Here is a 144,179-nt window from a genome sequence, read left to right as displayed (position 1 = left end):
CCCCTCCCCTATGACTGTGTACAGGCCGTAAACTTCAAACCCTTACCCAGATCTAGCCAGTGGACAGGACATTCTCTACAGTTGAGTGGAGAGTAGGGTATGACTTTCACACGTACCCTGGTGCCTCATATTTGACCACGTCCCCTGGATGGAGAGACCTGGTGGCACTCAGAAGAAGGATAACAGGCTACCAAGAAAAGACCTGATATCCTATGAACATATAAAGGGGGAGGAAGTCGCCCTCAGTCATAAATATTTTTTAAAGACAACACCTCTGAAGGTGCTACAAGGATAGATCTACTTACCTATAAAGTGTTAATTCTCTAAAAATAGGATTTCAGGCCCAAGCCAGGGTGGCCCAAAGAAAGACACCCAAGTACTTGCCACAGGTGCCACTATGATAGGCAAGGGGGTGAGGGAGAGGTGGAAAAGATGGAATATACAGTGGATAGATGGAAGAGAAAACAAAGCCAAGGGGTTGGAACACTGTGGAGAAATGTCAAATTGACTTAGTAACTGTGAGGATCAGGCAGGTATGAGGAGGTCATGGTGATGTCCTGGCTCTGACTGCTGCCAACGGCCATGGTTCTGCTATGTCAATGTCTGTAGCCCACATTACCACCAAAGGCTAAGAGGATGTCTGTGGTCTGGGCTGCCGCTGAAGGCAATGTAGAGATCTGCGAACTGCGCTGCTGTGGGGGTACATATTGATCTGATGGCCTGTGCTGCCACCTGAGGTCATGGGGATATTTGGGTCTATGCTGCTGCTGAGGGCTATGGCTGGATCCATGGTCCTATGTCAGCTGAGGTCTGTGTTGATATCCCAGACCTGTTTTACCACCAAAGGCCATCCAAATGAGGCACTGTGGCACTGTGCTGAGGCTGGCCCTGCCCCTCATCAGCAACCACCAGGAGAGCTAGGCCTGATCCTGACCTGGGCAGCACAGTAGAGCTAATCTTGATGATAGGGGTGTGAGCTTGAGAGAGCTGGCTGCCCCACCATTTGTCTGCCATGGGGTATCATGGGCACTGAGAGATGCCCTTCAAACCCTTGCCCCTTGTCACCTGCAGCTAGCGGGAGAGCTGACCCTAGGGTCATAAGAATAGGAAAGCTAGCCCTGCTCCCCACCAGCTGCAATACTCAGGAGAGTGGTCCCTGCACCTTGCCTGGGCAGCACAGTAAGCTCCAGCCCTGGTGGCAAAGGCATGGATGAGCCAGCCCTGAGGACATAATTGCAGGAGAGCTGCTCCTGCCCCTTGCTGGCTGCAGCATTGAGTGAGCTAGCCAGGGCAATGCTGGAGCCCTTGCTCTGGTGGTGTGGGAACAGGAGAGATGGTAGGCTGACCGACTCAGCTAGATCCCAGGTCCAGATCCAGGGCTTTCAGTTGCCCCACTCCAACATACATGTCATCTATGATTGCCTGGAGTATGAGAAAGAAATGGACCTGCAGGTCCAAAGCTGCAGGATCTCCATGACACAGGACAACAACAGTATGTCTGAGAGGAGGCCTGGTGAGGGTCCAATAGTGAAGGTGTAGCAGAAGCCAAAGGCCTAGAGCCAGACCAGTGACTCACTGCAATGAACATCTGCAAGTAAAGATGTATAGACAAAAGGAAATACTGTGTGACACTACAGATTCCATGACAAGACGTTGTTGTTGTTATTAGTATTTCATTTTATTTGGGGGTTGCAAGGGTTGAGGGTAGGTACAAAGGCACAAGAAGATGAGTAGTACTGGGGTACATGATGTAAAATTCACAAAGAATCAATAAACAGCTTTTTTAAAAATAGAATTTCAGAAGATGGAGCGATGGCTTGACAGTTAGAATTTCTTGCTGATTTGCTGAGAACTGGAGTCCAGTTCCCACTACCCACACACAAGTTCTTGAAATTCTAGCTTCAAAAGATCTAAAGCCATCTTCTGCATATATATATATATACACATGTATACATATAAATATACACAGACACACATAGACACAAGTGCATATATACACATACACATATACATACACAAATACACATATATTCACACACATACACATGTACACATACTCAGGTTTAAGTGCCTACACATAAATAAATTTTAAAAAATATTTATTTAATGTTTATGAGTGTTTTATCTGCACATTCACCTGCAGGCCAGAAGAGGGCACCAGATCACATTATAGATGGTTCTGCGCCACCATATGGTTGCTGGGAATTGAACCCGTGACATCTGGAACAGCAGGTGGCACTCTTAACCACTGAGCCATCTCTCCAGCCCATAAATAAATTGAATTTCTATATAGTAAGAAAACTTTCAAAACCCATAGTCCATGAATTTTATTTTACAGGTGAGAAAATGGTAACAGGTTTTAGCAGCCAATTCCCCTATTATCCCCAAATTATCACAGCCCCAAATTTTGATTACATAAAACAAAGAGAAAAGCACACCGTATACATTAGTAACTCTGGAGATGGGACACTGTCAGTCAAATAATAAAGGGCTGAGTGGTCCTACAACATTAGATGGAGCACGTAACTGCTTTTCTAATTCCTTACTGCAATACAAAGAGGTTTTCAGTAACAGACAAAAGCCTATTCCATAGAAGCTCTCACTCTCTGCTCTATGGATACACGTGTGCATGCACATGTGCACAGACATACATCCACAATTATGGATTTCCAAAATTCAGGCCAGGCCAACAGGGCTATTAAAAAAACAAGAAACTATAAGCCATGAGTGGAAACCCATACCTGAATCCTAGCACTCTAGAGTCTGAAAGGTGAGAATCTCTTTCAATGAGCTAGATCTACATAACCGAGTTCAAGGTCAACTGCACACTGAGACTCCACCTCAACTCTCCTCTCCCTGACTTCCCAAAATCAACTAAGCATATCTTGGTGAACCGGAGTCACTCCTGTTGTTTAAGAAACAACAGTGTACCAAAACGCATGAAGTAGTCTTAGTCAGAACTAATGCCATAAAATGTAAACATACAACAAAAAAACATTAGCAGTAGTGGTATTTTTAAGGTTTTAATTTTCCAGTAGTTTTCTGTCCTGCATGTACTAATTTTCCAATCTGAAAATAAATCACTTATAAAAAAAATGTTTACCCTGGGGCTGGAGAGATTAAGTGGTTAAGAGCATTGGCTGCTTCCAGAGGTCCTGAGTTCAATTTCCAGCAACCACATGGTGGCTCATGTCCATCTATAATGGGATCTGATGCCCTCTTCTGGCATGCAGATGAGCATGCAAATACAGCACTCATATACATAAAGTAAATAAACCGTTTTCAATGTTTATACCAAAGATGCCAATGAGATGACGCAGCAGGTACAGGCTCTTGCTGCTGGGCCTAGTAACCTGAATTTGATCCCCTAAACTTACATGATAGAAGGAGAAAACTAAGTCTTTCTTGAAAGTTGTCTTCTGACGTCCTCCTTCTCACACACACACACACACACACACACACACACACACACACACACACAGAGTTAATTAATTAAAACAAAATAATTATTTAAAAAATTTTCCTAACTTGTGTGAATTTTTGTAATCTCCTTAGCTTAACATAACATCACAATTGTCTCTGTACCAGAATTTTCTAGTATGATAATCATAGTCATCATTCAATAAATGCATGTGTGACAAATAGCTTGAAAAAATTCTCAGTTAAAAGGTAACCTTAATGAAGGTATTTAGACACTAAAAATGTCTGACAAAACCTTTCTCATCTTTATTTTTAATATCCACCATTAACATGCAAAGCTATTTGGCTTTATTACACTCCAAAGTTAGGGCTCACAGCTGTGTTTTTGTAGCTGTGAAATTTAGTCCTCTGATTACATCTCAGCTGCTTACATTTTAGCTGTGAAATGGGATTTTGTTTTTAGCTAGATACCAGGAGAACTTCTGTTACATCCATTTTAAAAAAATTGTCACATCAGAAATAACAACTTTAAATACCTCAAAATGTCCTTTGTTCTTTCTCATGTAATATCTATGATGTGATAATTAGTTAGATTAAACATTTAAAATACTTTATCATTTTCTCCTTAGCAATTTCGGTTATATTCTGAACAACAACAAAAGACACCCAATACAAGGGAAAACGGCGCAGGGATTTGCTCCTTATTCACCCATGAACACTTTTCTTCTAAAGCGAAATTCATCTACGTATGTATAAAAGTAACTTTTATTCTCCTTGATATAATTGTCATCTCAGTGGCTTACTGCCTCCATCTGCTAACCTGTGCCTAGTCCTGGAATCCTCTAGCCTCTGTACAATCTAATCTAGGCCTAAAATATTTTCAGCCTCTGAGGCATACTGCTCTTTCTGAACTCTGGCTGGCTGGTTCAATTCAGCTGTTCCGGTTTAAACTCCTCTCCAAACTGACTGATTCAATCCGGCTTCTCTCGGCTTCTCACTGAATAGTTTTGCTTGGCCTCAAACTAACTCTAGCCATCTGCTCTAATCTCTGGTTTCTTCTCATTGTCTGGCTTGTTCTGTCTTCAACACCTCTCCATAAATCTCTCCTTCTGAATTCCGTGAAATGAGCTGTCACCACTGCACACTCTCTCAACTCACTGACTCAACCAAACTGCCTGAACAGACCTCCCTAGAACTCAGAGATATGCATGCTTCTGTCTCCTAACTGCTAGGATTAAAGGTGTTCACCACCACACCTGGGCCCAAGCTTTTCTTTTATTTGAAACTTGCTCTACTCCAGGCTGGCCTGCCTCTGTCTTCTAGGAATAAAGGTTTATCTTCTACTCCAGCCAGAATAGCCATATTGCTAGATTAAAATTTATGTACATACATGAGCTGAAGTAAACTAAGAAACAACTGAGACTGGCATGGTGGCGCATGCCTTTAATCCCATCACTCTGAAGGCAGAGGCAGGCGGATTTCTGAAAGTTCAAGGCCAGCCTGGTCTACAAAGAGAGTCCAGGACAGTCAGGAATATTACACAGAAAAATCCTGTCTTGAAACAAACAAACAAACACACACACACACACACACACACACACACACACACACACACACACACACACCACTAACAACAACAAAGTAACCTACATGAGTGCTCAATGTGCAAACCAAACTGTGACTTGTTTATCAAGTCTCTTTAGAGAGTTTAGGGACTTAGAACAAGAGCGATCTCGGGCTCATCACCTGGGAGCAGGTATGAGGTGCTAATTCTCAGGAACCATACCAGTATTCTCACATCCATATGGTTTTAAGGACAACTCTGGGAGGGTTTGTGCTTATAACACATTTGAAAATCATTAGTCTACCAGGAGATATTTTCTTCACGATATTTGAGCATTCTGTGCTAGCTGCGCCTTCACAGACAAGGAGTGAGACTGGCTGGTCACATACGTACTGCAATATCTACACTCAATTTTTTCTTATTCTTCCTCTAGCCACACTTGGGAGAGGCAACGCTTACTACCTCATACTCATTCGCTTGGCCTTGGATTCGGAAATCCCCTTTTTAGACTTGGTACAACTCACAAAATCAATGTCATCACTCAATGGTTTTACCTCTTTTGGAACAAAGCCAGCTTTTTCACACTGATTTTACTCTGAACACTAAGCCAAATGGCTCTGGGATCTTTCCAAAATCAAATCTATTTTCCAGTGTAAATATTTGCTCTCTTTGGAGTAGAAAAGAGATTGGGCTGGAGGCTCTAAGAAACCAAAGAAGAATTCCAACACACTCAAGCGATGGCAGCACGATGATATTATGGGAGGAAACTTGTTTAAAGAAAAAAAAAACTCTTATGCACACAACAAAGTTATGCTTGGGTGATTTTAAGTAGGATGTCTCAGTGAAAAGCTACCCAGTAGTAGGACCTGCTGAAGGCTAAGCGGTGTCTTGTTTTTGCCACTTTAACATGAACATGTCATGGTGTTTCCTATGCTGTCCTTTGGAGAAGGAGTCTTCCTGAAGAAGGGGAGATGCTTCCCCTGCCAGATCCTGAAATGAAGCAGACATCACTTTTTTTTTTTAATAGTCCCGGTGCTTCAATAACAAGCTCTATTACCAGAGTAGAAAAGAGAATAGATCTTTTGTTTGAGACCAGGGAAAAGAAACATGCCTGGGCCTCTGTGGGTGAATCCCCAGGGGTCAAATTCAGGACAGTGGATTCTGAGAAGAAAGGCTGTTCCCCCACCCAGTGCAGCATGTAGAGAAGAAGATGGTGTGTGAAATCCAAGGACGAGCCCACTCTTCCTCAAGCAATCATCCCAGACTACAGCATGGTGACAGATAACAATCCCAAAGCCTGGAGGACATGAGGCACAGGGCTTTGTACAGAAGGAAACTTCCTCTAAAGGGATTTCTGTGAAACTTTAGCATTCCCCTGAAAAGGCGGCAAGAATTCTGAGAGTGAGATATTGAAGTTCATTCCCATTGAAAAGGTCACATTTCAGCCGGTTCTGATGCAACTCAGAAACGGAAAACAGATGACAGTGCCTCCATCCCGAGGGTGACAGAGTACCTCATGACTGACAGTTTCCAGTCATGTCTGCCAAGTAAAGACTCCTACAGAACAACAGTTGTCAAGGTGACCAGTCCTATGAGTAACCACTGTAGAAGTCAATAAAGTGTGAGCATAGGGTAAAGTAATGTATCGTTGGCCTGTGGTGTAGAATACAGCAGTCTGGTGGGTTCAGGGAACAGGCAGTATGCGGTACCCATTCAGTCATTTTGCTGAATTTTACATAAGTGGGTTTTTGTTGTTGTTGAGGGTGGTAGTTGTTTGTTCGTTTTTGCATTTCACATACATATTAAGAATACAAAATGCACCTTATCAGTTGCTATCAGCTTGAGAGTATTGAAGAGAAAGAGATAAAGGCATGCAAACTCTGTAGGCCAGTAGAAGAACTTGAAAGCAGAACAGGTAGGCCCATGAGCTTGGGAATCAAGTTCATCAAGAACTGTATTTATCCCGTACTCTTTGGAGAGTCTGATAAGGCTTCTGAAGCTCATTTCCTTCATTAGTGATACCCGCGTTGCAGTGCATAGACGTTCACGAGATGTAAGTTGCTGCTGCTGTTAAAAAAACAAAGTATGTATTCGTGAGGTGATTGATTCTACCGATGGTCACAGAAAGTTTCAAGCAGAAGTACATTTGAATTTTGCTGCGTAGGGTGACTGTGATTTCCCAGGTAGAAAGAAGAGGGACAGCATTCCAAGCAATGTACAACACAGGTAAAGTCACGAAGACAGTACGATATTGGGAAGGAGGCCAAAACGATGATAAAAATGTAAAGTGGGCTCTCGTATAGAAGACCATGCAATCTATAAACAGTAAGCAGCTAGTGAACGTTAAAGTACGAAAGGTGAATCAGTTTTTATTTGTTCCTGTCAGGAAACACTTTTGTTGGGCTACTTCATGAAGAAGTAAATTTATTGTGCCTTACAGTCCTGAAAGTGCGAGGTTAAGGGGCTGCATCTGGTAGTATTTTCTTGCTGGAGGAATCCTGCCAAGATGCAGAATATTACAAGTCAGGGGACTGGGAAGGCAGGCATGTCTGCTGATCTCTTTCCTTCCGAAGACCCAACAGTTCAGTTATGGGCACCTTCATCCTGAAGAGTTTATCTAATCCTAACCATCTTCCAAAGACGCACCTCCAATCATTTTAGTCCTTCTCAGCACGCTAAGGGGAGATGGATACTCTGGAAAGACTCAGAACACTAAAGCCATAGCTGATGAACAGGCTGAGAAAGTCTCCATGGCCGCTTGCAAACACCACCTAGAAAAATGCACATAGGGAGGGCAGGGCACAGAGAACAAGAACAAGGAAAATATCCTGAGAGAAATCAAAACATGAACTAGAAAAATCGTAGTCTCTGGGCTGCAGTGAGGAGACTAGGCAGCGTGTGTTGTTTTTTTTTTTTTTTTCTTCTCCTTTCACGGTTATTACTGAGTTGGGCATATAAACTCTGTGCTCCACCTCCCCAGCCATTAAATGAAGATAATAACAGCATGTTGTAAGGGGAAAAAATGGGTTGATCCATAAACAGTGTCTGGCAGGTGGAAAGAACTCTAAGAAGAATTGCTAATTTTGTCACCTTGCTCTTCTCCCTAAGAGTAATCCTTCCTTCGCTCCTTCCCATACTGACTCTTTATTGACAAAATTCTAATTTTACATTTTTAGGCATATAATGTTCATGGAGTTTACAATTTTGATTCAAACTCAATACATTTTAGCTAGTTCCTCTTATGTTCGAAGAATTTCCAGACATACGATATAGTCTATGCATAGAAAAAAATTGTCCTCTCTTCCCTGCACTAAGAAAACTCAAATTACACTGTGGGGAAGCTGTTATTAATACAACACTGTAAACTATAATACGAAATAAAACAAGAGAAGAAAGACAAGACAACAAAATGTCAAGTTGAAAAGTTTTGCAAGGTGCTAGGAGACCCATGTTCTAACATTTATTGTTCAAATTCCCTGGGACAGGTCAATGAATTTTTGATCAGTAGGAAGGTGTGGCGGTTACGCAGTGACATGTGGAAGAATGGATTCTTATTTGATTCTACCACTTACTTTTAACTTTGTGCAGATTAATTTATTGCTCTGTAGTTTCACCTACCAAAGAAGACACTTAGAGTATGTTTTCTATAGGTGCTATATTGATTAAATGAAGGAAAATGTGTGACGCTGTTCCTTTGTGCTAAGTCACGTTTGCTCTAAGCACTTTCTGTGTTTTAATTCATCTATCTATAATTAAAATATATCTAATCCTCAGTATCCTTCAGTATAAAATAAAGATAATTATCGCACTGACCTGCATAATTAGATTACAGTGAGAATTTGCAGGAAATGAGATAATTTATGTGAAAGTGTTTTTTACCATGTTTTGTATATAATATCCAGCTGCCCAGTGTTACGTTAAACTTTTTTTTTATGAACTCTGAGTTTGCAGGTAACAGACAACTCCTCAGTGCATGGTTTGGACGTCTGGTAGATGGAGGGTCCATTTGGAGCTCATCCTAACTGTGTGAAGCTGTCAGCTATACTTTGATGGGATCCTAGGCAGTGAAAATGTGAGACAAAGACACAGCAGAAGAGGCAGCTCATTGCTTTGAATAATCATTTGACTGAGCTATCTTAGCCAATGAACCTGTAGGCCTTGACGACCACATTTTTTTTTACATGATATTAGAGTAAATACAGGAAATTCAATCTCTTTTAAATGTTATCCACTTGGGATGTCTGTTGACATTTTGCAAAGCAAACCATAAATGTACTTAAACCAATGAGTAAAACATTAAAATTAAAAAGCCGCCTATCTTTCCTCCAAGTACCTTCTTCAAATGGCACAGAGAACTTTACACAAGCTCTGGGCACCTCTACGTGTAATTCCTTGGGGCAATGGCATTCATGCGTGCATTAAGCAGCCTGGTCAGGTAGTGCTGAGTCAAGCCCATTCTGGGACTTTCCTCACTTGTGAATGCAGTCCTGGCTCGCAGATGTCATTATTCCCCGTGTGACGATAAGGCATGCACTTATACTGCTTTACCGGAGAAAGAACCAGAGTTTTAAAAAGGCACAGCCACCAATTTATATCAGGCTACTGTAACACTCATGAGTGGAATCTCATTTTAAAAGACAGTGCTAGAAGAGAAAATGCTTAACCCACGGTCATGGGATCGGTAGGCCTCTAAAAGAAGTTTCAGCTGTTCTTTTTTTAAAATCTTCTTTTTATTTTTCATGAGGGATTGAGTGTTGGTACTAAAACTTGCTGGGTTATTTATAGTAGGAAGCAGATCTGATCTCTTAATGGGAGAGCTACCACTAAACCACTGGGTGAATGACTTCGCTTGGATGTGCTTATATAGACCATGGCAGCCTTAAGGACAAAGCTTGGGAGAAATGGTTCTAAATTACTTATTTGAATAAAGGGCTGTAAATGAACCTGTGTGGGAAATCTAACACTTTCTCAAAATCGCCACAGCCCACTAGAAAACATTGGTTTGGATATGTTACAATCGTAATATGCTGTGACCAACACATTTGGCTTGATGAGTGAGATTCGTGACAGCAAAAAGCCTAGAATTCACAAAGCGCTTTTTACTGGAAGAATCTTAAAATCACAAGCAGCAGTGTGGGTACTCTTCCGCCCTTTGCTAAGGGATGAAATTATGCTACAGGAGGACTTTTTGTGCTCCAAGGTGGCCTCGAGCCTTAAAGCCAAAATGTGACATTTACATCTCTTAATTTACATACTTCATAACCTTTACTTAAGAATCTACACAAAGTCAACTCCTAGTGTTTCTTTTCCAAGAAGTCCTGTAGTTGAACACTTAGAAGACACATTGGTTTCTGGAATCACTTCCCAAAGGGAGATGCTATTAATAGCTAAGACTGGGCGTGGCATCCCAAAACTGGTGGATAGCAAGCAGATACAATTCTTTGTTTGTTTGTTTGTTTGTTTTTGGATTTTGTTTTTTGTTTTTTGAGTGAGACAGAGTTTTTCTGTGTAGCTTTGGCTGTCCTGGACTCACTTTGCAGACCAGGCTAGCCTCGAATTCACAGCGGTCTGCCTGCCTTTGCCTCCTGAGTGCTGGGATTAAAGGCGTGCGCCACCACCGCCTCAGGCTTGTTTTCCTGGTAGAACTAGCATTAGACCACAGAACTCCCTGAAGCTCTGTGTTCGCCCCATTTCACAGCCAGGTTTGTCCTCCTCTGGTCCACTCAGAAGCACAGCCCAAGGTCGGCTGTCCATGCCCATTTCACTCAGTTTCCCTTGCCATGTGATACTTTGTTCTCAAGGCAAGAAGGTTTACAGTAGCCACCACAAGAAGATGAGAGCTCTTTAAAAAATAAATGCACATGAACCTCTTAGCAGCAGGGAATTCATCCCTATCTGACTATGGAACTCTGAGACAGCCGTTTACATAACCATGGGAGAAGTCAGCACCCAAACTGTACATCACAGCCCGTGGTCAACTTCTCAGGGAACTGTGGAGAAATGAGGAAAAGGAAGCTGAACTGTAAAAGCTGACCCCATAGGTCATGTCCTGTATACGTGTCATCACTGGGAATCCCTCCAAATGTTCAGAATGTCTTTGCTGCTAATACAGTCGTCCTGTGTGGAACCTGTGGGAACCATCTGTAGAGCTCCATTGGACCCTCTGAGGGCAAAGGTTAATCTTTCAATAAAGGTTTGGGAAACATTTGATAATAAGGCATTGTCCAAGACAAGAGAACCATGCTGATCTTCAACCAGTATCACTGGTCAGTCTTTCTGTTCACATCTGTACAAAAGACTGGGAACCCCCATGTTTTCCTATACATTTGGCTGTAGGGCTCACCATCACACAGGATGTAATGCCAGATTATCAACTGAGCACGTGGGCAGAAATACCTGAACACGTTTATCACATATAAGATCGTAATCATTTAAAGGAAATTCACATTACACGTGGTGAGGGTGGGCGTAGGGTCCTAAAATCAAGAAACTATGTGCCCACTAGGGTTGTAGGGTGGGTGACACAGCCCAGTGGGGAAGGACACTTGCTGCACAAACCTGGCAGGACGAATCCAATCACCAGAAAGAACCAGCATAGAGGTGGAAGGCAAGGACCTGATGCCACAAAATTGTTTAAGACTTCCGCATGAGTTCTCTGTCATATGCAACCCCGCCCCCCCCAAATACACACACTCACACACACACACACACACACACACACACACACACACACACACACACACACTCATGGTCCTGTACACATACAAGAACAACAACAATAACAAGTTATAATAGTAATAAAATTTAAAAAGAAATTCAGAACTCTAATTGTCTTCAACTGGTAAAAGGATAAGCAGCCTGGCACATCTAAGCAATTAACAAAAATATCCAGGGAACAGGAGGAGCAAATTGCTGGTACAGCCAACAACACAGATGAAGGTGAAGCTCATTATGCTAAGGGGTGGGTGGAGTCAAGGTCAAAGGTTTCAGAGCTCAAGGGCAAGAGAAGAAGCAATAGCTAAGACTGCAAAGGAAAGAGCAAGCTGTTGCTTCCTGCTTCCATGACTGTCCCCTGCCTCTGAGTGCATAAAGCCATCCAGAACTCTGCACCCCTAAAGGGTGGCTTCCACTGTATGTAAATCGACATTTTCAGTCAAGACTATACAAGCTTCTCGTGGGCTACACTTTTCTTCCCCCCACCCCCATTCAGGAAAATTGTCTTCTGAATATTCCTGCCCCTTCTGCTTATCATATTGAAGCCTTTAAATTTAGCACCAGCACCAGCTTTTTCCATGAAGCCTTCCCATGAGTGTGTTTCCTCACATTCTAGTTCTTTTTTTAAAAAAAGGAAGAAGCGTTGTTCGTAGAGCTAGAATCTTTGGGACTAAAAGATGCCCTCTCCCTGCTGCAGTTGTTTCCACGTCCCACTCCCCGTCATGTAACTTCTGTGTTTCTGTAGTTTGCCACCGTGCTATGTTATGCGTTAAGATCACATTCTCTCGCGATTTGCTTTTCCATCCAGGAGTGCCTTCAGGATAGTCCATTCACTTTTAATTGCTGCAGTGTATTTCACTATAGGAAGGTACCAACTGGCTGCTTCACGGCCACCTGAGAGTTCGCTGAGCTCTTCCTGTTGGACGGTGAAGCGCCGCCTCCTTCCAGCTAGCGCACACAGCCCCTTAAAGAGCAGAAACCCTTCCCAGCTGGCTGTTCCTTTTCCTAATTCCAGTGACACCTGAGAATTGCCCCAGACACGGCTCTTCCTTGGAAGATGTTACCTGCCACACAATACGCCCGCCGTTAAAATATGTCCGGTAAAAAAAAATCTTAGCAAAGTGTGGTCTTAAATTGCTTGTGTCTTCACTTCTCCACCTAGTGAGAGTCTAGGGGAAACTGCCGCAATTCCCTCTAGAAAACCCCGAAGGTATTTGGGGCCAAAGTAGATTATCCCACAAGGTCACCCCCACCATTCGGGCTTCCTCCCTAGAGGATCTCCAAGCACTCTACAAGCGCGGCCCCCCACCCCCATCCCCCGCCCACGGTGACATTTTCGCTCACTTTTAAAGGACTCAAGGTCAGTTCAGAGCCGTATTCAAAACCTGAAAACGTTTTCGGTCATCTCGGAAGGACTGTGGCCGTAGTCTGGGTATATACATAATAGTAGCAAAATGGCTTTTTCACAGAATTATTTTTTTCCTTTCCATGGGTCTCAGGTCACGTTTCCGAAGCTACCATTTAACTGGCCACCTCAAGCAGGTCCTACGCCACTGCTGGCCCCGCTAACCTTACTCCCCACTCTCCCTGCTCTTAAGAAGATATAATGCCCTTTGATCTCCTCTGCAGTGCTTTGTGGCTTAAGGAACCTTGATGTGCAGGACAAACACACACTGTAGCTGTAGGCATGCACAGCCATCTATCATCACCCTGACGTGACCGGTACTTTGTGTGTTTCGGAGAAATTAATCTGCTGTTTAGTGGGAGAAAGCCAAGGCAAAACCAGGCTGCATGCACCACCTTCCTGCAGACCCTGCAGAGCATTTTCAACGCCTCCGGCTCGCTCTCCGCAAGCCACAAACTTGACCTTCGAGAGGATTTCAAAGGCAGAGGTTTCCTCCCTCCCCTTAGCTGGCTCCTATGGCGCGCCAGGGCATCCTTGTGGGCAGCAGCTGCCTGGACCGGAGCTGGGAACTACACGTCGAGGCGCCCGGGCCAGACGCGGAGACACTACTGGGAGGAGGGATGGGGGCTGGGGAGCTAGGCAAAGCTGGGCGGGAGGGGAGGGCGGGAGGAGGGGGCCAGGAGGGGGAGGGAGGCTGAATTTGTCTGCATATGCATGAAGCACCCAGCACTGCCCTCTTCCCAAGCAGCTGCTCCGTCGGAGGCGGAGGAGGAAGGGGGAGGGGAAGGGACTCGGATTTGGAGGACGAAAGAGGTGATTTGCATGGCGCCCGGTGATTGGCTGAGGCCCGGGGGCTGGGTCTGAGAGGCGGCCCTTGGATGGTTTAACGAGGAAATCTCTGAATTCTGATTTCTGAAAGTCCGCACAGCCGGGTCGATGCAGTATACAATCAGGCCGCAAGGAGGCGCGATGTCCTATCTTTGTTCTGCCTAAAAGGCCTTTTTCTGTCCTCCCTCAACCGTCCCCGCCCCCACCCCCACACGCAGACTCACGCAGAAAGTGCAGAGAAACCCTGTGATCCAGTCAACTGGCACTGCCCCGTCTATTAAGAAAGATGAACGCTCCTTTCTCTTCCATCTCCTTCATGGGAGACCACTTTTCATTTCAGATTATCACATCAATAAATATTCTTCGAGGAACAAAAAAGGCACTTTGCCAAAAGATAAAAGAATATATGTGAAATGTGTGCACTGTAGAGAAAGGCGATCCACGAAGCAAGAGAATAGGCGCACGTATGTAAATAACGCACATAATCACATCAAGAACACAAAACACGAGGGCAGAGACAGACAGGACACCCGGAGAGAACATGGGCTGCTCCCAAGGTCCTCAGAAGCTGCGTGTTTCCCACACGCAGAGCCATACACCCACTGACAACACACAAGCACACTCACATAAACACACTTCTGAGAAGGCATTCACACAAATTCACTTGCAGTAGAAAGACTGCCGAGGAAATACTAGAGCAGAATTAACATGGTTCATCCCCTCCCCCCTCCAAAATATACTCAAGCAGACTCTATTTGCATAATACTAATACACGCAGGGTGCCGAACGGGGAAAAAATGGCTCCATTTGAGGCACACACTAGAGAATACGTGTATACAACACACACGCACGCACGCGCGTCTGTGGGCGGGACACACCCACAGCCTGTGTCCTCCGCCCATGGGCACAGGCAGAGGACAGATGCCATCAGCGGTAGCGCTCATTACAATTGTCGGAAAAAGAAACCCACCCTACTCAGCTGCGAAGCAAGTTAAAGCGCCAAGGGTTTCTTAATACCCACACCAATACACTCTTGTTACAAAAGTGAGTTGGATTCAAAGAAATAATTGACGCACCATACATAATTGAGTGCTGGAACATATTCGCTCAAACAATACTTCGAAAGGACTTCACCCTGAAGATAGCTTTCCAAAACGCTTCTTTAAAACCCCTATGAAATTAGATTTTCATCTGTTATGCTTTCTCTTGCATTATTATTTTTTCCTTCTTCTTAGTTTTGAAAGCACAATAGACACAGCATTTTTTCTCTTTCTCCAAAAGAGGGGAGCTGGTTTTGTTTTGTGAACCCAGGAGCTTTCCAGTTGGTTTCCCAGTAAAAAAGGTGGCAGGGAGGGTCCTCTGCTTAGCCTCCCAGCCAGACAGCGCCACAAAAGGCATTATTACACACCCCAAATTGCAAGGGCTGTCTATATATTTACGAATCTGTTCAAATATTTAACCTCTTAACTTGCTAAACACCCCCTCTTTTCCCTTTCTTCGCTGCGTTACCCCCCCTCCCCCAGTCTGTCTTTTCTCCCGTCCTTTCTTTTTGTTTCTCTTTCTAAAACAGAAAAGCAGAGAAAAGCCCCTTTCTGGAGTATTCAGTGTTACTGTCACAGACTCTACCTGGCACCGACACTGTTTAACTATCGATTTCGTGTCCTAACAACGTAGGGTTTATTTGTTTGTTGGTTTATTTGTGTTTTGCCATCCAGAGGAGGATCGAATTTGACTCATCAGGTACATTTTGAAAGTAGAAGCATTAAGCTTTGCCTGCTTCCGAGGAAGTTTACTGACCCTCTAGAAAGCTCCAGATTGCCACCTTCCCCATCCCCACCCTCCTCATCAGTGGTCTACCCTTCTTCCGTTGGTCACTGTCCATCCCTTTCCCTTCAAGAGAGGAGTAGGGGGAATAAGTGCACAAGAAAGGGTCTTCCAAGGACAGTCTGGGAATTCTGTCAGTGTGTGGTGACCTGCCAAGGCCAGGGGCAAGGTGCACGTCTGTTGCTGGGACCGATTTGGGACCACAGCACAGAGAATTTTTCTTTCCCTGCCTAAATCTTCCTGTATGGGTCAAGTAAAGCATTCTAAGTGGAGAGCAAAATGTGAAGGTATGTAGTAGAGGATCTTTATTGGAGTGTTAGCTTTCAAAGACATCGGAGATGTATGTTCTTGTGTTGATGGGTCCAGCCTGGACACAGAGGAGTGCGGCGAAGCTGGTCCTCCACCCCTCAGGCCGCTGCCTTCGCCCTGCTCCGGAGTCGGCTGCCCAGGAGAGGATTCCTTTGATCGGCCCACAGATACATCCCCCCCTGCCCCAGAGGGCTGCTGCTTCACCTAGGACTCTCTCCTGTGACACCATTTGAAGTAGCCTGAAGGTGCTTTTCCATGCCATCGATGAGAGGAAAGAATTGCAAGAATGCCCCCCCCCTGCCTGTAAAGTTGACACACACACACACACACAAAGAGATTGACCCTGGCTTAAAAATAAAAGCTACATATATAATCTGTTGCCTGCTTTATTTCAGAGAAGGTGGACAATGAAAGTGTAGTTTGGCCAGACAGTAAGATGAGAGTTTCCACGCCCTTTGTTCGGTGGTTGGTGTATACCAGCTTTCAATAACTTCCCAGGTCCCTCAGTCTGCAAGGTGATCCAGCTCGCAGCTGGCAGAAGCGTCTTACAAACACCCCTCACCCAATGCTTGCCCTCAGCAAACTCAAGTTGGGATCACACCTGTCAGTGGTCCAAGAAACTCTTGGCCCCAGAAAACCCCCCAGGCAGCTGGCTTGACTTACTGAAAAGCGCTCTTCTGTGTGGCATTGAACTTTGCTCGAGCTAACACGCCCTGCACACCCTGGCAACAACAGCTCTCAGGGCCACTGAAGCCTTGAGCAAAGGCATAACTCATATATTTTGAAGTGGTTTACAAAAGAAAGAAAACACCCACACATTTAAGCTTGCTGAAGAAGACGCAAAGCTGTTTCAGAACCAACCAGAACGTTAAGTATGTTTCCTTTGTGTGTCTGCCACGTTAGAGGTGAGAACACTGCAAGACCATAGGTACAACCTCTAAAATGTGGGGCTTTCCAAGACTGTACGATTGATTGTCCACCTACTGCTGAAGGCCCTAAGAAAACCGCCGCAGCTACTGGTGTTCTGGTTTCTCCTTATCAGAAAAGATATTCATTTGTACACATTATCTAAATCTGCGTAAGAATGAAGGCTGCTTGTCATGCGCCCTTCGTTTTCAGTAATGTGTGCCACCCAATTAGAAGCAATTTAGGCAATCAAGACCGTAGGAGAGAAGAAGGTGTTAAAAATAGGGTTTCTAAAGCCTCCGAACTCTAATTTGGAGGAAAATCTAAAATTACATACGTAACCTTTCTTTACATAAAATAAAATACATAATCTGGGAGTCTCTTGTTCTTTTTTTTCCCTCGGGGTCCCTCTCTCCTTGCCTGCCTGGTTTTTAGGTATTTGTAATAGAAAGGAAGCATAAAGATCAGATGAAAAAAGTCTGGGGTCTCTAAAAGACCAAAAAGATCTGGGGGCAGGGGTGGGGGACGGTTGATTGGGACAGTTTTTCTCTGGCATTTCCCTCTGGCTGCGTCCCAGACCTTGGTTTCCTTGGTTTCCTGCCTCAGTCTGCCCTGGGAAGGAAAGCCCTGCCCGAACAGTGCAGAGAGACCGAGGGAGACCCTTTTCGGATCTGGAGTTTAGAGCCCCAGGCCCCTAGTGGATCAGGGGATGCGGGCTAGGGAGGTGTGCTCTAGTTATTGGAGCAGTCAACACCCTGAACCCTCTGAAGGCCTAGAAGTCCAGAAAAAGATAAAGACAAAGATGTCGGCGCATCTAGAGAGAGAGGGAGAGAGCGCAACAATTGCAGGTGCACTCGTCCACACAGAAGGGAGAAAGCAAAGCTGAAGGATTAAAAAAAGAAAAGAAATGAATCCAAGTGATGTCCTTGATGAAGAGGACAAGAGAAAGTAGACTTGGATGTGTCACTTGGCACCTATCCACCCCCCCCCCGCCCCCCCTCCACCGATCTCACAATTACTGTGTACTTCGAACTGAGAGCAGAAATGGAGGGAACTGAGGCCCCCGCTGGTGGATTTAGGCACCCTCTTCTTCGCACCAAACCGGTGTGCTCAGCACCCTGGCAACTTCTGTTTTTCCACCCGGGGCTATCCTAAGAAAGCTGGTCCAGAAAATGACTGGAGTGAAATTGGCAGAACCTCTAGGAAGTGTTTCAGAGGAGGCTCAGGCCAGGGGTAGGGCAATGGTGGTGGTGGAGAAGCAGTGTGTGTGTGTGTGTGTGTGTGTGTGTGTGTGTGTGTGTGTGTGTGTGTGTGTGTGTGTGTGTTGGGGTGCTGTGTGTGTGGTGGGAGGTGGGGTGCTGTAGGGGTGGAGGGGAGTGGAGGTGGGGGAAGGGGAGGCGTGACTACAAAATGTTAATCCCTTTACCTCAGGATCCCCACCCTCCAGGAACTAAGTGAGTAACTCAGGAAAGTTAACCTCCTAGAAGCTGAACCTAGAGGGTTCTGGATGAACTTGGAGGATTTGAAAGACGTTATACTGAGTAGAGCCCTGGGCCTAGAGAGCCAGGCAGGAAGTTCCCAGCCTTACAGCCCTCGGGGGTGGGGGGTGGGGGGGTGGGCTGACACCTCTGGGAACAAAAATTCTAAGGGAACCCCCTTCCAGAAGCCAGCCATGCAGACAGAGTTTAAAGTCAGAGCAACACCTATTCCCTTCTAAGTAGTGGGGGCGGAGTGCAGAAATGGGGACATTTCTTGCCAGCTCCTTGCCTAAGCCACTGTCTAAAAACAAGTCTCCAGAGGAGGTAGCCATGCCTGCACAGTACAGGCTAAGGACCCAGTCTTTTCAGAGCAAGTCACAGATGAGCTGCTCCCAAGTACAAGCAGATACCAAGAACCCCCGCACCAGGCAGCTTGCTGCAGAAGTGTATCAGATGGCAATTTTAAAAACCCTTTCTAGTAGCACCTAGTTTATTAGTCATTTGTTCTCCTTGCATGTGTCTGACACGTGAATCGAAACCACTTGATTGTTAACAAATTTATAAATACAAAAACATTTCTACTGTCAAAAAATTTTTTACCTGAAAATAATAAAATTTCTTCTTGAAAAGTTCTTTTAAAAAGTACATTGATTGCATTTTTCACATATTATTTTTACAAAATTGAATCAGAATTAAGGGGTATTAAATATATGTATATGTAGATATAATATTATGGTAATGAGGTATTCTGATTCAGCAGAGATAAGCAGTTCTAAGTATAATTTAATCCCCTTTCCTTTGTAATGGCCACAGTGTTGGTGGAAATCAGAATGGATATTACTGTTGAGCTACACAACCTTTAGTCTTCCAGAGACCCCAGTTTTGTTTATTTAAGAGCTTGAACTAGATAAAATTCACACTTTGAAAGTTATGACATTTTTAAAAGTTTACTTCAGTGAATTTCACAAGTACATAAAATAATAAGGTAATAATACTAAAAAGTTAATATTTTCTTATAATTTTACGTAATTAGCACCAATGGTTCTCTATGTGTTAGCTCTCCTCAAGGACTTTCTAACAGCAACCATCACCCCATCACTCGGAGTCTATGGACACACAGTATAGACAAGGAAGGCATCTCTAAGTACATCCTCTTGTATATAAAGGGAATGTTTAAGAACCATTCCAGGGCACTCTGGACACCCCTAAACCAAAACTCAGCAATGGCCACAGCCCTCTTACATTCACTCTTTAGGTACAAGTAATCAACATGTTTTCTAAACTCGTTGGAAAGCACTGGTCACTAAGTTGAATGTTAGGGAATTCAAATCCGGAATCCCACTTTCTCTTCTAAATATCTAGCGACCCTGGGAGACACCCTATCCCCATGAGCCCCGTTTCACAAACTGAATCAGACAAGCTCCACATGGCATCTAGTTCAGACAGTCAGTAGGATGTGCGTTCTGTGAAGAGCCTCTAGTTCTGCGGCCGTTTAGTTGTTTTCAGAGCGAATTATCAGAAGCCCCTAATTTAGGCAGGAAGTCCATGCTGCAGGCATCACTACTTTACAGTTGCTGTTGCTCCTCACTGTAGCTTTTCCTTCGCACAGATTAAACAGGTTGGCTCTTAAAGCAATTTGAGGGCACCAAATGCTATGTGAACTTCTCCAATAGCGCCACTTTTAGTTGGAGGAAAATGAAGATCTCAGGAACGGTGTTATCTTTAAGAATTCCGTGTGTCTGAAAAGAGCTTGAATTTTCCCTTCAGCCATTGAAGTTGGTGAATTGGTCCCTTTGGTAATTTTATAACTTTTCTTTAGGAGACGGCTGGCTCACCTCGACAATTATAAGAATCAAGAATTATATTGAAAATATGCCCTCTGATAATGTCCTTGAGGTTGTCTTTTTTTTTTTTTCTCCAGGAACAGAATCTTTTCTTGCTTCCTGGCCTCTAGCCACCTCTGTTCCCCAGGCCCAGCCCCCACCAAGGCCCATGCTTGTAGGCCAAGCTTATTTACCGTAAGTAACACATTCAGGAATCCACAGCAGATTCCAATGAACTCTTTTTTTTTCCCCCAGTTCAGTCCCAAGTCTATGAAATTAATTTCCATGTCGATAATCAAAAGGCTTCCCTTGGAAATATCACACAGATCAAGTGTAAGGTAGGGGCTCCGTCAAGTGAATGCAGTCTGCTTATGGTTTCAATTGGAACACGGTCTTAAGTGATTAAACTGTGCCAGCATACAGGGCACTTTTATCAAGCCTCCATCCCCTGCCCCCCAACCCCCCCCCTTTTTTTTTTAAATACAAGCAGGCACAAGGACAGGCAATCCCTGGCTCTGAAACTCTCCAAAGAGAACACAGAATGCTGCCGAAAATCACATTTGCAATGAGCATATTGACTCTTCCCATCCCATTACAGAGTAAACGCGGAACAGGAACAGTGGTTTTGAACCTTTACCACCAGCACCACCCCTCCATTCACAAGTGCCTATTTGCTTTCCTTCAGTAAATTGCTAAAAACCCTTTTCCATTCATGAAGGACTTCCGGCTCATTCTGCTATGCCCATCCATGACCTTACTTGTTAAATGTCAGCATGTGACAAGTGACTTAGTCTGCATGGGCAGGATTCCAGGCAGGGTCTTACTCCCACCTAGTATTAGCATAAGGTAGAAGCTCCAACCTCAATTTGGGCACCTTGCTTTGCCTGCCTTGGACCAGATATAGTTAGATCAGTAGCCTAGCAATATTTCACTCCTCCCAGCACACTGGACACATGACTGAGGGAAGGAGCTAATTAACAAATGACCGAAAATATGCAGGGCACCAATGTCTGTGTGTCTGTTTGGCTACTTGAAAGGGTTGGAGGTTGGGGCGGAGCACCAACAGCCTTTCCACAATTACTGGCATGGTTCTCTTAGAAGCGGTCTTCAATTTGAAAATACACATTGAATTCAATAAAACACTAAAGACAGTTAACAAATCTGAATTTAGATTGTTAAGCACACCTTTCAGTTAATCAATGGGAAGCTTGTCACCAATGGGAAGACCATCACCTTCTTCCAGGAGAGAGATCCAGCATCATCAAATGAGGTAAGGCTGGCACTGAGTACGTTGTAGAGTCCACTGGTTCTTCAGCACCATGGAGAAGGCCAGGGCCCACTTAAAGAGTGGACCCCAAAGTGTCATCATCTCTGCCCCTTTTGCTGATGCCTCCATGCTTGTGGTGGGTGTGACACATCAGAAGTATGACAAACTCACTCAAAGTCATCAGCGACGCCTTCTATATTACCAGCTGCTTAGGTCACCTGGCTAAGGTCATCCATGATAAATTTGGCGTCTTGGAAGGATTCGTGACCACAGTCCATGCAGTCACTGCCACCTAGAAGGCTGTGGATGCTTCCTCCAGGAAGCTGTGGCACGACGGCTGTGGGGCTGCCCAGAGCATCATCCCTGCATCCACGGGTGCTGCCAAGGCTGTGGGTAAGGTCACGCCAGAGCTGCACAGGAAGCTCATGGCCTTCTGTGTTCCTACCCCAAATGTGTCCGTCTTGGATCTGACATGCCACCTGAAGAAAGCTGCCATGCATGATGACATCAAGAAGGCGGTGAAGCAGGCATCCGAGTGCCCACTAAAGGGCATCCTGGGCTACACTGGCCTCTCAATGATAACTTCCGGAAGCGCATTTCCTGGTATGACAATGAATACAGCTACAGCAACAGGGTTCTCTTCAGAAAAGGGCCAGCCTCCCATGGATATCAACCAAACATGGCCTATCAAGTTTCAGTAAGACCAGACACCTAGCCAGGCGTGGTGGCGCACACCTTTAATCCCAGCACTTGGGAGGCAGAGGCAGGCAGATTGCTGTGAGTTCGAGGCCAGCCTGGTCTACATGGTGAGTCCAGGACAGCCAAGGCTACACAGAAAACCTTATCTCAACAAACAAACAAACAAACAACAACAACAACAACAAACTAGACACCTTCCCACTTATTAAGTCTGAACAAGGGATCCCAATAGGAGGGTGAAAGGGCCCCCAAAGCAGGTAAAATAGTCAGAAACAGCCCCTGCTCCCACTGTTAGGAGTCCTACAAAAAGACTGAGATACACAACTGTAACATACATACAAAGGCCCAAGTCAGACCTATACAGGCTCCCTGGCTGTCAGTTCAGTCTCTGTGAACCCCTGTGAGCCCAGGTTAGTTGCTTCTGGGGGTTTTCCTGTGGTTTGACAGACTTTCTAACCAAGTCACCTACTTTCCTGTGGGAGGAGACTTCCCTGTTCATCATGTGTTATACGTTAAACATTTTAATATAAAGCAAACATATAGCTTTAAAATATGGAAGAGTGATTTATAATGAAAATATCCTTCTCTCTCTCTCTCTCTCTCTCTCTCTCTCTCTCTCTCTCTCTCTCTCTCTCTCTCTCTCTCTCAAGACAAGGTTTTTCTGTGTATCTTTGGCTGTCCTGGACTCTCCTTGAAGACCAGACTGCTCTTGAGCTCATAGCAATCTGCCTGTCTCTGCCTCCCTGAATGCTGAGATTAAAGGCATGTGCAACCATGCCTGGTTTGTTTCTTTTTTTTCTTACGAAATTTTTTCCTTGGCTTTTCTCATTCACAGTGCATATTTTCCTCCACTTACTAGAAATACTTTGTTTCTTTCTATAATTAAGAAATAAGGAAAAAAAGTTGAAGTGTGGTAGCCCACACCTTTAATCCCAGCACTGATGAGGAAGAGGCAGGTGAATTTCTTTGAGGTCAGCCAGACTACACAATGAGACACTGTTATAGTAAAGCAATAAAAATTTGTAACAACAATAACAACAATGATAATCCTGAGTGGTAGCTCCCTGATATGAGTGGAAGTGCGGTGGAAACTCACATAGTGAAAGTTGGCTTTGAGCGGAACCCCCCCCCCCCCCCCGCACATGCCATAAGTTGGAAGTGTTTGTTCTGGAGTTGTCCCACGGCACAAGCTTCCCTGAACTCCCTTTGCCAAGTTACAAAAGACCTTCCTGTTTGCCCAGCAATCTGTCTGGTTGCCCGTATCACACACAGCAGGGAATACTGCTACATCTCATAAAATCAACTCCACAACTTTCACCCTAGTACTTCCTCATCACTGATTCCCCCCCCCCCCCCCCCCCCCCCGGGCTATGCACCTTTCAATGTTTCTACAGAGCGAGCGGGTCCAGCCATGGCTGTGTGTGTTCTAAAGAGCTTCGGCCTTAGCTCATCAGTTGCCACTTTTTCATAGGTTTTAAAAGAAGACTTACATTTAGTTTGTTTTACTTAGGTGTGTGGGAAGGGGAGTTAGTGAAGGTGCCCTTGGAAGCTAAAAAAGGCTGTCAAGATCCCTGGAGCTGGAGTGCCAGGTGTTGGTAAATGGGCTCCTGTGGATGCGAATGCTGGAGCTGAATTCCAGCCCTCAGCATCACCGCTTAGCTGGTGAGCTCTATCTCAAGCCCCCCTATACCTTTCGCCCCTCATAATTTTTTTTTTAATTTTGAGAACTTTTCAAAGTCCCTCTCTTGCTTTTATCATTTTCAGTGTTGAGTGTTTTATGAATTTTTATACGGTTTCTGATAATTTATTCATGTTTTAGAAAGGTCATATTGAATCATATTGAAGCAGAAATTTGTTTCAAAGTTTTAAAAATATTAAATATATTTTTCTTTTATTTAATACAACACCTCTAATTGATTTCTATTGGAAATGGTAACCAGTCGTGAGCCTGAGATTAATTTACTGTGCAATTTGCGTTGTTCGTTTTCTTCTAAGATGGTCTTTGATTGTTTTAGTGATCTCACACAACTTTCAAATTCATGCTTTACAACATGAAATAAATGTGAAACATTTTTTTTCCCTAGGGCTCTCCCCATTTAGTGTTCAAAGCCTAGAGGAAAAAAAAATTTCAAGTTTATTTTATTTATACCCTGCATCTTTTCAAGAGCAACTTAATGAAGTCCCGCCTGTGCCACAACCATTCAGACCAACAGTTGGGATCTAACAGTAGAAGCAAGTTTGCTTACAAGAAAAAAAAAAAGGTGGGGGAGGGGGGGAATCTTTAATTCTTCTTCAAAAGTATCATCCATGCTACACAGTGCTCAGTGTGTCCTATGTGATACTGCACATGGTATACAATCTATGACAAACTTGTATGTTCACAGGCCTATCTCTGCTTCTCACAATCACACCCCCAGAATGTGGCAAAACTGCCCCACGCCATGGTCAGTAGGAAACCGAGGCCTAGTAAATGTTGAATGAATACACACCCTGGTAAGGTTCTGAGACGGACATATATGAGTTAGAAATGCAGGTGACGTGAGAAGGAGAGTTTGTAGCAAATAAGTGTCACATCGGTCGCCTGGCGCAATAATAGGCATTCAAAAGCCGAAAGGGTGCATTAAACCGAAATGACTGAATACCCAGTAGAAAAATAAGAGAGGTTAAGTAGGAAGGAGCAGGGAACAGCTTTACGTGTGCCAAAGACTTAAGTCAAATAGGATCTGGCTTGTGTAGTGTCTGTTTTCATTCGCTGTATATAAGTCAAAACAACAACAAAAACAAAACCAACCAACCAACCAAACAAACAAAAGAAACACGAACCCAAAATAACAAGCTTTAAAGATCACTGACAATTGAGGATCACCCCGCCCCCAGATCTATTATATGTAAAAGTAACTTTAATTCCCCTGCCTCTGTTGTTGTCGTCTGGGAGGCTTACTGTCTGGGAGGCTAGCCTAGGCTTAGTCCTGGAAGCTTCTAGCTTCCGTATAATCTAACCTATGCCTAGACTTTTTTCAGCCTCTGAGACCTACAACTGAAAAAAGCTCACCCTTACTTGTTCTTTCTGAGCTCTGGGCTGGCTGGGTGGTTCAACTCAGCTGTTCTGGCTAAGAAACTCTTCTCCTAGGTGACTTATTTAATCTGAGTTCTCTCTCAGCACAAAATTGCTCTGCTTGGTCTCAAACTAACTCAGTGATCTGCTCTAATCTTCTGGCTTCTCATTTTCTGGTTCATTCCATCTTCACCTGAGTTCTCTCTCTGTAACCCATCTCTCTGTTACTGTCCTGGTAAAACTGACTCTTCTCTCTGAAAAACTGCCTCTTAAGTAGCTTCCCTTTCCACTCTCTTTTAGTGAGAGCTGGGCGTATCCTATTCTGTCAAATCTTCTCTGATTTGTCACCTTTTCTGCCACTCAGTTCAACATCACTTTCAAACATGGGTGCTTCCTTCTACAAACTAACTTTCCTTTCCTTTGGGATTAAAGGTGTGTTCCACCACACCTGGGTCTAAGCTTTTCTTTACCTGATTCTTGTTCTAAATCCAGGCTGCCCTTGAACTCAGATCTGTTTGCCTCTGTCTCCTGGATTACAGGCATGATTGTATGCCAGCCGGATCACACAGACCTAGAAGGTCTTTGGGTGTGATCTCCTGCCAGAGCAGCTGTGCTCTGAATGAACAGTATTCTAAATTAGGTGAAGATATATTCACCCTTTCATATAAAACCATCTTCTTATGGCACAGTGGAAGAGTCTCATACTACAACTGCTTGGTTTGGGTCATAGATTAAAATATAAATTAAAATATAAAAATATAAAATTATGAAAATTCCCTATTTGTGGTTGATTGCTCAGAAAGCAATGGAACATTCAGTTCCCGATTAGTTTGTACAGTTTTCAAAATTTCAGCTCATGGCTCTAGACTGTCCTTATTTAAACAAAGTGCCTAGATATTTTAGAAACATCCACCTTAATCAAATGAACCAGGTCCATTTGGCAGAGGCAAATGAACCTGGCTGAAACTCAAAGACTGAACTGACTTGGACAGGTCGTGACCCTGGGTTTGGCTTCCCACACACACACACTTGCAGTGGGACCTCCTCCTGAACAGGGATGGGAGTCACCATCAATTCCAGTGTTTCTGGCAAAGGAAAACAGCATCTCAACAAGCACAGAGACATCCACGACTGAAGAAAAAAAAATGTAGCAGGCAAACAAAGGGAGAAAGTTATGATAGGAATAAGGTTCAATTGCCCTCAGTTCTTCACCTGCATTAGTTCATCTGAGAGAGAGAGAGAGAGAGAGAGAGAGAGAGAGAGAGAGAGAGAGAGAGAGAGAGAAGGAAATAGAATTCGGAGGGTTAGAGGTAGTGAATTTATTTTCCTAGAGAGTTGTGTTTTCTTAAAATGACATATGGCCTTGCCTTTGTTGCCTCTGAGGAAGTATGATGAGTTGGCTTCTCTGCCCTATCTAGTGTGGCTCTTAAATCTTAGATCTTGTGAAACACCATCCAACTTTACAGTTTAGGATACAGAAAAAGTTATGGAAATGCAACCAAGACAACTAAATGAATGAAATGCTTAGCTTTAGCTTTAAACGTTTGGCTTGTGGGCACTTGGATTAATTACGTTAATCTTAATGCAAACATTTTCTCTATAATGAATAAAGTCTAGAGTGACATGTCTTTATAAACCATTAGAAGTGCAGTCATGACATAATTCTGGTTTTACTGAGATGCGTCCTGTACTTAGATGGCTATAAGGGGCATATAACTGTCATACAAAGCACACGGATAAGGGTTGGAACATGCGGGTTCCAGTCTCAACTCAGAAAAGAGTTATCGATGAAGTGACCACACACAGCAAAGTTTCCAAGCCACCTGTGTGATGGCCAGATACTGGAGATCTAGCAGACCCCTCCAGATAGTCTCTGTCTTTGACCTTCTATGTCTTCAGCTTTGTTCTGATAGAAGGTGTCTCTTTTTCTTAACTAGCTGAGCCCCACAACTGCCAATCCACAGAGTAAAACATACCGTTTACATGCATTTATCACAGTGATGGATCACATACCACTCAGGGTGTGTCTCAGCTTTGTAAAACCATACGAAGAAGCAAAATGATCAGAGCACTAAAGCTGCACTCTACCCTACAAGCAAATACTTAAAATCAACCGTTCATTCTGAATGTCAAAGATTAGGTCTGACTTTTCCCGTTTTGTAATAACGGACCTCTTTGTGGCTTAAACATCTTTAATCAAAGGCCAGCAAAGTAATGGTAACTAATAGCAAAGCAGAAAGAAATTGGTAAAGCCTATTTTTTAGAAAGTTCCTCAAAAGCATCAGCTTTTACAATGCAAGCTTCTAACGTATTGCTCACCTAACTATACTCCTTCAGGCACCAGACAGGGTGCCGTCAGCTGAGCCATTCTTTCTTCTGTTCTTAGTAAACCAATTACTACTTCTCTTGAAAAAAAAAATAATAGAGGGTTACATTGCAGTTTACAGCATTAGCCCAAACTACATCTGTGTGCAAGCGAGAAGGGCTCTGAGAGCAGGCACTCCACCACTGATACTGTTGGGAGTCTTTGCTCATGTCCATTCTTATTTTTTTTATTTTAATTTTACTAATTTATTCAGATTGCAATTAAATTGTTATCCCATCACTTGTATCCTCCTGTTCCTCTCTCCCTCCCACTTTCATCCTATTCCCCTCCCCTAGGTCTAAGACTGAGGGGGACCTCCTCCCCCACTATATGGCCATAGGCTATCAAGTCTCATCTTGGTAGCCTGCTTATTCTTTCTTTGAGTGCTACCAGGCCTCCCCTGGTATCAAATATGGGGCACCAGAGTTCATGTCAGAGTCAGTCCCCACTCTCCGCATAACTGTGGAGAATGCCTTGTCCATTGGGTAGATCAGAGTAGGGGTTCGATGTTTACAACTTGTATTGTCCTTGGTTAGTGCAATCGTTTGAGCAGATGCCCCTGTGCCCCGATCTACCCATCAAGAAGTTCTTCTTGTAGGTTTCTAGGACCTCCTGGGTCCTTCTATTTCCCCATCTCCTACATTTGGAGATTGGGATAGTTGTGAGGACATCCTACTGAGACTCTAGGAGACTCTAAGAGAAATATAGGCGCATGTCCATTCTAAGTCCCCATTTGTAAATCTTTGGGAAGATTATGAGAGCGACTGCAGGTTGTGCGTAGACCTAAAAGCTCTGTTGAGTCTTTCTACTGCTGCTCCAGTCTGTCACAAATTGAAGCACTTTATAAAATTTTTGGCTCTTCGATAACTTTGAATCACTTTAAAGTGCTCATCCTCCAAATTATAAACCATTGCAAATGTACAAAAGACATAGCACCAAAATGATAGTAATCGACTTCTTCAATTTTAGGTGTGGATTTTTTTTTCTAGTGTTCTCTCCTGGTTTTTGTTGTTTACCAAGTCAAAAACAAAACAAAACAAAAAACAATAAACTGGTCATAAGGATGCCACACGTATAATCTCCATTCTCAGCAATAGTAAGTAATCAAATTACAGAAAGTTCGTACATGAACAAACGTATTTCTTCTGAATATCTTAAAGTAAGTTGTATCTCTCTGTCTCTCTGTGTCTTTCTGCTTCTCTGTCTCACACTTCTCTCTGTGCATGCACACACGTGTGCGCATCTGTCAGAATCCTACATGATCTGAAAGAAGCCATCTAATGGTATAAAGGCTGTTAATGTAAGTCTTTAAGAATATTCTCGAAATAAGAATCCCACTGTCAGGAACAGTGAAGTCAGTGTTAGAGATGGAAGTGGAGCCTGCAGTAGGAGGAGTTTCCTTTCCACGTGGTCACAGCTGCAGCACTCCCCGACTGCACCCCCTGGCCCACCCCCGCCCCCAGCCCCCAACCCCCTCACCTGCTCCCCCCCCCCCATTTTCCTTTGTCTTTAAGCCATCAGTGGATTCTGCTCAGCTTAGATTCCTTTGGTTAACCCATCTTATCTACTCTTGTTCACAATCAAGAATGAAGTACATAAAACCAATGAAAGGATCTTCAGTAAAAGTGTCACAGGCAGCTTGTTTGATATCATCAGGATATTCTAATAAAAGCATTCGGTATCCATTTTGAGCACAATTTAAATATACAATGGAGGGCTGGAGAGATGGCTCAGCAGTTAAGAGCACTAGATGCTCCTGCAGGGAGCCCACGTTCGCTTTCCTGCTCCCATGTGCTGGCTCACACCTGTCCTTAATGCCAGTACCCACCCATGTCTTTTTCTGGTCTCCATGGGCACCAGGCATACATGTGATGCACAGACAAAACACTTATACACATAAATTCTTTTTAAAATTAAATATACTTTAAACATGTATAAAATGTGTCTTTCAATTTTTACAAGAAATTTATTTATTCTGTATACAGTGTTCTGATTGCATATACACCAGAAAAGGGAACCAGATCTCATTATGGATGGTTGTGAGCCACCAGGTAGTCGCTGGGAATTGAACTCAGAACCTTTGGAAGAGCTGGCAGTGCTCTTAACCTCTGAGCCATTTCTCCAGCCCAACTCTTTCAAATTTGAAGCTGTAGGGACACACATCCTCTAGCTCTCAGTGGGTGGCACATCAGTCACGTTGCTCCCCATACTCATGACAAGATGGGAAATGCCGTCAGCATTTTAAAAAATGCAGCAGGGGACACTGAGTGCTGTCCAGGCTTGCTTTATAAAAGAAAATACTGAGTATACAAAGTATGAGATTTTGCTGTGACATTTGTACACATGCAAATGTGCTGTGACCATAATTACCTTGTTGCCCTTTCTTATCTCCCTTCCCCCATTTCTTTTTTAAATTAAGATAGTATTTTTGATTGAGAATCTCATGCCTGTATATGTATTGTATTTTGTTAGTGTTCATTACCCACTACCCTAACTCCTCAGACATCTACTTTCTACTTTTTCCTCTCCCAAACTACATAGTCCCCCTTTGAAAAGTATTTTGTCTTTCCACATTCTTGATAATCCTTTTCAGTCTGCTCTGCCTACCTTAGCTTTGGCAATAGCCTGAGTTGTTTGAGGGTTTCCATAGGGCCCCTTTGGCCAACAAGGCAAATAAAATAGAACTCATTTCCAACATTGGAAGCTTCACGTGGTGGCAAAAGATGTTTAGACAGGGCATTGTCTCTCCCACTATTTTAGTTCAGAATCTTAAAACCAGAATTTGGTTTGCTTAGGCAGAGGCAATCTTAAATTTCTATGAATATACATATAGTAAAAAGTCATTAGAACTCCCATTTCATATTTGGCACTAGCATCTCCACCTAAACATATTCCTTATGGTAGCTTCAGATAATCATGTATCTGCAAGTTTTATGCTTCAGTTCTTTCAAGGAACATTTCAGTAGCAGTGAAACTCCATTAAAAATCAGCACCTGGTTTGGGGCCTCTGAATCCCAAATAAGAACATTAGGAAACATTTACCAGGGCAATGGGGGTGTGACATTTCTTTTTTATTTTTTTAATGTATTTTAAAAATTCATTATAATTTATTCAGATTACATCCTGATTTTTATCCCATTTCATGTATCTTCCCGTTCCCATCCTCCCTTCCTCCCTCTTCTGCCCTATTCCCCTCCCCTAGACCTCTGACAGAAGGGGACCTCCTCCCCCACCATATGACCACAGCCTGTCAGGTCTCATCCACATAGCATAGCCTGCATCCCTTTCCTCTGTGTGCCTCCAGACCTCCCCACCAAGGGGGAAGTAATCAAATCCAGAACATAAGAGTTCATGTCAGAGGCAGTCCCGGCTCCCTGCCCCAAATGTGTAGAATGAGCTGTCCATTAGCTAGGTCTGAACAGGGTGTCTAGGTTTACTGCATGCATTGTCCTTGGTTGACACAACAGTTTATCCAGGGCCCCCACTGGGTCCAGATCTGCAGGTCTTGATGGTCTCCTTGTGGGACTTGTGAACCCTCTGGATCCTTCCATCCCCGCCATTCTTCCAAACCACTCTGAGTGCTCCACCTGGAGTCCAGAAGTGAGTCTCAGCATCTGTCTCAATCCTCCCCCCACTCCTGGGTGGAGTCTCCCAGAGACATCTAGGTTGGGCTAATATCCACTTATAAGTGAGTGTATACCATGTATGTCTTTCTGGGTATGGGTTACCTCACTCAGGATGACTGTTTCTAGTTCCATTCATTTGCCTACAAATTTCAAGACTTCCTTGTTTTTAATAGCTTAGTAATATTCCATTGTAGAAATGTACACACACACACACACACACACACACACACACACACACACACACAAGCATGCATGCATGTATGCAGTGCCAGCTGAGTTCATCAGAGGGCATTGGATCACCTGCTAGACCTGAAATTGCAGGCAGCTTCAAGGCAGACACCCTGCAAAAGCAGTGAATGCTCTTAAGCAGGGAGCCATCTCTTCTGCAAATCTTTAAAATATGCACAGGCTGTGCCTGTCAGTGGGTAGTGGAAGCAGGAGACACTGCCTCAAGCTGACTTCTTTTTAGAGCCCTCTCCTCAGGTAAAGCTAATGGATTTCAGGATAAGTCAGTATTACCCTGCATTGACTTATTTAGTGTTACAACATTTTTTTTTCCAAACAGATTTCTGCACAGGATTAGCAGGAATGGACTCCTGGAAAGGGCAACATGCATTCGAGAGTCACGTTTGTGGGCCTTGCAATGTCCACATGTACTATCTGGGTGGCTTCGGGAGCTACATCTTGTAGCACAGGTAAGGGACAGGCCACTCTTTCCCAAGGCACCTTCAGGATTACACTCTGATAATGTAACAGCATGGGTCAAAAAGTGTGCACACGGGGTTCAGGCACATCCTCTACTGTAAATGGAGTTTATAGTCCTGCTGATGGGGTTCCTATAAAATTCAAGACTACAGCTGGGGAAAAGAGAAAGGTCATGCTTGGCCCTATAAACTCAGGCCTCAAGCATGGCTCACTGTGATTTTACCCTTTAAAAAAAAATCTCTAAAAGGAATATCATCTCTATATGATCAAGTATCTCTAATATAAAAGGAATATTTGCTCTATATAATTAGCCTAAACAGCAAATTTTAATTGTGTAGAATTCTTGACTTTTACATGGTGACTTAACCACATTGCAGGTCTGATCTTCCCATGTACTACTAGTTTTTCAGTTTTTCTCGTCTTCTTATCCTTAGTCATTTTTTTCCCTTGAGCAATGATTCCCCTTATAGACTTCCTCACAAACTATTTTAGTGAGGTCCTGTTGACCACAGACTGCCTTTCCAAAAGCAACTCAAAGCGCTTTCCCTATCTACACGGCACAGGGTTTTACATCAGCAGTTATTTTCCTTCACCACAGTGAAGGCGTCATTCTAAAATGCAGAGCGCAGGCAACGAGCCAGCAAAGTGTCAGGTCCCAAACCCTTTGTCCCCAAACCACAGATACACCAGGTCATCTGTATACAGCCAACCTGCTTTGTGAGAACCAGAGGCCAGTTGCTCTCTGGCAATCCTGGTGAGCAGGGGGACTGCACACTGAAGCCGGGATGGACTTCTGTAACATGCACTCACCAGCCTCTCCATAGCCAGCAGATTGCTTAGGAGGAAACCAGTTCACAGATTCTCCTTGGGGAGACAGAGAACAAAAGGCATACCCCACATGAGACTTTCGGGGTCACAGGCAGCAGTCCCAACCTTGTGTCTTTGCCAAGTACTTGTCTTTTGAGTTATGCTTCACTTATTAAAAAAAATAAAGTGTGAAATCAAAACACCAAATCTTAGCATTGAAACTGGCATGGGGAGAGCCCATATTCATTTAATTTTAAGTCCCTAAATGCACATTGGGTATACTATGATTTTAAGGAACATGTATGAACATGTGTTGTGGTGTGTGTGTGTGTGTGTGTGTGTGTGTGTGTGTGTGTGTGTGCACATTCCATCAGCTTCTATATATAGGGAACCTAGGACTAGTCCATGCCCTTTGGTTGGTGGTTCAGTCTCTATCTCTATGAACCCCATGGGCCCAGGTTATCTGGCTATGTAGGTCCTTCTTGTGGTATCCTTAACCCCTCCAGCTCCTTCAATCCTTCCCCCCACTTTTCCGTAAGACTCTCTGAGCTCCACCCGATGTTTGGATCTTGGCATCCAGTTCCATTATCTGATGGATGAAGCCTCTCAGAAGACAGTTATGCTAAATTTCTGTCTGCAAGAATAGCAAAGTGTCAGGGGTTGGCTCTCTCCCACGGGGTGGGTCTCAAGTTGGGCCAGTCATTGGCTGGCCATTCCCTCAATCTCTGTTCCATCTCTCATCCCTGCACATCTTGTAGCCAAGACAAATTTTGGCTAAAGGGTTTTGAGGGTGGGGTTGTGTCCCTGCCCTTCCACTGGAAAGTCCTGCCTGGCTTCAAGATGTGGTCACTTCCACCTCAGGGTCTCAGCTAGAGTCACCCCTATACCTTCCCAAGAGCCTCCCCCAATCCCAGGTCTGCAGCTGGTCCCAGAGATACCTCAACACCAATTTCCCTTATCTCCCCCAGACCTGTCACCCCCATCCCTGCTCTACCCACACTTGATTCTCCCCTGCCCGGTCCCCTCTCACTCAGTTAGTTCCCTCTCTCCTTCCACTTCCAATATCTATTTTATTTCCCCTTGTTAGTGGGATTCAAGCATCCTTCCCTGAACTCTCCTTGCTATATTACAGAGCTGTTGGTATTCTTGTAAAGAAACATTGAAGTGTGAGTGACAAAGGATGAATTCCGGTGATCAGACATTACTTATTGACTTATGGGGTGCTTCCTACTCTTTTCTGGGTGGTCTTTCACAGAACTGACCAGTAGAGTCCAGTACTCAAAGCCATCTCACCTCTAAAAAGAAACTTGGCCTCTGGGAGACCAAGTGATTACACCAAATACAGTGACCACAGAAAGTGCACCGGAAAAAGAGGCCAAACCCAGCTCCCGAGCCCTCACAGCACATCAGGAACATACACGAGCCACCTCAGACCCTCCTGGCCAGCTGAATACCACAAAGTAACCTCCGTCTGGGGTGTGTGGTGGAGAGGAAGCATTAGACGGCTTCAAACTGACCCACACAGATCAGGAAGAGAAAGTAGCTGTTTGAAGCCACAGGTTTGTTGTCATAGTTTTGGAGAAATAGATAAGTAGACATCAACAGCAACCCTTAAGGTTCTCTTTGGTCCATCAAATGTCTCAGCTCCATCATGAGCTACTGAAGCCCAAACTTTCCCGTTATCTTTACCCAGGCCTTAGAGACCGGATACGACTTTAACTTTCCAATCCAGCTTCCGATAAACCTGCTAAAGTTAGAGCACTGGTACGCACTTAAGCTGACCAAATAATGTAATTTTTAATGTTTTATTTAACTTGATTAATACAATGATCATGAAGTGAGTAGCTCGGACATATCAAATACTTGACTGAGAAAAACATTTGTTGCATTTGCATCCATTCTACTTATGGTTGGCTAGAAATTTAATGTAAAGTTATCTGTTTCTAAGAAAAGCATAAAAGCAAATCTATGCCATAATTTATGAGCATTCTATTAACAGTATCTTATAGCAAAAATGTACAAAATAGCATTGCATTGCATAACACTCGCTGAACAAACTGGGGAGAAATGTTCCCTTGGGACGGAAGCTAAAGTTACTTATTATACATAACCATGACATCACAGGCTCTTCTCAAGGCATGGAAACCCCCATTTCTTACTACTAATCCCAAGGAATTTACATTTATTACATTTTTACTTGAAAAAATAATTAACTTAAGACTCTATATTCTAAAAATGCCATGTGAAATGCTTTTCACTTGATCTTTGAAATGTAGCTGGGAAAACAGGAACAAGGCGTTGTTTGCCAAGGACTGGACTGGCTGAGCACCCCCGGAGGACAAACTGCTGAAAACCTCTTCAGCAACACTGGGCCCCAAACTTGTGCTTTATCAAGTGATTATGAAATACAGCACACCGCCTCCTTCAGATTTACAGATAACATTTGGCTTTTCCCTTGACAATATCCTCCATGAGACTTCAGACTAAATTTTCCTCGTGTGCTTTATATGCTAAAATTCCACAAGGTTATGATGTTCAAATAAGTACCATTTTGAAAACTAGAAATTCAGTAAACAGCACTGCTGGTCCTAGTACACACCCAAACTCTTCTCCCATGGTTCAGAGATCACTGAGGAGGCGGGGAGGGGGGGGGGCGTGAAAAGATTCTAAGAGCCAGAGGTGGTGTGAGACTCCAACGAAACTGTTTCCCAACCACAGCAGAGCAGTTATGAACTAATAGCTATGGGACAGAAAGCACGGGGCCTGCTCACACACAGCAGGGAAGACCGGCATGACGTCCTACCCATAGCCAAGGAGCCACTAATGGCTGAGGGAAGGAAGAGTTGGTGGCTTTTACAGGTTTGGCTCCTGAACGGCCAACTACACTCTAGCAGAAGACCACACATCCAAGGATACACGGGCAGCACTAACTAGACTTTATGGATTTAACAGAAAAGAGGATACAATGTTACATGGGGGCGGGGCTTGAGAAATGAAGGAGAAGGAGGTGGTAAATTTGATCAAAATACATTGTATGAAATTCTCAAAGAACTAACAAGTTAAAAAAAAAGATATTAGAAGATAACTTTTAAGATTATTATCTAAGCCCTGGGTAGTGGCACAGGAGGCAGATCTCTGTATCTTCAAGACCAGCCTGGCCTACAAAGCTAGTCCAGGACAGCCAGGCCTACACAGAAGACACTCTGTCTTGAACAACCCCCCCCCTCCCAAAAGAATATTACCCAGCTTTACACTGGACAGAACTGATACAATTAAGAGGAGTTTGGTCAGTACTAATAAAATGACTTTTAATCATGCAATTCAATCTAAGCCACAAGGCTTACTTAGAGTCTACTCATGTTGTAAGAATTAGTTTAAAAGTTACAAACTCCGAAGTTCCAAGTAAAACCAAAAGCATGTATAGCATAGCTGTCACATTTATTTACTCTGGAAAAGAAGCACAGCCCCTCAGTCAGTTTCTTCGATGAAGAAGAAGCAAGGACTCTGTCCTTGCGGAAAGTCTGAGATGCAGACACTAACTGCATCTGATTCTGTAGAAAGTGTCGACCAGTATGCGGAAGCTCTGTGGAGGTCGTGCCGCCCAGTGTGTGGAGCTCTGTGGAGGTCGCGCCGCCCAGTGGGTGGAGCTCTGTGGAGGTCGCGCCGCTCAGTGTGTGGAGCTCTGTGGAGGTCGTGTTTACTTCCCACAGTCTCTCCTGAGTGCAGCCTCTCTCTCACCCTCCCTCCGTTTCCGCGGAGACAGGCTTTGCGTAGAGGCAGGGCTGGGCTTGAATTCAGTTTGTAGCTGAGGATGACCTTGAACTCCTGATTCCACCTCCCTAGTGCTGGAACCTCAGGAAAGTGCTAGCATGTCAGTTAGAGATCAAGTTTTCAATGGAATTTTAGCTCAGATCTGTCAGACACTGGACTCAATGGGAGTCACTGAATCCTTTTTGTCCATCTGACTTTTTTTCCTACTCAGTTCTGGGACACGTAATTGATGTATGTGTGTATGTAAGTATGTACGTACATATGTATGTATGTACGTATGTGTGCATGTATGTATATGTATTTAGCAGCTAGCAGAATACTCAATTTGGGGATTCAAATAATTTAAGAATATGAATAAAGAAAAAGTTAACTGTTCAATTTCCCTTTTCCCTTTCCTCTGGTAACAATGATACTCTTCATATTTTATGACTGAACTTTTCAAACTAACAATTAAGATTGTAAGATATGCCTCTTTCTGGGTCTGTGTTAACTCACTCTGGATGGCCATTTCCAGTTCCATCCATTTGCCTGCAATTTTCATGATTTCCTTGTTTTTAATAGCTGAGTAGTATTCCATAGTCTAAATGTACCACAGTTTCTTTATCCATTCTTCTACTGAGGGACATCTAGGTGGTTTCCAGGTTCTGGCTATTACAAATAAGGCTGCTATGAACATGGCTGAGCATATGTCCTTGTTGTGTGGTGGAGTATTTTTTTGGGTATATTCCAAGGACTGGAATAGCTGGGTCTTGAGGCAGCCCTATTCACATTTTTCGGAGAAAGCGCCAGATTGATTTCCAAAATGGTTGTACAAGTTTGCACTCCCACCAGCAATGAAGGAGTGCTCCCCTTTCTCCACATCCTCTCCAGCCTATGCTGTGACTTGAGTTTTTGATCTGAGCCAATCTGACAGGTGAAAGATGGAATCTCAGGGTCGTTTTGATTTGCATTTCCCTGATGACCGAGGATGCTGAGCATTTCAACCCAGGCCCGGAAAGAGGCACATGGCATATACTCACTTACGATTGGACATGAGACCAACAGAGATGTCCCACTAAAGTCTTCACTTAGCTGGATGGATAGTGGGACATCCTATTGGGACTCTAGGTGAGAGAGGCAAGAATGAATGGGGAAATAGAAGGATCCAGAGGGTCCTAGAAACCTACAAGAAGACCATTAAGGCTGGCAGATCTGGACCCAGGTGGGTCAGTTCAAACTACTGTACCAACCAAGGACAATGCATGCAGTAAACCTAGATCCACTATCCAGATCTAGCCAATCAGCAGCACACTCTCCACAATTGTGTGGAGAGCAGGGACTGACTCGGACATGAACTCTGGTGCCCCCTATGTGACCACTTCCCCTTGGTGGGGAGGCCTGGTGGCCCTCAGAAGAAGAGTAAGCAGGCTACCAGGAAGAGACCTGATAGGCTGTGATCTTGTAGTGGGGAACAAGGTCCCCTTCTGTCACAGACCTAGGGGAGGAGAATAGGATGAAAGAGGGAGGGAGAGGGAATGGGAAGGCACAAGTGAGGGGATAACAAATAAGATGCAATCTGAATAAATTACTTTAAAAGAGATTGTAGGATAACTCTATTCTTTTTATACCCTAGCCCTCTGTTGTTTAGTCATAATAGAACATCATCTTTAAGTCACTTATTCAAAATAGGTATAAGGACTGTCTTATCATAACAATAGAAATTTGAACATTTGGGAAAAATTTTATCTCCTGCTTGAAGAAATTATTAAAAGTAGGAAGAGTAAGTCCAAAATAGCCATGTAATAGTAATTGTAATAATTTTAGTATCTTTTCACTGCTAATTTGTTGTTTTATATTTTTAATCTTAGAAATGACTTTATTCTACAATTGGAGAATGAAAATTTTATTACAGATAAAAATATGTGCTAAAGCTAATTTTGGTAGAAAGAGTTAAAACCAACAGAACATCTTTTTCTTAAAAAAAAAAATACTGTGTTGGGCCTCCAATTTGCACATGCTTTCAATCAGAGCTATCTACAACCCAAACTTTATAGTACTTAATACAGTCTGTATGCATTATACATTGTTTTGTGTATAAATTAAAATGGTAAGATGTATACATATGTATTTCTTTCGTGGCCTCACAGGAAGCAAAGTCCCAGCAATCAGGTTGTCTGTCCTCTAGTGAATAAGCCACAGGTGGAGAGTGCTGACAGTCTACATTCCTCTATGCACTCCTGCCCTTCACATCCTGTGACCCAATCTCAACGATGCGCTCTGAACTTATAAACTTTATCTCCCACTCCACATTGCCCCATCCATGACTTATCCTCCTGCCCGAAAGTAGCCAGATATTATTCCTATATAACACACCCTATAAGAGACACACATATGTTTAGTTTCTGCATCCCTCACTAAATTCCCTCCGAGACAATTTAGCTGTATTTAATTAGTAAGAATTGAGTGCCCAGTGCATGGGGGGGGGGGGGGGAAGACTAGTAATAGACAGAAATGGAATGAGGTGTTTTTATTATTAGATTAGTATTTCTGCAAAATCATATTAGTTCATTTAGGAAAATAGACTGTCTTGTGCTAAGTAGAAAAGGCATTACATGCAAGAAATGCAAAATGGGAAAAATGGAAAATTAGAGACTATCTGCTATATAAAGAATAGAGAGGGGGATTGAGAGATGGCTCAGTGGTTAAGAGCACTGCCTGCTCTTCCAAAGGACCCGGGTTCAATTCCCAGCACCCACATGGCAGCTCACAACGGTCTGTAACTCCAAGATCTGACACCCCCACACCAACGCACATAAACTAAAATTAAATAAAATATTAAAACAAAAGAATAGAGAAACAGAAGACAGACATAAAGGGCATGCCTTGCCTTGTCTTCTGTAGGAAGAAAATACAAGCAGGCGAGGACATTTACTTCTCTCATGAAGGGAAACATTGGCATCAGCTCTCTAAGCATCCATCGGTATCTATGCTGCTTGTAAGATAAACAGCATAATGCATGGTGGGAAGAGTGGGGCTGAGAGACTATTGTGAGCCACAGGTCAGTAAACCTGATTCTTCAAGCTTCTTAGAGTTCTGTGAAGATGCAGAATGAAGCACAGTTTTTTAAAAAAAATCACTTCATTTTATTTCATTGAATAAAGTCATATACCACAAGAGTATTTTCAATTATGTGATGGCTCAGAAAAAGTGTACGAATTCAGAGAATGTTGAGATCTTATGCTTCACATTACTGAGAATTTAAAGTTTTCATTGAAAAAAAATCTATCTAGTGATATCCCAATTATATATTTTATAATGAATTCAATTCACTGCTTCCTGGACCTAATAGTCCCATCAATACACAATTATGTCCTTTGAGTCATGACTCTAGGAGAAACCACAGCATTTTTACCAATGATATTTATCTAAACAATAAGACAATGGGCCCATGATCACTCTAAGAACGACTGGAATCTGGAGGAAAGATAATACAAAGCATATAAATATTAAAAGAAAATTATATGCTTTCATTTCCAAAATGTGGGAATAGGAAGGAGCACACAGTCATGCATTTTATAGTGCAATGGTTGGAAAAGACCAAAAAAGACCAAATGAAATTCTACAAATCTCTCAAGAGAGTGATGTAAGGGTTCCTCCTTAATGTGTCAAACACAGATTTATAAAAATTATATTGCATTTGAAGCATATTCTAGCGACTAGAGCCGAATACAAAAGGCACAGAGAACTGTATGGTCTAATAGGCAATATGAACACTATTTGGTGGACGGGCATGGTGGTGCACGTCTTTAAATCCAGTACTTGAGAGCTCAACATCACCTCAGTCCACAAAGTGGGTTCCAGGACAGCCAGGGCTACTCTGCAAAACCCTGTGTTGAAAAACAAAATAAACAAAACAAAAACCCAAAAAGGCAAAAGAAAAATGACTTAAAGTACAAAAATGTTTCAATTAAAGCAGATTATTTTTGGCACAACGAGAGAGTTGTTAAACATACTAGTTCAAGTAAGACTAAACTAGATAACTTACTTAAAAAGCAAACAAACAAAAAATAGCAGCAGCAACAACAACAACAACACCCTGTGCCCTTTGCCTAAGTCCACAGAATACTTAGGGAGAGTTCTATAAATAAATGAACCAGCAAAGTACTAAGTACACATCATTCCATACAGGGCCAGAGCCCGTGCCTTCCATCTGACATGCCACCGTGCAATCTATGACACACAAGACAGCGACTTTTACAGCTGCTGTCCTTCAGTAGGGATGATGATAAACATCAGGTGCCATTCTCTCCAAGATTAGCGTGTCAGAACATAAAATCACACTCTGGTGTCATCTTGCTATAGGGTCTATGCTTACTTCAGTGGTGCTGGCACAGCTGAAGATGCACTTCAAGGGTTACTTTTAGAGATACACAAGATGTCTCATTACACTACAGTCAAAATTCATTTCCATCAGTTTTATAGACTTAAGGAAGCACCCATTCGTCTTAAAATAGCAACTACTTCCAAAATGTTTAGATTTATAGTAAAGATAAGAATTTCCTGCCCAGAGATTATTCAAATAAATGTGAGCCATAAGCCATGAAGATAACTCCAAAAAGTACTTCAGATTGGCTTTCAATAGTGTTAACTGTTGAAATTTAAATCATAATGTACAGTCTCCCAAGGCAGCTATACGAACATCTACTCATTAAAAACAACAATAACAAAACAAACAAAACTCAAACCTAGTCATTTCTTATAGTCACTCTCTTTATAAATTTACCCCTTCATTTTGAATTTTACTTGATTTAAAAAAAAAAATCCAGATTACCTCATTTTTGGGCTTATCAAGTAAAATGAATGTTTAAGCTCCAGACACTAGAAATTTGGATGAAGTACTATTTAACAAAGCTTAAACACTACATGTAAACTTGATCAGAAAAAGATTATGACTTGAGAATGAAAGAAAAGTAAGTTCACAAGCCACACCTGCCAGAAAACCAGGCAGGCTGACTGCACATCTTTTCTCCCTGTTCATCCCCAGCTCTGCAGCCTTCCCTGCTCACCCCCATCTCCTGTGCATCCCACAGATCTTCCCCTTCTAACCTCCATCTCCCAACCCCAGCAGGCACCCCTGCTAAGCCAAGAGCCCCTCCAGCTTAGGAAGCTTAGGAAGCTTAGGAAGCTTAGGAAGGCCTCTCTTGTTCCTCCAGATCCAACCCCCCAGTCTCATCCCCAGCTCTGCAGCAGAAAACCTGCTGAGGTTTCACTTGCTTCCCTGACCCCATCCCGAATGGGTCACAAAGATCTTCTCCAATCTTCCATCCCCCAACTCATCCCAGTAGCTCCTCCTCTATAGAAAAACTTCCACCAGAGCACACAGCCACCACACTCTCCTACCAGGTATCACCACACAGACCTAAAGTCGTCCCAATCCCAGATGCCTAGATAACCAGCATAAAACTACAATCAAGAACAGCCGGGACAGTATGTCTCCACTAGAGCCCAACAACCCCACCGCAGCAGGGACTGAATATTGCAACATAGCTGAAGTCCAAGAAAAAGACCTTAAAACAGCCTATATAAAGATGGAGAGGGCCTGGTTAATTAAGCCTAACTAGCTCCACGGCAGCCTTCGTTCATTTTCTCACTGAGCCAGCCTAGGCCTCAGCTTGTTTCTCAGAAATAGAGACTTCAGTTACAGGAAAAAAAAAAAAAAAAGGCAACCAATCCAAACTGGCCAAGACATCTTAAGCTTGCTCAACTGCTGGTTTAAGTGGCCCCTAACTCAAGAATAACTCCTGACTTGGCGCCAGCCAATCCCCAGTGCTCTTGGACCTGTGCTTCTTGCTTACACCAATGGAAATACAGAAGACCTAACTGTATCTGGAATTCCCCTAACTGGCTTTAAAAAGAGCCCGAGAGCTCACCTTGTGGTCACCGTTCTTCCTGAGAGGTGATCCCTGCATGCTGGACTTCTGCAGAAATAAACGTTCTTTGCTGTTTGCATACTATTTGAGTCTGAGGTCTTTCCTTCAGTGGGTTTTAGACTCTAACAAGATTATAGAGACCATTAAAGAGAAAGTGATTAAGTCCCTTAAAGAAATATAGAAAAACAATTGAAGAAAATGAACAAAATAGCTCAAGAGTAGAAAATGAAAATAGATTCAATAAAGAAAAAAAAAACAGAGAATTTTGGAAATGGGAAATTTGGGAATTTAAACAGGAATTATAGAGACAAGTTTCACCAACAGAATAAAAGAGATGGTAGAAAGAACTTCAGGCATTGACTATATGACAGAAAAAAATGGACACATCTAAAAATCTCCCAATACAAAACAACATACCAGAAATCTGGAACAATATGAAAAGACCAAAGCTAAGAATAATAGCAATTTCAACACACACACACACACACACACACACACACACACACACACACATTCTCTGTCTGTGTCTGTCTGTCTGTCTGTCTGTCTGTCTGTCTGTCTGTCTCTCTCTCTCTCTCTCTCTCTCTCTCTCTCTCTCTCTCTCCCCACCCTCTCTCACTCACACATCATTACTACCACCACCACTAAAAGGAATAAAAAACCATTGATCAAGTCTTAACATCTTTGCCCCAAACCTAAGGGTAAAAGAAACACCACAGCTTAAATCACTTACTGACCCCCAGACACTGATAGTGGGAGGCTTCAATACCCCACCAATAATAGACAGGTCCTCTAGACAAAAGCTAAAAAGAGAAATCCTGCAGCTAAATGATGTTAACACCAAATGAACCTAACAGACATGTTAGGTAACAGAAATGTTACAGAACATTTCACCCAAACACAAAGGAATAAATCTAGACCTCGTGAAAATTTTTCAAAAATTGACCACATACTGGGACACAAAGCAAGTCTCAACAGATACAAGAAAGTTGAAATAACCCCCTGCATCCCATCAGACCACCACGGATTAAAGCTGGATTTCAGCAACAACAGCAGCTTACAAACTTATGGGAACTAAAAGACTCTCTACTGAATAAAGACTAGAAAATGAAAACTTTCTAGAATTCGATGAAAATGAATATACAGCATACCTAAACTTACTGGATACAATGAAAGTGGTTCTAAGAGGCAGGTTCAAAGCACTAAGCGCATACATTAAGAAAACAGGAGAGATTTCATACTAGCAACTTAATAGTACACATGAAAGCTCTAGGGGAAAAAAATCACACCCAAAAGTAGATGGCAAGACGTGAACTCAGGGCTAAAATCAATAAATAGAAACAAAGAGAACACTATAAAGAATCAGTGAAACAAAAAGTTTGTTCTTTTAGAAAATTCAATAAGAGCAATAATCCCTTATCCAAATTAAGTAAAAGGTAGAGAATATCCAAATAAAATCAGGAATGAAAAGGGGGACACAGCAACAGACACAAGCCAGAGAGGCATAAGGACATAGTTTAAAAACCTGTACTCCACTAAGTTGGAAAATCTAAAAAGAAATTATTTTCTATAGAAACCACTTACCAAAGTTAAATAAAGACCAAATAAGCCTATAACCCCTAGTGAAATAGAAGCAGTGATCGAAAGTCTCCCAATTCAAAATAAATAAATAAATAAATAAAATAAAATAAAAAATAAATAAAAGCTCCGGGTCAGATGGCATTAGAAAGGACACATATAGTTTTATCTCAGAATTCTACAAGATTTTCAAAGAACTAAAGCCAATATTCCTCAAATTATTCCACAAAATAGATATAAAAACCAAACAAAGAACATTACAGATCAATTTCCCGTATGAACTGATGCAAAAAATACTCAATAAAGTAACCGCAAACAAAATCCAGGAACAGACCAAACAGATCTTTTACCATGATCAAGTAGGCTTTCTCCAAGAGCTGCAGGGATGGTTCAATAAAAATCAGGTATCCATAGGTGTATGGATTTATGTCTGGGTCTTCTGTTCTATTCAGTTGACCAATGTGTCTATTAATTTTACATACAGATTGCAGTTCCACCTTCCCACCCTCTCACCCTCTTCCCCCATTCCCTCCCCTTCTTCCCAGAGAAGGGAGCCCATACCACTTCATGTTGAATCAGCACTAGGCTTGACCTCTTCCACTAAGCCTAGACAAGGCTGCCCAGCTAGAGGAAAGTGATCCAATAGCAGACAACTGTGTCTATGTCAATGACAGCCTCCACTCCAGTTGCCCTTAACAACCCACATGAAGCCCAAGCTGTCCATCAGTTCTGTAAGTGTAGGAGGCCTAGATACAGTCCATGCACTTAGGTTCGTAGTTCAGTGTCTGTGAGTTCCCACGGACCTAGTTTAGTTGACTTTGTTGGTCTTCTTGTAGAGTTCTTAGCCCCTTCAGTTCCCTCTATCCTTCCCCCCACCCCGACTCCCCGACATGATTCCCAGATATCCATCTAATCTATGTCTGTGGGTCTAAGCATTTGTTTCAGTCCACCACTGGAGTGGACCTCTCAGGGGACAGCTAGCTTGGCTCATGTCTGCAAGCTTAGCAGAGGCTGGCTCCCCAATCCAATGTATGGGGTCGGTCTCAAGTTGGGCTAGTCATTGGTTGGCCATTTCCATAAACTATGCTACATGTTTATCCTACCCATCTTGTAGGCATGGTAAATTTTGGGTCAAAAGTTTTGAGCAAGGGTTGGTATGCCCCTCTCTCCATTGGAAGCCCTGCCTGCCATACATTACTATAGGTTTGTAGTATGACTTGAGATCAGGAATGGTGAGACCTCCCACAGTTTTTTGTTCAGTGTTGTTTTAGCTAATCTGGATTAGACTTGGGGTGGTGGTGTTTTCTGTCCTTTCAAGATCTGTTAAGAATTGTATGGAAATTTTGGTGAGGATTGCATTTAATCTGTAAATTGCTTTTGGTACAATGACCATTTTTATTATGTTAAACCTACTGACCCATGAGCATAGGAGTTCTGTCTTCTGGTATTTTCTTCCATCCTATCTTTATAGATTTGAAATTCGTATCAAAGATTTCTTTTACTGGCTTGCTTAGAGTTACCCCAATATATTTTATATTATTTGAGGCCATTGTGAAAGGTATGGTTTCTGTTTTCTTTCACAGCTCCTTTGTTATTTGTGTATAGTTGGGCTACTAGTTTTTGTGAGTTTTGTGTTCAGTTATTTTACTGAAAGTGGTTATCAGCTGTAGGAGTTCCCCAGTGGAATTTATAGGGTCACTTATGTATACTATTTTATCATCTGCAAATAAAGATACATTGACTTCTTGCTTTCCTTCAGCCACCTTATTGTTCTAGCTAAGCTTCAAGTACTATGCTGAATAGGTATAGAGAGGGCGGGCAACCTTGTCTTGTTCCTTATTTTAGTGGAACTGCTTTGAGTTTCTATTTATTTGATGCTGGCTACAGGTTTGCTATAAATCACCTTTATTATGATTAGGTCTGTCCCTTGTATCTCCGATCTCTCCAGAACTTTTATCATGAAAGGTATTGAATTTTGTCAAAGGCTTTTTCTGCATCTAATGAGATGATCATGTGGGCTTTTTTCTTATACTTTTTTCCCCCCAAAATAAGGAATTTTATTTATGGACATTGCAAATGTATATGTAGCGACTCAGTCACATCTTCAGTCATTCCTTACATGATTAATAACTAAAAGATTTTTTATTAATTTATTCTTGTTACATCTCAATGGTTATCCCATCCCTTGTATCCTCCCATTCTTCCCTCCCTCCCATTTCCCCCTATTCCCCTCCCCTATGACTGTTCCTGAGGGGGATCACTTCCCCCTGTATATGCTCATAGGGTATCAAGTCTCTTCTTGGTAACCTGCTGTCCTTCCTCTGAGTGCCACCAGGTCTCCCCCTCCAGGGGACATGGTCAAAGGTGAGGCACCAGAGTATGTGAGAAAGTCATATCCCACTCTGCACTCTACTGTAGAAAATGTTCTGACCATTGGCTAGATCTGGGTAGGGGTTTAAAGTTTTACAGCCTGTATTGTCCTTGGCTGGTGCCTTAGTTTGAGCAGGACCCCTGGGCCCAAATCTGCCTATCATAATGTTCTACTTGTAGGTTTCTAGGACCCTCTGGATCCTTCTACTTTGCCATTCTCCCATGATTCTCTCATCTAGAGTCCCAATAGAATGTCCTCCCCTCTCTCCCAGTTTCCTGGTAAGTGAAGGCTTTCATGGGACATGCCCATTGGGCTAATATGCAGATATAAGTGAGTATATACCATTTGAGTCTTTCTGCTTCTGGGTTAACTCACTCATTATGATCATTTCTAGCTCAATCCATTTATCCACAAATTTCGGGAATTCCTTGTTTTTAATAGCTGAATAGTATTCCATAGTGTATATGTACCACAGTTTCTTTATCCATTCCTCTACTGATGGACACTTAGGCTGTTTCCATGTTCTGGCTATTATGAATAAGGCTGCTATGAACATGGTTGAGCAAATTTTCTTGTGTGTTGGAGCATCTTCTGGGTATATTCCAAGGAGTGGAATAGCTGGGTCTTGAGGATATATGATGGATTACATTGATAGATTTTTGGTAAAGAAGCTAGAAACACACACAGATTAAAAGATAGCATCTTCAACAAATGGTGGTCTAAACTGGGTATATCTATATACAAAAATGCAAGTTGATTCATACTTGTTACCCTCAACACTCAAATGGGACCTCATGAACTGAAAAGCTTCTTTATGGATGGATATATATATATATATATATATATATATATATATATATATATATATATATATATATATATATATATATATATAATCTTTTTACTAACTCCACATTTGACAGTGGGCTAATAAGCAAAATATATAAAGACCTCAAGAAACATGATATCAAGACCCAGCTATACTACTTCTGGGTATATACCCAAAAGATGCTCCACCATACAAGGGCATCTGCTCAACTATGTTCATAGCAGCTTTATTCATAATAGCCTGAATCTGGAAACAACCTAGATGTCCCTCAACTGAAAAATGGATAAAGAAATCATGGTACATTTACACTATGGAATACTACTCAGCTATTAAAAACAAGGAAATACTGAAATTGGCAGGCAAATGGATGGAACGAGAAATGATCGTTCTGAGTGAGTTAACTCAGACCCAGAAAGACACACATGGTATATATTCATTTATAAGCAGATATTAGCTACATAATCCAGGATAACCACACTACAATACACAGACATAAAGAAGCTAAATAACAAGGAGGACCCTAGGAAGAACACTTAATTCTTATTCAGAAGGAGAAATAGAATAGACGCCGGAAGGAGTTGAAGAGAGGGAACAGGACAGGCACTACCATAGAGGTCTTTGAAAGACTGCACCCAGCAGAGGATTGCAGCAGATGCTGAGACTCACAGCCAAATTTTGTAGTGGCACACAGGGAGCTTTATGAAGAGTTGGGGGATAGAAGGTTCTGGAGGGGACAGGAGTTCCACAAGGAGACCAACAGAGCCAACAAACATGAGCCAGGGGAGGGAGAATGGGATTGGAAGCAGATAAGGGAGTGGGCTACATTTTGGATGTAAATTGAACAAATTAAAGTTAAAAAATAAAGAAACATGATATAAAAAAACCCCAAATAACCTAAATTCAAAGATGGGGTCTAAATCTAAACAAAGAATTCTCAATAGAGGAAACTCAAAAGGCTGAGAAACACTTAAGAGGAATGTTCAACATCCTTAGCCAGCAGCATAATGCAAAGAAAACTACTTTGGCTTCAAGGACTGAAAATGAAAATAAAAGCAATAAAACACAAACTGAGTAAATTCTGGACATGGAAAATCTAGGTAAGGGAAGAGGAACTACAGATACAACCATCAGCAACAGAATACAAGAGCTGGAAGAGAGAATCTCAGGTACTGAAGATATGATAGAAATAGATATATCAGTCAAAGAAAATGTTAAATCTAAGAACTCACTGACATAAAACATCCAGGAAATACGGGATACTATAAAAAAAAAGACCAAATCTAAATATAATAGGAATAGAAGAATCCCAGCTCAAAAATATTTTCAACAAAATCATAGAAAGCGTTTTCCTAATCTATTGAGATGCCTATATACAAGAAGCATACAGTACAAAAAACAAAGTTCCCCTGTAATCATCAAAACACTAAGCATAAAGAAGAAAGAAAAAACATTAAAAGCTTCAAGGGAAAAAGAGCAAGTAACATATAAGGGCAGACTGAACTACACCAGATTTCTCAATGGGTACTATAAAAGCTAAAAACACCTGGGCAGATGCAGGCTCTTGCAGACTCTAAGAGGCCACAGATGCCAGCCCAGACTACTATACCTGCAAAACTTTCAATCACCATGGATGGAGAAAACAAGACATTCCATGAAAAGGCCAAATTTAGAAAACTATCTATCTACAAATCCAGCCCTAGGAAGTGCTAGAAAGAAAACCCCACACAAGGAAGTTAACTATACCCATGAAAACACAGGAAATCATCTCACACCAGCAAACACACACACACACACACACACACACACACACACACACACACACACACACACACACACACACCCTTGGAATATACAGCCCTAAATGGAACATCTCCATCAAATCTCTTCACTCAGGAGCTCGGGTAACTCTGCCGAAAAGGAGGCAGAAGGTGTCAGAGAGACAAAGGTAATTGGAAGACAACAGGAAAACAAGGCCCACTGAAACATCTGAACAAAGCTCTTATGAACTCAGAGACTGAAGCTGCAGTCACGCGGCCTACACACGTCTCCGTCTCCACCAGGTCCTCTGAAGATACCATAGCTTTCAGTTTAGCACTTTGATGGGACTCCTGAATATATGAAGGAGTGGATCTCTGATTCTTGTGCCTATTCTCGGCATTCTTATTTTTCTGTTAACTTGGCTGGTCCAACTTTGATATGATGGTTTTGTTTTATCTTAATATATTTTATTTTGTTATGTTTTGTTGTTATTTCTTAGAAGCCTGTTCTTTTCTAATGAGAGACAGAAAGGGAGTAGATCTGGATGTGAGAAGAGGTGTGAAGGAACTGAGAGAAATAGAGAGGGGAAATTGTATTTACATTATGTTGTATGAGAAGAATTTATGTTTAATAAAGGGCAAAAACTAAAAAAAAAAAATAAATTTTGGAGAAATCATCTAATCAGTCATAAAATATTAAATACTATTATCATATATGTACAAGTAAATTGCACTCTATCGAGTTTTTAGAAATGTACTTTAATCTCATTCCAAACAAAATTTCTAAATACAAATACATCTCATTCAAATAATTGTTTAACATAGATTCTGCAACTTAAAATATTATAAGGATTCAATATTTTCATCTTTTATAACCTCAATATATTATATATTTAATATATAATATATACACAATACATACACATAGTCAGCAGGATTACAAAGTAATTCTCAAATTTGATCAGTATAGATAAATATTTTTAGACTAAACATAACTATTTAGGATCAAAGAATAAAACAAAATACAGCAGGCCCAAAAGTAACAGTGAGGCTGCAAATGTTCTTATGGCCAATCATCTGAAAAGAACTGTCAAGCTGGGTGGCATACACTTTAAAATAAGACTCTTGCTACTCTCAAGTAGCAGTCCTTGTAGACATTAGGCCTTTATATCCCCATTCAATTTAAAATGACTATGCAGCTTTTCTTACTGTAATATACAGTAGCTTTCTCTTCCTTTCTGTTGGATTTTTTTTTTTTTTGAAGACCAACAGAAGTGACTTTAATTCCTTTCCCTTCCCTAGAGCATGGCTCAGTTTGAAGATTGTTTTATAGGCAGCAACTACGAGTAATAACAGTACCACAACACCATGAAGAACAATCAGTCACGGGAGTCCTAGGAGAAGTCTAACGACTGTTGGAGGTGTGCACTGTAAACCGAGGCAATCAGAATGATCACCCCTGCGGATAGCCCTCTCACATTAGGTATCACAATGAGTTACAGTTCCAATGCCACAGTGTAACAGTGTAACAACCGATCCTGGGATCTTTAAATATTACAACATTAATTCACCCTGAGAGTACAGAGGAAGCATTCAAAACAAGACACTCCAATATAATATGTTTTTCTCCTTTGTATTTGCATTCTTCTTTTGTCAACCTTTCAAGGGCACAGATACTTGAATTTAAAGTGTGACTTGGATATCCGTTTTTGACTGAAATTCATGCCACTGTCAGATATTGATGATAGAAAAGTCCAAAAAGGCTTGTAGAAAAGAGGCAAGCAGCAATCCACCATGTCAAAAATGACAGAAGTCCTCGAAAGAGGAGAGGCGTGAAAATGTTTTTCAAGCTGCTCAGTGCCACCGTGATCTGCGTAACAGTCACCTTCATCTTCCCATCTGGGGATGGTAGCTCGGGGTAAACAGTGTTGGAAGGGAGATTATTATCCAGTGGCCAGGGAGAGACAGCTTCTGGATAAATCCCCCAGGAGTGATTACCTACAATAGTCAAGACACAAAACTTGGTAAGTAAAGGATTTTAAAGACAAAACAAACAAATAAACAACATAAGCCAGAAGATCATCTTAAATCCCACTCATATTAGAAATTAAAAACTTTAGTGATACAGTAAATCATTTTATGTTGAAATAAAAGTAATAATTTTGCTGTTAAAAGTCTACAATTAATTGAACCATGTGACAGAATGATTTTTAAGTAAAGGTGTATTTAAGAACCAAGTCTGACAGGCTCTTAATTCAGTGCAGTCAAGTCTGGCAATGTGTAAGCTATGAATTGGCTGCCTTCACTGGGAGAGCAGACTCAGTTCCTGGAATCCCTTTCTACCTCTACAGCATCACAGCAAATGTCTTTCCTAGAAACTACTATTAATGACGTCAATTGAGAAACTGGTAATGGCTTTCAGAACTGGTTTCACTATAAGCTTTTCTACCTTGCACAGGATGTGAGTCACATACTGTAACTGAGCTACCTGCCCCTTATGGTACACAGGTTCGAGGCACACAGCACCCCGTATGAGTGAGCCCAGTCAGATCATACTGAAAGTTTCTTGGGACTTCTAAACCTATAGGCTGTGGCAGGCTGTCCAATCTAATAAAACAGGGCAACCATGGACAGTCCTGGACACTACCACACAAGAAGATCTTACAGTCCAGACACCTATCTCCTGAAAATCCTTTACCCTTTCAACCTAAGTCAAACTCTCTACAGAATCCTGCAGTTTAGCCAAGTTTGTAAAGACTTGGTAATTATCTAAGTGTTAGGAACTAGTAAACCTTTAATTCATCTGCTTATACACTCAAGCTTAACATCAGTGCTTACCCACATGACTTGAGAACTCTCGAATTATCCTTAAATGAAAACCCTTATAATCATAAGATAATAAAAACATATCCACCTGGGCTTCTAAAGTCAAGACCAGTCAACTTCTATAGTAGAGACTTTCCCCACTCCCTCCGAAAGCTACAACAGGCAGCAGCAATGTCATGAGGTGCACATCCACACTAGTCACAGAAGGAGATTAACTACAGGGAAAAGGCAGAAGGCGCTTCCCGATGCCATGCCTACCTAGTGTCTTCAAAAGCAGGGTTGTGTGAAGCAGCATCACCAGAGGGGCCACATACTGCAGGGCAATTACACACAGGTAATAAAAGACTCGGGCCACCTGCAACCAACAACAGTCTTACATATCTATTACAGCTGACACCTTATGAGTGAATTAAACTTTCATAAGACCATCTAACTGAAATGCTTATAAGTTTTATGAGGAGAAAGCTAACTATTATTAAGTTTACATTTCACTATACATCTACCCGAACTTCAGAAAGGCTTAACCTAAAGATAAAGATTCTGGAATCTGAAAGTACTACAAAACACAAAAAGCAAACAAACAAGCAAACAAACAAAACCCACACACACATTTCAAAGATAAAACAAAGTAATAACATCTCTATGGAGAGCTATTTAAGCATCAAAGTAAATAACTAAAGCAGGCAGACATGTATGAACACGAACTCCTTATAAAGAAAAAGAGTAAGTCTTCATTCTATATGAATATATTTAAGGCTATGTTTTAAATAACATGAAACTATATGAAACTTTAACAAAAAACAGGGGCCCAACCACATAGTAAACCTAAAAAGGAAGATCAGACCATAGGCCCACAATAATGGCGAAATATTACCTACATTTTTCTTCTCTGAAATTTCCTCTAAGAACTTAAAATTCACACAAAAGCACACAAGGACGTTACAGGGAATGATCCGAGGCACTGAATTTGCCACCCTCCTAGTCATAAGGTCTGGACAACATACTGTGATGCTTTCAGAACGAGCTGGCTCCCCGCTCAGCAACAGGGGCATGCCACAGCTCTGCAGCACCAACAGCACTGACATGTAAAGCACCAAAGGCAGGAGGACAGGCCCAGACCATTCCTCAGACTCTGACAAATAGCAGCCTAAGACCACCCCACTTGTTAACAGAAAAATATTAGGAAATGGCAGGTTTTCAACTACAGGTCCGAGTTATTCTCCTCAAAATGGCTTCGGCCGTAATTTTTCAGTTCTGACTGTTATAAAACTTACCATTTTCTGTAGCTCGACTGTACTTATTCGGCCTGCTTCTTTCTTCATTTGATCAACGCATTTCTGAGCCAAGTTTAAATATGCTTGCAGGTGATTTCTCATCATGGCCAACCGCAATGCACACAGCAGGATTATTAACCAGAGTCGCAGAGTATCAAATGTGGCTTCTGTCATTCTATAGATCAAAAAGTTGATATGATGCTCTCAGGGATCCCAATGCATGAACCTAGTTGTGTCATGCACTGTTCACCATGTAGGACATAGGTAATCTATACTCACCTAGAGCGAACTGGGACACCCAGAACAAAAGAGTCCCACTTTGCCAATAATGTATCTAATGGCTTCAATTGTACAAATAATTAAGCAGACAGTTCAGCCAAATCAATGAACCTCAATGACACTTTGTCCCAGAAACTAATAGATTGTGATCTAGGAGAGACACCTGATGTTTACACTGGCCCTCCATACGCGTGCGCATGAGTACACACACACACACACACACACACACACACACACACACACGTATATACACATATACACAGAGCCTCACTCACTGTGGTGGTTTGAATAGGTATGGCCCCCACAGACTCATGTGTCTGAATGCTTGACCCATAGGGAGTGGCACTACTAAGAGGCGTGGCCTTGTTGGAGGAAGTGTGTCACTGTGGGGGCAGCCTTTGAAGTCTCCTATGCTCAAGCTATACCCAAAGTGGCGTGTAGTCAACTTCTGCTGCCTGTGCATCAGGACAGTACTCTTGGCTCCTCCAGTACCATGTCTGCCTACATGTTCCCTCCATGATGACAATGGAGTGAACCTCTCAAACTGTAAGCTAGCTGCAACTAAATGGTTTTTAAGTAAGAGTTGCCTTGCTAGGGCGGCTTGATATCCATGGGAGGTCTCACCTTCTCTGAGAAGAAGGGGGGTTATAAGGAGAAGGGTGGGTGAAGGGCTAATGCCCCCTCCCATCTGTTTGTGGTTTTTCGCTTTACATGAGACCTTCCCTCTTCAAGGTCGCAGTATCAGCTCCCCAAAAAAGTTGCTTCTGGACTTCTGACTTTGGTGGTCTTGTTCTCATTTGAGTAATCCCAAACCCCAACAGAGGGGAGGGAAGAGGAGGGACAGAGAGGTAAGGAGGGAGAGAGAATTCTGATAGGGTTGTAAAGTAAATTAATTAATTAATAAATGAAAAAAAAGAGAGTTGCCATGATCATGTTGTCTCTTTGCAACAACGACACTCCCTGCCCCCAGCCCCCGCTTCCATTCTCCCATTTATTTCAGGGAGCATCTCCTTAGTTCAAGCTCTTACTTGGGAAATCAGTGTGTGCATTTCAACAGTCATGGGAAGCACCTTGGGGCACATGCTACAGGCCAGGTCAGCACCACGCATCAGCCAGTTACTATGCCAAATTACTCACATGGTAGTCCTTTTCAAGCAGAAATCACAGTTCTCACAAAAACAACAATACATCTGTAAAATCCTTAAAAGTCCACAACAAAGTCTACCTTCAATAATAAAATACTTAAAGCGTTTCCTAGCCGCCCAATTTCTGAAAAGATGCCATAAGATTATGTGTTGTCATGCCTGGCTTTTTAGGCAAGTTCTTAGGACCTGAACTCAGGTGTCTGTGTTTGTACAGCTGCCAATTTTACCAACTGAATGAGCCATCTCCCCAACCTGAAACGATTAAAAAAATTAACAAACAAACAAACAAACCCACCTAAAACTCTTGACAGTAGTTCCTCCCTAAACACGTTCTATTACTACATCGTCCATCTGTTCAACAGCAAGTGCCTGGGAAGTGAGCTGAAGCTCAGCATGCCGCTATGGAAGGGACATCATGCTATCAAACAGGTAAGGCAGAGAAGACATCAGAGTGTGATTTTTAAAAAAGTGTTTTCTGAACTCAAGGTCAGAAATGGGATTGAGACAAAAATTTTGCAATCCGCAGTGTTTTGTTTCCTTTTTCAACATTATGAATGCGCACAGCTATAAAACTCCAACGCAAAGGCGCTGCTGGCTAGAAAACACACGCACACAGTATTTTAACAACACATTTCCACTCCAATAAGAAGAAACAAATGAGCCAGGCACAGGAGACTAAGAGTAGACAGGATGTAAGGGTATCTGCAGCCTTGACGCTTCCTTTTCAGAAACCTGTTTGCTGGAGGGTGCAACAAGGAGTGACTGGTAGCAGCACAACCATTGCACAGCCATCAGGGAGGACAATCAACGTCACCAGGATAGACTAGAAGAGGACTGACTCATTTTCCAAGTTCAAGATTTGGTACAACAGCTACTAAGTATCTTCTAACACACAGCAAGTTAATACAAATATCTGAAAATGTGATCAGATGGAGTCTTAGGAAGGAATCTCAGCTGGGGTAGAACTCTAGGTAAAGAAGAACAGGCAGAAGCCATGGTGCTAGTCCACACCTGACACAGCAGTTTCAGGCAAGGGGAGCTAGTCTAAGACTTGGGACCAAAAAGTGAAAAAGAAGCCCAGGTACAGCGGTGTGTGGAAGCGGAGTCAGGTGATCACTGTGAGGTCAGAGTGAGCTGGGGCTGCACTAAGACCTGCTCTCAATCAATCGACCAATCAATCGGCCAATCAATCAATCAATCAATCAATCAGAAAAAACGGGGATAAGGAATTCTTCCCAGATTAAGGTAATAAGGATCTTTATAATACCTTTTAGTTTTCCTTTCAGGCTATAAACACATAAAGGCTTCATTTAGCCACATTTTACCTTTTCAATATTCTATGAGAATATGTGCATGAGTTCAAGCACATTTCCAAACAGAGCAGCGGCATGTCCACTCTGCTTCTGACCGTCACTCTTCCATATACTAACTGATGTGGCAGAAAAAATCCATCATTTTCTTTTTGAACAACACAGTCATTATTTCATCATCTAGTACACTGATGCTGGGCTTTTTTTCCCCATTCTTTCTTTTTTAGTTTTTTGTTTGTTTGTTTTAAGACAGAGTTTCTCTGTGTATCTTGGCTATCCTGGAACTTGTTCTATAGACTAGGCTAGCCTTGAACTCATGAGATATACTTACCTCTGCCTCTAGAGTACTGGAATTAAAGGCATGTGTCACCACTGTCCAGTATAAATAGAAATCTTAAACTAAATTATTAACTTACACACACAAAAACCAAAACAGATGGAGCATATTTAGGTTATAGTTTTGACTGACTTTATGAAATAGGGCAGAAGCAAAGATGGGACAAAGGTGGAAAAAGTTTCAAGAAAAGCCCAGGCCGTGGTATATAAACAAAGTGAAAACGGACATTTGGTATTGCTACATTTGGGGGAGGCTGGAGCAGGGAGAGATGAGAATCTCACTAGGCAGCCCAGCATCTCCCTAAGCAGCATCTTCCAGCCTATGCACCCACCCATGACTGGGATTATTAAGTGTGTAGTGCCGTGTCTGTGTCCCCCAAAATAGATGAACAACAATTAGCCAAACTAACTGTTGAGTCTGCTATCTCATCTAGTTGGTAAGAACAGTAACTACAGACAATTACTATGCAAAAATAAAAAGCTGAGAATCACTGACACACAGCACAATTGGTTTATGACAATGTTAGTTTCCTTGTTTTCCCCAATCTTACTTGTAATCTGTCATGTTAAAGCTATTACTAAGGTTTAGTTATATGTAGGGTACACAATATGTCTTTAGTGGACACTTCCCTAGTTCAAGAGAATTAAGTAAAAAAAAAAAAATTGTCAGCGCATCACTGGCTCTACTCGGATATGTACAGACAACAGTGAAAAGAGCATTCCTAAGCACTTTGCAAATGACTGCTTTCCAAGTGTTCTTTCACTTGATTCCAGCAAGAGCCCTGTGAGGTAGACACCACTTCATTTCTCAGGTGAGGGAAACAGTTAAATAATCAGCCTCAAGTGACAGGTTCAGTGAGGAGCAAAGTTTGGACCAGCTATCTAACCCTTTCCAGATCTGTGATGTAACTCTACAACCCTACAGCTAGCATTCAAAGCAGTTATTAATGTCTTTCAATAAACTCTGTATTTCCTTGACATCTTATTCTGCTAAAACAGAGTTGTCTAACTGGGGATATATGAACAAATAATAATGATAATGATGACGACGATGACAATAATAATAATAATAATAATAATAATAATAATAATTAATAATAATAATTAATAATAATAATAATTTTAAGACATTTAAAATTTTCCTAAGTATGTTGTGGAAAAAAAAAAGCCTTGTCATTTGATAGAGATAGAAATTACAGTATTAGACAATAATAAAAAATATGGCTCTAATTTATCTGAAAAACAGCTCATCTAAAAAACTATGCACCAATCGAAAGGAAATGTTAAAACTTTCAGGATAAAGAAATAAATACCACTTATATTTTCATTGGCATTACTTTTCCTTCATAAGTTTCACAATAGAACAGTAGTAAAAGTACCATAGAAGGATCTAAATAGGCGAAATGACAAGAAAAATGTCAGATGACAACTGGGCATTAGGAGATAGTTATCAAGGTAGGTACAGGCTAATATCAGTGAACAGTAATAATCATTAGCATTTGTTTCAAAGAAAAATAAAAAATAGGTTACATGATGACCCGCAGCTTCCAATTCAAAACTTATCTCCATCATTTCCACTTATATTAAAGAATAAAATACCCCAGTTTATCATAAAACAAAACAAAACAAAACAAAACAAAAAAACTCCAACAACCCTTTAGATATAAGCCAAGTGTGGTGGTGGCATATCTTTAATTCTAGCATTCAGAGAAAGCAGAGGCAGTTGAATCTTTGTGAGTTCAAGACCAGACTGGTCCACATAGTAAATTCGAAGATAGCCAAGCCTACACAATGAGACCCGATCTCAAAAAAGCAAACAAACCAACCTACCTAAAATTTACACAAGTAACAATTAGAGAAGCAGTGTTGATGTAGGAGACAAAGCTCAGTACCCATACTTACAAAGGGACACTTTCTTTACCCAGTGGTGGGTTCATGATGTAGTCTTTGGTGATTGGTTTCACCCAGAGCAGAACCATAAATAAAGGTGCCAAGAAGTTGATATGAAGTAATGTTCTGAAAGTATACAAGGAACACACATAAAAACCCAGAAATGGAACATGCTAGCAAAGTGTAGCCTGGATACTACATTTCTAATCGTTTATTGCCAAGCGGAGTCCTGAAGAGGATGGTGTCATCTTAGTGTCTCAGATAAGAACGTACACACTTAGACAATTAAATGGCTCTGTCATGGCCACTTAACACATTAGAGAGCTCTGAGGCTAAAACTGAGACTTGTTCACTTCTACTCTAGATGTATTTGGTAATCTCTTAAATTCATGATTCAATAAAAAGGTTATTTTAATGATTCTCTAATTTCGGTGATTCCAATGGGACATGCACAGGAGTCATCTGATAATTTTCAACACAGCTAAACAAAACACGTGCTCATTATTCAAAATAAATGACAGTGATTAGCAAAGTCATAATACTAGGAGGCATATGGCAAACGAAACACAACTTACAACTGAGGAACCTTGCAATATGTAATGATCATTTATAATGTTAAAATTATATTAGCAACATTACAAATGGCTTAAATTTGTTTCTTCTTGTACTGTTACAAACACAGCTGAAATTAATTTCTTTACCACATGAAAATAAAGACAACTTACTTTTTGTTTCTATTTTTAGTTTTGTGGACCACATCTTGATACGCAGCTTAGCCTGGCCTCCACCATGTTCCTCTCAGCCTCATAAGGGCTGGAGCTACACACCCGAGCCACCACACCCAGTCTTAATTTATTCCTGACAAGGCTAAAATCCTAATGCAACAAAAGGATTTCAGGACTGAGGTACAGCTTCATCCTTAACTAGTATCTAAACTTGTGTCCCACAGACACACATAGCTGCCAAAACTTTTGTTTTAGGGACAAAAGGCAAACTTGCCAGACAGTTTTTATCACAACATACTGCTTTCATAAGCAACCACAGAGGGGGCTTAACTATAGTTTAATGTACACACAAACACAACATTTTAAAAAATTACTACACAGACAAAAGGTAGAGACAGGGATGGAGATATGGAGCTGAGTCGGGGACTGTAAGTACCTGACGAGGAGGGATAGTTACAACCCCACTACTACACACGTCACAGCGCCCTGCCACAGCAGTGGGGACAATGCTGCTCCTTTGCCACTCAAGTTACCCACAACAGAACTAGCTTGCCCACACTGTTACAGTCCGACAGAGTGCTGTACTACAACACAAGGCTGTAATAAACTGGAAATAAAACAAAACCCAAATCCCCACAGGGAAAAACCCTGAAAACGAAGCCCCATTTTACTAAAGATAGATGTGCCAGCACTCTCTCTAACATCACTAAGCGCTTTATGTTTTATGAAGTGACTTTCATTGCACAGGCTTGCTAAACCATCGAGGGCAGGAAGAAAGAGCAGTGTTAGGTATGCAGTGTTGCTAGGGAACACTCCAGTATCAAGGAGCAGCCCACAGCGGTTTCAGTAGCTTGTGAAGGGCTCCCCTCCACCCACCCTTTTCAGCTTATTTAAATCATAACACTGGGGTGAGTGGACTGCAGTGTGTGTGTAGAGAGAGGAGGGGGAACCAGGTTTTGTCTTAAAAGAAGCCTTCAGAGACATGGGTGGTGGGAAAAAGGCAGGACATAGCAAAGAGCATGCTGAGTAAAAGAAAAAAAGGGGGGATGAAGTAGTCTATAATGGATGGTGGGGTTAAGAATAACTAAACACATACTAAGCATGGAGAAATGGAATCAAGGAGAAAAAGTAAAAGCTAAAGAATATAGGTAAGAGATTAGAACGCAAAGATAAAGGAATTAACTTCATTACATACAGTGTTTTAAAGAACAGTAATTTCAGCAAATATGATTGCCTAGAGAAGCTTAATACACACACACACACACACACACACACACACACACACACACACACACACGCATATGTATATATAAAAGGAGTATTCTCAAATAGGGCTGGCACTGCAGCTAAGACAAGAACCTGGATATAAGCAAAAGCATATAAAGGCCACATTTCTGCTAAGATGTCTCTATCTATAAACAGACAAACAAACAAACAAACAAACCCAATGAGTCAAATAAACAAACAAGCCCCCGGAACAATTACAAAGAAAACAGCAATGAGCTTGGAACCATAGGCAGAGGTTTAAGATGTTCTCTACATTTCACCATCAAAATAGAACTTGGTGGTTAAAACTAACTTGGTATAGGATGCTGCACATTATTTACAATCTCAAAATAAAACACTGAATTATTTAAGTTTAATATGCAGATCAACAACTTAAGGAAAACATTTCTTACAAATATAACTCTTAGGTTTAGAAATACTTAATTATCTTAAATAAAAATATTAAAATATTTGAATAAACAAAATTTAGTATCTCATAATAAAAAATTAAAAAGAAAATTTCTAGAGATCAATGCAAGTGCAGAGAATGAAAGATCATAAATCTCTGAACTAAGAAGAATTAACATAAACCTTGGAATTTTCATTTTAACAGGTAGAAACAAGTTTAACAACAAATGTATTTTTAACGTTGGCTTGAAATTTCAAAGAGAAACTACTTATAGCTGAGAGGAAGTGGTGTGACATAAAATATTAATTTTTAATAAAGTAATTTATTTTATCACAATAATATACCTTAATTAGGATGGAAAACATATATTTATCTGCATGTGCTTATGTACATTTTCCGCTTACTGTGTAATTTTTTCTGTTGCCAAATTCAGGGCATCCAGATGCATTTGAGCCAGCCGTAATCCAGGAAATGTCAAAAAAGCCCCAATGAGTGAACAGAAAACAGCCAGGAAAAATTTGAAAGTAAGTTTTGAAACAGGACCCCTAAAAATAAAGTTTTAAAAAAAGCTGATAAATTTTTTGTTAACTTACTAAGAACCATTTCTTTTCCCATTCAGGTAATTTCAAATCACAATTATGTCAGTACACTAAGGTATGTATCTAGAAAAATCCTGGTCTTATTCATAACAGATCTTGGCATCTCTCTTTAATGGCAGCCAGCAATGCATACAGCACATTAATGACATATGGCTTGGGTATAAGCTTTCATCTTTGGAGACTGTGGGATTATAAGAGCAATAGCTAAGAATTTGGTAGAGGGTTCTAACTTCAGACAACTGTACAGAGCATGAATAAGCTGCTCCTACAAGTGATGGCTGCAGGCTGGGCATGAAGCTTAGGGTGAGCCCTTGCTTGCCTGCATGTGCCTCTGGCCTGAATGCCAACACTGCAATGAGAGAAGTGAGAGTCCTGGTATAAGGAGTTATTTTTACTGATTAAAATCAACATTATTTAGAGCCAAAACTTTTATTTAAGAATGGAAAACGTTAAATTTAGATAATGCTTAACTTTTCTAAAACTTACTGAGATTCTAAACCTTGCTTTTCAAGAAACTGCATCGCACTGTCTGAAAAATTTGTAAACCCTGTAGGAGAAAAAGAGAGAACTCCCATCATGGGGTGAAATGCAGACTCCCCTAGAAAACACAGCGTCTTATACTTTAGTGATGAGGTACACTCTTTTGCATGTTAATTAGCATCAATAATGTAATTAATATTCCTGATACTTGTACAGTCCATGAGTACATAAAATTTGAATTCATCTTTTACCATTACAGAAATGGATTTAACTTAAAGAAAAAACTGAGGGTGCAGTATTATGGAGAAAATGTTAATAAAAACTTTGAAAAACAACAATAATAAAGATCTCATTGAAGATTAATAAATGTTAGTTAGCACATAAACCAACTTTAAGTTTAAATATTTATCAGATTAAAATTTACTTAAATACTGAAATAAAAATTTTACAGTTGTACACAGCTTTTACCTGTTTCAAGTCCAAACTCCAGGTAATTCTCTGTTACGATCAAAACTGCCATAGCTTTAACGAAGAAAAAAAATCCAAAGGTGACACAAACTGATCTTTCACCACCATCTTCTACTTTAAAATAGTGTGTAGTTAATGAAAATAGAACTTTGCTGCAGAAGGAAAAGTTCAGGAAAAACCACAAATAACTTGTGGGAGCTACGCACAGCCATCTTTACATGATGCAAATGCCAAAAGAAGTAAACAGTGTTCTACTGGATTGTCTCTCAGATGTTCTTTGGAAGTGAAAACTAATGAAAATCTTAATGGAAATGGAATAGAAACAAGAAGAAAATCTAATATGAGTTTATATTAAATTAAGGAAAAGTATATTAAAATTAAGTTGTAATTACATAATGTATTTCTTATGGATATGAGTCAAATTTAATGAGGGTGGCCACAGAATTCTATGCCAATAGGTTCATGACAATAATAGCATAAAAAGGAGAGGGTAAGATTTTAGCCAGCTACTCTTATTGAGCATATTTACCAAGCATTTATGTTTATAGTACTTATGTTGATAATTAAATACCTAATACAATACCGCAGGGTCATTTATAACTTTAACAATTTAAAAACTGAAAATTACTAGTAGCTGGTAGTAAGCTGTTACAGGAACACTGTTTAAGACGTCATTCATAAGAGGGTTAGACAAAGACAAGTTGCAACTGAGTGTTCCAAACCAGTCCAAGTTTCACCATGTTCACCTTGAACACCAAACTAAAGGACCATGTTTCCTGAACCCCACATAACACATACCCCCTCAACTGAACTGGGATCAAGTCAAATATGAACCAAGACTACAAACCATGCTCCTTGAGTGGACAAGTCAAGCACACATACAGTGCGGCAACAACCAAACAGAGACCCAAGCAGCTCTCATGCGTGTCACGCTAAGCACTGGAACAGTGAGCTGTGTCTTAGTATTAATCTAAAGAAACCTGTGCCAGGGGTTAAGCAAAAACCTGAAAGCTATGCTCTGACATTAGATTTAAACCTAGGCAGTCATGACACAGAGCCTGAGACGTAGCACTCTACTTACCTGCCTCCACAAACTACACAACAGCACTTAATAGTTATGGATGGCAGCGCAGAGGCAAAAGATGGAATCTTCTCAACTAGTTAAGCATTCTTGTTATATTTTTCAAAGGTAGCAAGCTCTATGCTAATGTGGAAGTTAATTTTTGCACTTTACTTTAATGATTCCATCAATTAAAGAATGAAAGGAGTTAGGATCCCAGCCTAGGGCCTGATGCTTTCTAGGCAGGTGCTCAACCACTAAGACATATGCACAGCCTGCTAAATTATTTCTATAGCAAAGAATAAATCTTCAAGTCTTCTCTGGAAAGCTGACAATCTCTTCAAAGTACAGAGGAATGTACAGAGCAGTACTGACGCTTGGATCTTGCAGTGCAGGACTTTGTGGAGCATCCGTGCCTCATTCCTCCTAAAATCCCTACGATGACTATGTAAATCTTACCTGAACCAGCAGTCAATCCTTTCCCTATTTTGACTAACACCTACTCAATCATTTATGAGCAGCTAAGAGTATAGTGTGCACTTCTGAACTTGGCATGATTCTATGCTATCAACCTTAAGCAAATTATCAAATTTATATGATGCTAATTTCAAATCAAATGATTCATAGACATTTGTCAAAAGCATAATTTCCATGTTATTTTAAGCTTTCCATGATTTTTTAGCTTCTTTTCCATGAAACCATTAAATATAACACAATATTATTCTTCTCAACTTTTATACATAAAGGGATTTTGCCTATTATGCTATCATCTATAGTTACAGAAAAAACTCTTCAATACCAATTATTGGATAAAGCCTTGAGGAACTATATTTTATATTTATCTTAAAATTATAACACTAACACACACACACACACACACACACACACACACACACACACACACACACACCTTAAAGTTATACTTCTTGAATTGATTCCCCCAAGAACCAGAGACTAAGAGAAACCTCAATTCCAGGGATGAAAAAGCTGTTCTGAGTTGTTGCACAGGGTTGCCCAAGTGACCCCCAGAACAATATAGGGTATTGCTATTATTCTTGGTTTGTCTTAGAGGTTGAGGGTAAGACACAGTACACATAAGGGGTGTGTCTTGGATGATTTGATCTAACATAAAAAAACTACTCTAGCTTCCATAGTAATACCAGACAGGGAGAGAAGAAATCAACAGCTCTGTCTAGCAGTGATGCTTATGAACCACAACAATGACCAACATGGTAAGATGCAATAGTGGCCCTCATAGTTTGGTAGTAACCAAATAGTAGCATTCACATTTTGGTAGTAACCAACCCTAAAGGTGCAATAGTGGCACTCATAGTTTGGTAGTAACCAAATAGTAGCATTCACATTTTGGTAGTAACCAACCCTAAAGGTGCAACAGCGGCAATCATATTTTGGTAGTAACCAGCGGCGGTCTAATTGGACATACTCATATATATGAACAGTTGTATTCATATTTTGGTAGTAACCAGCAGCGGTCTAATTGGACATATTCATATATGAACAGTGGTATTCCTGTTTTGGTAGTAGCCAACATCAGGGAAATCATACCTGATACTTGGAACCTAGAAACTACCTGGGACTGGTGAAGTCATGGATCTCAGAAGAGAATCTACCATCTTCTACTTTACTAGACGAGCATAATTCCTAACTACATTCTACAACTTTTTTTCTTTTAAATTTTTCAAAACAGAATTTCTCTGTATATAGCCCTGCCTTGGCTTCCTCAATGCTGGGATTAATGGTACGGACCATCATTGTCTAGCTAAAACTTATTCTTATAACTTACAGGTACGGTAATCTCAAAGCTGCAGAGGTAACAGACCCTATGATAGACCTTGATATTATTATTATTATAAAAATGGTCATATTGTCAAATTGCCTCCTAAATACATTTATACCTATAGATTCTCATTATTTCAACCGTGGTCAGAGAAGCTGCTTTTTAGAAGGGGAAGCAGAAACTTGTAATTGGTCAAAGTACTAAGAACAGTTGACTGACTGCTCATCCTCAAATGACACATCAATTTGGATGAATATATTTAACCTTTTTTTACTTTTCTTCCTAACACACAGCTATTTACAAGCTATGAATTTTTTTTTAGATTTGTATTTTAATTCTGCAGTGCTAGGAATTGAGCCCAGAGTCTCTCATATGCTACCCAAACTCTCTTATTACTGAGCTGTAAGGATGCCTTTGCAGAAATGGCAGGGTGGGTACTACCTACAGTGCCACTGGCTAAGCACCCCTCCCTCCCTCCCTCCCTCCCTCCCTCCCTCCCTCCCTCCGGAATTTCATACATGTATACACTGGAATATGATCATATCCTCCCAGCTCCCCCTGAAACTCCTCCTTGCCCGCTCCAACTTGTTCCTCTATATACTTCACTCTCCCTTTTCATCAGCACATAAAATTGCTGCCCATATGTGCACAGGCATGGAGCCATACATGGGAGCATGGATACAAGAGGCTATTTCCTCAAAGTAGAATAATTCTTCCTCCTCCAGAAGCTATGACCTGCCAGTAGCCTCTCAGTAAGGGGTGGGGCTTTAAAAAGGATGCTTCCTAGTGTGTGCTAGAATTCTGCCTGGCTGGATCTGGTGCACTCTGTGTACATCTAACACAGCTACTGGGATTTCATGGTGGTGATAGTGATGTCATATTCAGAAGTTGTTCACAGCACTTCTCCTCATCCTCCCATTCTTTCCTTCCAAGACACAGCTGTGCCATCCTTCAATGCCTCAGGGCACTGACCCCTCGTTAGGGAAACACTGTTTCATGTTATTGAAAATTGAAACCAGAATTTCCACAGAAGCAATTTCCAACTCCTTCACTGACATAGAAACAAACAAACAAACAGTGGCCAGAATGACTTTTCAAAAAACTACATCTACCGCTAAATTATAGAATTAAATACTATCAATCCTAAAAGCAAACAATACTAAAGATAACATGACTCAGACATTAAGTGTGACCTTGCTCTCTTAATAGAATCCCGTAACACAGATGCCTAAAACACAATTATCCTTGACTCGATTTATACTGCATATTAGATAAACTGTAAAACAAAGTATCTATTTACTTATTTATTTATACATACCTGATCAGAATAAAGCCTCCTTATAACTCACTAAAACATAAAACATAAAAAAAAAATCTGCAACGAAGTGTGATGATGTGGCCAATTCATATCTTCAGGCTTTCTTTCAATAAGCCCCAAAGGCCCTCTTGAATTAGACCAGTAAAACTACCATCATCTGGTTGTAATCCACACTATGACATCATCTATAATGTGCACAGTCCTCTTCCCTCCCATCTACCTAATCAAAGACTGCAGTGAAAGGTCAACATCCTTCAGATGCCTTCTCCAATCAAGACTATTCTCTTCTTCTGGATTTACGCCAGCACTTAGTTCTACAACGCACACACTGTGCACCCATATGCTGCAAGGACTGCTGTGTGACAAAGCTGTAAAGAGCATTCCACTGCTCTACAGCGTCTAGCTGAATCTTGGTTCTACTCTTACTACGTGAGTTTTCACATCAACTTCTTTTTTTGTCTCTTTACCTGTGAAAGGCAGAGGGAAGAATGGGAGGATACAAGGGATGGGATAACCATTGAGATGTAACAAGAATAAATTAATAAAGGAGGAAAAAAAAAAACAAAACCATAGAGGTCTAGTTTGAAAATCAGAGTCTAGTCTCAGCAATACATCAATGTTTTCTAGATAACTGAATTCAGTTAATTAACTGAACTCTGATAACAGGAAGGAAAAGGGAATGCACACATAGACTGACATCACAATGCTACAACCTTTTAACCTTTTCCATGAAATTTTAGGAGGTAAGATTCTATACGGTATAGCAGTCATGCTGTGAGCTTAAAATAGAGGTTAGCTGACCTCTATATGGAGAGCGGTTCAGACTCCACTGCTATTCCCTTCTGTGCAAGCAGGGAACCAACCCCATTTTGACTCTAATACAAAAATTGCCTCTGAAGAAAATAACCTGGAGGCAAACAGAGTTTAAATTAAGTCATTAAACAGAATGATTAAATAATATTGGAAGACAGCAATGATGCTCAACTTCAGTGAGAGGTACACACTGACGAACCCATGATAAGCTGAGACAGTCGAACTAACAAATGCACAGACTAACCCTAACCTACTGAACACTGCAGCTAAGAAACACTGCTGTGAAGAACTGATTAGCTGTTCTTGTGGGCACACAAAGCCTAGCAGCTCCAACTGCTCGGCACCCTGAGGGTATTGTATCACATGTTACTAAGCCCAGCAAAGACCAAACTTCCAAGTGTGATTTACATAAACTGTTATTTTCTCACTGCCTTGAAAAGAAAGGAAAGGAACGGGAGACTTGGGGGACTTACTGAAGTTCCTCTGGAAACAGCTTGTAGACATGCAGGTAGGAGAAGGAGAAGTACACAAACCAAATTACTCCAAAAGACCAAAAGCCAATGACATTATGGCTTTTTTACAAGATGAGCTTCAACACTACCAAATTATTCTTCAGTACAACGAGCAAATACTGCTTACATACAGAACTTCCATTTTCCCCTTCAAGTTTAGTAAGTAAGAAAGATCTTAATCAATATATAAAGTGACTAGCTTAGAGCAATGATGTAACCAGATAGTCATTGTTTCCTGAGAAGTGGGAGAGAGCAAAATAAACCATATGTATATAACAACGAGAATGTTGTTCTTAATAGCATCTTTGAAAGGTATGGACAGTGGAATTATGTCTTCAGCACTAAAAAGATAGTGAAAATCTAGAATTCTATACCCAATCTGATGACAGTATAAAAATAAGGCCCCTTCAAAATCACAAAGTCCAAAACCAGTTATTGTACGTACTATGGCTGAAAGTTATATCAACCCATTTGAACAAGCCAAGGAAAACAATGACTCCTGAAAAACAGGACTACTGGGGGGGGGGGGGAGTACAAGGAACTCTTACAAGGACCACAGAAGTAAGTCCCAAGATAACAGTCACACAGCCAGACTGAAAGGCAAAACAGTCCTAATAAAGCCAAGGCAAAAGAAATTTTTGTAATTACTTTATAATACAGTTGTAAGTATTGGTAGGCCAGTACTGAACGGAATTACTAAGAAACACAAAAAAATTGTAAGGTTTTACAAAAAGTAGTGATTTATTTTAAAAAATCACAAATGAACCCACAGGGCCTTCCAATGCTCACACATGAATACTTAGGCACCAGCTACGCTAGGTGTATAAAAAAGGAGAAGGAACAGTATAGTCTGAGAATGAGAAACTCTCTCTAGTATTAACAGCACACGCCTGAGGCTGACACACACAAAAATTTGAGTTATAAGACAGCTTGGGGCAGATCTGTCTTAAAAGAGCAACAAACCAAAATACAAAACTACACTCATTGGTTTGGAGAAGAAAAGAAAGCCTTCATCTGCCACAATAGATAACTTATTTAGAAATATGAAGTTTTATTTATGATTGCATATATGATGCGTATGGGGAGGGGTGGTAGGCAACTTCATGGAGCAGGTTCCCTCCCTCCATCTTTGCATGGGTTTTAAGGGTTGAATACAGGATGTCAGCCTTGAACAGCAAGTACTTTTACCTGCTAAGCCACCTTACTGGCTTCTAAAATATGGAAAAGTTTAAAAGTCAGAAGAAACAGCAAAGATGGAAAATAAAATAGAAAACAGAAGAGTCACATTGAAAGTATACATGGAAGTGTGTCGAGTTACAGGAGAATTGTCATCTGGAATCCAAGCACCCTGAGGGTACTGTTAGGACTGAGCTCAGTTGACTGTCTTCAAGATCCTATTCTCTGAGCTGAAGAGATGGCTCAGTGGTTAAAGAGTGCTTGCTGCTCTCGCAGAGGAGCTGAGTTCAGTTGCCAGCAACCAGATCAAGTAGTTCACAATCATTTAGAACTCCAGCTCCAAGGCCACCTACTTCTGAACCTACACCTTCATGGCATACAGAAACAACTACACATTTTAAAAAGTCTCATATTAAGAAAACTTGGCTTCTGTTATAATGTACTGAAATAAACCAAATATTATCTTATAACTATTCTTTTTAGAATGGCAGAAGCAGCATACTATGACTGTGATTATCAAATAATTCTTCTGGCACATGTAGCAATACCTAATTCATTAAAAAATCGCAAAGGAGACTATACTTAGACCATATTAGTCAATATCTAAACATAAAATATTGTCTATTACTTTTCACAAATTTGTGGTTATTTTAAAAAACATGATCATGTTTCTACTTAAGGGATTTTCATATGAAGTAAAATTTTTTTAACTATGGGAATAGAGATTATATAATTATTTTTGTGACTATTACAAAAATGCTGATATTTCTCCCCTATTCAAATGATTAAGCTATCCACATCTATTTTTATTGGTAGAAAAGCAACTAAAACACATTATTACACTTTTCATTCTACACTACAAAACAAAGAGACAAACAAAACCCTAAAAACAGCACCAAAACTCTACTTATACCCTATCTACTAAAATCCTTTTCAAGATAATCATTCCAACTCAATGGCACAAAGAGTTTGTAACATTACCTGAAAATTTATTCATAGTTTCTTAGATGTGCAGGCTTAATTACTACTTAGAGGAAAAAAAGTTCTTCCAGAAGTTAGGAAAAATATCTTGCATGTTGTAAACTACATCACAAAATAAGCTTACAAAGAACCAGGCTCAATCTGACCAGATTATAGAGAAAAATACCTACCAGAGATATTTGAAAGCATACATATGAGCTTTATTTTAAAAACAAAAATGACCATGGTTATAGATTAAAACAAAACAACGAAGGCTACCCTCGAAATTTTAGTTTCAGGAAAAAAAAATTCACTTCCTAGGTAAAAGGAGCAAGTCAAACTGATTATAAATTAGTAGACAGAAAGTAGACACTATTATTCAGCTTCCTTCTTTCATTCCAGGGTTCTGACCAGAAATCTTAGTACTCTGAAAAAACTGACGTCACAAAAGGCCCGTACAAGTTTAAAAAACAAGCCTGGGGCTAGCAAACTGGCTCGTCTCTTAAGGCCTTTGTTGCCAAGCTTGACAACCTTAAACTTGATCCCCAAGAACCGATGTGGATCGTGGACCTCATGTTATGCCTTGACCTTCACACGTGTGAGTGTGCACACAGAAGACAAGCTTAGACATGTTTGTTATATGGAGCTCTCAAGTTCAAGGTAGTACCTTGGCTAAGAGTCTGCTCCTTTCTCACTGGACTTGACATCTAAAGCAATCTCCTTCAGAGTTCCAACTTTGATATTAATTTAAACAGAACAGTTGCACAAAGGAAGAGTATAGTAACTTGCAGCCTTTAAGGGGTTACAAGTAGTGACTGAGCTGCACTACTTTGCTATAGCTATCTATTTCCCACAACAAATAACTTACATAACTTTGCATGTCTACAGATAAAACTGTCTCAACTAGAAAACCTTAGGACTTCTTTTCATTTAAACTATTTACACTTCTGGTTTTATAAAAATTTTCATATCTACATTCATGGCAAATTAAAAACTTAACTAGGTATAAAACCATGCACAATGCCTTTTGAACTTTACACCTTTGACCCCCACTGTAGAAATGTGACTAATGACTTAGCTCTTTAGCTGAGCCCAGTAGGTCTAACTGAGAAGCCACAGAATGCTTGGCAGCGTAGCTTTCTTCTTGAAAGTCATGTAACTGGCACATCACTCTGTGCTTCGGTCTAGTCTCAAAGAAAGTTTATTTAAAAGCCAACCTGTATGTCGTGATCTACTTTAACATTTAAATGTTTTAGTTCTATCACACATTACTGGCTTTTGCTACGATGATTCTAACTTTTTCCTTTTCATTTGTTCATAAATGAGAATGCTGCATGATCCCAAGATCAATAGACTTTTTCCTGTAACTCTAAGATATCAACACAAAGCAAAGAGGACCACTACAGCTGCTTCCTTGTCCTGCAAGGTCTTGTCATCTTCCTTATACCACACCGCATGACATAAATGGGACTGAAACATAAGGACTGGGTCACCGATGGTGCACGGAGCTACAAGCCAAAAAGGAAGGGAGCTAAGATGAGCGTGGGTGTGAGAGTGCCCTGATGACAGGAGGCGGCACACTTCCAGGGTCCAACATTTAACTTTGGTATCATACATTCAAAATGTCCTTCTCCTTCTCTTAGGACTCTTGAGACTATAGAAATCATTTCTGCTGTCTGATTAAGTACATCAATATAAATGAAGAAAGAAATAAAAATACAACCAACATGATTATGGAAATAAAACAATTGATTTATGACTATTCATTGACCTGATTGAGTTATATGTATCTAATTTGAGAACTACTTTAACCACGGGCATTTCATTATCAAAATCTGCGGAGAATTTGTGAATCAATTAATGTATATGTGCTTGGAATTCCGCAAAGCTACTGTCCCATGTAGTCAATGGAGACCCGTGTTTGAGTCATAAGCAGGGAAATATGGTAATGAAATGAAGAAATCCCAGACAGAAGTCACTTCTAGGAAGGAGGATGTAGTTCGTAGAGTTAAAGATAACAGTTACAGCCAGGACAAGCGTGGGCTGTGAGTACACTCTTCTTTGGTGTCAATAGAGGTATCTGGCATTTAGTTTTGGTCTCTTGAATGTGCATACCTGCAGTAGCTCATACACACAGGCTCAGTGTGCAACTCTACTTCCTTTCTGTCCCCTCACCTCTTCAGGACAAGTCAAAGCTTAAAGAAAATGACCTGCACTGCAAACCCACCCCTCTCCATACAACTAGGAGCACACAGCGAACCCAGTATTCCTGTGCGGAGATGCTGCTGTTTCAAAACTTTCCTGAGAACAGCACTTAAATGGAGCAGAGCTAGTTGGATGCTGCCATCACATGACACAATGTGAAATAAAATAAAAAATGACAGAAAATATGAGAGTAGCTATTACAGGTGTGTTTCTGGTAGTAACATACTAGTAGCTACACCACAAAAAATAATCTGCATAGGAAGCATATATATCCCCATATATGTATAAATAGTAACTAAAGTGGAGAAAGAAGCATTCCATAAGGAATATTTATCATTAGTATCTTAAACACAAAATAATGTAATCACAAAACAAGCAGGTTCATACAAGGGATAAAAAAATGAACAGCTCATGAACATTTTAAATGGAAGTAGTCCAAACAATAAACACAGTCGTGAGTCGCAAAGAAAATCTTCTAGAAAACTTACACTTATATTAACCACATATATGAAACACAACTACAATTCCAGATGCTACTGTAAGAGACTCTACTTCTTCAGCAGTAAGTATCCCAAAAATGTCACAACGATGAGAAACTCACCAGAGAGATAACTACAAAAAGTTCTTTAGTTCATCTAAAGGGTAAACAAACAGGACTTCACAGTAAAATTTCAGAATACCAAAAAAGTTCCAAGAGACTCGTACTTAGGTAGGGAGGAGATACAACATGGGTGTCAACAGAGCACCCAGTTCTTCAGCAATTCAGAATTATGAAGAAAAATTGGTTTTGAATTTTCAACTGAGCCAAATTATCAATCAATAAAGAGAGCTTGAGGCACACAAAACTTCCAAACCACTTTTCTAAAGACATTGCAGGAGAGTTCTTACTTTCAAATAGAGTGAGCCAAGAAAGAGATCAAGACACTAAAAAAGGGACACAGGGAATTCTTCTTAGAGAGCAAAGAAAAATATTCCAGGACAAGAACTGTGTCAAAGCTTATGAAGACCAAACAGGAGATGGCCGAGCAGGTGAGCATACCAGACGGTAAGCTTGAGGACCTGAGTTCAGCTTGAGACCTAGATGGAGGAGAAAACTGACTCCTCAAACTGTCCTGCTCGCTCCCCAAAGTAACACATTAAACATAATTGCATTAGGTTTATAAATAAACGAGGGCTCCATAGTTATTCTATGGAAAACAAAATGGAGTACTAATCTGCTGATAAACCATAGCATTGGGAAAACTTAGTTTCCATGAAATAAAAATAAATTATTCAATGAAGGCAATAAAATCTGTTTTACTACAAACAGTATTTTCACAGGTTGCACAGTAAACTTAATAAAATGCTATCTCTGTTGGGTGGAATGGGGTGAGGAAAAGGAAAAATTACAACATATACATTCTAGGGTCTAAAAATATTTAGTAATTAGGCACCTGGAAGCAAATTCCTTTATTCTCATCATACCCAAAAGGTTCCTTAAAGAGGCAAAATGTCCATTAGCCCTTCAACAAGCTGCGTGGGTAAAAACGGAATGAGGTGGCATCTTTCTGTATGTTTTACTTTTTTGTGTTGTTGTTGCTTTGGGTTTTTGTTTTGTTTTGTTTTTGAGACAGGGTTTCTCTGTGTAGCCTTGGCTGTCCTGGACTTGCTTTGTAGACCAGGCTGGCTTCGAACTCACAGAGATCCACCTGTCTCTGCCACGCCGAGTCCTGGGACTACAGTCGTGAGCCACCACACCCAGCTCTACCTTTTACTTTTTAAACTACCATACTATTTTGAAATTTTAAGAAGGTACATAAAGAATTTTGATTGAATATGACCAAGTTGTACTGTATACATAAGAAACTGTCAAATAATAAATTTAACATATCCTAAAACTCTGTAAAGAATTCAACAAAGGAAACTTCTCTAACAATCAATGAATGTTTTAAAAATTAAACATGTCTAATAGTATTAAGTTAAAAACCAATTAAGTTTGCACTGTTAATGATGGTTTGAAGGATACATTGCGAAAGACAGAACCAGGAGGCACCAGACTAGGCTGATGTTCATTTCCTGCGTAGGCTTCATGAAACTGTAATAGACTTCAGTTACTAAATACACGATGGTAGCAGCCACCGTGAAATCCACCAGCCATTGGTATTCAGGAAAGTAATGCAATGCTGAAAAATAAAAGTCCAAGAAAAGTTCAGGTTAAAATTTAAGTGTATGAGGATATATCCATATAATTTTAAGTGTGTCAGACTTTAGTGTATTTGCAGACTTGAACTGTAAAATTTACAAATATTAAAAATGCAGCAGTCAAATTTTTGGCATTTAAAGCTAAATTCTGATAGTTCATAAATTAAGTAATGAAAATAATCCGGAACTGATTACTACAAGTTATTTAAATTGCTGTTAAAGCATGAATGCAAATATATTGTTTTCTTAACAGCTTATTTTTACGAAAATTACACGAATAATTTTCCTTTGGTGTACCTAGCTATGTTTACATTAACATCACTGAATACAACTTGCTTTAAAATTCAAAAGTTTTACACTGATTTCAGAGTTAAACTTTGCTCTTAACCACTGATACAGGACTAGTCTGTAAGTTACTGCACATACAGTAAGTCAACAAACACGCTTCTTACTCTCTTTAAAAAAAAAAAGATACAATAATGGATTTATGTAAAACCACTGCCCTTCAACAATGATTCCATAATTCCACGCCTACATTAAAAAAAGTCTCTGACAGGACATGTAGTTCCACTGCTCTATGTATTTCATCTAAACTTTTTATAAAGCACAGTATGGCTTATTTCCTCCTGAGTGTGAAGGTTACCAACTATGTACACAGCCAACCAAAGTAAAGCAGATATTCTTGGCCATATATTAACCCATACACCACCTTTTTATGTCTATTTAATAATATAACAGCATACGTCTCTTCAGTAGGCCACTGGGGGTAAAAAGGAGTTCCCAGAGGGCAGAAAGCTCAGTCGTAAAGAGCTTGCTTGTATGAGGCACTTGGCTCAATAAGGAGCGCCACATAACGGGAGACGTTCAGAGAAACCCTCTGCATAGCTGTGCACACATGGCACGCATTCACAACAGCACAGAAACATCAAGGCCCACTTCACTGCAACTCTGGTTAACAGGAGTGTTCCTGATATTAAATAACAAGTTTTGGAACTAGGACCATTTGCAAGTAGTTCTCAAAGAGTTTACATGGAATCATATGTTTAAGAAACTACATGCTACGGAACGGACCTAGGAGGTCATCTGCACACATGCAATAGCTGTGGGAGTCCTGAGGCAGGGGCGGGGCTGCCTCTGCTCACAGCCCCTGCCTGTGGGTCCCTCCTCTACCTGAGCTGCCTTGCCTGGCCTCAGTACAAAAAGATCCAACTAGGCTCACTGCAACGTGATATGCCAAGGTGGGCTGAAACCCATGGAAGGTCTCCCTTCTTCTTAGGAGAAGAGGAGGGGTGGTGAGAAGGAGGGACCGGAAAGATGGGGGGGGGGGAAGCTGTGATCAGGCTGTAAACAAATAATAGATGATGATAATAAAAATAACTACATGCTAAGCCATATTACCAAAGTGCATCGTTTCAGTTAAAATAGCCAAGTTCTCGTTGGTTTGTTTTGTAATACCCAAAATAAAACTGTGCCAAATTATTTTTTTTATAAATTAGAAAAAAAAATCTATAAAACGATTCCTAGTGATTTTCTGCTACGATTGGTGCCTAGTCCAATCGCCATCAGAGAGGCATCAACCCAGCAACTGATGAGAACAGATGCAGAGGCCCACAGCCAAACATTAGGCAGAGCTCAGGGAACCCCACAGAAGAGGGGGAAGATGGATTGTAAGAACCAAAGGGTCAAGGACAGCAGGAGAATCAACAAAGCATGGCTCACAGGAGATCAGAGACTGAAGCAGCAACCAGAGATCCCACACAGGGTCTGTGCAGGCCCTCCACATACATGCTGTGGCTAAAGCTTTGGGATTTTGTTGGACAGCCTACAGTGGGAGTGGGGGTGTTTCTGACCCTATTGCCTGCTAGCAGTACCTTTTCCCTCTTACTAGGTTGCCTTGTCCAGCCTTGATATGGGGGTTTATGCCTGGTCTTATTGTAACCTGTTATGCTGTACTCAGTTATTAACACAGGGAGGCTTGCTCTTTTCTGAAGGGAAACACGAGCAATGGATCTGGGTGGGGGCGGGATTGGAGGAGGAGAGACTGTGCTTGAGATGTATAAGAGAAGAAGAAAGAAAAAGAAAAAGAAAAAAAAAAGGAGATTGGTAATTGATACCTACAACAAGACCTCTGAGTATAACATGATTGGCAAAGTAGCTGGTAATTTTTTCAATAAATATTCGCTGTTAATAAAAATAGCAACAATATACAGAAACTAGTGAGCACTTTTGCACATATGCAGAACTAAGAAAAACAAATGTGATAACTAGTAATCAAAATAACAAGGTGTTTGTAAGAGTGCATGAAAAAGTAAAAAGAAAAAGAGGATGGCCATCAATCTTAGCTAATGAGACTGATTTATGAAACTTGTGACTGGCATCTGTGGGCTTTAGGTTGCTGCTCTAGATAGTTAAAAATTTTTATATAACTAATAATGCCCACTGATAAAGATTCTGATGCTAATCTATATCATAAAATTATTTTATATAAGATGGTAAATAAATATTATGGTTTTGTTGAAGTTGGTATGACATAGTACTAGGAAAGATCAAATTACAAAACAATACTTTATGCATTATTTGAAGTATTGTTTAAGCTGATGTAGCATCATTACAATATAAGACAAAATAGACCTAAAATCCAAAGTAATCAGAATAGATAAAAAAAAAATGAGACTACAAAATCATCAATGGCAAATCTACCAAAAGGACGTTGAAAATTTTAAGATCTAAGTTCATAAAAGAAAAACTACTACAACTAAAATTATAATCTGACCCTCAAACAGCAATAGTGAGTGACTTCAACACCACACTCTCTCAAATCGGCAGGTCATCCAGACAAAAGCTAAACAGAGAAATGCTGGAGCTATCAGATGTTATAAACCAATGGACCTAGTGGATACTTACAGAACATTTTACCCAAACACAAAAGTATACACCTTCTTCTCTGCATCTCACAGAACCTTTTCAAACTCTGACCACATTCTCAGACACAAAGCAGGTCTCAACAGATACAAAGAAATTGACATAACTTTCTGCATCCTATCAGATCACCATAGATTAAATCTGGATTTCAACAACAGAAACAACAGAAAGCTTACAAACTCATGGAAACTGAACAACTCTCTACTGAAGGAAAAATGGGTCAAGACAGAAATAAAGAAAATAAGTTTAGAATTCAATGAAAGTGAACACACAGCATACCCAAACTTACTGGATACATTGAAAGTGGCTCTAAAAGGCAAGCACATAACACTAGTGCCTACACTGAAAAAATAAAACAAACAACAACAAAAAGCCAAAAAAAGAGAGCAGCTTAATAGCACACCTGAGAATTACAGAATGAGAGAGAACTGGGGGGAGGGGGGGCAGATATCAAACTCAGGGATGAAATCAACAAAATAGAAAAAAGCCACAGAGAATGAATGAAATGAAGAGGTGGTTCTTTGAGGAAATCAATACAATTGATAAACCCTTAGCCAAATTAACTAACAGATGAAAAGATCCAAATTAATAAATTTAGAGACGAAAAACTGGAACATCACAATGGAAACCTAGGAAATCCAGAAAATCTTAAGCACTTCACCGAACTAGAAAATGTAAAAGAAATGGCTAACAATCTAACAGTTAAATCAAGATCAGATAAACAATTTAAATAACCATAAACTCTCAGTGAAATAGAAGCAGTAATTAAAAGTCTACCAACCAATAAAAGCCCAAGGTAAGATTAATTCAACACAGAATTCTAATAAGCCTTCAAAAAAGAATTAATACCAACGCTCCTCAAATTATTCTGAATGAACATTGTTTAATTCTTTTTAAGAGGCCACAATTACCCTAATACGTAAACCTCACAAAGACCCATCAAAAAAGAGCATTAACAAACCAATATCCTGGATAAATATAGATGTAAGAATTTTCAATAAAATATTTGCAAAATGAATCCAAGAACAAAGTAGACTTCATCCCAGAGATAGATAAATGTAGTCCACCAAATAAACATATTTAAATAAAAAAAAATCGCATGATTATCTTATTAGATGCCTTTGACAAAATAAAGCACTCTTTCATGATGAAAGCCCTAGAGAGACTAGGGCTACAAAGGACATATCTAAATATAATAAATGCAATTTGCAGCAAATCCACAGCGAACATTGACATAGAGAAACTCAAGAATTTCCAGTAAAACCAAGAAAAAGACAAAGGTGCCCATTCTCTTCTTACCTGTTCAATATGGTACTTGAAGTAAGACCTAGAGTAATACAACAACTAAAGAAGATCAGTGATATACACAGAAAAAAGGAAGTCAAAGCATCTTTACTGGCAGATGATATGATTTTACACATAAATGACCCTTAAAAAATTCCACCAGAAACTGGTAAAAACTTTCAGCCAAGTAGCTGGATACAAGCAAACATCTATATACAAATGATAAACTGATTGAGGAATCAGGGTAACAATACCTGTCACAAACATCTGGGATACCTCTAATAAAATAAGTGAAATATTTATAGAATAAAAATTTTAAGACATTGAAGAATGAAACGGATGGTATCTAAAAAGGAAAGATGTCCCATGCTCATCATTTGGCAGGACTAATACACAATGATAACTGGCCATCCCACCAAAAGTAACCTACAGATTCAATGCAACCCCCATTGAACGTCCAGCACAATCTTCACAGAAATTCAAAATACAATCACTGTGTAGCTTCATATGAAAAAACAAAAAAAGCCAGGATAGCGTACACATTTTGAATTGTAAAGGAACTGCTAGAGGTATCACTATACCCTAGGTCAAGGTGTACTACAGATGTATATGAATAAAAACAGTACGGTTATAGCTTATTATAAACGGCCATATTGATGGGTAGACTCAAACTGAAGGCCCACACATAAGTCCACACACTTACGGACTCCTGATTTTTGAAAAAGAAGATAGAACTATACAATGGAAAAAATGACATCATCTTCTTCAAATGATGCTGGTCAAACTGGATGGCTGGGAACATGATTCCACCAGCACAAAACACTACTTTAAATGGATCATAAGGCCAGATACACTGAATCTGGCAAAAGAGAAAGTGGGGAATAGTTTTGAACTCCTCGGCAAAGGGCATGATTGTCTGAACAGAACACTGTTAACAGACACAAAGAACAACTATCAATGGAACTTCGTGAAACTGAAAAGCTTCTGTATGGCATGGGGTACCATCATTCGGGCAAAGTCACAGCTTACAGAATGAGACCGATTTTTACTAACTACATATCCAATACAGGGCTAATATTCAAAATATATAAAGAAAAACACTGGACATCAAGAAATGAATAGCCAAGGAGTAGTGGTGGTGCAGTGCCTTTAATCCTAGCACTTGAGCTATAAGTTTGAGGCCAGCCTGGTCTAAAAGAGTGAGTCCTAGGACAGGTAAGGCTACACAGAGAAACACTCATCCATAGCTAATGAAGAGTGCAAACTTGTACAATTACTATTGAAATCAGTGTGGAAGGTCCTCAGGAAGCTGAGAATCGATTTACCTCAAGCTCCTGCCTGTGTGATATGCTGCTGTAATACTCGCACAAATATACCCAAAGGATTCTATATCCTACTACAGATACACTTGCTCAACCATGGCTCACTGATACTCTATTTGTAATAGTAAAAACTAAGAAACAACCTAGATGCCCATCAACTGATGAATGAATAATGAAAATGTGGTATACTTCACAATGAAATATTACTCAGCTGTTAAATGTAAGATAACCCAGAAAGACAAATATGGTATGTATTTGCTTATATGTGGATATTAGCTTTTAAGCCCTCAATTGGCATACTATAATCTATATAAGCATAAGGATTAGGTATAAAATAATGGAGTAGTGGGGTGAGGATGATCTCCCAAGGAAGCTAAAATGAAATATGTAAGTATGGGGAGGCACAGGGGAGACTGAGGCTGGAGGATTAAATAAACAGGACGGTGGCTAAGGAGGGGCATGTCAGCAGGAGCAGCTAACACTAAGGGTCAGTTGAGGGGTCACATTAAAGCCTACTCTAGAAGCTTCCTAACATGTATACATAATATGCACAAAATATAACTGGAGTCCCCAATAACAATGCCCCATCTAGACACCTGTCATCACCAAGTGCAAACTTCAGTGCTAGGAATGGGTTACATCTAATTGCAATCCTGGCCAAAGGGGTCCCATGGAAACCCCCAACAACGCAGGCTATTGGTTGCTTTCTATAAATTCATGGTAAGGCCCTATTGCTGAAGACAACACATACAATTTCACTGACCACAAAGAAGTCGAGCTGGTGCCTAACTAGAGCCTTCCCCCCTATTGACTGGAAGGAACTCTGCATGCTACCAGACGAGAAAGATAACCACTAACTCAACTACAAACCCTGTGATCTACAATGATGGCCTGCCTGCATGATATGCTGTTGCAATGTTTGCATAAATGCTGTGGGAGCAACCAACCACTCTTTGGATTTAAGTCACACTGCAGCCATGGAACCTATGCCTGACACGGCTCAGGTGGCCAAGAAACTGACACTGGATAGGCCACGAGGCTAGGGGAAAATCAACTACTACTGTTCTGCTATAGGAGCATAATAATAAGTGATTCTTAATAACATTTTGCTATAGGTCGCTCACCGTCTTTCCTGCTTGGCCATCATCAGACTTCCTCTTGCAGTAATGGGAACCAACAACTGAACAATGTGCAGAGAGTGAGGCACCTTGGAAGAGTCAGTCCTACATGGGATATCTTGATCAAACCCCTCCCTACACACTTCAGGAAGCAATGTGGTAGAGGAGGAAGAAAGACTGTAAGAGGCAGAGGTGATGGATGACTCCAAGGAAATAGTGTCTTCCAGATACAACAGGCTGATGTACACAGGAACTCAGAGACAGTGGCGGCATGCACAGGACGTGCAAAAGTTTAAGCCAGGTGGGGTCCCAGTGCTGAGAAAGAGTAGGTGGACATGGGGATCCATCCCTAACAAAGCAGCCATCTCCAACTGACACTGGCTTGCAAAGGAAAAATTAGTTTTCTCCAAAAGAGTCTTACTGGGTACCCTGACTACACTTAAGGGTAGGCCCCATGCCAAGTAATCGATGACCAGCACAAAACAAATTCACTGCTATTTTTTGTAAACTTTCTGCCTCATAATGTTTCGGCCTTTTTTTGTCTTACTGATCTTTTGCTTGGTTATTATGGTTTCTGATTGTGTGTGTGTGTGTTTAATGGGTTTTGGTGATAGTGGTGGTGGTGGTGGTGGTGGTGTGTGACTTTTCTTGTTTTAATTCTGGTTTGCTTGGGGGTTTTGTTATACTGTATTGTTTTCTAAAGAAGAAGGGGGCACTGAGTTGGGAAGGTGGAGTACTGGAGAGAATCCAGGAGTCAGGAGAGAGAACACCCTGGTTACAATATAAAGTATGAAATTTTTTCTTAAAAAAGAGTATTGATTAATGTGTTAGTTCCTCATTTTTCATGTAACCCAGAGGTTCCCACATTTGATTAAAAATCAATACCAGCTGTTGCAGTTTTGGAGTTAAATTCCCAGATCCTATTCTAAAAGTCAATGAATTTTTAAAGATTAGAATAAAGAATCTTTATTTTTAAAGATCTCTTCACGTAGTCTGAATGTATTTAGGTCTGAAAGCTACTGTTAGAAACAGCATCACTTCAGCCATTCCCCACCCCCTCTAAAATTCAGTTAGCTTCATATAAAATTCATTAAAACTTAAAATAATTAAGGTTATATTATTACAGAAACTGAGTGGGGAAAGTAAATTTTTATTTTGATATATTTACTGGATAAAAATGAATTGTGAACAAAATTTTTTCAACTTCTTAATACTTAACACTATTGCAATAGTCGAACTACTAAAATTTAGATAATTTAACATGCAAATGTAGTTTAAAGTGCATTATGAAAGGAAGTAAGAATTTTGGAAATTACATAAGCAGATGGTGTAACAAGGCTGGGTAAGTGTGCTGCTTTACAGAACTGGGAAAATAATGCCATATGAACAGAGAAGGAATGTTTCGTTTGAATAAAGACTTTGGAGCTTTTAAGGTCATTTGAGAAAGATAGTTGTTAGATTCCATGCTCTGTGTAATGAACTCATTATTAGAAAATATACAAAATGTGCCCCATAGGCAGACAAATCCATGGCCACAACAAATAAGAGTATTTTCATTGTCACAGACTGCTCCCTGCAGAACACTTCACAAGATCCACCTTACCTAGAGTATCCACTTCTGTAACGGACTTGGTTTCTAGATGAAGGTCAATGTCTTTTGGAATGGTGAGTGGCTTATTTTCAATGTGACCATTGTATTTTCTGCAAAAATTAGACAAGTGACAAACACACACACAAACTAAATTAGTTACCCACGCACTTATGTCATAGTAAATACAAAAGAGGTTTTAAAGTTTCATTCTAATGTCACCCTAGAGGAGGTCAGTTATGCAAAACAGTTTTCCAAAGGAGATTACAAAAATGCTGAGGTAAATTATGTGACAGTGCAGATACCCAGAGGAAGACCTGCCTAAACTAGCAAGAGCAACAAAATTTTGCTTGCTAATATAGTGTTTCCCACCCATTTTTCCTACTATCTTTTGAAAATTTAAAAGCCACCTTTTGTAGGTACAAAATTTAAAAAAAAAGAAAAATAATTCTCTTTAAATGTGTATACACACACACACACACACACACACACACACACACACCTGTAGTGCAGGGCAGAGGTGAATGGATATATTAAAAGTAGTGTTTGTAGGCGCCTCAGAAACATGAAAGGCAGCCATGGAGGAGCCTACAAAGGCTAACAGGTGGGGAAAACCAGCAAAGTTCTTTCACAGTACTTGTGCCACTCCCAAACAATTAAATGGATATACAAAGTAACGAGCCCAGTTTTAGTAACATTATTTTCACCATTGTATTTACTCTTAATAAATAAAAATGGGGGCACTCTGGTGCCAGTATTTCATGTGGGGGAAGCAAGCCTGCACTGTTGCTGTGAGTAAGCAGAGCGCAGCAGCACCAGTGCATGTCTCTGTAATCATGACTCAGGAGAAATTCCTGTAAGGGCAACCTGGGCATGCGGCTCCACTGGAGACGGCCTGCCTGGCTTGCCTGTGATCCTGGGCTTGCTCTACGGTGGTGACACATGGCTGCTAACGGGAACTGGAGGCAGGAGGGTCAGAAGTTACCCGTTACCAGCTTGGGCTGCAGGAGAACATGGTTTAAAAAAAAACAAAAAAGACAAAATGATAGATTATCAGGCATGCAAAATAGAATCCAGGTAGTTTCAAAATGAATAATATACGTATAACTGAATCTCACAACTGTTTAACGTGGTAAGAATGACCATCAGCAGAGTTAGTGGTTGAAAACAAAAAAGCAACTAAAAACAAACCTGGATTGAAATACTGGTCCTTCAGTATATAAAATTCGGAAATTTGACATTTAAAAAAATTTTTTTTTATGATTTTGTATGTATGGGTGTTTCTGGCAGAATCTGTGTGCCACATGCATCCGGTGTTCGCAGAGACCAGAAGAGGGCATCATAGCCAACAGAACTGGAGCTACACAGCTTGTGAGCTGCAGAGTGGGTGCCAGGGATTGAACCCTGGACCTCTGGAGCAACAGCCACTGCTCTCAGCCACTGTGCCATCACTCCAGCCACTCATTCACTTTTCATCAACAGCTTTTTGGTGAAATGTAAATTAAATTATTTAGGGAGGCTGCCTATACTAAGTTGCAGCTGTACATAAAATATTTTGGAAACTGTAACACTGGTTAAGAATACTGTATAAAAAAACTACTGAAAATTAAAAGCGGAAGGGCTCCTGACTAATAAGCCGATAAACGTCAAGGTATACTGTACCAAGTGTACTAAGGATAGCCTCAGCTGACTTCCAGCTGAGGGAGCAGAAGGTAACATGGAGGGACATCAACACGGACTTGCCCTGAGAAGTAAGAGCAGGTAGAAGAGCCCTACGTGACGATGCCCTGTCTTTCCAGTTCATAGACGTGACTGACTCGGTGAGGCTTGTTAGCAGAGTTCAAGCATTAAACACATAAAATCTAAAGAGCTGGGGCAAGGGCTAAAGCTCAGTAGCACGTGAGGAAAAGCAATACACTGACTGAATGAAACCTATGTCTAGTAAAACGTAGCTCCACACCCCCAGAGTCCAAAAAGACATCTCAGAAAGACCTGTAGATATCACTGTAGCTCTTCTCTTAACCCACGCAAACACCTATAAAATGGTTTTCCTAACTTAAATCAGAATAAAGCTTTCTGAGTAAAACAGCAATTGTCTTGAGCTTACACACTGTTTTCACTGAGACTTACATGGATCCTAATGACAAATATATTAACTACTCAAGAATAAAGTTAATCTTTGAATAAAGCAATTATTATTTTGTGCTTATATTCTAATTTCTATTTTACTGGAATTTGCATGGGTTCTGATCTGCAATTTATCAACTACTTACAACATAATTAATAAGCATTCAAAGCCTAAAATATATCTGCATAAATTATGTTAACTATATTGTAAGTTAGAAGCTCATCGACATAACTCACCTGTCTCTTTTACTTTTTCCTTTCTGCTGCTTCCCTGCAAGGATTCTTAATTCTTCTTCTGAAGGATGTTGATACCACCTCAAACTAAGGGAGGGAAAAAAAAAAGCCCTTATAAATAAATCACTTAAAATGACCTAGTTATTCATTTATTCTACAGATACTGGTACTGGGTTTCCAATTTGTGAAGACACTGCAGGGAAATAATCAGGTGACAACTGTAATGCAAAAGGCTTAGGTTCATACCCAGCCAGCATTTGGTAAGCACGGCCCTGCTGTGCTGTACCTATTTCTAGCATCCTACAGTTTCCTAAGCAAAAATGACACCAACTCTGCAGGCCATTGGGCACATTAATTCTCCACCTATCCGTCATTTGAACAAAGTGATAGTTATCTTTAAAAGAATGCTCACGGGATTCTCTCTCACACTTACACATCATCGTTTCATCTCTCCTTTCTACCACATAAAATATCCACGTCATTTATTCTTCCCAAACACCAACCATTTCACTGTGAATTTTCTCTTCTGCTGAGGTCTCACTATTCACCAGGCACCCCTTAGTGTATGCATGTTACCATCACGTCTGTGCTTTAAACTGTCCCCACTCTACTGCAAACACTTTCTTCAGACTTGTGCTCTACTTTCTTCTCTGTAGCCATGACCTTTCTGCCTCCCTTCCCTTGGACATCCTTCTCATCCACTCACGCTGAGCCCACTCTCAGTTCTTTTTCCATATAGAGATCTTGTCTTAGTACAGTAGCCCATTTAAACCCTTCCCTAGGCTACGCACGGCAGTGCACTGAGCAGGCTATGCAAGGACTCCCATCAAGAGCCTTACCACTGTACTCTGACAAAGGATGCATACACACCTTGTATTGCTATACTATTTTTTTTTAAGCCACAAACCTCTAGACTATGAAATGTCTAAACTTAAAGAAATAATTACAACTAGCTTGCTGTTTTAAAAAAATGCTACAGAATTGACAATCTGAGTAACACAAAGTTGACAAAAAACTTTGAGATGACATTGGGTGTGTGTTCATTTTTAAGTTTACATAATTTAGAAAGATACTGAAACATTTATGGCTAAGTAATACAATGTTGGGGTGAGGGTAGATGAAGCCAAAAAGAGATACAACAGTCTGGGCACTAGCTACTGCCATGGCTACACAGAAATTTATGGTATTAGACTGTACCTGAACATTTCCAGTAAGACAGGTTACAAGGCCTGTCTAGTAGCCTTGCTTGATGAGCCCAGAGCTCAATTCTCCTGACTCCTTTTCTATCATTTTCTCCTTCAAAAGGATACTCTACCTTGACTAAATGACATTTGATTTGTCACAAATTCTTTTATCTTTTGTTGCTTTTGCATATATTCTTCTCTCATAGGCTATGAACACCTATGCTGCAGCTTATTTCTTGTTTCACAAGGCAGTATTCCAGACATATAATATAAAATGCATCATCTGTTCTTTGCTCATTCTGGATGATGCTTCAACAGCCCAATCTGACAGGTGGCTGGTTATGTTAATGAGGCAACACTAGTAGACTCTGGTCACCTTTGGAAACCCATGATTAAAGGGTTGGAACTTTCCATCACTTAACCTCCAGTTATGGGAGGGAGATTAGAGTTTAAGTTCAACTGTTTAAATCAATGATATAAAATTTATTACATAAACCTCGACTTTTGGATGGACCTCCCTAAAAACTCTGGATGTCAAAGCTTGCTGTAATCTGGTTGGTTAACAAATGGATGGGCCCAGAAGGGAAAACTTTCAAAGTGTCCTTGTGTTGGCAGCAGAGGGCTGGCCACAAAGGTCAATGTATGTTTACACAGCATGGCATTGCTATGGATAATATGGATATCCAGCATGGCTAATGCTAGATATCCAGGGGCCTCACGGGAATCCTCAAGTGAACAGTGGTATCATCTGTGTATGACTATTGTTGGCAAAACACAGTTTTCACATTGGTTTTGTGTAAATGTAGTCTTGAGGACAGGCTTTTGGCAATGTGTCTGTCCACAGGTGTCTGTACCAGTCTGCATGTGTGACTATTCCCTCTTGTGTGTGGCTTGTGAGTACCTTGTGGCTTTTGCCTGCAGTGAATAAACTGTCTTGTCTGCCTGTGACTATTCACATCTTCTTAAGCTTCCAGGCGTCCTATGACCCGCCTTCTTTCCCGGCATGAGACTCACAGCTCAGCTCTGCCCAAGAACACCAGGCGGGAGTTTTATTTTCCTGTCTGTCTCCTGCAAACCAGTCTTGCTCCACACAAAGGCAGGAAACTAAAACTACATTGGTCCCTCTGGTGAGCAGCGCTGGGACTAGACGTCTACATTTTGAGCATAGTGTATGTTACATATTTCCTTGCATTTCAACCCATCTCCTAAATGACTGCAGGTTACTGCTTTGGACGAGAGTATTAAGGTGGCAGGAAAGGTCCTTTACCTTCCAGCCACAGAAGTGAAATCTATGTCAGGCAGAGACAAACTGTTAAGAAGAGGGCAAGTATACTGACTCTTTTAAGGTAACACTCGTAGAGGAGGCTTATAAGTTCTGGTTCTTAATTAGCAAGTAATTTCAGGCTCCAAGCCAGTACAAAATCATGCAAAGCCAATCCCTATGAGTTAGCTATATAAAAACTGGATACCTGACCTATAGCAAGAACAGCAGACAGTCAGGCCAACTCTCAGTACTAAGGACAATGAAAGGGACTTCCATCAAACCTCAAGAGAGCTCTACGTTCAGAATAATAACCTTTCAAAACTGAATACCCCAGAAAGTGATTTCCTCCAAATAAAAGTGTTTTAAGACTTAAAAAAAAAAAGAACACCGACTCTTTTAATGAGATAATAGATCTTTCCTTCTCAGAATTCCCACCCTCTGTACAGCTGTTCACAGAGCACCTGACCTCTTTTCTCAAATGCTCAGAAAATTGTAATTTTCCCTTTTCTTTTTTCTTTCTCTTTTAAAAACATGACGTACCTGATGCATTGGGTTTCCTTGTTCATCTACCCGCCCCCTCGCCCTTGGGAGTGGCTTTCTGCTCTGACTCTCAATGCCTGACTTTAAGAGGCACTTTCTTTTCTCCATCTTGCTTTTCCAGGCAACTGCCAACATTTACAGGTTGCCTACCCTTAAGTTTTTCTTTTTAAGACTCAATAAAATTTCCCTAAAGATTTCTCCTTAGTCTGTTCTTAAACTCCTTTATTAATGTAACAAAGAACCCAAGAGGGGCCTGCATGTAAGGATTTTTTTCTAGTGGTCCTCAAAATTTCCTCAAACTATTCCAACTCCACATGCAAAGGACACAGAAACTGTGTGCCTTTCCCCAGATCTTATCATATATGCATCTTTTATAAAATTATAAGTACAGAAGTTTCTTGAAGTATATGAATCACTCTATGTGAATTACTGAGTTGCAGGATAGCCAGCTGCCAGTCAGATGAAAACAGTGTAAACCTCTAATTCTCCTAAAGTTGACCATTTACAATTTTTTTTTTATATATACTGCAAAGCTAGTATAGCTACTGGCATATAGTGAGTGTGCCAAAAAGATCTCTGAACCAAAATAATTCAGCTTTCTTCCTAGTATACTGGATATACATACATACATACATACATTCATGCATACATATTTATATGTGCATCTACATACACACACATACACACACACACACACACACACACACACACACACACACACACACACACACCACAAAGTCTCTAGTTACAATTACGAAGTGAGGAGGAACTTCCTGCCATTTCTATTCAAGGCCAGAACTTTAACTTACAGTTGACTCGTTATTTGCGGTAGTTATGTTCTATGAGTCGCCGCGAAACACTGAACCATTGTGCCTAGGGGAAATACAGGGTCAGGTTCCTGAGAGTCTCTGGTTGGTCACAACATCCTTCATTAAATGATCAAGACATAATACCCATGTTATATGTGTTTCTGTTTTTAAATGCTTTATATAAGATTGCTGATTTGTTAACATTGAATTCACAGCAAGTCACACTACCTCATGACTGAATATAGCCTTTTTAATTTCTACAATCATATGTATGGCATTTCCCCATGTTCTGTGAATCATTCCAATATAATTTGCAAGAGATAAATCCCTGCTTTTGTTTGCTTACAAATATTAGATAATGACTTCACCTTATGTTTAGAGGCCGTTTATTTTATATCTAATTTTATTTGGTCTTTTGCGATAGGATCTCTCTATCCATTCTGGCTGTCCTAGAACTTAATATGTGGATTAGGCTGGTCTCAGACTCATAGAGATAAACCTGTCTCTGCTTCCTGAATGCTGGGATTAAAGGCATGCATCACTGTGCCTGGTCTGGAGGTCATTTTAAAATGCAAAACTAACAATAAAAAGTCAAAGTGAAATAAAAATAGCCTTAACTAGACAAAAAGGATGTCTACCTGTGAAAGCTAAAACAATCAAGCAGAATTTCCTTGTCAGGCCCCAACTGGGAACATATGAGTCGGTCCATCCACGCAAACATTTTACTATTTGCAGAAGTCCATGGCTGTCTAGTAAAGCTCTACTCACGTATTGACTCTGGTGTTACAAATATTTTATAAGTAGAAAAATCTCAAATGTAGAATCCACAAATAATGTTGAATACATGGCATTCAGAAAAACACCTAAGCAATAATGCATTTAAAGGACTACATTGAGTTGTTTGCCTCTAAGAAATAATACAAAATGAGCAAAAATTACAGTACTGATGAAATATCTTCAAAGAACTGTTTCAAGATGGCCACAGCTTCTTCATGTGGGGTGTGGGTGTACACGTGTGTATATCCTCTCACACACACATGGACTAGAGGAGAACGGTGCGTCAGCTGTCTCCTCTATCACTCTTCTGCCTTCCTCCTTTGAGGCCAGAGTCTCTCCTGGAACGTAGATGGAGCTCCCAAATTGTGTGGTTATTTCTTTGTTTGTTTGTTTTCTGCCAGGCAGATCCTCCTATCTCTGTTGAGTACAGTGCTCGGGTGACAGGCACATAGAGAATCCACATTAGGTTTGTTCCATGAGGGCTTAGGATGCAAATTCAGGTCCTCGTTGCATTGGCTGCACGGCAGTGTTTCAGTCATGAGCCATCTCTCTAGCCCCTAACTTATTTTTGTAAGTTATTTTTATTTTTTATTAAATATTTTATGTATACATTTATATTATTACATATATATAAAATAAACTACCTACAGCAAGAAGAAACCACAAAATCAGGAATTATATAAATGTTATATCCATAGTTTTGGCTATTTGTATTTGACAGCCTTGAAGAAAACATCTTTCCTATCTTGGTGCCCCTAAAATTCTGAATGTAAATCAATATCTATCATATCTCATCATTATCAACTTAAAACATCTATCTACATCTAAAACATTTTAACTCCTACAACAAAGCATAATTGTAAAACTAAACTATTTGGTCTTCAACCCCTTAAGAGATTTGAGAAGGAATAAAATTAGTTACCTGAGTATATAGGGAGTGCAGGTCAGCAGCTTCCCAAATGAGAAGATGACAGAGACAGTTTACTGCCTGAACAGTCACCCAAAATTCTCTAAAACATTGGAGCATCATCTTCAGCTGTCTGGCCTAATATATCTGACAGACATACTTGTGAGGCAGGAACTATTGAGGACTTGCTTACCCTGTCTTGGCAGTTTGGCCGTCGACTCTGCCTGCATCCAAGCTTGCCCATTTTTAGGCAGTATTCTGTCTGTGGCAGAAATGAGGACATTTTGCCTGGTGGCTGGATTGCCACATTTGAAGCCATCTCCATAAGGAGGTTCTTTGATGCTCATCATCCTCTTTCAGGTAGGCTGAGTGTTGCCAGGAGTTAACCTGTCTCATTGTAAAGCTATCTTTGAAATAATAAAAACATCTTTAAATGCCATATTCTATATGTCTCTGAGGTTTTCGAAGACCTTATCTAATTATTTTACCTCATCTTTCTATAGAATCATATCTATCTATTATACCTAGGATGTATATTATTGTGATAAAAATAGGCTAGCAATTAATATAACCGTGTTCGATCAACTAACGATTAACTTATATAACCTACTTATCCTAAACATCCTGCAATAGCACGTTCAAAGTACTGGACGTAAACCTTGTATTATAATTGAGTTGTGTGGGTACATTCTGCATATTAGAGTAGAAATATATATAATGTATATGAAGAATAACCTTAAATTTGAATTCTATATCAATGTATTTAAAAATCAAACTTATTTTACATCTACATACAAACTTTTATTTTTCACATACAAACTTCTAATATCAGTAAATTAAAAATAACCTTGTGAGTAACAATTAAGGCATTAAGTTGGGGAGTAGATTCACTAATCTACTTTTTGTTTATCATCCCTATATATTTCTATATTCCCCCTTCTTTCTTTTCAACCCAGATCTCCAAACCTAAGAATGAAGGATAAAGGAATGGAGAGACACATCCCTGGGTAAGTTGTTTTATAACAACTTCCTTGTGAGGCCACAACTGGGAATATATGCGGGGATCCACACAGACATTTTACTTTTGTACTACTCCATGGCTGACCAGTAAAGCTCTACCCACGTTTTAACAAATGAATGGTGAAAATTATGTGTTTTCACTTATTAGATATGTGAAAACCACAAAAAAACAAAAAAAAACTCCCCTGGAACAATCTTTAAGCAGCATCTTGATGGGTAAGAAATGGAGAGGACGACACTTTCTACGAGAAACAGCATGGCCAAAAGCACAAAAGCCTGAAGAAACACATAACACGGAAGTAACTAAAGCGCCACTGTGCGGACTTGAACAAAGAACACAAGTGGCAAAGTCAAGAGTAAGAAAGGGCCTGAGCACGCCAAGCCGTACAGGTGATAGAATGGAGAATAAGCTGTGTGCTAAAATAACAGTCTCAATTTACATTTTAAGATGTATTTTGCTGCTCTGTAAATCAGTGGGAGGCCAAAACAAAACAAAACACAGGAAGATATATTCTGGACAGCAAATCAACAGGGTAACTTCGGATGGATGCTCACCTGATTTCCTTTAATAACAGTTAGTACTTTGCACCATTTGATCTGATATCACGTGGATCCCACTTTCTTTACTTTTTCTCAGGAAAATGACTGTATGTGCAGGGTGTCCTTTCCTAACATGGCTATAGGAAATGCACTTTGAGGAAAACTGCTCACTATGTTAAACAAAAAGCATAGTATAAGTCTGTACATATATGATGATATACTCAACAGAGGAAATTAAGTCGAAAAGATTAGGAGGAAGTACGGCAAAGCTTACATTATGATTAGGTCATGGGCATTCCATTCATCTACTACCTTTTTATATATTTCTATCAACTTGTCACCTGTATGTTTCACATTGTAGGTATAAGCTACTTTTGAAGTGGGGAAAAAAAGGGTTTTCATTAACAGCAAACCTCTTACATTTAAATGTATTATTTTCAATGTATTTGCTAGCAGGTAATTTGGTTGGCTACTCTGTGCTTTTTTCACTTACGTTGAGTTTACATTAGTAGCAATATTTCAGATGAAAAAGTTACCCTGCTGTCGTACTTCACTAAATTACTGCATCAAGCTTATAGTGATCATTCTCATATAGGCCACTTGCATAAAAATATCTGACCACTAGAACAAGTCAACAACACTGAAAAACAAGTAGAAGAAACTAAAGAATTATCCGTCTGAACTTTATCATAAAAAATTTAACTGGCAGTGTCATTTACATCAAATCTCCAGAAATTGTAAACGGAAATCTGAAGATGAACAAGCATACAAAAGCTATAAAGGCTTCACCATAGAACTGTGTAAAATTTTATTTCAGGGTGTCTGTCTCTCATGGGCCACTGCTCTAAACAGAATGTTCCCCAACTCTTCTGCTCCAGGAAACTAATGTGACAGAGCCTGGACACGGGACTTGCAGGCATTAATTAGTTCATGAGCATGAAGCCTTAATAAATGGAATCTGTGCTCCTTTAAAACAGAACGTTGACTTACTCTTTCTGCCGTGTGATACAAAGAGAAGGTAGCAGTGTGCAAACTGGTGAAGACTCTGCAAAAGCAGGCCATGTTAGCATCCTGGTCTCATGAAGCCCAGGCTGCAGAATATGAGGCAGGCTCTGGATTTTCACAAGCCACTCTGTCCACGGTCCTTTGTTAGAGCAGCCCCAACACACAAAGGCAGTAACTAATCACAATTTTGGTTTTTATTCTAAATGCCCAGAATCCTTACAGCAGGGGAGAAATAAGTCTCTGCTATCTGCTGAAAACTGTCAAGGAGTATCATGAACATCGTGGACCTGGAAGTTAGTTAAGGCAAAGACTCAAGCACTCCATAAAGGCAGCAACAGGATTTAAATCTTCCCCTTAGGTATTACATCCCTGAGTCTTGCTGACTTGGGAAACACACAACCAGCAACAGTCAAAAAGAATGCAAACAACTGAATATTAAGTAAGGTGTTATAACACCTTGACTACTCAATGAGAAGAGCACGCATGAGGCTTAAGCTGAGCAATAAAGAAAGTGAAAAGCAAGGTGGCAAAGCAGCCATCCTGAGAGCCAGCATCACCCTGTGTTCATGCAAACCCACTCCTCAAAGGTACAGAGACTGTCATCTATCACTTACTTCTGTAAAAAAAGGGGCCAAGCAAACTTCAAAACACAAGTAACTTTAATTCAATAGAAAGTAGAGGTTTTTGGTTTATTAGTTTGTTTGTCTCAAATTAGTGGCTAGAGAAAGCTGTCTGCTCTCTCTATAGAAAGACAGCAGCTTCTCAGGATGTCTTTCTTGTTGAGGTAGGAGATTGAAAGTCTAAAGGCAGCAGGCTCTTCAAAGTTATTTTGAAAGGTCAGCAGTAGATTTCATGGGCTTCTGGCCTAAGAAATGCTACTTACTACACAGCTTCTTGTTAAAGTAGAAATCCCTTCAACAAAGTCTGGTGATCTTAAAAATGCAAAGCCAACACTTCATATCACAGATGGAGGCCGTGTAACCCATAATCAAATGCTTAGGGCCAGATGGGCTTCAGGGTTTAGGTTCTGGAATATTTGTATACACATGGTATCTTGGGGTTGAGATTCAGATCTAATTATGACACTTGTTTGTTTTAATATACACACAGCCCGGGACACTTTTAAACAGTGTTTTCAATGTAGATACACTTTCACTATTACCTGGGAGACAAGGTTCCCAACTGCCTACTTGCAGATATTACATCAAAAAGTTATACACTTTAGGTCATTTTAGATGGAAATTTTAAATTCTGAATGACATGTATTTTCTTATTAATGATTATAAAAATGAAATAGAAAACACAGTAAGTTTAATTCCAACTGATACAGTAAGGAATAGAGTGGGCAATAAGATAGTAGTTAAGCTCTACTTTATAGTTAGTATGCTTCTGTAATCAAAGTCAGTGTTAATGAGCTTTCTGATTTAGAATAAAAGATGGCTAGGCACTAAGAACACAGTAAGTGAAGAGAAATTATACACTAGCACCTATGTGTGCACATGTATGTGAGTATATACTACACATACACAATCTTCTAGAAGCCAAAGCACTGCAAGCAAAAAGGAGAGAGAAGACACTCCTAAATTCCTCAACTGCCAACAGAAAGCACAGTCCCACTTCTGGGTGGAGAGCACAATTACCGCCCTGTTCACATATGACAGTTCCAGGACAAGAAGTCGAGTATCTGAGAAGCCATCAATCAAGCAAATAGAGGAGTTTGCCTTATTCAGTGGCATGTACCAAAGACCCTTAGTGGGTATTTGAAACTGCAGACAATATCAAACTTTATACATGCTGGTTTTTCTTATGCATATATACTTATTGATGCAGCTTAATTTATAAATTAGGTACAGTAGGAAGGAAAGGAGTAACAAATAGAAAAATTATAGCAAGATACTGTAATAAAAGCTGTGACTACTGTCTCTCTTAAGTTCACTGTACTATACTGACCTTCTCGTGGTGCAGCAAGGCCATGCAGTGCCAGCGTGATCAGGTGATGTGAGGGTAAGTGATGTATGTCACCTGATCTGTGAGGTAAAGACTACTTGAATACCACAACGTAATCGTCAGCCCTTGACTACCAGGCAGAGTGCACGCAGTGTGGTCAGGAACAGGAGCCTGCTTGTGCTGTGTAAACAGCACATTGGTGTGTGTACAAGCATGGCCCTGCACACAGGATCTGAAACAGAATCCATGAAGCTGGTGCTAAGGGACAGTGCTGTCAGGAACAGAGAGCAGCCTAACTGTGCTGCTCAGAATGCTGCACCACTTAAAAGATAATCTGCTCACTTCTGAAGTGTCTCCATTTCATGTTTCAGACTGTGATGGAATGTAGAGGAAAGTAAAACCTCAGGTTCAGGGGTCTGCACAGCCTACCACCCGGCCTTAGGTCTCCAGCTTGCCACAGACGTGCCCCCACCCTTCTCCTCTAGGCCCTCTGTCCTCCTGGCTCCATGAGCCCCAGGTCTGATCTCCACCTTCATTTCTCTCAGCGCTCCCTCTCCTACCTTGTCCCCTGCCTTCAAACACTTCCCCTTTCTATTCTGTTTCCCCTCCTGAGTGAGAATTAAGCATCCTCCCTTGGGTTCTCCTTGTTGCTAATATTTTTTGGGTCTGTGAAACCAGACACACTAAATCTGTTAGAAGAGAAAGTGAAGAAGAGCCTTGAACTCATTGGCCCAGGAGACAACTTCCTGAACTAACAGCACAGGCTCTAAGATCAACAATTAATAAATTGGACCTCTTGAAACTGAGAAGCTTCTCTGAGGAAAAGGACAACATCAACAGAACGAAATGGCAGTCTATAGACTGGGGAAAGATCTTCACCAACACTATATCTGACAAACAGCTAATACCCAAAATATATAAAAAGCTCAAGAAATTAAACACCAATACACCAAATAAACCAAATTGAAAACGGGGTACAGAGCTAAACAGAGAATTTGCAACAGAGGACTTAAGCACTTAAAGAAATACTCAATGTCCTTTAGTCATCAGAGAAAGGCAAATCAAAATGACTCTGAGATTCCACCTTACACTCATCAGAATGGCTAAGATCCAAAACTCAAGCGACAGCAGTTGCTGGCGAGGATGTGGAGAAAGGGGAACACTCCTTCACTGCTGGTAGGAGTGCAAACTTGTACAATCACTTTGGAAATCAGCCTGGCATTTTCTCCAAAATTTGGGAATAGCTATGAGCCAGCTATGCCACTCCTGGGCATATACCAGAAAGATGCTCCACCATACAAAAAAGACATTTGCTCAACTATGTTCATAGCAGTTTTATTTATAATAGCCCAAATCTGGAAATAACCTATATGTCCTTCAACCAAAGAATGGATGAAGAAACTGTGGTAGATTTACACAATGGAGTACTACCCAGCAATTAAAAACAAGGAAATCATGCAATTTGCAGGCAAAAGGATGGAATTAGAAAAGATCATCCTGAGTGAGATAACTCAGACTCAGAAAGACACACATGCTATGTACTCACTTATACGTGGATTTTAGCCATATATGCAGTACAGGACAAACAAGGCTTAGGCTTCTGGAGAAAGGTCTAGAGCTCTTCCTTTCTCATTGTACGCGCCTGAGTAAATTACTTGCAATGTGTTTCCTATGTATAAGAATAGAATTAATATACCTATTCCAAAGAAGAAATAGGTATTTAGCAATCTTGTTCGGATTTCCAAGGTACAATGGAAACATTTCAGTTTCCCCCTGACCTTCAGCTAGCACTAGTCAAAAGGTCCCAGCTTAGAAAACGAATGAGTCTAAGTCTATTTCTAAGGTTGATGCCTCAGACTGCCTTGATCCACAGTCCACTCTCTTTTCATTTTTCCAAATAGCACAGCATTTAAAGGTAGACGCTAATGTCACAGGGAGAAAAATCCAAGACAACTAGACTCCCTATCTTTCACTACTTAAAACATAACTAAATCCCTTAATTGCCATTCTGTGAAGAGTCTACCTGAGGAACTGCCCGATCCTGCTGATTTCCCATTTGAGCCCACTGCTGAATGGCAGAAGTGAAGCCTACATTAATCTATGTACTTGGGATTTTGGAGGTTACATGTCTCAGTGTATCTCTTTGCCTGCTTTACTTAGAATACACAAATGATGTACTAAATTTTTAAAAAATGTGTCAGTATGCCCTATATAAATACATAGAGAGCAACAGTGGAATTAAACCAGATTAAAGATTCCACAGGTGTTTTTTCTTTTTTGAAACAAACGAAAAACTACTGTTTAAAAATTACAGCAATGTTAGTGAGAACAAGAAAAATAATAAGCTTTCTATATTATAAGGCTTGTTAATTTTTAAAAACTTCTTATTTTATTAGGTATAGTTGCTTCACCCTTGGAGGTACTGACTTCCTTGGCTTTGGTATGATGTCAATAGACTGAATCAGGTGTCATTCTAACCTTTGCACTGCAGACACAGTGGTCAGAGAGGTATAAGGACATTCGTTTACCTGAACCCAAGCCCAAACTTTAAAAAAAATATGATTTATTTATATTATCATGGAATAAAAGTAAGATGATATACACAGAAATTAAAGAAATAAAATAAAAAACTCCACCCAAATTCTTTAGCAAACTGTTGATTAATAGTGTGAAATTTACAAATGTATTTGATCATATGGATGGTCTTACTAAACAGTTCTATTAAACAATCATTCTCAAGTCATCCTAAAACAGCTTCAATTGTTCAAAGGGCTTTAAATGAAAATTACTATTTATGATCAATAGTACAAAAGCCAATGAGAAGGTATCAATTTTAACTCAAGTATGGTTTTATATCACTGAAGATTGAAAAAAAAAGTAACTATCATTAAGTGCTGTAAGTCAATATGCTTACTCTACTGAGCTAGTTAACACTGCAGAAGAGTTGGTATTTGTGACTTCAAAATGTCAGCAGTAAACATTACAAAGGTAGATAACATTAAAACACAAGACAAAACAGTGAGGACATGAAACAACTTCCTGTTTCATTTTAAAGACAGCTTTGTTCAAAATCTTTACACAGTCTTAGGGAGTATCCGTGTAGAAGACCAAACTTTGAATGACAGGATGCAGCTCAGTGAGAGCCCTCAGTTAGCACGCCCAGTACCCAGGGTTCAATTCGCAGAACAACAACAAAAAAGCTTACAGCATATTATTCCAGTACTAACAAGTTTATTTTATATATTTTAAGGTTTTAATGTTTAATTCTAAGTCACTGACTTAGAACTAATGATAATTTTCCCAGTGATATTTTATTCTTTCCTAAGTTATATGATGAAAAATAAGTAAACTAGATTATGGGGGACATATATTAACTGACACAACAAAAAATCCTAGTCACCAATGATACATTTGTACACAGGTTTCTCAAATATACATATCACTCTTTAGTCATTTAACATACATTTTAAAAGTTTATTTCAGTACAAAATCAGCATGCACAGATAAGCAGCATTAAAATTTTTAAGTTCGAATATTTCTCTATATTTGACTATCACAAAGAAAAAAGTAAAAAACATAGCAGACGTGAATAAAATGGAAAACAAATTAGATAACGGAAACTTCATACTGTAAAGGGATAGCCTTCTAAATTAAAGGCTTATTTGTCTTGCTGTATAAGAAATCACACGAGAGCTACCCACTGTGTTCAAAAGGCCCAAACAGAAGAAAATGGTCAGCATCTGATCAGCTGCTGAAGTAGTTATGGTACCAGATTAACCACTGACCTTCTGTAACTGCACAGCAAATGCATACAGCTTGTATTTCTGTGTTCAGATTTTTCTATAGAATTATTACCTAAGTTCTTTTCTTTTGATTTTATTACATTATACAAATTCTATCATGTCAATCTAGGTCTTTTTTGGAAGCAGTGGAGATAAACAGTATTATGTTTACAGTACAACAGATTAAATAATACAATATAACTCCACTCCTTCCTTACTGAATTGGGAAGATTAAAGTTTATCTGCAATAGCTGGGCACAGTGGTGCACGCCTTTAAACCTAGAGCTCAGAGAGGCAGAGGCAGGTGGATTGCTGTGAGTTTGAGGCCAGCCCGGTCTATAAAGCGAGTCTAGGTCAGCCAAGGCTACACAGAGAAACCCTGTCTCGAGAAAAGAAAAGAAAAAAAAAAGAGTCTGCAATAAAACAAAGAACATCTAGTTTTTATACTAACTTTTGAATTACATCACCAAAATCAGGAAAGCTTTTCTAATTCTAACACTTAAGCACTTGGATTTCTGCCTTTTCACCCTCGTGTTGACCAGCTTCTAAAGGTAAGCAGAAGGTACTTCCTGTTCTCAGTGGCCTGAGTGTAGATGGAAGAAGGAAAAGGAAGAACAGACCTGGGAACTGAATTCTCGTCCCTTGCCCCATTGCCTTTGCACTGAATGCATAAACTACCATGTTGAGAGAAAGCGAGATTTCCTCACATTCACTGCTGTGATTTTAGTTTAGAAAGATTTGAACTAGGACTTGGAGAAAGTTCCTCAGCCTTGTAGTGGAGGCTGCAGATGGTACTGGATACTGGGATTGGAGGCATGTGCCACCACACCTCACAACTAGGAGTCCTTTTAATGATATGCTCTTTTAATAGCACAGTAGTATTTGGTTTTCCCAGATATCCAGTATCTAAGGGAGGAGGTGGATGCTTATAACCCTAGTACTTGAGAGGCAAAAAGGTAAAAATAGGAGCTGCAGGTACCTTAAATGCATAGTGAATTCTAGACCAGCCTTGGCTACACAAAACCTTGTTTCAAAACAAACAAAACAGGTGCCCATTATAATCAGCCTATCCCTTCCTTACCTGCCATTACAGAGTAGCCATCGAGCAAGAGAATAGTGAGGTATAATCTTCTGCATGATACTGGCCATCACCATGGTAACAACCAGCTGTATACCTATCACACCCTGTGTGAAAAAAGAAACAAATTAACAATAAGTTATTAATGTTTGGGGACCCTGGTGGAAAACTATCCATGTTGATGACTCTATTTTTTAAGAAAACTGGCTTTAACATTAAAGTGTGTTGTTCTTGTAGCAGTTAGGTATTCAAGAACATCTCCCTGAATACATACTGTACATACAGCTGCCACTTCCACAAATCTCTTCAAATTACCGAAGTATCACATGCATGTGAACACAAGTAAAACAGACTAAACACTCAACATTTATTCCCAAGACATACTCTATAGAAATTAAGGGTATCTGGTCAATTTTGGTGAAAGTTCTATGAAGTTTTGAGAAAATGGTATGTTGGGGGATGGTCTGATGTATTTTGATGCTAATTAATAAAAAGCCATCACACCTGCACAGGGCAAATGAGATAGACATGGCTAAGGTTCCCCAGGGCTTGGGGAGAGAAAGAGAACCTTGGGAAGAAGACAGATCTGAGGAAAAGAGAGGAGAAGGTTGCGCCATCTTGGATTAGGTGGAATAGAAGCTCATGGCCGACGTGGATATAGATTGGGCCCAGATGAAAAACATTAGCAAGTATATGGGATTATGGATGGGAGGTGGCTTGATAGAAATTATTAGAAGCAGATGGCATGGGATTGGGGCAGGTATGTGATACCTGCCCCACTATGGGAAGTAGTTTACACGCTTGATATTTGCCCCAGGTTAACTAAGGCTATTTTATTTTTATTTTTTATTTTTTTTAACTAAGGCTATTTTAAAATATAACAGGTGTCTGGTTATACTGATGTAACAATAATTATAGGCCTGGTCATAAACTATTATTAGGCTATACTGGTAAATCAACAACAAGTGGTGCCCAGTGTGGTAGGCCTAATAATAATGGTAATTTAACTGCAACAATGGTATATTCTTTTTTTTTTTTTTCACTGTGTAAATGTTTTATTCAATGCGGCCAGGGCTCTGTCCTGGCCTGCCTCACAGGTTCTCGATGGGCTGGTGGGGCCAGTATGAGTACTTCTTCTTGTCTAGCTTGGTTTCTGGGAACACTTCATTCAAGTCATCAATGGACATCTGGTCAAAGGGAATTATGTTCTTCATTTTCTCCAGCTGCTTCTCATATTCCTGGATCCTGACCTGGGATCCAGACACGAACCCAGCACAGTTCTTCACATCCTCCTTTTCCTCATTGTTTACCAGGGATGTGTACTTATCCTCAGGCACCGGGATCTTCAGGGCGTTATACTTCTTTTCAAAATCATCTACCAAGCCCGCCTTGGCCACATTGGCCTTGTAGTAAGCCCAGTTGATCGCTGGGGGTATCTCAGACAGATTAGCCAACCTGGTATGGCGGGTCTCACTCCAGGACTTTAGGGAGTTTGCAATTGCCTTTTGGTTTCGGGGTATGATCTCCCCAAAAGCTACCCAGTCAATGGTTTTTAGAGCAAGCTTACGCCCAGCCATCTTGGGATCCTTCACCGACCCCAGCAGAGCGGTGTCTCCGGCGGCAAGAAACGGAAGTGTGTTCGGTATATTCTTTTGTTAGGGTAAAATGTTCTCTAAGTATCTGCTAGGTTCGTCTGGTTTTTAACGTCAGTTAACTCCAGCATTTCTGTTTAGTGCTTGTCTGGATACCGGCTTTATTGGTGAGAGTGGAGTAGTGAAATCTCCCACTATCAGTGAGTGAGAGTCAATACACTAACTTGAGCATCCTTGCATTTGGTCATAGGTGCTAAGAACTTAAATGCTATCTTGGTGGGTTTTGAGTATGTAGTGTCCTTCTCTATATCTTCTGATTGGTTTCAGTTTGAAGTCCATTTATTTTGTCAGATATTAAAAAGGCTACAGCAGCTTCCACTTGCTTCGAAGATCTTTTCTATCCTTCTGTCCCAAGAGAGTGTCTATCCTTGATGTAAGGTGTGGTTCTTGAATGAGGTAGAAGGATCTGTTTTGCATTCATTCTGTCAGTCTGTGTCTTTTCACTGGGGAACTGAAACCACTAATGTTGAGAGATAAGTGAATGGTGATTGTTGATTCCTTCCCCCTCCTGTGTGTGTGTGGGGGGGGGGGGTCTGGGATTATTATTTCTTGTGTTTTGTTGGGTGGGCATAACCTCTTTAGGTTGGAAATTTCCTTCTAGTGCCTTCTGTTAGGCTAGATGTACACACTGCTTAAACTTGTTTCTATTGTGGAATGCCTTATCTTCTCCATCTATTGGGATTGAAAACAAGCCAGGCTGCTGTCAAGACAACTGATGACAAGGCCCTATCACTAAACATGGAGAAATCAAAGTGCTGCCTACGGAGAGCCTTCTACATGTTAGCATGTTTGGAAACAGAAAGCACTCTGTATGCTACCAAAGAAGAAACTAAAGCACCAAGCCAGCTACACACCCTTTGCTCTGCAATGCTGTTCTGCCTACAAGGTATGCTAGTATAGTGGGAACACAAAGCTTCTGGGAGCAACCCACCAACACTTGATTCGATTTAAGGCCCATTCTATGAGATGTCACTGCTTGGGTGACCAAGTATCTGAGACTAGATAGCCCAGAGACCTACGGGAAAACCAAATACTACTGTTGTATTAAAAGAACATAGCATTAAAATAACTCCTAATAGCCGGGTGTGGTGGCACACACCTGGAATCCTAGCACTCTGGGAGGCAAAGGCAGGTGGATCTCTGTGAGTTCGAGGCCAGCCTGGTGTACAAAGGGAGTCCAGGACAGCCAGGGGTACACAGAGAAACCCTGTCTCAGAAAAACACCAAACCAACCAACCAAACAAACAAAAAAAAGACTCCTAATGACATTATGTTATACTCTTCAATCAGTGCCTTGCTCAGCAATCTCTAGAAAGCTTCCTCCTGCAGCAGATGGAAACAAATGCAGAGACCCACAGCCAAACATTACACAGAGAGTGAGAGACCTTGGAACATTATGGGAGATCTCCATAAAATCCCTCCCCTCAGGGTTCAGAAAACCTTGCAGAAAAGGAAATAGAAAGAATGTAAGAGCTGGAAGGGATGGAGGACACCAAGGAAACAGGGCCCTTACATCACCGGATTGACGCTCACATAAACTCACAGAGACTGAAGGAGCATGCACAGGTCTGCACAGGTCTGCACTAGATGGGGTTCTAGAGCTGAAAGAAGTGGTCACATGTCCCATGCTTAACCCAGAAGCACTTTCTAAGAGATAATTTGCAAATGAATATTTAGTTTTCTCTAAGGAACTCTCACTGGGGAAACAAACTACTCTGAAGGGTCGGCTGTATGCACAGCAGTAGATGGCCAATGCGAAATGAACTCAGGGGCAACTCTGGAGGCTCCCTGTCCCATAATGTTGTGTCAGGGCTCCTTTCCTAACTTGTACCTTATTATACAATTATACACATGTGTATATATGTACATCTGCTTTGTATCTTTACCTACATGTCCTTTGTGTATATATTTATTATCACTACAGTTTATTATTATTACTTTTAATGTGATCGCTAAGTAACAAGCTGGTCTCCATGTCGGCATCTGTTTCCTGTGACTTTCCCTGGGCTCTTTTCCTTCTCTCTGTCTCCTCCCATTCCGATGTGTGAGGTTTTGTTTTATCTTATTATACTTTAATATTACCCCTTAGAGGCTTGTTTGTTTTCCAATTAGAGACAGAAAGCGAGCGGATCTGGACAGGAGGGGAAGTGGACGAAGAACTGGGGGAAGTGGAGGGAAGGGACAGAATATATTAATGGGAGAAAAAAGGCTATTTTCAATAAAAAGGAAAAACAATAAATTAAAGGTATGAAATATGGTGAAAGTATTGACTTCAGCCTCTCTAATTCACTTAACAATGAAAACACTGAACTTTAAGACCAGCGGGCTAGGCATGGTGGCACACACCTTTACTCCCAGAACTCAGGAGGCGGAGGCAAAAGGCTACATACTGAGTGCCTGTCTCAAAAGATGTAAAAAGAGTAGCAAATGCAAAGCCAGGGATGGTGGTGAGTGATGAAGGAAGCTGAAGGAGGAAGACTGAGTCAGAAGCCAAGCTGAACTACCCCCTCCCCCATCTCTTAAAAAAAAAAGAGAAGAAGAAGAAGAGGAGGAGGAGGAGAAAAGCAAAGCAAAGCAAAACAAACCAGCTCTCTAGCTCATGGCTGACTGATCAAAGTGAAAGTACAGCAGAGCATTAACTGAAGGGAGTGAGAAGCAGGCTTTGATTTTCTCATCAACTCCTGGTCTCCTAGCTGTGTGACTTCAGCACACCACTTACACACTCTGTCCCCTTGTTTCCTCACCCATAAAACCAGAATTGACTCAACCTCACCGCACTTGCTTCAGAGTAAGAGGTAAGTTATTACCACCATTGGAAGACAGTTTCTCAAAGGAGTTGAGAGGTGGTTCTTAAACGGGTCTATTTTAAAAGGTCCATCAAGCCTGTTTCAGCTCTGCTTTCTTCAGATGTTTCAATGCCTTAAACTCCAGCAACTGGCTTACAGGAAGGGCAGCTGCCCCTTCACTTCACATCCAAGGTTACACTATCGCACTTCACATGGTCCGCTCTTTGTCCTACAGGTTGTAAGTCTCTATACCCTGAATATAATCACCACAAAACTCTGCAACAGTATGCCTGGCCGATTTATTTGCAATTATAGATGTAAAAGGCAAAGAAGTTTTGAGCTAGTAAAGTGCTTTAGACAAAGCAAGGCCACTCAACCTGGCCTTGAAAACATCGATAGCAGCCCTGAGTCGTCAAGGTCAGCTGCACAGCCACTCACAGACACGCTAACAATTCAACACTACAATCATTCTTGTCCTCAATAGCAAAACTGGATTTAGTCACACTTTATAAAAGCAATGTTATAAAATGCTATTGCAGGAGGTGTATATGATAGACGGCGATAAAGTAGAGAAAGGTGTCGCTCCTCTTCCTTCCAATCACAAACTGTCGTGAGATACTGCTAACAGCATTACTGTTAAAGAAGCAAACCATGTTGGGTACAAATAATCCAACAAAAATCAGAGAGACAGACTTAAGGACCCAGATTCCAAAATATTGATGCTGTACCTTTGGTACCTAGAGAAGAAAAGCATTCTAGAGACGATGTTGAAAAATTCAGAAACTGTCTAATATGGAGGCAAAGAGAGAATTAAGGAGACTCACCTTGAGAATGGCAAATGCTAGAGGAAACCTGGTAGGTATACTCTGAGCACTTGAACTGTACAAAATGTTCAATGCAAAAAACATTACTCTCACCTGTTCAATTTACTATGTCCCTTTCCTCTTCAGAAATGAGTTGTATATGATAGACTGTGATAGAAATCCTCATCTCCATGCTGAGATGTGCTAAACACATTATTCCATATAAGGAATCTTTCAGCTTTCTAAGGGAAACCAGTAAGACTTTCCTAGAATGTGTCTCTGTTAGATGACTACATACGGGATACTAAAAGATCAAGTTACTTTTAAAGCAGGAATCTACATACAGAGGCCATTTTTAAATTAGGTGAAAAAATATTTGACCATAGTTACTTTTCACACACATACAGAAAGAAGTGTACTGCCAAAATTGTAATTTCTGGAGAACTGCATCATTAACTTACTATTTTACTAATACTTTAGACAAGTTTTAAGGCATGAGCAATTATAGTATTACCAATTTTTAGTCTCTTACATATACTGAATATTTTCATTATTTTTTTAGAGACTATTTAAATAAGTTTAACTATGGAGTTAGACAAATTTTGCAACATGAAACTGATGCAGTGAAGCTAACAAAGACCATCACAGGTGAATCTCAGGCTTGCCACCATGGAATGTATCCTTAATGGTGTTATTAACTCCTCAAAACAGTGACGTAGCCAAACAGCTTCTATTTGCATTCACTGCCTCTAGGCTCAGGTTCTCTTGACAATTGGAACTGGGAAAATTAGCTTATGAGGTAGTTTAGGGACCCAGGAGGGGTGAAGCCTAGATAACTTGGGGTGACCTTTTCCAAGTCAACATGGGGCTTGGAAAGCAAGGAAACGTTATGTCTTTAGTATCTAGAAGAATTTAGTATCTAGAAGAATGATCATTTCAAGTTTTGTCAGTAATAGTTTCTGAGTAGGTTAAAAAAAATCTTCACAACAAAAATTACATAGTTCTCCAAGAAATAAAATATACCATATATCAATAGTTTCTTTTGCTTGTCAATAGTAGAAACAAAACTTCAATAGTGACATACAAACATGCTGAAATTCTTAATTTCAAACCTGGAAAATTATGTCACCCTGAGTGGAGCTGACTTGTTATGTTTCATTAAAGTAGCTCTCCTGCTGACAAACAAATTGAAAGGAAACATACACTGTTTACTATTAGAAGGCATATTTGCATGTAAACTTGGGACTCACATCACCCCCAAATGGTTTCAATTATCATCTCCTGAGTAAGTTAGGCAACAGAAAGGAAAAACGCTATTACCCATCAACCTTCCCCCCTCTTTTTTTCTCAACTGTTTAAAATGTTTTAGTGACTGATAGCAAGACATACTTAGGCAGATTTCTTAAAACTTGAGAAAATTGTTTTTTAACTCCAAAAGAACAGGAAACTTGTCAACCTAGATTAATACAAAACTTAAGAAACCACACTTTAAGCATTTGAACAAATCTCTAGACAATTAGCAAAGGGGAGCAGAATGTAAATGTCCAAAATCATGTAACTGCCTGGTTGTAGACTTAACTAGAACCCAGGTCCCTAATTTCAAATTTAATGCTTGTTCTAATCAAGTCTATTGAGTTCCCGTGACTACCATGGGTTTAGGAACACGCCATTGCGTGGTGCTTTAGCACACTAGCCTCAGGGATGTCTGTGCTCTTCAACTTCATGAGCACTTAGCACATACCTTAGATGGAGATTGATACTGTACTCAAAAGTGATAAGAAGATAGGAAGTCTATAAGACACAAAAGGGGAGAGAAGTTGAGAACAAAACTATCATAGGTCACTTTGGAAGGTCAAGTATTATTCAAGAGGCAATAGCTTGGTCAATAAAAAATAACTGCTTTATGGGAAAGATGGGAGGCCAAAACCAGATATTGAAAGGTAAGACTATCAAATTTAAAATTTAACCTTAAGGCTATAATACCCATGAAAAATGGTATGCTGAGCAGTTAAGGAACGTTTCTCTGGATACTGAGAAGAGATGAGGTGCCCAGAAGCAGAGATACAACTGGCTCAAATGTGAGCAGCCTAAAGTTCAGGAGGAAGCAGGGCAGCAGCATCTATTACTTTAGGAAAGAGGGCTATGTCTGTGTCTATGTATCTATACTGCCACACAGGTAATTTAGTTATTTCAAACAATAACAAAGCACTATAAACCAAAATATATGACCATGGAACTAAGCATAAATCTAGAAAGGAAAAATATACTGTCTTGCTGGTTATAGTGACACAAGCAAGTGTGAGGCTTGGCATGGCTACAGAAAGTTGTATTTTCCCTGGGCTACACAGAGAAACCTGTTTTAACAGAAAACTCCAAAAACAAAAAAACAAACCTCTCTAATATATAGGTGATATCTTGCTGGCTGTGAACAGAGTCTTAGCACAAAAATCTGTGTTTTTCCTGGTAGTTACACCCCACCACTCAGAGCAGTATGATTTAAGATAGATCACATAATAAGTACAGCATGTAATAGATAAATGGATGGATCACTGTAAAGAATCAGTGTTATTAAAGTTTACAATCCAAAACCGACATATACGAGAGCAACAAATAAGATAACATTTGGGCACAAGACTTTTACAGTATGAGGAAGTGCTCTAGAAATTAAAAAAAAAAACTAGATATGAAAGTTTAATAGAAATGGGGAAATCTTGATAGGTGGTAGTGGTGATGGGAGGCAGAGTCAGGTGGACTTCAGTGAGTTTGAGGCCAGCTGGTCTGCAAAGCAAGTTCCAGGATAGCCAAAGCTACACAGAGAAACCTTGACTCAAACAAATAAACAAACAAAAGAGAAATGGGGAAACCTAAAATGTAAACTAAAATCTCACAGACAAATAAAAGGAAGGAAATGCCAGGCTAAATGACAAGCGTGTGTGTGTGTGTGTATGTGTGTGTGTGTGTGTATGTGTGTGTGTGTGTTGCTGTGTGTGTGTGTGTGTGTGTGTGTGTTGCTGTGTGTCTATGAGATCGCCAAGACCTTTAAAACATGGCAGTTCTAAGTTGAACATAAAATGTTCCCTCAAAAGGATTCATCTCCAGGTAGAGGTTGATCAACTCATTGAGCAATAACTGGATAATAAAGGCTCAAACTTGTTCAGTGGACAATCCTCTGATGAAGGCTTTACTGCAAGGTGGTAGGAAGTTAGAGGTGGGTGGGCACTGGTAAGAGGAAGTCCCTCCAGGCTATCTTTAAAAGGTATTTATTCCTAGCCCTTCCTATGTGTCTTTCTGTCTTCTTTCTCCAGTGAAATGTGCTCTCCTGCCTCACTACACTGTCAGAAACAAGGGAGCAGCTGGCATGGCCTTACACCTCAAACACTGGAAACCAAAATAAATCTTCCTTCCTTTAAAATGTTTTTGTATTTAGTCATGTCAGGTACTTTGTAATGGCAACAAAACTTCTAACATGGGAAATATTTAACTTGCATTTCCTGGTGGATAAAAATATCACTTTGAAAGTCTAAGTAGTCAGGAATAAGGCAATGAACATTATCCATACTGCTTAATGAAAGAAAAGAAAATCTGAGACAAAGGCAGTCAAAACTAGGAGGTATGCACAGAGAGAAACCATTCCAAGAGAAATTCAAACTGAGTGTGACTGAGTGTAAAGGACAACGCCAGAGAATACGCCTGAGGAGGGCTCATGGCATGTCAAGATGTTCCCCTTTTGGTGGCTGGTAGAATACAAGAAAGTGGTAAGCTGAGAGAAGCAGCTGGCAGGCCTCAGAGAGGCTTCCCAAGAACACTTGGCGGCAGCCCCAGCTTTTCAGAAAATACATACATAATGGTGCCGTAAGGATAGTCGATCTGCTTGAGACAGACGGACAAAACTCAGGTTTGTAAGAGTGTTATGCCTTAATTTACAGGCAAATGGAAGCTAGCAAGCAGATAAGACACTACATTTTCTAAGGACCCTTTCAATTACTGTCTTAACGTATGAGTTGCGTGAGTAGCCAAAAGAACACTTGCTTCAATATAGCAAAGAAAACAGCAAGTGCCAGAGAAGAACAATTCATTCAGGCAATGCTTAAGACAAGAAAAACGCATACACAGTAGACCTTTGTAGTGTGAAATACATTCAACCCCAAACAGTTCTGAATAAATACGTTTTACTTGACTATTAAACTGTTTTTTCTTTAGACTTCCAACTGATAACACAAATCTGCTATTTAGATATGGCTACACTCAGGCCAAAGAAACAAACCATATCTAAGTTCATGTAAAAGGACTAATATTTCTTTCATTGTATGCTGATTTCATGTAGCTTTGGAAAGGCTAGCCACCCCTCACCACCACCCACAAATAAAAGGCAGTAAATAAACAGAAAGATAAGCATCACTGCCCAGTGTTGCAACAACCTTCTACGTTTAGGAAATAACTAAGTCTACAAAGATGGGCTGGGAAAGCATGGTTCAAGGAGTGACATGTGACCCACTCAAGGTGCTTCGTTCCGGGCAACAAGCAGGCTGACAGCAGATCGCGCCGCTCTTTCTTCTCCCCCGAGCTCCAATCCCCTGTCTCATGCCCAGCTCTGTAGCAGAAAACCTGCTGAGGTTTCACTTTACTCTCTGACCTCATCCCCAATGGGTCCCAAAGATCTTCTCCAACCTTCCTTCCCCCATCTCATGCCAGTATCCCTGCCTCCAACACCAGCTGGTAACACACTGATAACACAAGAGCCGAGTATGGCCAGGTAAAAAGGTAAGGCTACTGAAGCTGTTCATCACTTCCTCTTCCCCTCTAAATCCATTCCCATGCCCAGCTCTGCAGCAGAACATCAGCAGCAACCGTTCCTGTCCCATGCTCCCACTGCTCACACATCGCCCCTGCTAACCTCCCTGGCCTCACTCATCACGGTATCCCAGCCCCCAACGACTGCAGGTAGCCCTTGCTAACCCACAGGCCACACAAAACCAGAAAGCAGGTCCTCTCTTCTCCCTTTGTTTCAAAGAGCCACTATACTAGCCTCATCCCCAGCTCTGCAGTAGAACACCTACAACAGCCTTCTTTCCCCCTCTGCCTGTATCTGCTGTGGACCCCAGACCTTCACTTCTGACTTCCCTCTCTTCACTTGTTGCTTTATGCCAGCCCCAAACTCTAAGCAGGCATCTTCCCTTGGATCCTCTAGATCCAATCCACTCACCCAACCCCCCCCCCCACGGTCTCATGCCCAGCAATATAGCCCATCTAGGGTGACCGCTCCTCACTTCCTGCCCTGCCCTTATTCCAAGGAGACAGAATAAGCATATCCCTGTTGAACATTCTGCTCTCTCCTCTCTCCTGTGGATCCTCTCAGACCCCCTAGCCTATCCCCATTCCCACAAGTCAGCCCTCAATACCCAGAAACACATTCTACTTGGAACTCCAGTGGTCACAACTATCACAACCACAGAAAATTTCCCACCAGGCAACACAGAGGCATCATTCACACTTACAAAGGCAAATCCAGAAATCAGCACCTAGACCTATAATCAACCTTATTCCAGAAGCCCAGACGCCAGCATGAAAACACAATCAATAACAACCAGGACAGTATGTCTCCACTAGAGCCCAGCTATTCTGCCACAGCACAATCTGAATATTCCAACAGCTGAAGCACAAGAAAAAGAACTTAAACCAACTGCATGAAGACGACATAGGTACAAAACCAAAAACAGTCTGAGGCTCTGAATAAAACTGTTCAAGACCTGAAAATGGAAATAGAATAAAAAAAGAAAACACAAACTGAAGGAATTCTGGACATAAAAAAAATATAGGAATTCAAACAGCAACAACAAAGACAGACTTCAAAAAAAGAATACAAGAGATGGAAGAGACAGGATCCGGCGCCTTCAGAGTAGTGTGGTCATAGACCTCTCTTTTGGCCTGCTGGCTCACAGGCAGAAAGAATGCTGTATAAATAATAAATTGAGAGAGAGAGAGAGAGAGAGAGAGAGAGAGAGAGAGAGAGAGAGAGAGAGAGAGGGGAGAGAGAATATATTTCAGGTATTGAAGATATGACAGAAGAAATGGATATGTCTGATAAAGAAAATGTTAAATCCAAAAAATTCCTGACCCCCCCCAAAAAAACCCAAACCAAACCAAACAAACAACAACAACAACAACAAAAAGGAAACCTGGGACACTATGAAAAGACCAAACAATCATAGGAGAAAATTTTTCTAAGCTAAAGGAAAAGCCTATAAAGGTACAAGAAGCATAGAACGCCAAATAGATTGAACCAGAAAAATCACCTTGGCACATAATAATAAAATCATCAAATATACAAAACACACAAAGAATATTTAAATTGCAAGGAAACAAGACCAAGTAACATATAATGGTAGACCAGTCAGAAAAAGAAACTCTAAGAACCAGAAGGTCTGGGACATATGTTGCTGATTCTAAGGGACCACAGATGACAGCCCAGACTACTACATCCAGAAAATTTTTCAATCACTAAAGATTGAGAAAATAAGATACCCCATGATAAAGCCAAATTTAAACAATATCTACCTATAAATCCAGCCCTACAAAGTGCTAGAAGGAAAACTCCAGCCTAAGGTTAACTACACCCATGAAAACACAGGGAATAAGTAATCTCACACCAGCAAAAGCAAAAGAAGGGAAACACACACACAGACACCCACCACCACCACCACCACCACCACCACCAAGAAAATAATAGGAATCAAGAACCAAAGGTCATTGATATCTTTCAGCATCAATGACCTCAATTCCCCAATAGAAAGACACATACTAAAAAGAAGGGAAGTGAAAACAGGATCCATCTTCGTGCTGCATCCAAGAAACACACCTCAACGTCAAAGATAGATACGGCCTCAGGGTAAAGGGCTAGAAGGGTTAGAAAAAATATTCTAGCAAATGGACCTAAGAAGCAAGCTGGAGTGTTCATTTTAATATCTAATAAAAGAGATTTCAAACCAAAATCAACCAGAAGATATAGGAAAGAACACTACATACTCACTAAAGGAAAAATCGACCAAGATGACATCTAAACTCTTAACATCTATGCCCCAAACACAAGGGTACCCAAGTTTGTAAAAGAAACAATACTACAAGTCAAATCACATATTAATGCTCACATACTGATAGTAGGAAGCTTTAATACCCCGTTCTCACCATTAAATAGGTCATCTAGACAACTAAACAGAAATAATGGAGCTAATAAACACTATGAATAAAATTGACCTAACAGATATCTGCAGAACATTTCACCTAAACACAGAAGAATAAACCTTCTTAGAACCTTGGGAACATTGTCCAAAATTGACCACATTCTCAGACAGAAAGCAAGTCTCAACAGATACAAGAAAACTGACATGACTCTCTGCATTCTATCAGACCACCATAGATTCAAGTTGGGTTTCAACAGCATCAGAAACAACATTAAGTTTATAGACTCGAGGAAACTGAACAACTCTCTAATAAATGAAAAATGGATCAAGACAGAACTTTAAAAATTTCTAGAATTCAATGAAAATGAGTACACAGCATATCTAAACTTATTGGAGACAATGAAAGACATTCTAAGAGGTAAGTACATATAGCACTAAGCACCCACATAAAAAAAAACTGGAGAAATTTCATACTAGCATCTTAATAGCACGCCTGAAAGCTCTAGAATAAAAAAAAATCACATCAAAAAGAGTAGATGGCAAGAAATAATCTGAAGGCTGAAATCATTAAAATAAAAACAAAGAAAACACTACAAAGATTCAGCAAAACAAAAAGTTAATTATTTGAGAAAAATCAATATGATCCATTATCCAAATTAACTAAAAATCAGAGTAAATATCCATATTAACAAAATTGGAAATGAAAAGGGGGACTAAAAAGGGGAACAGACACCAAGGAAATCCAGAGAATCATAAGGATATACTTTAAAAACCTGTACTCCAAACTAACTGGAGAATCAAAAAGAAATAGACAATTTTCTAGATAGATGCCATCTACCAAACTTAAATCAAGATAAGACAAAGAATTTGAACAGACCCATAATCCTTAGTGAAATAAAAGCAGTCATTAAACATCTCCCAAGCCCAGGGCCAGATGGTTTAAACATAGAATTCTACCAGACTTTCAAAGAAGAGTTAATGCCAATACTCAAATTATTACATAAAACAGAAATAGAAGAAGCATTGTCCATTCACTTTATGAAGCCAGTCACCCTGATACGTAAACCACATAAAGACAGAGATTTACAGAGCAATTTCCCGTATGAACATCGATGCAGAAATACTCAAGAAAATACTTGAAAACTGAATCCAAGACACATCAAAATGATCATCCCCCATGAAGTAGATTTCATCCCAGTGATGCAGAGATGTTTTAATATGTGAAAATCAATAAATGGAATCTGCCACATAAACAAACTGAAAAGAAAAAAATTCACATGACCATCTGACTAGATGCAGAAAAAAAAATCCTTAACAACATTCCTTCATTACAAATATCTTGAGATTAGGGATATAAAGAACATACCTAAACATAATAAAGGCAGTATACAGCAAGCCCATAGCCAACATCAAATTAAATGGAGAGAAATTCAAAGCAATTATACTAAAATAAGGAACAAGACAAGGCTGCCCACAGTCACCAGATCTAATCAATATAGTATTTGAAGCCTTAGCTAGAGCAATAATAAGACAACTGAAGGGGATATAAGTTGGAAAGGAAGAAGTCAAAAGTATCTTTAATTGAGGGTAATATGACAGTACACATAAATGACTCTAAAAACTCCACTGGGAACTCTTCCAGTTGATAAACACCTTCAGCAAAGTAACAGAATACAAGATTAACTCAAATCAGTAACCCTCCTATATGCAAATGACAAAGGAATCAGGGAAAAAAAAAAGTTCAGGATAGCCAGACAATATAAACCCTAATTAAGCAAATAGAAGGTTTGCATGGCAAAACTTCAAGTCTTTGAAGAAATTATTGAAGAATATATCAGAAGACTGAAAGATCTCCCATGCTGATGAATCAGTAGGATTAACAGTAAAAATGGTCATCTCATCCAAAGCAATCTACAGATTCAATCAAATCCCCACAGAATTCCAATACAATTCTTCACAGAACTAAAAGGACAAATCTCACTTTCATATAGGAACACACACACCCCCACCACCAACAACAACAACAATCTAGGATAGGCTTTAAAAAAAATAACATAAAATAAAGGAACAATAAAAGGATTACTGGAAGTCTCAGCATTCCTGATTCCATGTTGTACTACATAGCTACAGTATTAAAACCCACATGATATTGGCATAAAACAGACACATTTTTTGATAGAATCAAATTGAAGACCCAGACACAAATTCACACACCCAAAGACACCCAGTTTTTGATAAAGAAGCCAGAAATACACAATGGAAAAAAGAAAGCATCTTCAATAAATGGTGCAGGTCAAACTGGATATCTCCAAGTAAAAGAATACAGATAGATCCATACTTACCACTCTGCACAAAACAACTGCAGATGGATCAAAGACCTTAGCATATTATCAGATACATTGAACCTAATAGAAGAAATAGTGGGGAACAGCCTTGAACACATTGGCATGGAAGACTTTCTAAATAGAACGCCAATAGGACAGGCACTAAGATCTACAATTAATACATGAAATCTCATGAAACTGAAAACCATTTGTAAGACAAAGGGCACAGTCAATCAGACAAAGTGGCTTCCTACAGAGTAAGAAAATGTTTTTACCAACTACAAATTTGATAGAGGGATAATATCCAAAATAAATGAAGAACTAAAGAAACTAGATATCAAAAACCAAACAAAACAAAAGAAATAACAATTTAAAAAATAGGGTATGAATCTAAACAGAATTCTCAAGAGGAAAACCAAATGGCTGAGGAAAAAAAAGAATGTTCAAAATCCTTTAGCCAGCAGGGAAATGCAAATCAAAATTACTTTGAGACTCCATCTTAAACCTGTCAGAATGCCTAAGATCAAAAACACAAGTGACAGCTCAGGCTGGAGAGGATGTGGTACAAGGGGAACACTCCTCCATTGATGATGGGAGTGCAAACTTGTGCAGTCACTATGGAAATCAATATGGCATTTTCTCAGAAAGTTGGGAATCGATCTACCTCAAGACCCAGCTACAGTATTGGGCATACACTCAAAGGATGCTTCATCCTACCACAAGGACATTTGCTAAACCATGTTCATTGCTACACTACTCATATTAGCCAGAAATTGGAATCAACATAGTTATCCCTCAACTGAAGAATGGATAAAGAAAATGTGGTAGACACATTTACATAATGGAATGCTACTCACCTATTAAAAAGGACATCATGAAACTTGCAGGCAAATAGATGGAACCAGAAAAAAGTCATTCTGAGTGAGGCAACCCAGACTCAGAAAAATAAAGTGTGTATTCACTTCTCATTAGCCATTACATAAATGATAACGACAGTTTATAGACTCAGAGAGGTTAAGCATAAAGGAAAGCACTAGGGTGGACACATGGATCTCCCTGGGAGGGGAAAATAGATTTTATGGGCAAGAAGACAAGGCAGGATGCAAATGGCAGGATAAGGTGAGGAGAGGGAAGGGAATTAAGGATTCCCTTAGAGTTAAGGATGGGAATGCAGAGAGAGGCAGCTACAATTGAGAGGTATTTGAGGTATGGTATGGAAACCTAGTGCAGGGAAAATTCATTATATGACAGCAGTCCTAATGAGGTCTCCTAATAATTGGGATTATGGAGTGCCAACTGGCCACCTCTTGTCACCAAACTTGCATTCAAATGAGTTGTCAGCCAAGGGAGTCTCATAGAAATCCTCAAATAATCCAGCCTGTTGGTAACATAATGGCTTCCTCTCTGCAAGCTGACTGCAAAAGGTGGGGTATGCTGAAGATAACCCCCACATAACTCAATAAATATGGAGAAGTCAAGCTGGAGCCTAATGGCTCTTTCATCCCCATGTTCTAGTGTCTTTGATTTGGGAAGGTACTCTGCAAATTCCCGAAAAAGAAATGTAAACACCAACCCAGCCACTGTAAAATATGGTAGGACAATGGTAGCACAGGAGTAGCCAACCAATCTGATCTGACTTAAGGTCACCTTTATAAGAAGGGACCCAAACTCAAAACTGTTTGGATGACCAAGTATCAGAGACTAGAGATCTCAGGTAAACCAAATCCTTCTGGTCTAAAGAAAAAAAAAAAGTAACAATAAAATTACTCTTAATGATATCCCTCTATGCTCATGGAATGGTGCCTTACCCAAGCATCGTCAGAGAGGCTTTCTTCTGCGGCAGACAAACAAATACAGAGATCAACAGCCAGACAACACACACAGGGACTTGGAACACACAGCTGTAAATAGGATGTCTGCATCAAATCCTTCCTCTCAGGGCTCTCCAGAGAAGAGGAGGTGGAAAAAGTTGAAGAGCCATGGGGGATGGAAAAGGCCTTCTGAATCAACTGAGCAAGGTTTACATGAAAGCACAGAGACTAAAACAGCAAGAATACAGCCTACACCAGGTCCTCTGTGTGCATACTAAAGCTTTCAGTTTAGTATTTTTATGGGACTCCTAAGTGTGTGAAGGAGTTTATCTCCGATTCTGTGCCTGCTCTGGGGGCTCTATGTGTTTTGTCCTGTTTGGTTGTTATCTCCTAGAAGCCTGTCCTTTTCTAGTAAGAGAAAGGAAAGGAGCGGGTCTGAGGGACGGGCAAGTAGAAAAGGACTGTAAGGAATAGAAGGTGAGGAAACTAATCAAGATATAGTGTATAAGAAAATAGTCTATTTTCAATAAATAAAAAATTTTTAAATGGTTCAAATAGACAAAAAATACCTATACATACATAAATCCACATATATGTATGTGTGTATGATATATATACACACATATATTATATATATATATAGCAGAGAGAAACATATACATATATGTATATGTAATACACATACACATGTACGTATGTGTGTGTGTGTGTGTGTGTGTGTGTGTGTGTGTGTGTGTGTATTTTGTGTATGGATGCACAGCGAAAGAGACAAATTCAATGTCACCACTTATGGGTCAGATTAAACCTAACGCATAAGAGCAAAATGTAGCTTTAGGTCTTTATCCTACTGAATGGAAACATAAATAAGTATAGACTTATTAAATAAGAAAACTGGCCTGTGGCCATCACAGGTAATATGAACTTGCTCAGGAGAAATTAAGTAAATGGTGTGAAGATCCTGAATACTTGATGGTACCATGTAGTTATGTTAGAAAACTTCTCAGATTTGCTTAGGTACAATATCAGAAAAGTTAATAATCAGAATTTAGAACCTTTAAGTGTTATGAGAATATTTTTTAAAGAGCCAAGATGAAATAGCTTATCAATTGCCAAATAAAGCACCAGACGGCACTGAAGATGTCCTTGAAGAACAGTCACAGCAGGCTCTCTGCAGGGGAAGAGAAGTCATAAAATAAAAACCAGGGTTATCATCAAAATCAATGTCATTACAGGAGCGTTAGAAACCTAAACGGAAAACTGATAAAAATCACACAGGTGAATGACTGATAACCCTAAGCAGAAGCTTTGAAGATGGTGGCTTTAAGAAGTCAATGCCTTATAATAGTTGTTTTAATAGGTCAAGGGATTAAGAACAGTTTAGACATAATCCAAGAGGGAAATCCTCTATTTAATCCAACACTGGTAAAAGCAACAAAGACAACCATAAACAGCAAGACGCTTTCTTACTGCCATCTCCAGCACCACAGAATGGTTATATGAGCTAGTGCTGCCTTGAGTCAGGCATTAGTAGCATAGGAAACGGGACTGAAAGTTTGAAACTGAAAGTTACAAAACAAGGTCTTTATAGTAAATGAAAATAACAGAAGAATTGTGCAGAAAAGAAGCAAAAGATGGCTGGCAACATGGCTCCATGGATAATCCCTGTCAATCCCTGAAACTCACATGGGGAAGGACAGATCACTCACCAACTGTCCTCTGTCCTTAGCAGCACAGGTGTTTCCCCCAAATAAATGCTTTAATGATAAAAAGAAAAGCAGCTAAAGAGTAAGTCACCAATTGATATTTATAATTAATTTATCAATTTATATAAGACAGTAGGTATTTACCCATTTTCAGCTCTAAAATAACCATGCCATACTGTTCAATTTATTCTTACAAATAGAAGCACATATATCAACTATAAATTTAGCTCAAAAGATAAATTTTTAAAATGAATTGTTTATAGAATTCTGTAGTTTGCTAGTATCAATGTTTCATTCATAAAAATTAATGTTCTTTAGTTTCTTTAAAATCAAAAGTACATATATAATTTGCTGCTTTTTTCTAACTAAAAAGACATCAGCATATTTTAAACTGAAGTGCTGGGCTGGAGAGATGGCCCAATAACTAAGAGCACTTATTAGGGGTCCATGCCTTTAATCCCACCTCCCAGGAGGCAGAGGCAGATGTATCTTTGAGCTCAAGGCCAGCCTGCTCTACATAGTAAGTTCCAGAACAGCCAAGGCTACATAACAAAACAGAATGAAACAAAAAATCAGAGTGCGTACTACTCTTGTGGACAAGCTCTGTTCTGTTCCAGGACCCTTTCCAAGGAGCCCACAACCAGCCTGTAACTCTAAAGGTGTCCAGCACTTTGGGTCTTTTTAGGAGGCTGAACTCATACACACACAAACACACACACACATTAACGTACTTTTAAAATAGTAACAAAATACTTCCTAAATTATTGAAACTGATGTTTAAAAGTATAAATTCTCAAGAAAATGCTTAAATATAAGGTAAATTCCTTATGAATTAAACCTACAATGCCATAGAACACATGCAATTGACAACTTGTATTCAAACTAGCAGCGTCATAGTTTTTGGTAAAGATAATAATAAAGACATCTATGAGAATTGATTAAATTAAGAAAAAACGGAAGACATTTTCTTCAATTTAAGTAGAAAAAGCAAACAAGAGACTAAGAAAATAGAGTAAAGATAAAGATACAGTTTACAATGGCGAGCATGTTAATTAAATGCATCTCATAAACCATTCTAACACACTTGTGTTAAAATTAATAGTTTTTTATTTTAAAAGATAATTTTCCAGTTATAGTGGTTGAATAAATTATGCAACACCTCGTATAAAGCAATACTATAGTCATTAAAACACTAACGATGAATCAAGTATCTCAGAAGACACTACTTAGTCACTTCATCTCTAGCTAAGATATGAATAAATGTTTCACCATGTACTGAAAAGTAACATCAAAAATGCTCAGTCTAAGAAGGCATTTCAATGCCCCCACTTTTCTTGACTGTAACAATGTTTTTTGACATTGCAGAAAATAGGTCTATATTCAGTGAAGTTATTTGCTGAACTCAGGAGACATTTATTTTTACAAATTATCTTGGTCAAAATAATCCCGGCCCAGTCTTTAACATTCACTTCCTCCCTGAAACCTTGTACAACTTTCCCTTTTCTACCTAAGACTAGGAAGTACACCACTGCTGTGCTCATCTCTGACCCCTGGCTGAAGGCTCTCCCCCACGAAGGCTGTCCTCATCTCTTCCACTTCACTCCAAGCCCCGCTTCCAGAAGTTATCATGGCAGTTTGATACCACAAAAAAAATAAAATAAACATTTCCTTCTTGATGAAATAAAAGGATGAAAGATAAATTTTAAATTTGCTCTGTTGTTTTGCTATATTCAGTGCATGAAGCACTGAACTTTAGCAAGAGTATTCCTCTTACTAGCAAAAAACCCACCGCATCATGCTTTCTATGTCTAAGACAAGATGTGTGAGAAGCTTCTCCATTTAATGTAATGGGTATTTGTGTCACAAATACTTTCACCCACCAAACTACGTATTACAACCATGTTAAGTGAACTAGTAACGGTTCATAAAGCAAATATGAAATAAAAATTCGGTTATACGTTTAAGGTTATAAAAACAAAATCCAAGGAACTTTAAACTTATGTTCCTAAAGTTAGCTATTGGTTAAATGCATTCATGGTGAATATTTTGACGCATTAAATAATTAAACACACTGCACTACAGTGTACTTTCATCACTAGCTACACAACAATTAGAAAAGCTCTCTCCCAGACTCATTTCTTATCTCTAACTGGCAATAATCTCTCAAATTCCAAGCAGATCTGTTTATGAATGCCACATTTTAACCAAATATACATCTAGCATTTGAAAATTTAACATTTTTATAAAACCAACAAAGTCTCTGACATGAAGTTTTCAGCTGGTGATAATAATGATCCCTTATTTAAAAGGACTGAATGAGCTATAATCTGTAAGAAGCTTGAAGGAAAACTAAGAGTTGCAAATTAATGAAGAGTAGTAGCTTAGCCCACTATTCAACAGTCTCACCTCAACTAGTGCTTTAAGATGAATTAATTTTTTTTTAAAAGAGATTTCCAGGGTCACTGACATGCTTGGAGAATTAAGGCCTTTACTGCCAAGTCTGAGGACTAAGTTGGATCCCCTGAACCCACATGGTAGAAAAATGACTCCAAGCATACACAGGCAAGTGCACCTGTTGAGACACACACACACACACACACACACACACACACACACACACACACACACACACAGATATTCATTGTTAAAAAAAATCCTAATGCTCTCCAGAGACTTATGACTTATTGAAGCCTACAGACTTGTTTTGTTTTTTAACTCTACTGCAGAAACTTAGTAAATTTTCCCTTCAAATGACTTGAGGCTTTTACTTTGTTTTTTTAAATGATACAATATTTTTCCTAATCATGGGTACTAAGAGAAAGGAGTTGGGGATACCACTTAGCACTGGGAAACTTATGGAACAAAGCTGCTTGAAGGTATTATTCCTATATCAGTAATCTCTGCACTTGGGACATTTTATCAGGAAAGTGGGGTGACAGCCAGCCTGACCCACACAGTTTTAAGTTCCAGGGTGACCTAAGGTCCACAGTGGAGGAAAAGGGAAAAGGGACAAAAGAATTATGATGCCCGCAAACACTTCCAGTAAAACTGACTGACGGAGAAGCTAAAAAAGAAAGAAAGAAAGAAAAAAGAAAAAATGCAAGCAGGCAATAAACAACAGTTGAAATTATAATTTAAATCTTTAAAAAAACCAAGTGTTTCAAGGTCATAATATACAATATAATGAATGTTTTAGGGTTTTTTCTGTTTCTAATAATCAGAAAAATATGTTGACAACTATTTCTAAAATCCAGTTCCCAAGTCTTCTACTTTTCTTGTCTTAAAGAGTATAAGACAATTTTTAAGCACAATAAATACAAAACTCAGCTGGGCACGGTTGCAAACAACTATAATCCAAGCTCCTGGGCACTGTGGCAGAGGGAGCAAGAGTCTAAGGTAGCAAAAAAAGGACAGAGTGAGTTCCATGCTAGCAAGAAACTGGCAAAAGCCAAAAGGCAACACTTAGGGGATAAGAAATCATTGTCTCACTTCTGAACAAGGCTGAATACAAAGGAATGGTTCAGTGACAGAATAAATACAATTACAGACATCCCCACAGCCTCAAGACTATGAACCATTTTAATCACTTATAATCACTATAAATATGGTTGAAGTCTTCTGGAATGATAAAAATATTTAAAGATGACAAGCTAATGGAGTTTTGTCTTTGGTGGAAAAATATCTTCCAGCATGACTTTCCTTCAGTAGAAGGTGACACTGCTTTCCCAAAGTAGATCATGGCTGTAGGGCAAACAGTAGCAATCGGCAAATAAAGATAACAAACACTAGCTGAACTCGGCATGGTGTGAAGGACAAACAGATAATTTGGATAACTGAGATTATTATTTTTAAAGGTTCCTATTTATCTCGGAGATAAAAATTGTAATGTTTACCTTAAAAAGTAAACACAGGTTGTAACTCAGTCAAAGACTTCCCTCAACACTGCAAACTAAAGTGGAACTAAAACCTTATTGTACTAAGTATTCATGGCAGCCAGAGGCTGTTGGCAACGTACTGCAGGCTAACTATGAATGTGACCCAACAGAAAATTGTAAATTTATTTCAAATATGATATTTTTATATGTCATTTCTTTTGTAACTCAACTGTATGGTTGTTGAGCATGAACTTGAGATGACCAGACCTTATCAAAAGTACTATTTTTCCTCTTTAAAAAAACATTCAGTACTAATTAACTGTTAGAAGTAAGGTCTGCTGGCCATATGGAAGGGAAGGCAGCTTCTCTAAGAGATTATAGTTTTTATAACTCCTCTGGAAGCAAAGTTTCAGTAGTTAGTAATAGTCATTACAAGTACAAGGGGCGGGAGAGAGCCCATGGCTAGAGCCCTGGGGAAAGGAGATGCAGCTCAGGTACCATACAGAAGGCTTACAGGGATTACGGAGCTCCAATTCACAGCCTCTCATCTCCACCTCCTGCCAATCCCCAGCATCACCTGCAGTCCGCGCCTAGCCTTACATGATTACAGCTCTGCTGGGAGGAATGGCTGCACTGGGTACGGCTCAGGAGAAGTCTACACTGTGACCCTGGACCAGTGAAGGAAGCTCGGCACTTGACTTAGAAACGCCAACCATGTCATGTGTAACAGTAATGCCATTATTTGTTACATTCAGTATCAACTAGGCTTGAGATGATTTTGTAATTATATAACAGTATAATGATTACTATTGGGTGTTTATTGTTTTTTTGTTTTTTTGGTTTTTTTTTTTAGTGATTCTTAGGACTGAATTCAGGATCTTATACATGCTGTGCTAGGCAAGTGCTCTAACACTGAGTTAGATATTAACAGCCACATTTTGCTGATGTGGAGACAGGGTCTGAGAACATTGTCCATGCTGGCCTTAAACTTGAAAGCTCAGGTTAGCATGAACCCAGGATCCGCTTGCCTCTCAGCCTTTAGAGTAGCTAAGCATAGCTAGTGTGAACCACCAAAACTAACAAAAATAATCTAATTATTTCTTATTATATTTCTCTACAAGAAAGTGGTGCTTAATTTTTAACAATGGATTAAACTTTTGAAATCAAATTCTTTTATAAGGTGAAAGTGATCAAATTAAACAATAATCAGCCTGGCGAAGCAGCACAGTGGCCCAGGAAGATAAGCTTAGAAGTCACGTTTTATCACTACTGTATTTCCCTGGACACATTACTCCACTTTTGTTGTGCCTCAACCTGTAAAACTACACTTCAAACAAAACTCCAGAACGTCTCCACTTCATAAGGATTGAAATGAAGTTCACTTTTAGAACATCTGATAAATTATAACTGCTAAAAAAATACACTTAGCTATTAGTTACTGATGTAAAGTAAAATTCAATTTTTATCCATCTGCAGTTGCTTGAAGGGTCTCTAACTTCAAAGACTCTTACTTTTATTCTTGCTGCTGTGATAATCCTGACAAAAGCAACTGAGGACAGTCAGCTGATGTGGCTTGCGGTTCTAGGGGCAGGAACTTGGAGCAGTCAGTCCCACCACAGTCAAGATAAGCAGTGAGCAGTGAACAAATACATTAACGCTAATGATCAGCTTGCTTTCTCTCCTCACACAGCACAGTACCTCCTTCCAATGGAACACTTTACCTATAGAGAGGGTGGGCCCTCCTACCACAATGAAAATTCATTTTCTTCTGAAGCCTTAAAATAGTTCCTTTTTTCCCTAAACCTTACACTTTATGACAAACATACAAACGATAGTCCATCTACTTTAATAATAGAATTACTCTTTGTGTGTTATTTACGTGTTATGAAAGTACAACTGGGATTGTGTGTGCGTGTGGCTTACGTGCATTTTCTCAGAACTCTGATGAGGCAGTGCACTAACGCGGCACACGGTGGACACAAAAGTGATTATAGCAAGGTTGCCCAATACAACCTAATACACAAAACTCAATGACTTCATACCATCATAGAGCCAGACCTGCCTTTCATCCTGGGCTTATTCTATAATATCAACCAAAATAACAATAGCATGTTTATATCAGCATCCAAAACACAGTGCAATATTTAAATAGGAGTGTAAGAAGATATAACCAGGCATGGTGCCTATGCCAATGCCAGCATTTGAGAGAAAGTGGGAAAAGGATCACCACACACTGGGCATCAACTAGTCTCCATAAGAAGTGCCAAGCCAGCCAGGAGACTACAGTGTAAAATTGTCCCTGTCTTAAAAACTGAGAGAGGAAATATGAGCAAGATCTGGTAATAGAAAACTAGAAGATTCTGATGACTGAAAGTAGAGACAAAAATAAACAGGAGACAATCCATGTTCATGAATAGGCAAGACTCAATACTGTCACGACATGGATCCTTTTCAGGATGATTTATACTAATTTAATACCCATCAAAATCATGGGAAGAAAGGCTGGCTTGCTGGCTCTGTGGTTAAGAGTATGTATTGTGCTTGTAGAAGACCAAAGTCTGGTTCCCAACATCCACTTCAGGCAGACCGTAAGCCTGTAACGTTAGCTATGAGGGGATCTAACACCTCTAATTCAAGTGCACATACTCACAGAGACACATAATTGAAAACAATAAATCTCCAAAAGTCATAGAAAATTACTCTATAGATTTAAAAAAATTATCCCAAAATTTAAAGACAGGTAAAAGAGCTTGGACAGAGAAGAAAATATTGAAGGAAAACGAAGCTACAAGACTGACATGAATAGATTTCAAGATTTATTAAAAATCTATAGTAATCTAAGCAGTGCAGTACTGATGATAGGACAGACATAATTAATACAAGGAAAGAGAGGCTGGATATAGAGCCACAAAAATACAGTTAGTTAAACCTTGACAGACAATAATATCAAGAAAAAAAAAGGAAAAAAAGTCAGTCTTTTTTAAAAAAAAAAGTTGGAATAACTGAATAGTCACAATAAAAGGATGAACTTAGACACATGCTTAGACTTACAAAACTTTACTTATATCATAGGCTTAAATGTAAACACAAAACTTATAAGAATCCCTAAAGATAACATAAGAGACAACTTGATGAGCGTGGGTATGGCACTGACTTTATAAACTTATCAATAAGACAGTCAACTCATTAAAAAAAATTAGCTGAGGAAGCTGAAAAGATGGCTCAGTAGTAAAGAGCACTGGCTGCTCCTCCAGCTGACCAAGGTTTCATTCCCAGCACCCACCCACAGCAGTTCACAACTGTGTGTAACTCCAGTCCTAGGAAGCTAAGGCCCTCTTCTGACCTTCATGGGCACCAGGCCTACACGTGGTGTACACACGTGTGTACACACACACACACACAAAATTTAATTAAGTCTATCTGAGCATGGTGGTCTATCCTACTGGGTAATATAGTTTCCTTAGAGATTGAAAGAGTCCATCTAAAGAGGAAAGCTTTTTTGTTTGTTTTCAAGAGGGTTTCTCTATGTTATTTTGGCCGTCCTGGTAGACCAGGCTGGCTTGAACTCGCAGAGATCCACCTGCCTCTGCCTCCCGAGTGCTGGGATTAAAGGCCTGTGCCACCACGCCCAGTTGAGGAAGGGTTTTTAAACAGCAAAGTAAACAAGTCAAAATACCTTCCCTGAAACTAAGCAGGTTCACTAGGCCCTTCCCTCCAGAGGAAGCAACAAAAGCTGAATGGTCCCCTCACACAGAAGGCAGCCAAGTGGGAAGAAGGCTCAGTCAGGCCAAGCTGCAAAGAAGACTTGAGACTACCAAAGCTGCCTGGAAGAAGCAGAAACCAGCCAAGCTGCCTGGGAGCGGTTTAGACCAACTCAGGTAGGTGGGAAGGGCACTCTCCAACTGCTGAGCTGCCTGAACGCTGTGCAGTGCACTCCAGGTTCCCAGCTCTGTGAGTTGTCACCTATGCTAGGTGGGTGTGTTGGGGGAGAGGGGCTTTGTGATGTAGGTGTCTGAGTCATTTCCACTACTGTAAGATCCCTCACCCATATATTTCTGTAAGTTATCCTACAGAACTCACGTTGGACTTAGGGCTCTCATGGGTTCCTATCTGGGATGAGTAGACATGTATGCTGCGTCTTGCCAGGAAAAGTTTTGTCTCACAACGCTCCCTACAATCCAAGTACCATGACAGCAGAGTGTTTAACTGGCAAGTCCAGGTCCTAGATCTGTCTTAGAATAAAGGAAGGTGGGGAAGGTAGTAGGAAAGGAAAAGAAAACTATAAAACATGGGGGAGCTGTATATATTACAAAGTAAAAAAAGCCAATATGCAAGGGCTATAACACTGCATGGTTCCAATCATACAACATTCCAGAAAGCCTTGATTATAGTGAAAAAAGATCAGTGATTGCCGGAGGAAGGGAAAAGGGAAGTATGAATTCAGGAGAGTGAAAATATTCTTATACCATAATGATGGGTACATAGAATAATCTATTCATCCAACCCACAAAAAGTATGGTCAAAACACATTGTATGAATGAGAATGTTATTTAAAAAAAAATGAGACATCACTCTGGGGAAGTGTACAGATAATGGAGAGGACATGTAGAACAACAGAAACCTGTGCACACACACCTAAAGCTCCTCTTTAAAAAATACCTTTAGGGGCTGGAGAGATGGCTCAGCAGTTATGAGCAGCGCATGTTTTTCCAGAGGACCCTGGTTCATTTCCCAGCATCTATATCACTGCTAACAAACCAGTCCCAGGAAGTCTGAACCTTTCCTGTAGCCTCTTCAGGCCCTGTACACATACATGAAGGCAAACCACCAAGACACAATTAAAAAGTGGGTTAAGGGAAAAAAAATTCAAGGAGCTGGAAAGATGGCTCAGCAGTTAGAAGCACTTGCTGCTCTTGCAGGGGATGGGGGTTCAACTCTCAGCACCTACATGGTGGCTCATAACTGTTACAACAGACCCGGGAATCAATATCATCTTCTGGCCTCTGTACCAGACATACAAATGATACTTGTACACACACACAAACACACACACACACACACACACACACACACACACACACACAGACACACACACACGGCAAGCACTCATACACACAAAAAAATCTAAATCTTTAAACAATAAAAGCCTTTTTTTTTTCAGTAAGTGATGTTAAACGGCAGTCTATGAAATAAACACCATTATCTACATGCTTAAAAATAACTATCTATAATCATCCTGTTCACTGAAAACCTGTAAAACCTGTAATAATTCGACTGGCTGTCTTACACAGCTAAAACAAGCTAGGTTTTGTGCCTTTTTTAAAAGATGTATTACAACTGTTTAAAATGCAGTTGGCAAATTTGTACCCATATGTATCAGTCAAATTAGTTACATTTCCTCCTTTCTACAGTACAGCCACCAGCATCATTTTCTACCCCTGTCTGCTTTCTTTGTTTCATTTGCCACAGCCAACAGACTGACTGCTTCACTATAGGAGCAGCCATCAGCCTCTCCTAATAGAAACAAGCTCCCAAAAGGCAGAGATATCTGTTTTATTAACAGTTACATCCTTGGCCTATCAGTGTTGAAAAAAGCAAAGGAGTGACCGGACAAGTATCCTTTGAAATAAGAATAGGACTTTCTTAACAGTTGTCTGGTAAAACAAAGGGTATATTCATTTTGGCTAAACCAAGAGAATATTCACTTTACAAGGACTTGAAGTTGGTGTTTGTTTGTTTTACATAATTACAGAGCAGAGATAAAGGATGGTTTGTCCTCTCCAAGTATTAAGAGGGTGAAAACTTGGCCTAACTCAGGTTTCAGGGTACTGCCATTGGGATGTGATTAGAATTAGGCAAGGCCATCACAGCAGAGTTCCTGTAATTAAAGCAAGAAAAGAAATGACAGGACGCACACATTAAACACACACACATCCCAACTCTTGCCATATGACTTCCTGAAACACTTGACTACTGCCAGCAAAGCCATCACTAGATAAGGTCCCTCTACCTTGGACCAGACTGAACCACAAAATCATTTCTCACAATTTACAGTCTGTGGCACTATGATATTAGCAACGGGAAACAGAATCATGCATGTGGTACATACGGAGTAAAAAGATAGTTTACACTTGTTTTTTTTTCTACAAAGGTGGTCAGGAATGACTAGCTGAATAACCAAACACTAACTGGAGAAGTCTCTAACACAGCATTGGCCAGGCCTCTTGATGGAAAAAGGAGCAAAGAAGAATCTCAGGGAAGGAAATCAGAGAACTTCAGAAGACACTCAAACTTCTGCCCTCCATGCTCAGTGCAGAACCTAGGTAGAGCGCGTCCTTCAAACTGCATGCCTGACTCTAATTCCAATGCAAAGGAACTTTTAATAAATACACCCACTTTTCTTAGCCTCCCAACTTTCTAAGGATGGTTTGAAGACTGCTCGTTTCAGACTTAACTACAGAATTTATTACAAATAAAATTCAGAGTTGAGAGTGATGGCTCATGCATTAATCCCAGCACTTCGGAGGCTGAAGCAAGGCGGCAGGGAGCTCAAGGCCAGCTCGACCTAATGAGTAAGAACCTGCTTCAAAACAAAAAGACTAGGAAATTGCACCACTGAATAATGCAGTCCAACTCTACATTTTTATCAAGAATCATATGTAACCTTTTTTTTTTTGAGGCTGAGTCTCCCTATGTAGACCTGAACAGTATGAAATTCACTGTATATTAGGCTGGCCTCAAACTCACAGACCCTACGCTGGGACTAAAGGTATGCACTACCAAGCCCAAGCATTCTTAAGTAAGCTCAAGTACACCAACACTCTTTCCAGGTTAATTAGATGTCACCTATTCCTTGACTCTCCAAGCACATTGCATGTACTTCTCTCATAGCACATACCACATTCTCTCTTTCCAGCTCTACTCCTTGCCAACTCTGACTATGGCAATGCTGTCCATCTCCCCACAGCTATGAAGTGCTCCATTGACTAAACAAGACACTAGGCACCAGCTCTAATGGGTTACTGCTTTCCCACAAAGTAATATGAATGCAAGATTTCCATCACAACAGAAAGCAAAACAAATCAGTATACCTTTAGTAAATTGTTTATCGAATACTTTCACAAACTGAAAGAAAAAAATGTAGTCTATAGACAAGCCTACTGTCATTTGTTCATAATACAAGAAACTGACATACACAGCACATCTTTCAAGGTTGGGACTACATACCATATCAGAGGATGAGAGGGCAGAATAAATGTATAACCAATTAAAAAACAATAAAACCATAATGTCCACTGTAGGGTAACATTTATAAGACAGTAGTGAAATACTTGGCCTAACATAAGGACAAAGATTCTAAGATGACACATGATGTGTGTGTGTGTGTGTGTGTGTGTGTGTGTGTGTGTGTATAATTTATTTTTTAAAAAGGAAATAAAGGGGCAAGGAAACTGGATTAAATCTTAATCAGAAACATGTATATATCATGAAACAAAGTTCTAAGTTACTGAGAGTGAAAAATTGGAAGATGACTAACAGCCAATTCTATATCTTTTGTCAGGAATCTAGAATTCCTTAAAGAGTTGAGTAACCTCACTAAATTCATGTGACTAATGGGCAGAATCTAGGCCTAAAGAGCTCATGTGTAGTGCTCTTCCCATATGTGGTTGCAAATGAAAAGAAGCTGTAGCCTAAAGTCAGCCCATCCTCACTTTATTCAACTCTTAAGACTTTTTTCTAAAATAAGGATTGCAAACACTGACTGCAATTATGTACACAAACATGATCATCTTCATAGCTGCGAACAACTTCAAGTAACCAAAAACAAGACAGATCAATGTCACAATGGAGACAGCTAACTACCAGGCCTCCCATAGTAAAAAATCACCATGAGATTAGCTGAAAACATGCCTACTTCTTTGGTGCTTCCAGAATGGTCTGTGGAACTCGGAGTACAGAGAACAGTTCTAACTCAGCTTCTCTTTGACTACCCTGAACTTAAGAATTCTATGTGGATACTATCATCAACCTCCCAGACTAAGTAAAAAAATGTCCACTTAAGAAACTGAGATCAAGTTCATCAGATATTTCAAGTGTATCATTGCCTATGTCTGAATGCCACCTTCTTCCTTGTGTAAAATTTGAAGGGATGGGGAGACTGACTAGATCTTGATTCCTTCCAGTGCTAATGTTCCCTCTCTAATTTCTTTATGCCAAATGAAAACAGAGCTCTCTTAAGGAATGTAAGACATATTATTCTGAGACTTAAAACATTTAAAAAAAAAAAAAAAGCACTGCTGAAAGAAACGTAAGCCACCTGGTAGAGTGCAACTGGAAACAGAGGACTTTTAATCATCACACACAACAGCTAAAACTGGCAATATGTGATCCTGAAAAAAAAAAAAAAGGCAAGACCAAACAGAGTAGTGGCAAGTATCTTTGATCCCAGCACTTCGGAAGCAGAGGCAGACAGATCTCTGGATGGGAGGACAGGCTGGTGTATACAAAACGAAAGCATCATGGTCAACTGAAGCTAGAATCCAAGGCAGAAGCCCCTACAGATGAGGGTTTGGCCAATGGCCTGTTCAACTTTACCGGAACCCTGTGATCTTAGAAACAGCAAGTCTTGTTTTTCAAATCCTTTTACGTCCCAGAAAAAGCTACCACACCTACAGAACCACGTACCCTCCTCCCATTTTCCTACAATAAAGCCAAACCTAGACTTTTCAAAATCAGTGTTCATTTCATAAGTTAACTGCTGAATGGTATGATCAATCAACACCCACCAATAAAAAGTCAGCTTCTTATCCAAAGTTGATAAGATTTTTTTTTCTACAAGTCGCTGAACTTTGTCCTTCAGCCTAAAACAGCACAAGGGCTCTCAGAATAACTGACCTCACAGTAAAATACCCTTTTGTTACTCCTTTCTGTCCTACCTTCCTGTACCAAATTATTTTCACCTAATCTATAAGGCACTACTTAGAAATATTATGACTGAGGCTATTCTCCCTAGGGCAACAGATATTCACAATAGAAAACTTCAAATTTTCCTTTCGAGTTAAATCTGTTGGTACTTAACTTGGACTTTTTTTTTTTTTTTAGAGTGGCATTATTACCAGCTCTGAAATAGCTGAGTTTTAAAGAGAAGCCAATTTAAGTGCCTGGTGTTGCTTGCCTCCAAGGAGACAGGTAGTGTTCAAAAGGTAACTTTCTATGTCCTTAAATTCTTGGCCACAAGCCTGCAGCAGGAAAAGGTGGTTGGGACAAGGTGATGAGTTGAGCAAGGTCATCCGTGGGCTACCTGGTGCCACAGGCCATACAGGAAGGCAAGCTACTCAATGTGTGTCCTCCGGCAGACCCGCCCCTCCCGCGACCCCTCAGGTCCCTTAGGCAGCCTAGTACCCCTGCGACGGCCGCGAGCACGTTGGGCAGGTGAGGGGTCCTGTCAGCAGTTGATCCCAACGCTCCAGTAGGTTCCATTCTGAGCAGGGAGCATCCACCGGCTCCCTTCCACAGACTGACCTCCCCGCCCTTTCCTCCTGAAGGTTGCCCCCTCTGGTCCTCACAGGACTCACCATAACGCCCAGAACAGGTCGTGGGATAGACACTCTAGAGTCGCCGGGACAGTCCGGAATCTCCCCTCCTGGTTCTGCAAAACGGACCTCTGGAAACCGCGAGGGAAAAGGTCTTCCGGCTCTGCCGGAAGTCCTGCCCGCGCGGGACAGGAAGTTCCTCCTTCTCCTGACCGCCGGCGACCCCACGCCACGCAGAGGAGGAGGAGACGCAAGGCGTCCTCTAAAGCTACTTCCGCGGGTGCCGGGCTCGGGCGGGGGAGGGCGGGGCTGACCTTGAGAGCGAAGGGGCGCAGGCGCACAGGTAGGTGGGCGTGGCGCTGTGCCTAGCCCTTGGGATGCCTAGGTAGCTTTGGTACTTTCCACAGGGGCCGGTGGTCCTGTCTGTGTTGGAACTGGCATCTGCTGGGCGGGTGTAGACCTCCTACCTGTCGGTTTAGCGAAGATAAAGAGCATCCTAGGCTGTATTCGTGCTGAGATAGTTCAGAAATTGTCTAGCTCAGCCAGCGCCCTTTCTGTCTTTCAGTTTCCCTTATGCAGTACCTTGGAGTCTCGGTAAAACCCCACGTCCTGCCTAAGCACCATCCTCTCTTAGGTCAGTGGACTGTGACCTTTAGAAGTTCTTCGCTCTCCACGGATGCCAGCTGAAACCAGAAGATATCTATCAAGAACAGAAGACCTAAGAAGAAAATTCAGTATGGCCAATTACTACTTACTTAATCCCAATATGAACAGAAAAAAGCATCACATGAAGTGAAATTCTCATATATGTAAGCATATATGTGCTTTGCGACCCTCCCCCACCCTCCAAATATGTCCCGGTGAACTCTGCCTTTTTTTTTTTTTTTAATTGCTATGGGATTTAACCCTGGAGACGTTTGAAATAACTACACAGAGCGTCTTTGACCCAGAAACATACCCCACAGTTTGAGAAGCCATACAGAAACTTTCCTTAACTCCCCCTTCTCCGTGAGATAGCTTTTTATCATCATGTGGTTTTGTTATGGGTTCGGAACTGGGGAGGGAGGAAATTCATCCTCAGCAGGCAAGGTTGGGCAGAGGAGTACCCGGAAGTAATGCCGTTCAACCTCTAAATGGCCCAAAGACCCTGGGAGTCCTTTCAAGCCACCCAAAGAAGTTTAAATGGGGCTGTTTGAAAAGGGTATGGAGACAAAATTTATGCCTTATGTTTGTTAGTTTTTAATTGGGGGCGGAGTAAATAGGGTGACGGGTGATAAAGAAGTTATAAGAAATGACAGAAGCTGCTGCAAGCCCAATGGCCTCGAGGAATGGTTTTTGAAACAGAGTCTGCAGCTGATCAATCCAGAACGTCCCCAAGGGTTCGGCTCCTGCTTTACAGAAACAAGGCTGTAAAAAGCCAGGCCCCAGGGCATCTGCAGTGAGTTGAGTTTGGTAAAGAGGGATTTGGGGTTGCCTGCTGCTGTATCTAGGGGAAGCGGTTGCTATTCTTGAGGAAGAAAAAGGCAGAGAAGGAGAGTGGCTACCAGCCTGTCAGTGACATCACTGTGAAGTCTTAGTCTTTCATTCATGACACAGTAGGTCTTCTATGTGTCCTAAACCTGGCAGCCCTGCTGAAGATCACAGAACATCTCATCCTATATGACAGTAAGATCGGAATTACTAGCAGGGTAGAATCCGTTCCTGCCAGCAGAAAAAAAAGGAAAAAAAATGTTTTTGCTATCTTTTCACTTTTAATAGACTGTCAGTATCTACATTGTTTATTTTGTGTATGGCACATTGATTAACAATCCTTGGTTTAAAAAATTCTTTAATTTCACACCATTATCTCTCATAGACCATTAAAAAACCCATTATACAAGTAGTATTTTTAATTATTAGAATGTGTATGTTTACATTTGCAGCTGTGTCAAGTCTTTATCCTATAAAAAGCCCTGAATGTTTTCTATTGATTACCTGTTTATATTTGTTTTTTAATTTACCCCTATTTTTTAAATGGATTGAAGTCTTTGATAAAGGTTCAAAAAAAAAAAAAAGAAAAAAGAAAGAGAGCAAATTATGAAAGGGAGAAAGGTGAGATGTGATGATAGTGATTAAAGATTCTTGGCAAATTAGATATGAGCGCAATCTTTGAGAAAAGTCTTGGCTGCTTTTTTGGCTTTCCTGCTCAGATGGGTGTCTTGGGACTCTGGAGCCCAGGAACCACACAGCCCTAAGAGGAGAAGGTATCCCAATGGAAGAGCATCCTGAGACACACAGCCCTGAGAGGAAGCCTCCTCAGCACAGCAGTTGCAGCTCCCAGGAGACGCTCGCCCCCTCTGAGCACAGGAGCCTCAGCCCTGCTCTACTTCTTTGATTCTTTTCATCTGTTCATTGCCTCTTGGCTTCTTCCAATGAGAGTCATACCAGGTAGCAAATCTCATAAAAGAGATTTATTGGGAGGGTCCAGGGTGTGGAGGGATGAATTTAGGAGTGGCTGCCCCTGCTTCCAGGAGAGGACAGCAGGGAACTGAGCAGACATAGCCTTTATATAGGGTTTCTTAGTAGGTGGAGCTTTCTAGGGCAGATATTTCCAGGGTGAGGACTGGTGGGATTTCAAGTCCTGAGCTTGGGAGAGCTCAGGGATTTGTGGGGTTTCCTGCTCAGAGTTTGATAGTTTTTTTGCTCAGACTTTTTGCCTAAAATTAGCATAATCTGGGAAGGGTCCTGTTGAAGGCCTGGAGATGACCTTTGTGACAGTTACAGAGGGTGGAAAAGCTGTTATGGCAGTTAGAGGTGGTTTAGGGGAGGGTCCTGGCTGTTGGAGCTCTTGAGTCAGGGGCCTGGCCACTTTGCTGCCTTGATGGTTTACAAAGTATACAAAGTTATTAAGGGAGTCAGAGTCAGCATGAACAGCCAACATGTTCACCATTTGGGATTTGTGATAACTTAGAATGTTCTCTCTGAGAACTGATCTCAAATATGAATAAATCTCAAGAGAAAGCTACATTATATGAGCACCTACTCCAATTATTAAAATCCTTTACTTTTTAAAGTCTGATCCCTGTCTTCTACAAAATGTGTTGATTAGTTCTGCCTCTAAAAAAGTTTCATTGCTAACTATGATTGTATGTTTTATTCTGTGATTTTTATTGTTTTCCTATTAGTCTGTAGCTATGAGGAAAATTGGGTTGTTTTTGTTGGGTTTTGTTTCCTTTGATAAATTGTGCTTAAAATTCTTTATTGGCAATAGTAAAAACAGTCATGTTCCAATAACAATAATTTATTGGTCATATTCTGCCACAAAGCCACTAGTTGCTATAGTGGAAAATAGTTGCCTTTTAAGTTAGTCCAGGTCTCTTATTGACCTGGAATTTGCTAGGTGCATTAGGCCACCTGGTCAACAACAATAACAGCTTTGCCTTGTGGTGCATGTGAGTGAGTGTGTGTGTGTGTGTGTGTGTGTGTGTGTGTGTGTGTGTGTGTTGTTGTTGTTGTTGTTGTTGTTGTTGTTGTTTTAGGCATAGGTTCTAAGTTTTAAACTGCCTGCACACTTGCAGCAAGCATTGGACTGCCTGAGATATCTTCCCATAATGGGATTTGGAGGCCATTTGAAGTTTTTTCATCCCCTCCCTAGGTCCTCCCTGATCCTCCCTATCTCCCTCCCCACCCATCCTAATGTTCTTTCTCTCTTCCTTTAAACAAAAACCAAGAAAACAAAGCAAAAACTAAAAAGACAAACAAACCAGGGCATGGTGTTGCATGCCTTTAATCCCAGCACTCCGGAGGCAAAGGCAGGAGGAGCTCTGTGAGTTCGAGGCCAGCCTGGTCTACAAAAGTGAGTCCAGGAGAGCCAAGGCTACACAGAGAAACCCTATCTCAAAAAGCAAAAAACAACAACAACAACAACAAAAAACAAAGCAACAATAACAAGTCACCAGACCATAACAATAGGGGAAAAAGCCCAACTAACTAAAGCAACAGGACCTCATAAAACTAAAAAGCTTCTGTGTAGCAAAGGACACTATCAAAGTGGCAGCCTATAGAATGAAAAAATAATTACCAGTTATACATTTGACAGAGCCATAATATGTAGGATAATAATTTTTAAAAACTAAAATAACATCAGGAACACAACCCAATCAAAACCTAAGTTCTAGAACTAAAAGAGTTCTCAAATGACGGAACACAAATGGCTGGAAAACACTTTAAAAACACTCAAGTATTTTCTTATATATCCCAGATCTATGGGTCCAGAAATAGCACGGCCTACAGTGGGCTGGCCCCCACCTCACATCAACTATCCTTTAAGAAAATGTCCCAAATACTAGTCTGGTGACTTACCTGAAATTCATGTGACAACTGAAGCAAACTATGACACCAATTGAGTCATTTCTTACTCCTACAAATGTCATCTTCAAACACTACCTATACTGAGGCCCAGGAAAGCACAGATAACACAACGCAGCACAATGTACCTGCTTTACCCAAAACCATCTGGAAGGGGCTCTTTAACATCTAAACTGGCTTTATTCTATCATTAAACATTTATTGTCATTTTTGTGACAGCTATTGTTATATGCTGAAGAAAGTGGGAGGGAGGCGGGCTGTGTTTCCTATTATCAGAAGTTACCATTTTAGTAGAAATGGCACACACTGAGTGAATAAACAAAGGAAATATGAGGAATAATACTAAAGGTGTGGGGTGTAAGCCACTTCAGTGAACAGAGAAGCCAGCTTTGCAAAAATTTGGGAAACTTTTATTAGCAGAATGAGCAACAGTACAAAACCTACAACTATAACCTAGCTTGAAATGTTTGACATAATTCTCTTTACAACACTACAACCAAGCATTGATAGATAGAAAACTCAAATTTCAGACCTTCCACATAAGTAACAAGGGTAAACTGGTAGTATCCATGGGACATTTATGCATTTCTAATGGGAGCTGATGCTGATAGCAATTCAGGAACCAAACTTGACATGTCTAATAAAAGCTATTGGAGTTGAGCAATATCTCTGGTCTAGGAAAAATGTACCTCAAGCTGAACAAAAAATATTTACAACAACACATAGACCAGCTCAAATCGGGCCTAGTCCATTGTAGTTCAATAGGGAAGTAGGTGATAGCTGAGAATACACATACACATAGCATTAGGAAAAAGCTAATTACAAGTATATAGACATGGACTGGCCCCATTAGTAAAGTTATTTTTAAAAAATTCACAAAAAAGTATTAAAGTATTATAGACTCCTACATACAATTTAACAGAAAAGTAAAAAAAAAAAAAAAGGATAACAGACTGTATGGATTTTTTTCTTCATGTGTGTGTTGTATGCACATATGTGGATGTAGTCATAACCATGCGTCAGAGGGCCAGAGCAGGACACTGGCTATCTTTCTCAATGACTCTCTAGCTTTGAGACAAGTTCTCTCACTGAACCCAATGCTCTCTATCAGATGGACTAGGCTAGCTGGACATTGAACTGCCTGGATTTGCCTGTCTTCTCTTCCATCATCAACCCCCCAGTGATGAGGTTACGTGCACAAGCTGCCAAGCTTGGCTACTCATGTGGGTACTTGTTCTCTTGTTTTCACAGCCTGCACTCTTAGCCACTGAGCCGTCTCCCCTATCCCTAGTTATCTTAAAGTAACATTTTCTCTCCTAAAGTTAGACTGTATATAGCTGTTCATTGAATGATTCTTCTGAGTATCTAACTAACATATAACTCATTTGAAACTAGCCAATGAAGTAATTCTAGATCATAGCCAGTGTTAATACAGTCTTGAAATATCTGTGTGTATAATAAATGTAAACAAAACTTTCACCATCTATGTAGATGTCATAAATAACATGTGTGTGGCATTGTGTTAACACTTTTTATAGAAACTGCATTATCTTTATGGAAATATCTTTAAGTAGTTGGTATATACATCTTACAGGTGAGGAATCTGAGTCCTAAGAATATCCATAACTTTGGCAAAATTATAATATATGTACCAAAGCAGAGTTTAAATTCAAGCAATGTGATATCAGACTATATGTTCTCAACCATAGGAACAAAAACTATAGTATACACTCTTAGCCTTTTGTGCGTGCCATCTATATCACTGATATGATAAAGTCTATAGAGCCCCCCCCTTTAGAATGATGCGCTAAGTACATAAAATATAATACATCATATGTGATTCAGCAATAAAAATGTAAGTATGTTTATGTGCATTTAAATCACTGCATTAATTATGGCCAGTCTAATTGTAAAATTTTGGAATAATAACTACCAGTTGTATCTTGAGACACATAGTTATGATTATGTGATGGGAAGATATTTGTCAATGTCATAGGCAAAAAGTCACCAATACACTAGTAACATTGCTCTATTGCCTGTCTTCACTAGAAATTAGATTCTACTTCCAAGTCAGCCGACATAGGACTGCGAGTATGGGTCATTGAAAGAGCATTTGGTTAGCATTTATGAGGTCCTGTGTGTGATTCTCAACATAAGTGAAACAGTTATCAGACATGAGACTGCAGCTGTAGGTCAGCCAAAGAGCTGTTGGTCAGCATGTTTGAGACCCGGTGTTTGGTCCCCAGCATAAACAGCAGACATGGCACTAAAGGTATGGGTCAGTGTGACAGCACGTGGTTAGTGTGTAGCAGACCCTGTGTTTAAACCCTGGTATAAATAAAGAAGCAGATGTAAAGCAAATGAATGAATGAATAAATAAACTTAAAGAATGTATTTAACCAAAAATAAAAGTGAAAAAGGTAAAACAGCAGAAGGTAATATTTTTCTCAGTGTAATTAAAGCCTGCTTCATGATCTCAATTTGTAGACTTTCTGACCTATATTTTGCTTAAAAGGATCATCCTCACAAAACCTATTACTTTCTGGCTGGAGATTATAATCAAAAGTGGTATGCAAATACATATTGTTTATTAGGAAAAATAGTTTCCCGTGGCTTGAGAAATGGGTGTTAGAATAACCAAGGTGCACATGCAGACAAAAGGAAGCTTGGGGCTTGTACAGGAGATTTTATGCATAAGACTCAAAATTGGTTCCAGACATTTACTGCTGCATGCTGTTCTTCATAAAATAATTTATTGTTGATTCAGTACCACACAGCACATGCAAAATTGTAATACTTGAACCCACGCCATACTCAAAGAAGAAAATTCAAATAACTGGACCTTTAAAAGTTTCCTTGGGCTAAAATTTTAAGAAGGAAGTGAAGTTTTGTACTTGCTATTCTTATGATTTAGCATACTGGCACAGCACCCGGGGAACCTGACTCTGACCAACAAGGAGGAATTGCTTGGCTAATTGGAAGTGACAGAAACCTTGGGAGAAAGCAATAGCACACCAAGGATAATTATAAAAAGTAACATGAGCACTAAAGAACAGTGTTAAGAACCTAAAGCTCCCAAATGAGGTTAGACTTATAAAAAAAAAATCCAAGAGAGGACAAATAATGGACCTTTTAAAATTCTGCTCAGAACCAGGAGATAATCAGGGGAAAGCCCTGCGCAGCTTCTCACACAGGCTTCGCCCTAACAGAGAAAGCACAGCTCCCTGTCTTCCTCCATTTGAAACAAAGGAAGCAAGTGCTGACATAGTGAAAGCCTGTGTTTGTGGTGGCAACACCTGGGTTTAATTTCTGTTCACACTATTAAAATGTAGTGAGGCCATTGTTTTGAACTGAGCTTCCCAACAAACCAGACAAATATAGAGGCCTCTTGCTAAATCTGGATGACACCAAACTGAAGGCATCCAAATCCCCAAGTGAGCTAGTTTTAGCTCACATGATAAGGAATACGCTGTTATAAGCCTGTTAGGAAAGTTACTTTGAAGTGTCCAGTTAGCTCTGTATTCTTTGTTTGTGTTTTAGACTTGTTTCTGCCTATCAAGCCCACCTTCTCATCCGAGCTCATTGGATCACCTATATTACAAAATGAGTCACTACTCAATTTTAGATTCAGCTATAAAAGCCAGCCAAGTTTTAAAAGATAAATGTGTTGTGATTTTGACATTGGGCAACACATAATTTTATTATTCTGGATAGGTGTATCTTCTATCTACAAGATGGACATAATATCTCATAGGAATTACACACACACACACACACACACACACACACACACACACACACACCTCAGTGTTAAATATTGTGGAGCTGGACTTAAAGGCAGTTATGAGCTGCCTAATGATGGTGCTTGGAATCAAACTCAGTTTCTCTGCTAGAACAATATGTCCTTTAACTACCAAACCATCTTTCTACCCCAAGAAATTGAAATCTTAAACTCTGAATTATAATCATGTGCCACAGAATAACTATATTTTGGCAGTCGACAGGTCAAACGTATGATTGTGGTCACATCTGCAGGCAAAAGCTTATTGTGTAATTCAAATGTTGGTTTCTGTACCCCTGCCCCCCATATCTGGTTGCAATCCCTGTTCTGAAAATTTCCCATCTCAATGCTGTGTAAACACTGTTCCCCATATGTCCCTTGAGATGCAGCTTACAGCCTGTCACTAAGCAAAGGAGTGAATAGGGCTGGACTTCCTGCCAGCCAGGGGAGGAGGAGTTAGAGAAGGGAGTAGAAGATTGAGCCACTGGAGTGTTCCATCAGGTATCAGGAATAAGCTGGAACAGGAAAGGCTACAAAGTCCAAGTATTTCTGGTATGTACTCTGAGAGGAAGCCAAATTAGTTTAGAGGGTTAAGAATAGAGTAATAACTGCTCAGTTCTTGTGTTGTGTAGCTTATTATTAAACAAATATAAAAGAGCCTCTGTTATTTGATAGCAGGATTAAGAGAGAACTTGAGAAACAAAAACAGTTTTATAAAAATGGCCTTAACACCCATCAGAGTATTACATGGAGAAAAATTTCGTATGCCCTTGTGTTGCCAGCCATCATAAAATTGTAGCTCAACACATTACATGTTTGTGGCAGTTTGGGGTTATAAAATGTACTGTCCTGTTGGTTGTACAAAAATATAGTCCACACTTGATAACAACTATATTACTGATTTGTGTTTTTACTTTGTGTTTTAGTTACTTTCAAAAAAAAAAACTGACAAATGCTACTGAGGTAACAATTGATTTCAGCTTATAATTCTGTGGATTTGAGTTTGCCATGGAAGGGAAGTTCTGGGAACAGGAACAAGAGGCAGGTGGTCACATTGCCTCCATGGCCAGGAAGGAGAGAGTGATGAATGTTCTATTTGCTTTCTCCTTTTTATTCAGTCCAGGACCCTAGACATGGGAATGGTGTAGCCCAAGATGAAGATGGGTCTTCCCACTTCTGTGAACCAAAATGGGATGATTTCTCACAGATAAGCCCAGAGGCTTGACTCATGGCTGATTCTAGGGCCTGTCAAGTTGGTAATGCCAACTATTACAATGTGCTTTTATTGTTTTTGAGTGTAGTTCTACTTACTGAAAAAACTTACTGGACCAACAACATTGCTCAGTGGGTAATGGTACTTGCTGTAAACCTGATGATCCGAGTTCAGACTCTACAACCCACAGGATGGGAGAAAGTACCAACTTCCATAAGTAGTCCTATGACCCCACACATGCTGTGGCAATCATCATATACCCCACATATAAATATAAATAAACGTAACATAATTTTCAAAAATGTACTGTAAAACAATGTACCTTATTGAGCCAGAAGTACTCCTGCCTTGTGTTTTTCACATCTCTTGACTGCTTCAAGAAGACAAGGTGAGTGACTGGCCTCTCTCTTTGCGTCAGTACAGTCTGTGATGAATGTTTGCACAGGGACATCAGAACGCATCCCCATGTTCTTTAGGTGACGTAGGCTTATTTTGCCTTTTCTAGTGAGCTCCATACTCAGTGGTATCATGTTCATTTACCTGAGGGAAACAGATTTCCAAATAAAGCAGCAGAAACAAAAGAAAAAATGCTGCTGAATAAATGCTTAAGTGGCAAGGTAAGGCTTAGAAACTAAAGTCATGTGGAAAGAAAAGGTTTCTTGAATTTCATTAAAGCATTAAGAGGCAGTTATAAAAGGTGAAAAAGCATGTGTCCTCACATAGGAAGTAGTGGTTGATTGTGATCCCTCTAAAGATAAAGCCACATCCTAATCTTATGATCTGTGATCATTACTTTATTGGAAAGAGATGTGACTAGGAATCTAGATGAGATTATCTTGGATTTTTGGTGAACTGTAAATCCAGTAACATATTTTTATATGACAAGCAGAGGCAGTGTAAACATAGAAACAGATGGTGGGGTAATGTGGCCACAGATCAAAGAATGCTGATGCTTGCTAAAAACTGGAGAAAACCAAGAACACGTTATCCCCTGATCCCTCAAGAGAAAATCCAAGCCTGCTAAGACCAAAATTTTGAACTCTTGCCTTAGGACTCTAGAAAAGACAATCTTTCTGGTTTTAGATGGGGAGAGATGGAGGGAAGGAAAAACAAATCAAAAGATGAAGGAAAGAAAGTAAAGGGAAGAAACAAAATTCAATAAACAAAAATACCTAAAACTTGTCATAACCTGATAAATTAAAGATATTTATAATGAAAGCAACAAAACAGTGAAGAAATGAATTTTTAAAGGTGTGTGTGTGTGCACGCGTGTGCATGCATGCATGTGTAATTCCTTTTTATTTAATTTATTCAGATTACAACATTTTGTTTGTTTACTTGGAACATTTTGGTTTTGTAGCTTTTTGAAATGGGATTGTTTTAATCTTTTCTCAGGAAATCTTATTTCCACTGTATGGAATCATACTATACTTTATACGTTGATGTTTATATCATGAAACGGTACCAAATTAATCTATCAAATTAAATATATATTTATGATATGTCATAAAAAAGAAAGTAAAGGGAAGGAGGGGGAAAATGAATTAAAATGTAAACATTACCTGAATCTCTGAGCAAACAAAACCAGTTAGGCTTCATAAAGCAATCATGTTTGATTCACAAACATGTAAAATAATGGGGTAATTCTTTTTTTTTTCCATTGAGAATTTATTTTATGTGTATGAGTGCTATATTTGCATGTACATTGGCATGCCAGAAGAGGGCATCACATCACATTATAGGTGGTTGTCAGCCACTATGTGGTTGCTAGGAATTGAACTCAGGACCCCTGTAGGAGCAGACAGCACTCTTAACTTCTAAGCCATCTCTCCAGCCCAAAAGGCTAATTCTTATAAATGCATATTATTACACACACACACACACACACACACACACACACGCGCGCACACACACACACACACACACACACATTTATATACATTATATGTGTGTGTGCCTTAGCTTATGTTTTTAAGATGGGTAACAGGAAAGTATAATGATTGCCTCATATGGTTATGGTCCAAGATCTCTTGTCATCAGGCTGAAGAACCAATAAAGCAAGTGATAGGATTCAGCTGATCATTGAAGGCCTGAAAAGTCAATGATGCCATTCCCATTCCAATGTATGAGAATGAGGTTATAAGTGCTGGCCTAAGCCCATTTGTCCAGAACCAGCCATGATGTCTACCAGACTAAAGACCATTGATGTTTTAAAAGGAAATGTTCTTTACAAATCTCTTTGGGGAGTTCTGTGATGGCTACTGCCACTGGTGAGGGCAAATCTTAGTTCAATAATGCAAAGAGTAATTTTTTACATACATACAAACACTCAAATATTTTACCAGCTATCTTTGGAGGCAAAGACAAGCAGATCTCTGAGTTCTAGGCCAGCTGGTCTAATGACTGAGCTCCAGAACAGCCAGGGCTACACAGAGGAAAACTTGTCTCAAAAACAAAACAAAAACAAAAGAGAGTAAAGTAACTAATCTGATCCTGAGAAACAAGCTGGTATGTTGTTTTTAAATACCAGTTCTGCCTAATAATTGTTTATTATCTGTATTATCAGTATTTCAGTATGCCTGGCTAGCAATTAAGACACAGACACTTGTTATATTTTAAAATAGCCTTAGTTAACCTGGGGCAGGGCAGATATCAATCCTCTAAACTACCTCCCACAGTAGGGCAGGGATGGGATCCCTGCCCCAATCCCATGCCATTTGGCTCTAATAATTTCTATCAAGATACCTCCCATCCATAATCACAAATACTTGCTAAGGTTCTTCATCTGGGCCCGTTTCTCCATCCACGCCGGCCATGTGCTTCTCCTCCATCTAACCCATGGCAGCCTTCCTCTTTTCTCCTCAGAGTCTCCCTCTGGTTTTCTTCCCCAGATTGTTTTCTTCTCCCTCCCTCCCTCCCTCCCTCCCTCCCTCCCTCTCTCTCTCTCTCTTCCCCCGCCCCCCAGGAACCTTAGCCACACCTATCTCCTCTGCCCTGCCCAGGTGGGATGGCTTTTTACTAATTAGCATCAAAATACATTAGACCCCCCCACCCCCAACACTGGTAAGTATCATTTCTCCAGGATCTCTGCTTCAGCTCCTGCTTCTGGCTCCTGCTTTAAGTTTTTATACTGGCTGTCCTCAATGATAGACTGTGGTCAGAATGTGTAAGCCAAGTAAACAGTCCCCTCCCCAACTTGCCTTTGACCATGGCATTTTATCACAGCAATAGAAAGCAAGATAGAATAGAAATAGAATAATTTCACAATTAAAATTATCTTAGAAAACTCCGTGCTTCATCAATAATGTAAGATTGTATTTGTGGCTACCATTACAAATGTTCCTGTATTTTTATTCCTTCTTCTCTTTAGTACATGCAGAAGCTACATTGTTTTCTAGATCTCCTGATCAAATACCACCAAGTGACTAGTTCTACCAATGTCCAGCGATCTAAAGTGGCACCTATTGCTTCCAGGCATTTAATAGTCACTGCGCAATTCACACACTGTCTTTCCTTGTACAAAATGCAATGTTGAGATGAAGTCACCAGTAAACAAAAGAAGCCTCAGTCACCACAAGAAAAGGCCTGTAAAATCCCCTGGATTCTCAGCAGATTTGCCTAAGATCCTGTCATGTGATAGTGCCCAAGCCATGCTATGATTTTTTGGCTGTATGTATCTGTATGT

At 40.2% G+C, this 144,179-nt stretch overlaps 2 protein-coding genes across 8 annotated transcripts; both read right to left on the bottom strand.

The window, feature by feature from the left end:
- Nucleotides 1–49,748: 49,748 nt before the first annotated feature.
- TMEM161B (transmembrane protein 161B) lies at nucleotides 49,749–131,429 on the bottom strand. 7 transcript variants are annotated; one of them, XM_084800717.1, is made up of 12 exons: nucleotides 131,196–131,426; nucleotides 99,492–99,595; nucleotides 84,639–84,722; nucleotides 82,290–82,387; nucleotides 73,865–74,021; nucleotides 62,018–62,169; nucleotides 61,556–61,616; nucleotides 60,875–61,015; nucleotides 58,083–58,196; nucleotides 53,111–53,285; nucleotides 52,095–52,191; nucleotides 49,749–51,008 (listed from the first exon to the last, which is right to left on the bottom strand). In XM_084800717.1, exons 1-12 carry the CDS (start codon nucleotides 131,196–131,198, stop codon nucleotides 50,731–50,733), a joined length of 1,464 nt encoding a protein of 487 aa, XP_084656843.1. In that variant the 5' UTR covers nucleotides 131,199–131,426; the 3' UTR covers nucleotides 49,749–50,730. The 7 variants fall into 7 exon arrangements, with proteins under 7 accessions (XP_084656843.1, XP_084656841.1, XP_084656844.1 ...); XM_084800715.1 differs by lacking the exon at nucleotides 131,196–131,426 and adding an exon at nucleotides 125,297–125,319; XM_084800718.1 differs by lacking the exon at nucleotides 131,196–131,426 and adding an exon at nucleotides 88,433–88,496.
- LOC311608476 (ATP synthase subunit d, mitochondrial-like) lies at nucleotides 100,512–101,140 on the bottom strand. Its single transcript, XM_084801013.1, has one exon. The coding sequence runs from the start codon at nucleotides 101,063–101,065 to the stop codon at nucleotides 100,580–100,582; it is 486 nt and encodes a 161-aa protein (XP_084657139.1). The 5' UTR covers nucleotides 101,066–101,140; the 3' UTR covers nucleotides 100,512–100,579.
- Nucleotides 131,430–144,179: the final 12,750 nt, after the last annotated feature.

Source organism: Acomys minous (assembly GCF_964271855.1).
Source record: "Acomys minous genome assembly, chromosome: 11".
Taxonomy (NCBI): Eukaryota; Metazoa; Chordata; class Mammalia; order Rodentia; family Muridae; genus Acomys; species Acomys minous.
The sequence above is the reverse complement of the archived record's forward strand: the minus strand, read 5'-3'. Positions and strand labels throughout refer to the sequence as shown.

Bases quoted from the DNA above. Each gene is read 5' to 3' on its own strand.
- TMEM161B (XM_084800717.1), bottom strand. The intron at 74,022-82,289 runs GTAAGGTGGATC...TTTATTTTTCAG, and splicing joins TACAGAAGTGGATACTCTAG to CATTGCATTACTTTCCTGAA. The intron at 58,197-60,874 runs GTAAGCGGAAAA...GTATACTTTCAG, and splicing joins GCAACAGAAAAAATTACACA to AACATTACTTCATATCAACT.
- LOC311608476 (XM_084801013.1), bottom strand. From the start codon at position 101,065: ATGGCTGGGCGTAAGCTTGCTCTAAAAACCATTGACTGGGTAGCTTTT.